This window comes from Meles meles, chromosome 8 (genome assembly GCF_922984935.1).
Source record: "Meles meles chromosome 8, mMelMel3.1 paternal haplotype, whole genome shotgun sequence".
In the NCBI taxonomy this organism is placed as follows: Eukaryota; Metazoa; Chordata; class Mammalia; order Carnivora; family Mustelidae; genus Meles; species Meles meles.
In genome coordinates, this window is record NC_060073.1 from 21,412,161 (window position 1) to 21,554,773 (window position 142,613).

The 142,613-nt window shown below is 53.1% G+C and overlaps 1 protein-coding gene across 1 annotated transcript; it reads right to left on the reverse strand.

The window, feature by feature from the left end:
• Nucleotides 1-13,187: 13,187 nt before the first annotated feature.
• On the reverse strand, nt 13,188-62,975 carry CD82 (CD82 molecule). The gene is made up of 9 exons (XM_046016535.1): nt 62,843-62,975; nt 36,345-36,427; nt 31,908-31,980; nt 27,591-27,715; nt 27,376-27,450; nt 18,421-18,522; nt 15,126-15,332; nt 14,379-14,462; nt 13,188-14,134 (listed from the first exon to the last, which is right to left on the reverse strand). Exons 2-9 carry the CDS (start codon nt 36,405-36,407, stop codon nt 14,057-14,059), a joined length of 807 nt encoding a protein of 268 aa, XP_045872491.1. The 5' UTR covers nt 36,408-36,427; nt 62,843-62,975; the 3' UTR covers nt 13,188-14,056.
• Between the last annotated feature and the right edge of the window lie 79,638 nt (nt 62,976-142,613).

The following is a 142,613-nucleotide window of genomic DNA, read 5'->3' on the forward strand; positions in this document are numbered from 1 at the left end:
TGATGGAGCCGACTCAGATAAGCTCCAAGAGCTCCCATTCTAGAAGGGGAGAAAGTCATACCCATGATGACTGAAACCAGCGCTTGCCTCATCTGAACTTGTGGGCTGGAAGTAGATAGCAACAGTATTCTAGCCTCCTGGTGGCTCTTTAGGATTTGTTCTTGGGAATAAGTCCTTCCTCTGTTCCTGGAGGAAGTCTCAGGTAGTGCCACAAGCTTTCCGACCTCTGTAAGGTGACAAAATTCTTCAATCCCTTGAAGTTACCCACAGACTCAGGTGAACAATGAAAAGCATCTGGTCCATGGTAATAGTCACCTGGCCTTGAACTTAGTTTAAAGTTTGTAATTCTGCCCTTGCTGTCCTCCGCAGGCAGCGAGCCCTGAAAGGGCTTTGGCCCTCCTTCCCCCTGCATACATCCTTGCTCCTCTGCCCCCTTTCTTGTCCTGCCTGCTCTTGACCATCTCGGAGGTTGTCAGGCTGCTTAGAGAGGGAGAAGGAGAGGCGCCGGGAAGGAAAGGTTTACTTCCTGGCCGTGTTGTGAGCTGGTTCTGCTCACAGGGCCCTGCAGAGGGTAGGACTGTCTGGCCCCTCCCCCACCCCCCGTCCCCCGGAGAACATTCGCCTGCGCCTCCCACACATGGGCCATGGGCCTCCTGCACAGGCTGCCCCCCAAGTCTTCCCTGGCTTTCCAAGTCCACAGACTCTCTGCTCATTGTTCCCCAAATTTGCTAGACCACAGAACTCTCATGATGATGACGACAACGACGATGATGATGATGAGTTCTGTGTCTCTTGTGGACTGCTTTGGCAGACCAGGCCCATGTCTGGTCCACAGGAAACACATGGGTCCTATACTCTGACGAGCTCTGGGCATCCCGGCCCCCCCACCTCAGACTTGCTTCCTCCCGCTCATCTCATCCCTAGCACACAGCAGCCCCTTTCCAGTCCTTTTAGACCTTCCTCGTGGGAACTAGCTCTGTCCAGGCCACCCTGTGCCCCACCTGCTGGAAATAGGTGACCCAAGCGAGGTTTCTGACCAAGCCCAACCCCCTTCACAAGGGCAGAAATCCAAATGCCTTCACATCTCCCTCCAAAGAAATCCTTTTGATAAGCTCTTTCCTCCTCTCTAGCCCCCGACTCTCTCATTCCCTCAGCACAGGCATGTTGTGAACCCATTCTTGGCCCAACCGCCCACAGTGGCTCTCCTCCCGTCGTGACCCGCTGTCCACCCCCGGTCACACCCCACCTCTGGGCCCCGGGTCTCTAGGCCCAGGAAGTGGGTCTTTCCTCAACTGCCCACGCTGAACCTGCGAGCTTTCTCTAAGCCCTGCTGATCCCAGTCAGCCCCTTGCTCTGAGGATCCACCCACCCTCGGGGGAACCACCTCATGGGATTTGTCAGGGACTTTCCAGGTATCCGAGCTGACAGCGCCATGTCCCCAGGGAATCCCTCAGTCCCCAGCAGAGCAGCGGCCTGGTCACCCTCCTCATGTCCCCTGCAGCAACTGGTCCAGTTCGAGACACCCCTCGCTCCGACAGTGTTCTCTGTGCCCCAACTCAAGCCCCTCCGGCCCCTTCTCACAGCAACCGGTGTGACTTCTCAAAGAGAAGTCTCCACACCTGTGCCCTCTGGGCCCCGATTCCCAGAGGATGGTCTCACACCCCTAGACCTCAGCCTGCGCCCCCCGCCTTCTCTACCTCCCAGCCCCTGGCAGCTGCTGCTCATTCCCATGAAACCCTGGGCCTTCAAGGAGGGTCTCTGTCTCCTGCCCGTGTGTCCTTGCCTGTCTCTCCAAACAGCCAAACTCTAAAGATCCAAGCAGGTCCTGTCCTGCCTGGAGTGCTGAGAAGGCTTCAGTGAGTCCTACAGCCCGGACTTCCGTCTGACCCTGGACTGTGCTGATGACACGTCTGTGGAGACGATGGGTCATTCGTTCACCCAGCACGTGCAGCCAGTATGGTTGGCACTGGGGATACAGCAGTAAAGAATCTATGAGAGCCTTATACACGTTCAGGAGCCCTACAGTGCACCTGTGGAAACACACACACGTGCAAGCGCACACACACACATATGTGCACTCTTGGACACATGCGCGTGCAGACTCAGACCTGGCTAGAGACCTCAGTGTACAATGGCTTTCCGGGGGCTGGATTTCAGGAGGCTCAAGTTCGTGGCCAACATCCGACAATAAAATGCCCCTCCCATGGGGTGCGTGTGTGGCTCAGCCGGTTAAGTGTCTGCCTTCTGCTCAAGCCGTGATCCCAGGGTCCCAGGATCAAGCTCAGCCCCATGTCTGGTTCCCTGCTCAGTGGGGAGCCTGCTTCTCCCTCCACCTCTGTCCCTACCTCCCCCACCACCCCGCTTGTGCATGCTCTCTCTCTCTCTCTCTCTCTCTCTCTCTGTCAAATAAAATCTTTTTTTAAAATGCCCTTCCCACTGCCTTCCCAACGCAGGTGTTCTCTTCACCCTGCCTGTGTCCAGGACATAATCCCAGCTCCTTCACCAACTTCTGGTGTTAGTGCCTGCTATATAGCTCTAGATGGGCCATGATAGAAATGGGAACTATCAACCATGATCTATCGACCATGACCGACTCCTAGTCTTCCCCCCCCACCCTCCCCCCAAGTCCTTCCAGAGCCCGTGGAACCTCCTCTGGGCAAGGCCCATTGTCCTGAGGCTTTTTCCTGATTGAGCTTCCTTTAGAAACTGCTGCCCTGGGTGGCTCAGTGGGTTAAAGCCTCTGCCTTCAACTCCGGTCATGATCCCAGGTTCCTGGGATTGAGCCCTGCATCGGCTCAGGGAGCCTGCTTCCTGCCAAGCCTCCCCACCGCACCCCTGCCTGCCTCTCTGCCCACTTGTGATCTCTGTCTGGCAAAGAAATAAATAAAATCTTTTAAAAAGGAAAGAAAGAAAGAAAGTGTTGCCCCCTACCCCCTTCCCTCTCAAACAGGGCAGACAGGACATCACACTTGGAAACTCCCCTGGAGCATCCCAATTCATAGAACCCCAGACTTGGCCCACAGCGGGGCTACTGATACCTTCTTCTATCTTCTAGATGGGGTTATTGTCTAGATGGGGGAGAGGGAGCTGGACATCCCTGACCCTTTTATCTTCATTCCCAGGCCTCAACCTTGGCCCCAGTGCCACCTCCTTCAGGAAGCCCTCCATGCTCCTTTCCCTCACCCATCCTCTCAGACAGCAGGACAACCCTGGTCCCAACTCTGGGCCATGTTAACGGTGTATCTGCTCCCCTCTTCTGTGGATTTCCTCTCTGAGCTTCGTTCTAAGCCAACATTTCTCAAACTGCCTGTGTACATGAAGTCCAGGCTCCTGGAGCCCCTCATAGTCCAAGGATGGGACCTTAAATCCAGATCTCTAAATTGGTTCAAGTGGTGGTTAAATCAGACAACCATGGACCAGCCCTCTAAACACTATTGCCTGAGTTCTTTCTCCATTGCCTGATTTTATTCCGGCACTGAGAACAGGGTCCATTATATTCATCCATCCACCTAACCATTCATTCATTCATTCATTCATTCATTCAACAAATACATCTTAAGTGCCCTTTCTGGGCCAGGCATTGTGCTCTATCTGGGGGCAAGGTGAGGAACAAGTCAGAAGCTCTGTCTGCCCCGAGGAACTCAGAGTCTGGGGAGAAGACGGAAGCCCTAACAGCAGTCACAATTCATGGTCACCGAAGGTCACCCCAACAGGGAAAGGAAGCAAGGAGCCTGGCGCTGAGCTCGTTCCTCACCAGGCAGCTGGCTAAGCCTGCTCATGTGCTATCTTACTTGGCCTTTGCGGCAACAGCGAGGGTGAGACTATGACTGTGCCCGTTTCTGAGAGGAGGAACCGAAAACGACCCACTTGCTGAGGCTTGCACAGCTCGGGCGGGCAGAGTCTGGATTAGAACCTGTGGCCTCTGTGTGGGCAGCAAGACGGTATGCTTTCTTGCTGCTTCAGAAGAAGGCCACGGGAGGGCTCAGCGAAGCCACCATGTCATTATGGGATGTGACAGGCAAGCTCCCTGAAGGCTGATGGGAGGGAGAAGTGGGGTTAGCCAGGAGAACGGGGGGAGACTCATTTCCGAGCGGGACAGCACAGCAGACGAGTTCAGGGCCTGAAGGCAGCCTGGCACACAGGCTGGCAACTTGCTGTACGACATCAGGATCCACCGGCAGCTGGGGCACCGGGCAGGGCGTCCAGGCACCTGTCACCGTGAGCTCCCCAAGCAGGGAGGCCAGCAGCTGTGCATCTGAGCCCCTGGGCTGGGTTCAAACAGCCTGTGGCCACCTACTTACCAGCTGCGTGACCCTGGGGAGCTCCTTAACGGCTCAGAACCTCTTCAGAGATAAGATTCTCCCCCCATTACCTGGAAGACCCTTGGGCCTCCTATAGCCTATCACCTCTATAGCCCTCCCACACCCCCCCCACACACACCTGCTACAGCTCCCAGAACATAAGAAGGCTCCTTGCAGCTGGATTCTGATTGACCAGGACATCTGGGTGGGGCTGGCTGCCAGCCTGGAGGAGGCAGCCTCCACAGCGGCTGGGCTCTGAGATACTGGGGAGGCCTACAGCTAAGTCCCTACCCCAGGGATTGCCTGCCTTCCTTCCAGCTCAGACTGTGCCTGAACTCCCCATTTGTAAACAGGTCAGCCAGGAGGGGCAGGGCACCGTGCCCAGCGCCTGGTGCAGACAGATGGCCACGATCCAGCAGCAAAGCGGAGGGGTGGGCCGGCGGGCGGGGACCAAGGATGGCAGGGACCTGTCTGCTAGACACAGGGGAAGCAGGATGAAGCCTGTGGTTCTCCCTCCATTCCCAGCACACGTCCCCCTCTTCCCAGGCCTGCTGTGCCCACGGCGTTCCAAAGGCCAGCTCTCGGAGTCAGGGAATACTTGCTAACACCCCACTACCCTTTCTCCTCCGGGCCCTCCAGGCCCCTATCTGCCATACACAGATCCCAGTGGAAATTTCGAAATCCCTCTATAAAAAACCACAGCTGTGGTGACGGAGAAAGCAGAGAGCCTGCCGAAATCAGTCAAACCTGGAGTGGGATCCTGCCCTGGCCACATAGCGGTTAGGTGGCCTCAGCTGGCCACAGGGTGGGGAAGCTCAGCTTTTCCATCTGTGAAGTAGGTGGGGGGGTGGTGATCCCAAGGACTACAGAGTCGCCAGCAGGAGAACCTGTGCTGAGTGAGGGGCTGGCACATGACACAGGCCCAGGAAATGTCATGGGAGAAAGAACATTATGGAAAGGGACTCATGACAGGTGCTCAAGAAATATTTGCTGATTAAATAGGAGGTTGGATGAAAAAAGAGATAAATGATCCCCACATCTGTGCTTTTGTCTCTCTTTCTAAAAGCACAACTGGAATTAGAGCCACTGGCTGGGGGAGAGACAAGAGCAGGGCGGGATGCGGCATAACTCTTGGGGAACGGAAGGCTGAGAACATTCTCAGTGACGTCAGCCCCTGTGTGCAGAATACATTACACCCTCTCCTTGCTGCCGACTCGCGCTGACATTGAGGCTCGTCTGCGAAGGTGACTCAGGGCTGAGCTCCTGAAGACAGACTTGGGTTTCAATCTTGTCTCTGCCCCTGACTGCTCAGGTGGCCAGAGGTGAGGATGGTCTTCCCTGGCCCTCCATTTTCTCGCCTATAAAGTGAGGATCCAAGGACCAACTCTCAGAGCCACTGGGAGGATTAAGTGAGGTGATCTCTGCCGAGAGCTCAAAACTGGGCCTAGAAAAGATGGCTGTCATTTTCGCCATCATTCCCTAAGGCCGACACTGTATCAGCTAGCTACCGCTGTGTAACAACTAGTCCCAGATGTAGGGGCCCCAACCACCTTCTATTTAGCTCATGATTCTGTCAAAAATGTAGGTTGGGCTCAGCTAGGTGGTCCTTGGTCCTCTCTCGCATTTGCAGCTGGCCGTGGGTGAGCTGGGTGGCTCTGTGTCCAAGGGCGGGCTGGCTGCCAGCTGGGGTCATGTGGTGATGGGGGCCACTTGCCTCTCATCCTCCAGCAGACTCACCTGGGCTTCCTCACGGGCAGTGGCAGAATTATGAGACAGAGAGAGTGGAAACTTATGAAACCTCTTGAGGCTTGATCTCAAGATTGGCCCACTCTCCCCTTCCCACATCCTATTGGCCATGGCATGCCACAAGGCCAGCCACGATTCAGGGAAGAGCTGACTACACAGTCACATTGCCGAGGGCATCAACACGAGGAGGGGAAGAGAACAACCATTTCTGCCAACGACCAACCAAGCGACCACAGGGGACAGCTGGGACAGGAACCAGGTCTACGGATGTCCAGGGCAGTGATCCCACCTCAGTAGCCCTCTCTGTCCTGTGACACCAGCAGCAAAGACTGTCACTCTCCCGATGGCTTTGCTGCTCCATTTTCCACCCTCAGTCAGAGGTAGGTTGGCACCTGTGAGCTTTCTGAGCCTCAGGAGATGGAGACCAGAGTCCAATCACAGCCGGCCACATGCACGCCACATGGGGAGTCATGGGGACCTCATGATCGTGTCCCCTCGGTCCTCAGAGGAAGGACACACACATGACACACCCAGACACCACACCCTCCCCCCCAACAGGGCTGCCCCAGCCGTCCTCTAAGTCAGTCATTAAACTATCCCGACGAGGTAGTCTTTATACCATCACAAGCTCCAGACAGTGTCCCTCGGCCACCTGGGAAAAGGTTTTCTGTCCACATGGAATCCACGAGAGGCCGTGACATTCACATCCATGGTTTGATTGTTCCTGTGCCTCCTCTTGAACCGTGGGCTGGCCAGCCTCCTGGTGGAGTGACAGCCCTCAGGGTACCCCTGGCAATGAGGACAGCAGGTGACAACGGCCAGACTGGGGACAGGCTTCTTCCATTATCTCCTGTGCTTTAGCTGGTGGGTAGGGACAGACTTGAGCGTCTGTCTCTGACACAGGGTACTTCTTCCATTTAAGTTTGTGGGTCTTGCCTATGTTCCCCCTCTAGCTTGCCGGCTCCGTGACACCAGGGACTTCACTCACCTGGCTGAGCCCGGATTCCCTCCACAGAGCCTGGCATTCAATGGGCGCCCAATAGTTACTGTGCAGATCGATGGATGAAATGTCAGATGTCATTGAGTCGAGCCTCTTCAAAAAGGGCCACCTCCTCGAGGGCTCCCTTTAGAACCAGCTGTCTTTATTCCCATTGGCCTCCCTGGTGGAGGAGGAACAGGATGCAGAGCCATGGGCTCCAGCAGCCAATCCCAGTGTCTCCCCTGGGTGGTCGTCAAGTACAGTCGTTCTGGTTGTTCACTGACAACTCCAGGGTTGCTGCTTCGGCACAGCGTGAACCACTCCTCCTCCTCTGCTGGGGCAGAGGGGCAGCCTGCGGCACACCATGTAGCTTTTCAAAGCCTTGGTTTCCACACCTGATGGGGGTCTGGGGGTAGCATTTGTGTCTCCTCTGCTGGGTGGAGGGGGGGAAGGTTAAAAGTTAGCACTATGTATATGATGGCTGCTGAGAGGACAATGATGTTGCTGACAGGGAAGGGGACAGGGTCCAGAGAGAGGCACCAGCCTGTGCCTGCTGGTTTCCCACCTTCTCTCCTCCACTGCCCTCCCCCCGCCCCTGTCTGCTCCCCAAGGCACGCCTCACCCTGCAGAGCTGGCCTGTCTCCTGCTCCCAGCCCCTCCTCTGGCTGGGGTCCTGTTCGCAGCATCCATCTCACCCGGGCACCCCCTCCCTCCTCCTTGTGGGCTCCCTCAGGCTTGGAGCCAGGCCCCTCTGGGGAAGGGGCTCTCTCCTCCCATCCCAGCAGACACAGGAGGCTTCCTGGCCCCAAGACCCAGAGTCCTCTGTAAACCAGCACCTAGAGGACTGACTCGTGGAAACAGAGGGTCGTTGTCACCCTGGAAACCCCAAGCTGGGCTCACCCAGATGTGTGACACAAGGGCAAAGGCTAAGCCTCTTCACTCCCATCAGCTGCCACTAGCACCCTCCAACCCCGACCCTCCTCCAAGAGGCTGCTGGGGGCCTCTCTCAACCCCACCTTCCATCCTTCCCTCCCCTGCAGCCTCTCTGCCTTTTCCGCTGTTTCTGTCGAGCTCCACACCCCCAGCATCCTGCAGGAAGCCCGCTCCTGTTCCCAGAGGACCTGCATGAGGCATCTGAGGTGACCCTGGAGGGGGGAGGGAGGAATTTGCTTCTGGGACTGACATCGCCCCAGCCCTGAAGGCAGGTGTGTGGGGGGGGGGGGAGGTGGGAAATGACTTCAGAAGGGGCAGCTGGGAGTGGGGGTGGGTATTCCCAGCTCAGATGGCCTCGAACGGCCCCTCCCACCTCCCACCTGCTGCATCTTCTCCAGAAGCAAGGAGGTCCCCCCCACCTCCCCTCCCTGCCAAGGTGCTCCGGCTGGCCGGTCTGCAGATTGCTTCCTGCCCCAGTCCCAGCCTCTTGGACCGATTCGCAGTTCCTGCCTTGGCAGCACCGATGTTCTCCACTAGCCTGTTCCTGTCCAGGGACGGCCAGTGCCGAGGGATGTGGGGTTCCGCTGAAGCTCCGAGCTTCAGTCATGGGAAGAGGCTGCCCGGGGAAGCAGATCACTGTGTCTGTTAACCTCATGTGACAATCACAGTAACACCGGGAGTTTGGCATGACAGCCTCTGTGTCACGGATGAGTCTGAGAGGTTGTTTGCCCAGGAGCAGGAGCTGCCCAATTCATCTCCGTGGGGAAGGGGCTGCCTGGGGGTGGTGGGGGGCGAGGGTGTGATTCCTGCCGGAGTGCGGGCCGCCGGGCTGGAAGGGAAGGGGGCTGAATGTGAGAGCTTCCGCACCCTTTCCTGTTTGTCCACTCGCTGTTCATTATGCTACTTCCTTCCACAGGACGACAGAGGCTCTGGATGGGCCCCAGGGGGTCCCTCAGCAGCAGCAGTCAGCACGGACCAAGCTGGGGGCAGCGATGGTGGCTCCGTGTGTGGGCGGCATGTGGGCACAGGTCTAGGGGTGTAGGTGTACGAGATCCCTTATATTCCCCAGAACACAGGTGCCATACAGCCCAGGATCTGCTTTTCTTCACTGCTGTGTTCTTGGAAGACTAGAACAGTACCTGTCACAGATGAGGTGCCCATTTAAGTATTCATGGAATGAATGAATGAATGAATAAGCAAATGAATGAATGAACAAATGAATGAACGAACAAATGACTGAATAAATGAACGAACAGATGGTGAGCAAATGAAGCTTAGCCCACAGATTCCAGAAACTCTGGAGAGCAGACAGATACCTGCCCAGAGGCAGTGTGGCAAGTTGGGGAGGAAGTGACAGCAGTCCTGGCCTGGGAGAGGCCCTGGGGGCTATTTTGTCACTAGGGACACTAGCCACCCTCAGCACCTGGCTCCTCGGCCTGGGAAACCCGCTCACTTGGAAGACCCCAGGGACGGGGCTGGAGGAATTTCTACCAGGAAATAGGCAGGATGGGGGTCTGCCAGGGCAGGTCTGGAACATTCCAGGCTGGCAGACATTTGACCTTTCCTGCCTGCCCAATGCTGGCCACAGCTTAGCCGGAGGAGATGATCTGGGTTCCCTCACAGCTAGGATTGGACTGAGTGCTCAGGGGTGGCAGGGCCTGCGTGCGTGTGTGTGTGTGTGCGCGCACACACACACTGCGCTGACATCTGGCAGTACTTGCCCATACAGCCATAAGTTACAAAAATACTGGAGTATTTCTGTCCTCCCCAGACCACCCTCTAGTCTCCCCCACACCTCCTGCCTATCCACAGAGAAGGAACTTACTCCGGTTCCAGTCTGGCTCCCATGCCCATAGTCTATGCCCGTGCCAGACCGAGCCCCTTCCTGGACACTGCCATCGACTCCCCAAAGGACTCAGAGAGCAAGCAGTACCTGCCCCCATGCTTCCTGCCTGGTCCCAGGGAGCCATGGGTGGGCTCTCTACGCAGGGGCACCCTTGCACCTTCCCACCCTCTGTCCCAACAACCAGGCCACCATGGGGCCCCTGTGACCATCATCTGAGCCCCATCTCTTGGCTAGGACATTCAGGCAGAGATGACAGCCTGAGGGTACCCCCCACCCCCACAGAAGGCCTCACAGCCCCTCAGCTGGTCCAGCAGCCCATGGAGGGAGGCAAGAAGGATGGAAGCCCCGGGGGGGTCGGGATGGAGGAGCCAACTTGGGAACTAGAGAAGCCAGACTCTGCTCCCTCCCTACGGAATCTCACAGGCCTGGGGGCAGTGGGGGGTGGGAAGGAAGGCAGTGGAAATTGCCACCCGCCCCCCCCCCCCCCACCGGGAGGTAGGAGTGAGGGGCCCTGCAGACTCAGTGCTCGCAATGACCAGATGTCACCAAAGTCATGCTGCCGTCTGGGTCTGACAACACAGCCCAGCCTGGGGGTGGTCCCAGGAAGCCTGGGAGGCGGTGGAGGCAGGAGGAAGTCTGGAGTCAGATCCATGGAGTCCCAGGGGCGGCTCTGGTACTTTCCAGCTGCAAGGCACAGGGGACAAGCCTCAGGAGGAAGCTGGCCGGGGGTTCAGCCCATCTTCTTAATAACTTCTGACATTTTCTCAGCCTTCTTTAAAGTAGTTTGCAAACACAGATTTGAGCTCCCCCCTGCTCTCTGTGGCCCAGGGTCACACGGGAAGACTGAGGAACAGCTAGATCCAACCCAGGTCCCCGGACTCCCCGCTCTTCTGAAGAGCCAACCTGAGAAGCAACGTGGACTCTCCCCAAGGGTGGAGATGTGAGGCCCCCACTAAGATGGCAGGACCCTCGACAACAGGCCGGGTAGAACCTTCTACCTTCTCTCCCATCTGCCCACCCAGAGGGAGGCAACCCAAGGTCACAGAGGGGATCTGCCGCTGACACCCACAGCTGGTCCCATTTCATTTGAGGTCCAGCAGGTGGCCTGGGACCATGGCCCCCCTTGCCTGCCTGCCACCCCACCCCCCATCCCCATCCTTGAGACTCCCAGCCTCAGCCCCAAACCCCTGGGCATCTTGGCCAGCCAACACCCGCCCCTGCTCTTTGGGTGGAGCTCTCAGTTTTCTGGGCCATCCCAGCTTCCCCTTCTTTCCCCCACTCCAGCCTAGAGGGAGTAAGGAGGGGAGACACACATGGGGGAAGGGTCCCCCAGTTTCTCTGCGTTCATGATTGCTAGCCCCACCCTGGGTACTGTCCCCAACACTGGGGGCCTGCTGGAAACCTAAGAGACCACGTGGGCAGAGACCACAGTTTGGAACACACAAGCCCCCTGGTGTCTGCTTCTCCCCAGGTCTCATGCCTGGAGCTCCCCACAGCAGGCATTATGGAGGGGCAGTAAAACCTCACCATCTGGTAGCCCACACTCTCCTGCCCCAACACGGCCAAAGCCCTTCTCAGGAAAGCCCTCCCCGAGACCTGCTAATGGGGAATGGTCATGTGGGCACCAAAGAACCTCCAACTGAACTGGACTGTGTTGTGTCCCCACCCAACACAGCTCCTCATCTAGCTGAAGCCCCGGAGTCTCCTTATCTGACTGGGGAGCATGACCTACAGCCAGGGACCAAGGCTTGTCTCTTAATTCAACCTTTCTCCCTCTGGAAGGCCATCACTGGTGCAAGGGTGGCACGTGGGTCCCTTCCCTGGGCAAAAGGAGGCAGACAGTAAATGTGGGACGGCTCCCAACTCCCCAGGCAGCAGCAGAATGTGGAGGAAATTACTTAACCATGTGTTCTTCATTGTCCTCATCTGTAAGTTGGGGATGATGAACATGGGCCTCCCAGGATTATCGGGAGTCAGTCAGTTGACAGGGGCACTAGAACCGAGCAAATGCTCTTCAGGCCCCAATTACTATGTACAATTGTCATCCAATCACTTTGCAGACATTCGCTGGGTCTTCCTGGTTCCTCATTGGCAGATGCACAGCTTCTGTCCTCGCTGCCCTTAACCAGCACAAGGTCAGGCACAGGCGGCTTCTTTATGCTTTCTGCTCCAGTCATGAAGGGATATCAAAGTTTGTGCGTTTGAGGGTGGGCTTGAATTCTAGATTCCAGCCAGCTACATTCTTCCTAGTAGCTAAGCTATGGAAGCGCTGGGAAATGAGAGCTACAGAACTGACAAAGTTTCCCTTTTTGCTTTGGCCGCCAGGAAGCTCAGAGAGAAAATTACTTCAATTCAACTGAGCAACTAGAGCTCAAAGATGGCAACTGCTTTCACGTCCCAGGCCAGCTGGATTGATGGACAGTACTGAACTGGTAAGGATCCCGAGGCTGCAATGAATAACATCAGTTTGAAGCATGGCCAGGGTGCCTCTGGGCTAGGTAAATGAGAACGGTGATCAACTAGTGATGTCTGCTGCAAGTACAGCAGTGAAGAACACAGGATGTGCACCGTGTGGATTCGCCATCACCAGGTTGGCCAAGTCAGCTGGCCTCATTTCACCCACGTCTGCACTTCCTCGTAAGCTCCTATTTTCCCTGTTACGGTTCATGTTTTATTACATGTACTTGCCTACAGAATGAGGCAGGTTATAAAGGAAATAAGCTGGGATGGCTTCCCTCCAGGCCCTCAGCCCTCTGTGCAGGCTGACAGCCCCGGGGAGAGCCTCTGATTGCAGCAGAGACCAGGCTCCATAGAGCTTAAGTGTTCTTCAGCCCCCGGGGATGACCCCGTGTCCTCTACAGGCCAGAGTGTCAGCCACAGAAAGTCTCTTGCAAGAAATTAATTAGGTTCAGATCAACAGTTGCACTGTCCCTAAGATGTGCCCTCCCCCACCTCCTCAGTGAAGACAATACTGTCTGGCTTGTGTGCCCCCCCTCTGCACTGCCCATCTCTCTTGGGGAAGCCTCTGTAGCTACAACTTATTGAGACCAGAGAATCTAAAAGCAACATGATTCAGGAGTCACTTGGGAAAGCTGCTGAAAATGTAGATTCTTTGTCCCCGGCCCAGATCTGCTGTATCAGAATCCCCCGGGCCTGGAATCTGCATTTTCACCAGCGCTCCCACGGGTGTGAGAGACCCACAGGGCTGGGGCTGGTGAGGAGCCTGGAGAAGCCAGACTGACTTTGGGCCCCGCCAGGCTCTAAGGCTGGGCAGCAGCGCCACCTGGTGGGCCCTGCGGAAACACCTCCCAACTAGTGGCCCTTCCAGCCCTACTTCAGGGTAGACCGCTCCTTTCCAGTTTGTCCTTCGGACTCCAAAAGCAGCATCTCCAGGCGGCAAGCTGGATCGTTACAAATCCTCTTTAATGTTACTTGTCAAATCTTGGACGTGTTTTATAGAACTGTTCACAGAGCCCCTTCCCACTCCCTTACAAGGCACAGTCTCACCCACCCATTCCCTCAGGGGCAAAGGACAGGCCGGCCTGGCTTCTCCAGGGAAAGTGTCCTCCCTCCCTCCCCTTCCCTGGACAGCTCGGGATCCTGGCAAATGCAGGACCAGCTCTGTGTCAGGCCCCTGGGGTTCATCACCCCGATTCCTTAAGCAGTCCAGAGCCAGTCCAGATTCCCCGGCCCAGGGGGCCCCTTCTTCGGCCCAGCTCAGAGCCTCATCCTCGGTTGATCTGAGCTGGCCTGGGGACGGGCTACTGCTCCTAAGAATGTGAGGTAAAGCCCACCCTCTCCCACTACCTTCAATGAAAACGTGAAAACCAAAGATAGAAGCATTATAGTGGAAAAAAAGTTTACCCACGCAGTGGGCAGCCCCGGTGCCTTCTCCAAATCCCACCCCCCATCCCCAATGTTGAATACACCTTTCCCCACCCCATGGACACAGCTCCCAAGGTGGGCAGAGACCCTGTGCACCTGTGCAGGGACGCCGTGGGAGCGTTCTCTCCAGGAGCCTACGCGGATCCCGGCAGGCAAGAAGCAAAGCAGCCACGGAGCCGCTGGGGCTCAAGTCTGGAGGCAGAAAGGTAGGGAGATGGGTCCAGTCCCCAGAAAGCCTCCCCTCTCCAGCCAGCACAGGACAGGCATGGGGGAGTGAGGTGGGCGGTGAGCCTAGAGCAGAGCCTGGAGACCCTGAGGAGCCTGGAGGCTGGGGGACTGGCAGGGAGGAGGGGGACAGCAGCCGCCTCAGTACTTGGGGACCTTGCTGTAGTCTTCAGAGTGGACGTGCCGGCACAAGCAGATGGACAGGAGCATCCCCAGGAGCTGTCGGGGCAGAGGACAGGAGTCAGAGGGAGGACCCAGGGCAGCATCTGACTGTGCAGGTCGGCGAGGGTCCCGGGGCTTGAGCGGGATGAGTGGACCCACAACTAAAGCCTCAGGACCAGCCTGTGGCTCCAGCGGCAGAGGCACCCAGGGAGCGGACAGTGGCCTGGCCTACCTGAGGCCATCAGCAGGGATGGTAGGGCTGGGGGTGGGGCAGGGGTGCTGGAGGGGAAGGGATTCAGACCTCGATGACAGCGACGCCCACACAGATGCCTAGGATGATGCCCACATTCTCCTGCAGCCAGGCCTGCACCTTCTTCATGCAGCCCTACGAGGGAAAAGCACGACCACATCACCCCACCACGCAGCCTCACCCCACTGTGCACAACGGCCGGGAGGCGCCCCCCCACCCGACCTGGCCCAGAGGGCCGGCAGAGCGGGGTCTGTGTGTTCCCTGACTGTGTAAATCAACAAATATGTTGACGCAGGTACAAATGACAAGCAAACAGGTGAATCAAAGGCAGGAGCAGCTAAGTGAAGGGAGGGGAGAGGGAAGGAGGGAGGGAGGAGGGAGGAGGGAAGGAGGAGGGAGGGAAAGAAAGATGGATGGATGGATGGATGGATGGAAGGGAGGGGGGAGGGAGGGAGGGTGAAGGAAGGAGAAAGGAGGAACGAAGGAAGGAAGGAAAGAAAGGAAGAGGAAGGGAAGGAGGAAGTTAGAAAAGGAGGGAGGGAGGAAAGGAAGGAAGGAAGGAAAGAGGGATGGATGGATGGATGGAAGGAAGGGAGGGAGGGAGGGAGGGAGGAGGAGGGAGAAAGGAGGAGGGAAGGAAGGAAGGAAGGAAAGAAGGAAAGAGGGAAGGGAGGGAGGGAGGGAGGGGGCTGGAAAGAAATGGGAGTTAAGAAGCAGCTCAGGCAAGTCTGAGCGGCCTGAGAACCCAGACCCCAGGGTGCCCCAAGTCCCTCCCGGGCCCCACAGCCATCCACACACCTCATGGTACACAGGCCAGTAATCGGGGTTGTTCCCACTCTCAGTCCTGTTGCTGTCGAAAGCCTCACAGAAGCCCTTCCTCACCACGAAGCTGTCCTCCTCCTCCCTCCTGGCCTCGCAGGAACAGGGGTAGGTGACGTTGGTGCGGTTCATGAGCTCCGCGTTTTCCGTCCAGTTGTAGAAGCTCACCCAGCCGCAGCACTTCACCTGCCGGGAGACCAGCTGCTCACGCCCACAGCTCTCAGGCAGGCAGCCCTCCGGGGGAGGCGGCATCTCCCAGGACGGAGGCCCAGATCGACCACTTTTCAGGACCCCTCCTGGGCCCAGCAAACCACCAGGATCAGAGTTTAGGTTTTGCTCTGGCTTCTGGGAGCCGCAGGGAATTTAAAGGGGCTTTCAGGAAACGTATACCACAAACATTCAAACAGCAAGAGACAACAAGTCAGGGGCAGTAAAAATGCAAAGCAGCACAGGAGGGACGTTCAAGTTGAAAGACAGCACACAGATAAGTGGGACAGAGCAGGGCAAACAACACAGTTAAGAGTGTGGGGTCTCGGGGAGCTTGGCAGGCTCAGTCCATAGAGCACGCAACTCTTGATCTCTGGGTCATGAGTTCAAGCCCCACATTGGGTATGGAGCCTACCTGAAATAAATATTTTTTTTTAAAAAGAGCGTGGGGTCTAGAGTCCAGCTACTGGGTTCAAATCCCAGCTTTGCCACCTACCAGAAGCTTAACTTTGGTTAAAGTGCTTTCCTTAGTCTCCTCATCTGCGAAATGGGGTAACAAAGGTTCCTAACTCAAAGGGCTGTTCGGAGGACTCCCCGGGACGAGGCAGGCCAAGCGTCCGGCTCTGATATGGACGGCTAGGGAAAGGCCAACTCTACTTTTAGGTGCCGTGTACATGTTAGAATTGAGATCTGGCTCTGAGCTTCCTGGTTACCAAGGTGAAAAAAGGAGATATGGCCAATTCTGCCTTTTGGAAGAGAAAAGGTTCTAGCTCCAGAGGAGAAGAAGTCCTTTCGAGGCTCCTTGGGCCAGAAGGGGCCTCCGTGGGGCTCGCAAGGGGACCCTGAGGGCTGTGGATCACATCTGGGCTTGAATTCCTGACAGGGCTGGGATGTGAGGAACTAGGCCTGTGCTGGAAAGGCCCATGGGAAAGTGGAACCGAGTCGGGGAGGGCCTGTGCCCCGGGCCTGTGCTAGCCGCCAGCCCTGGCTTCCTCGTGGAAAAGGGGATAGCGAGAGCTACTCTGCCAAGGTCCCTGGGAGGATTAAGTGGACTCTCAGGGTAAGTTTCATGTCCCCAGGCTGGGTGCATGGGTGGTTCCCCCTGCTTCCCTTCAGCTCAGGGGGGTGGGTCCCTGACCAGCAGCCCGGTGACCAGCAGGGGGCGAGCCAAGCTCAGGCAGCGGCTGGGACAGATTCCTTCCTTCTGTCCTCCTCTCATAGGGATGCTTAGCAGCTTCCAGCCTGGGCCAGAGGCCAGCACCACTGAGGGGCGCACCCAGGCCCTCATACCCTCATCAGAAGGTGACAGTGCTCCTTGGCCACCACGCCAGGCAGAGTCCCCAACCCCGCCTCTTGCCAAGATCTGTCCCCGGCCACCACGTGCCCTGTGTCTCAGGGGTTGCGCGGGACCAATAAACCCTCATCACCAACAGGCCACCAAAACGCTGTGTAAGCGCCACAGGCTTGACACACTCTCTCACACGAGCACGGGTCCAAGGCCCTGTTTGCCAGACGGGGACCCAGGCTCTGCACGCAGCAGAACTGGTAGTCCCAGCCTCAGGGGCCTGACTCAGTCAGCTTTCCTAACCACCATGCCAAGCGGCATCTGACAGACATCAGAATGATCTAGAGGCCTCAACGGCTGCAGAAATCCCCAACCAGTCAAGTGCTTCCCACGGCAGGGTGCACACCATCTCTCAAGGGACCCGCCTCTCCTCTAGACGCCTCGAAGGAGGGACGTGTTCATCCTGGGACATGAGGGTCCCCCCCAACCTCAACAACTGTGGGTCAAACTGAACGTGTGAGGAAAACATCTTCCCACAGGCACTGAGCCACCCAGTGGACACAGGCCCCCCGACCCAGCTCCACCTGGTCCTCCTCACCAAACACCGTGAGGCAGGAAACACTACCCTCCCCTCTTCGTGGCCCAGAAAAGGGATGCACCCGTGTGGTCTGGACAGAGTCCCGTCTCCAGACACCCTGCTCTCCTGGTGTTGTGGAATCGGGCCTACTCCCGCTGGCCCCACCCCTGCCCCTCACACCCACAGCCCCCTGTCAGGCAGCAGTCAGTCAGAGCTGCAGGCAGGCCCTGAGTGACCGCTGTGGCCAGTGCCCCCTCGGGAGACAGGAGGCCGCTGCTACAGCCCAGAGATGCTGGGTCCCCACCGAGGGCATACAGCCTCTGGACTTCTGATCCCCGAGGTCCGTTTGCATGTGTGGTAACTGGCTCGCCATCAGGGCATGCTGGGAACCCAGTGGGCCAGTCAGTTATTCTGTCTGTCAGTCAGTCAGCCGGCCATTCATTCATTCATACAGTCAGTCATTCTGTCTGCCGGTCAGTCCATCATTCATGCATGCATTCATTCATTCAGTCATTCTGTCATTCATTCATTCAGTCAGTCAGTCAGTCTGTCTGGCAGTCAGTCCATCATTCGTTCAGTCAGCCAGCCAGTCATTTTGTCGCCAGTCCCTCATTCATTCAGCCTGTCAGTCACGGAATCAGTCAGTCATTCTCTCATTCCTTCATTCAGTCAGTCTGCCTCTCTCACTTACCTGAGGTGGAATACACACACACACACACGCACAGCTTGATGAAGTTTTACACATAGACTGACATGACTGCCAGTTGGATCAGGATTTGGACAGAACATTCCTTTCACCCCAGAAGGTTCCCATGGGCACGTCCCATGCCAATACCCTCCCAGAGGTACTCTCCACTCAGACTCATGTCAGCACATCAGCCTTGGCACCCAGTTCCTTAACCCCCCGGAGGGACTCCTGACACTCCCCAGCCTGGCTTGAGAGGAGGGCCCTCCCGCTCTGGCCGTAGACTGGGGGCACCGGGAGCCCCGGGCAGCCTCCAAGACCCTGGGCCCCCTGAGTGAGAGACTGTGGTGGTAGCTGGGGTGCCAGACAGGGGGACGACTCAGAGGCCCCTTGCCCCCAACAGATACACACTCATATACAAACTCGCTGGAATATTCAGTCAGGCAGACGACACCCAGACTCAGGCGCACACTGGGCCAGGACCCTCACGCCACCCCCGTTCCTGCCACCGTTGCCTTACCTGGGCCTGCACATAGTCCCAGGCCTCCTGCAGTCTGTCCTCGTGACTGTCCTTGTAGTTCTGAATGAGGTTGGTCACGATGTTGCCCATCTCCTGCTTTAGCTGCAGACAGAGGGGAGAATAAGGGTCAAGGTCGGATTTCCTGAAACCCATTCCCCACCTTTGGTCACATCTACTTAAACGGCCTCTCTCCTCACCCACCCCAGCCCTGGGGACATGCTCACACTCAAAAGCATCCTACTGTTCATGCCAGCTGCTTTTCTAGTGCTTCTAGGGTGCCAGGCCCCTGCTGGCCACCACAGGAAGCCCGGGGTAGTCGGGGCCTACCACTGCTGTACTGTAGTCTGTTCGGCACTCAGCGCCCTCCGGTGGCCTGTCATCCCTCTCAGGAAGAACGCCACCATCCTGTCAGTGGCCCACAAGGCCCAGCCTTGTTTGGCCCCTGCTCTTCCCAAACCTCTTTTTCTGTTTTTTACCTTCTTCTGCTTCAATTACCCAGATCTCCTTTGCTGTCTTTCTGCTAGGCATGCTCGTGCCTCAGGACCTTTGCACTTCCTCTTCCACCTGTCATCCTCTTCCCCCACATATTAACATGGCTCACTGGTCCACTTCCTCCAGGGCTCTGTTTAAAGGTCACCTCCTCAGAAAGGCCCTCCTGGACCATCCTACAGAATACATCCCTTCCCTGTCCCCTCCAGCACCCTCTCCCAGGCCCTCCTCAACCTGCAAGGGTGGGCATGCTGTTTCATAGCATTCTCATTGCGAGCTTGTTCGTTTTTAGGATGTACAGTCTCTCCTCTCTAGAATGTCAGAGTCATGGGAGCAAGGACCATACCTGGTGAAGCCTGGCCAGGTCAGACGTGAGCCATACTTAAATAATGGATGGCTGTATGTTCACCGCCTAATGCCCCACCCCGGGGCAGTACTCACATACTCTCCCCATTAGTCCTCATGCCTGCCCTGCGGCCCCGAGAACTACAAATCCTGACTGTGTGGGGGAATTCAGGGTCCCTTGGTGAGGGAGAAAAGCACCCACTTTTCTCAACGCCACCAAGGAAACAATGATTTACAAAGAAGGCAGATGAGGGGCACAAGGAACAAAAGGACTCAGCGCCAAAGGGCCCCCAGGGGCGGCTCTCAACAGAGGATTGTACCTAGGCAGCTTTTCAGGAACAAGTCAGCCGTGCAAAGGGAGGCAAACCCGAAACCAGCCTTGAGAACTGAGAACAGGGCCCCGCGCCCCAAGTAGGAACAAGGGCCCCCCCCGTTCCCCTCCACCCCGAGAGCCAGACCAAGCCTGGCCCCACCTGGCCTCTCCCGTGGACCTTGTCCAGGGGCCTCTCTGGCACGCCAGCACAAATAAGCGAGTCACAGCCACCTGCTGTCACCACAGAAGCCCAGGGTGAAAGGCCAGGGTACGGAGGGGACGGCCACAAACCTGTCCCTTGGTTCCGGAGAAAGGGGAATTAGGATATGGGACAGACACTTCCTGGCAGGGGTTTTCAAAGCCCAGCCACAACATGGTGAGTGGGCTGCCTCAGCTCTCCGCAGGCAGCTCAGAAAACCTACATCCTCTGGAGGGACCCACAGCCCTGGCTCCTTGCCCCTCCCTTCGTGGCCCTGGGAAACCAGTGCCGCTCCCCAGGCCTGCTCTCTGCCCCTCTCCCTCTTGACAGGACCCCCAGCATGGTACTCTTTGTTTCACTCACACTGAGCTTTCCTACCAGCAACGAATCACAGCAGCTAAGTTTTATCAAACACTTGTCAGGAACCAGCCATGCTACATACTTTTTGTGCATTAATTCATTTTTATCCTCAGAGTGGACCTAGGGATTTACTTCATTCCCTTATTTTAGAGATTCAGGAAATCAGGCTCAGAGAGAGTGATTGCACAGCAACATGGGTCACACGGCCAACATGGGAAGAGCTGGGATTTGGACCTGGAACCCGAGTTTTCACCCATGAAGCTCTACCAGCACTGAAACCACTTGGCCACAGCTTGAAGGAGGTCAGAGCGTGTGAAGGAGCGGCCTGGAGAAGCTAAGCGGCTAGCTCCCGTCCTATTGCTGGGGCTGGCTCGTGCAGGCTTGCGTCTTCCTGCCCTGACCCTCTCTGCTCCGCCTCTTCTCCCCGGGGGGTGGAGGATCCGGAAAGAAGGGGACTGTCCCCAGGGGCATTTGCATGGACAGCTGCCCTACCTGCTCTCCCCGCGGCCCCACCACCGACCTTGTCTTTATTTATACCCCAGCCCATACTTCCCTATTTCGGGTCCCCTGATATGAGAAAAGTGATGGAAGTCCAGTGGTTTCCACTGAGGCTGGGTGGTTTCCATGGAAACACCACCTCATCCGGCAGCCCAGAAGGGAGCTGAGAGACCCAGCAAGGCCACAGGGACAACAGCGGTTCAGCTCTCAGCACATGCCTTGGGAGCCCCATTGCCCGGGAGGCCAAGTCGGGAGCTCAGGGGCGGTCACCCTGGCAACCAGGTCTTGCCCGAGACAAGAGTGGGGAGGGGAAGGGGTAAGATGCCCACTCTCTCCCTTCGTCCCTGTAGGGCCCACCTCTGGGGTTTCTCCCTGCGCTGCACCCGATTCTCCCTTCTAGAAACAGCACTTCCTTTCCTTAGGGGTAACCCCTCCAATCCCTTCATGAGCCCGGAAGCCCTGACCCCCTCTCGTTGCCATGGGCAAGTCCCAGGCTGCCACTGGCCACCTCTCCCACCCTGGGCACAGGGAGTGCTTCAAGGATGGGCATGTCACCCAAGGTGACCTTCTCTTTCTGCTCATCAGGCAACACAAGGGCCTACGGGGACTGCCTGCCTGAGAAGGGAGCTGATAGAGAAGAGCCAGAGCCAGATCAAGGGACGGAGAGGGACAGAGTCCCAGGGGCAGCCTTCAGAAATCTGGATCACGCAGAGCCTCCAGCCAGCTCTGGCCCACACATTACTATCTAGGCAATGAAGGGTTGTGCCCAGGATTTAAAAAAAACAAAAACAAAAACCAGTTCTTCCCAGGACCAGCAGCATTAATTACAGCCCGGAGCAAAATGAAAATGCAGGGTCCCTTGCTTAAAAAGGATTACGAATTTCAACACAGCAGCATCAGAGTGTAAACCAAGCATGGACCCTTTGAAGCGGAGGGCCCTGTGTAACCACTCAGGTCACACGCCTAGGAGGCCAGTCCTGGAAAGCTGCCCAGTCCCTCCTCCCCATTTCCCAGAACAGAGAACAGATCCAGAGGCACGACTTGCCAAGATCACACAGCTAGCAAGCAGCAGAGAGGGGACTGTAACCCTGATCGGGAGGCCCCAGAAGCCTGCGATCTTAATCGTGGCCGACCCCCACTGTTTCCACACCCCCCTCCGCCCCCCCATCCCACTGTCCCCTCTGGGGGAGGCTCCCCACTACCACAGGGCTGTGCTTGCACTCCACCTTGAAGCCTGCTGTTTCACACAGAGGCAGGATTAGAAGAGACCTCTGTAAGAGCCCTTCCCATACCTTCCTGGGCTCTGCTTAAATTCTCCCCGTACGGGAAACTCAGGACCCCATAGAATGGCACATTGCAGGGGTGGGGAGGCTCTTGATACAAGCTATTCATTTTAGTTCCAGAGGGGACCAGTTGAAACAAATCGGATCACTATCTCCCAGGAGAAACCATTCGGATATTCAAGACCAGACTGCGTCTCCCTCCATCCCCTCTCCTCTCCGGCTCCTCCAACCACTCCTTGGGATGGTATCCCGACCTCTCTCCATGCCCTTTATTCCAGGCATCAAATTGCCCTCGAGAACAAGGTGCCCTCCCCAAGCAATGAAATGGACCCACATCCTCCTGTCCTCTCCTGGGGATCCCACAGGACATGTTGCCAGGTGCTTTGCCGGAATGCAGACACAGTGGGTCTGAGGCTTCAGCCTGGGATCCCAGTAAGAAATGAGGGCCCTTGTTGGTAGTGGTGGATGCGGGGGGGTGGGGTGGTGTTTACTCCTAGTCACCGCACCTGAGTCTTTCCTGAAAGCAGGCAGCAAAGTACATAACTAGCAACCCAGAACTCCCCAGGCTCCAGTAAGCTCCTTGAGGGCGGGGTCTGAGTCAGGCTCCACCTTCCACTGCCAGAGAGCCAAGGAGCCACACAGGCAACCAGCACCCAGCGCCTTAAGAATCTTCATCCCAGGGCGCCTGGGTGGCTCAGTCGGTTAAGCATCTGCCTTCGGCTCAGGTCATGATCTGGGGGTCCTGGGATGGAGTCCCACATCAGGCTCCCTGCTTAGCCAGAAGCCTGCTTCCTCCTCACCCTCTGCCACTCCCCCTGCTTATCCTCTCTCACTCTGTCAAATAAATAAAATAAAATAAAAAAGAATCTCCATCCCGCTGCTCTCCATGATCCCCTTCCAGAAGGAATGCTTGGAGACCTTCTTCCCCTTCCCCAAAGGGAAGACAAAGGTCACCTCTCTCTGTCCTAGCTCCAGCTGTCCACCCCCAAGGCTGGTAGCAACCCGGGCCAGGGGATCAGGAAGTTTCCATCACAGGGAGCAGGCGTCTCACAGAACGGCATTGTCCTCGGGGAACCCGTCTTACCACCTATAGGTTAGGGCGCTGGGACGCGTGCACACTGGCTCCTCTGAGCTTCTCCGGTAGGAAAGGGAAAGAGGGGGGAGGGAATCACCGTGCTCCTGACCAGCCTCCCCCAGGGTGAGGAAGGGCACAGCAGTGTGCCTGGGCCACTGTCCCCAACCCCAACCCCCAGCACCCACCCAGCCCCACTTGAGCTCCTTCCCCTCCAAGCGCTCAGCCCCCCGCTGTTCTGCTCAGCCCCCTGACATAATCCACTGAAGCCTCAGCAGCCTCACCCCTGTGGGCCACTGGGCAGGGGGGCAGCAGGGCCTGCGTGAGTACGCCAAGGCCAGTGCCTGGCATGTCCCAGCAGAGTGCTCCCTTTCTTCCTCGTGACCCTCTCCCACTCTCCCCTACCTGGAGAGGACAAGTCAGAATCCCAGAGCGTCAAAGCTGGGAAAGGCCCCCGAGATGTCAGCTGGCACTCCGAGAGGCTGGGCAAGTTGTCCAAGCCCCTGGGGCAGCCAGAGGCAGACCCCAGCTGAGAACACAGGGCCCTGGAAGCCCAGACTTGGGCTGGGCCCACCGAACAGGGGCTGGATACACATGGTGAGATGAGGAAAGAGCTAGAGGAATCCTCACTCCCAAATCCTGGCCCCCATGGCTCTACTAAGACTAACACCAAAGACAACAGGAACAGCTGCTGTTTACTGAGCCCTTACTAAGCGTTAATGAAGTTAATGGTGGTGACCACCAGTGAGTCCTCCCAAGGAGTCCAGGAGGTGTCTGCTCAGGGCCAGGCGCTACTCAGGCCCTTCCCTTCGGCGGGGCTCTCAAATCCGCAGCAAAGAGCTAGGAGATGGCCTTGGGGAGGTGGGCCTTGGGGCCCGGGTGCTTTGGCACTGAGCAGTGTTCCAATTTTAGAAAAGGATTGGGGTCTGAGTCATACCCCGCACTCTTTCCCATTCATAATTCCCGAGGGCCCCCTGAATGGGGTACACAGAGGCCACGAATAGCCTGGCTTCTCTTCGGGTTTGATTCTGCCACCGAATGAGCTGCAAAGGGCATTTTTGCTTTTCAGAGTGGTTCTCGGATTTCAGAACTGCGGCTAAGGGGAGAGGACCTGTACTGTTACTGCTGTCTGACCAGTGACATGAGTGGAACACGGAGAGGCTGAGTAACTTGCTGAGGGCTTTAGAGCAGCGATTCCAACAGGGGTGGTTAAGTTCCAGAGTTGAGGCCTTGGCCCCTTCGCTATCTTATAAAAGTGTTGTAGTTTGCGCTCCCTTCAACCCTGGGGGAGTGGGAGTGCGGGCCCAGCCGCTTTTCCCTTCAATTTAGAGACACAGAAGCCCAGGCTCGAGAGGCCATGTGCCTTGCCCCAGGCCCCCAGCCTCCCCTGTTGCTGCCCCGGGAACCGTGGCTGCTGGGAAATCAGGGCAGGAGGGATGAGTCTCCCTGGAGACCACTTCGGGCAGGGGCGGCAGGGGGGAATCCCAGTAGTTTGGTCCCTTCCACCTGCCCAGGAGGCCTGGAGAGTGAGAGGAAGGACAGCCCATTGCCTCTAGAAGTTCTCTTCCTCTAGGCTCAACAAGGCCCACCTCCCCAGCTGGACCTCATCGGCAGGAATAAACATCATCAAGGACATGTTTAGTCTTCCACCGGGATTTACAATGTGCTGGGAAAGAAAAAATAAATCATTCATTCTAACTTGAGTGAGAGAGCACTGCCAGAACGTCCCCCAGCAGAGCCAGGAAATGTCCCTCTGCCTTGCAGGAGAGGTGGGCCAAGGTGAGGTGGACTGGGACCAGGGGGCAGGGGTATGGAGCCTGGTAGGGAGGAGGAGCAGGAGGCAGGGGAGGGAATCATGGGGTAGGACGGACAGTTTGGACTGGAGTCAGGAGTCCTGATTCTCCAAACAAGCCTTGCTCTGGGGCCGTGGGATGCCACTGAGGCGTAGATGCTGGCTGTCAGCCAAGCGGAGATCATACCAGCCCACAGGGAGGCAGGGTGCTGGAAAGGGAGGCATGAGACTTGGGTCAGAGGGATGGGGACAGAATTCTCCACTCTGAAGCATGTGAGCTATGCATGGCTGTGGCCAAGTCATTTTGCTGCTCTCTGCCTCAGTTTCTTAAAACTGGAAAATGTTTGTAAAGCTGAAGTGTGTATCAAGTTACTAGCTCAGCTCCTGGCATGTGGTTGGCATTCAACAGGGGCCAGAGATGGGGGCCATCTTTATTACTATGAGATGGGGAAACTCGGATGGTGAGAAGGCAGACTGCCCGAGACCCCTACAGAGCTGACCGCCTTCTGAGTCATGGAACCCAGCTCACCAGGGCCCAGTTCTTATCCACCCTGATTATAATGTACCACCAATTGGGTCCCAGAGAAGCCCTAGGTGCCACAGGGCAGAAATAAAGACCAGATCTTACAATCCTCACTGAGAAAAGAGCTGCCCTCCTTTAAATGCTGCCTTCCCATCTGGTACCCAAGCGAGCTTCCTTTCATCTGCTGAAACCACTATTTCCCCTTTTGCCTTGGCTGCTGGGAAGCTCAATATTCAAGTTAGCCCTCAACTACTGTGTCTGGTGCCCTGGTGTCAGGGCCACTGCTTTTCCTCTTCCAATGTGCATTCCAGTCCCTCTCATTTTGACTTTAGTTACCTGGTGCCTGTGTTGGAACTCGACTCTACTTCTGGGAAAGAGGCTAGGAGTGGATTATAAAGAAGTAAAACAGACTCAGGTAGGAGACACTGCAATGAAAATCACACCAGTATGAACCAGGAGCCGCCTGGGTTCAAAGCCTGGCCCTGCTGCTTACTCGCCGTGTGACCTTTGATCAAGGGGCCTCATTTCTACGTTCTGGCTTCCACATCTGAAAATGAGGGTATCATGCCCATGACCGCACAGGACCCCAGGGAGGAAAAACTCAGTGAGCATAGTCTGCCCACCACAGGGGGTGGCAGCCTTGTTCTAGGCTTCACAAAGTGTCAGTTGTTGATGTTGGTGCAATGTTTTCTTGCCTTCCTTCTAAGAGTGATCTGAAGCAACCGGACCTTCGAGTGGTAAAATTGGGAGCCCACGAGCCACCAGCTCCACCTCCCAAATCGCTGGGTAAGAACTGTAGCACTGGAGGAAAGCGGTGGCCCCCAGGGGCATCCGGGGCACGGGCCACGTGCAGTGGGTCTGGGGTGAGCTCTGGGCCCTTGCGTGGCCCAGCCACTGGCCGACTGGCCCCTCAGTCGGATGGGGATTCTCATGCTACCATGAGAGGGAAGGCATGGGGAGCATGTGAAAGAATGAAAGCAAAGTGGCCAGCATCATACGGTAGTACATGGTGTGCACTGAACCAACCGCAGGGATGCCGGGAGTTCTAGTCCCTATATTACTGACAGTATTGTTTGACACCTCTCTGAACACCTGTCTCCCCTGTCTGTCAATGAAACACAGGCCCAGCTGCCAGAACGACGAGACAACGTGTGTAAAGTTTCTAGAAGATACTGTGTGCACACAGTAGGTGCTCCATAAGTGCTAACTTTGATAGTCACAATCAACTGGCTCACCCAACAGCTATTCCTGGCTTCCCTTCTCCCTTGTGCCTGTGTCTCTAGAGCTCCCTTGAAGCCAGGGTGCCTTTGTGACCCAATCTGGAGAAGACTGTTGGAGGACTTGCTTTTCTGATCAAAGGGATGGCCCGGGGCTGGCATTGTCCATTTCCCTCTGTTCTGGCTACAGCAGCACAGATGGTGCTCTGGCAGCCATCTTGCAACCATGAGGTGGGTGGAGTGATCTAGTGAGTGGCATGGTGAGGATGCTGAACAGACAGCCAGAAGCATTGTCTCTGATTCCAGTCTGACTTCTGATTAAGTCAATAGTGAATGTCAGCCTGATCTTCTATTCCTTAAAGCTGAGTGCCTTCCCTGTGACACAAACTTATTTTTTTTATTGACAGTCTCCTCCCTGGGCCCCATCTATGGATGAGTGGCATGGATTTAGTACTTTCTGAGGTGCTTGAATAAAAACAAGAAGAGCAACATCTATTGGGCGTTGACCATGCCAAGCACTGTGCTATGTTTTTACTAAGATAATCCCCCTGAATCCTCACCAGAACCAGAAGCTAAATTTATTATTGCCCTCCATTTGCAGAAGGGGAGACAGGCCCCAAGAGGCAAGAGGCTTGCCCACCGTGCCCCAGCTACAAGGTGCTGGGTTAGAGCTGCGTTCAGGCCCACGGCAACCCTGCCCAAAATGCTGCCCTCTCGCATCTCCCTAGGAGATCACAGGGACCGGACCTTCTGGGTTTGTCTGAGACAGCTGAGAGGCCCCTGATGTCTCCCCTACACCCTGGGACCAATCCCCCTGCAGGCCCAGCCCAGCCCAACCCAGCCGGGGGCCAGGAGAGTGCTTACCTTGCCCATGTTGAAATAGAAGACGGCTCCTGCGGCCACCTGGACGATAAGGATCAGGAGAAGGAAGGCAAAGTACTGGGGACACAGAGGAGCAAGGAGTCAGTCACATGTCCTGCCCCCCCCGGGGTGCACCTGCCCTGCTCACCCCTGCAGGCGCTCCCGCAGTTGGGACCAGGGCACACGCAGGTGCCCCTCAGTTGGCCGGCGGCACTCACCAGCCCCAGCAGGCAGCGGACCTCCTTGATGGCACCGATGCAGCCCAGGAAGCCCATGAACATGGTGACGGCCCCCACGCCGACGAAGACGCAGGCCCCCACCTTGAGCGAGCTGGAGGAGGTCTCTGGGGATGGAGAGAAGGACGTTCAGTTGGGCCCCGCTGTCTCACCCTCGTTAAGCACACCATCGGGGGGAAGGCCGAAGGTCAAACCCTGCTCCCCTCGGGCTCAGCCCCCACCAGACGCTGTGCTGGCTGCTGGGGAGACAGGAGTCAGAATATTGAGGTCCCCATGGCCAGGAACTGCCACTCAGTGGGGCAGGGAGCAGGGACAGTGCACAGCACAGATCCCCCAGTTGTGGAGAGAGCCACAGGGACACGGAGACAGCCATGGGGTGGGGAGGGGGCTGGGTGGTTGGGAAAGGCTGGTCTGAGCAGAGAAGAACCTAGAAGCAGCCTAGTGAAGCTCTGAGAGGGGAAGGCATTGCAGGCAGGGGGAGGGAGCAGCAAGGAGGAAGGAGCTGGGATGTACTTAAAGAAAGCGAGGCAGAGTGGGCCCGTGTGACTCTGACCTGTGATATGCCTGAGACATAGAGAGGTGCCTGATGACAAGAGACCCTCTCTGGGGCCGCCCCGTGGGCGAAGGTCGGGGTTCCGTCAGAGCGCTAGACCAGCAGTTCCCAAGAAGCCCAGCACATCCCTGCCAGAACAGGGCGCAGCCCACGTCCACCTCCAGAGGCCCTGACTCAGAGGCTGTCAGACGCCAGAAGAGCCAGGGCAGATGGGCCTCCCCCTGGCAGGGGGTAGCAGACTCCCCCCACAAAAGCCCCTGCACTCTCCGGGAGGCAGCGGGCGCAGGATGTTTCCAGAAAGCTGGCGAGCAGCCTGGAGTGCATTACTGGATCAGGGGAACCTGTTAGGGAAGTAGATTCCTGGGTCCGTCACAACTGGACAGACGTTCCTGGGAGGCCACCCGGAACCTGCAATTTTAATGTGCCAGGCAAGGCATGGCCAGAGCTGACACAAGTGGCTGTCAGCAGGGAGGATACCGGCCAGCTTCCTGGGGGGCCTGAGAGAAGCCGAGATCCCCATCCCAGCCACCGAGGGCCCCTGAGCGCCCTTAAGCAATCGTTACAAAGCTGAAGTGTGGGTGGACAGGAGGGCCGGATTCAGCCCCACTTCCCGGTCACAGACAGAAATGTTCTGGAGCTCGGGAGGAGCCCTGGCCAGCCCACCCCGCTCTAGGGCTGCCTACCCCCCAGCTCCACACAGGAGTCCCCAGGCAGGTGGGGTGGGGAGGGGAGTGGGGAAGCAGTGCCCCTGCTGGGGTGAGCGTGGGGGGCTCCTGGCACTGAGCTCCCATTTTCATTCTAGGTCCTCGGCGCCCTGCTCTCAGCAATCAGCATAGTCAGGAGGAGGCCATCCAATGCCACTTTTTCTAAGCTTCCTGGGTTTGGGTTCCTCCCAGGGATGACTCCCAGAGAAAAGAAATTTGGCAGAGTCTGGAATCCACTGCGTGCCTGCCAGAACAAGGCTCTTTATCTGGATCATCCCTGCATTTCCACATCACTTCATGTCCACGCCAGGCCCATGAGGGTAGATTTACATTCTGATTTGTCCCTAAGGGCCCTGATGCCCAGCCAGGCTAAGAGGCCATTCAGATGCCCAGCACGCAAGACCCAGGGCTGAGACCTCCCAACTCAGCTTCTCCCCCAGGAGGCCAGCCCAGCCGCAGGGTCTCAGCTTCTCAGAACATCCAGCGGACACCAGTCCCTGACCGCACCCAGGATCTCAGGCTGGCCCCGATCTGAGCACCCTGACTTAGGAAGGGGCCAAGTGGACATTCTGGGGAGGCCCTCCACTGTGCATGGCAGAAACGTCTGGGTCTTGCCGGGCCTGGCAGGTATCAGAGAGGCAGAAGTGGCCCCAAATGAAAGGGACCGGAAGCGACAAGAAAAGGGTTCCCATCCCAGCTCTGCTGCGAGCAGGGTCTGAGCCTGGGCAGGCCATCCTTTGGCGTCTGTTTCTTTCTCTGTGAAATGGAACTAAATCCTACTTCTTCAAGATGTTCTTACCAACTCCATCACTTCTGTAGGGTTGACTGGTCACTAGGAGCTGTTCTAAACACTTTTCATTTCTCACAACCACCTATGACAGAGATTTGATGATTATCCCCATTTTCCAGATAAAGAGGCCCAGAGAGGTGAAGTAACTTGCCCACGATCACTCAGCTAGGAGGTAGCAGAGCCAGGATTCGAACCGTGGCAGCCTGGCTCCAGAGTCTGTGCTCCTGACCACAGAGCAAGGTGGGATTAAGGCAGGACTGCGTAGCGAGTGTGAAAACCCTGCAGTATATTGGGGTTCGGGGTATGGGGGCTTAGGATCCATGCCCCTATTCACATCCCAGCTCCCACTCCTGGTTGAGTGTTTTGGGACAAGTCAACTTCCCTTCCTGTGCTTTCGTTTCCTCCAGTGTGAAATGGGGACAGACACACCTCCCCCCGTGGACTCCCAGGTAGGGAGTCCTCACCAATTAGGTTGAGGGGAGAGCTGTGTCACATGGGCCTGGAACGTCCATAGTAGGTCAGAGCCCTGGGTCCCAGCCCTGTGTGACTCTTAGCAAGTCTTCTCTCTCTGCTGGATCAGTGCTTCAGAACCCCGGCTGCCTGGGGAATCACCCGGGGAGCTTTTTAAAAACCACAGTGCTCCAGGCCCCCGCCCGCACACCAATAGAGTCTGATCCCCTGGGGTGGGCCCAGGACTCTTGTATTTGTGAAAACATTCTGGGTGCATCTACCAGTGTATCTGGGGGACCTCCGCCTTCTGGCAGCTGGACAGTCTTCCAGCTGAACAGGGAGGAGGCAGGAGGAGCAGTTAGAGGTTCCTGGAGCCTGGGGCAAGGTGCACGGGACAGATATGCGGAGGGTGAGCTGGGCCTCGACTTTGCCCCCTGGTGCAGTGCCTGCTGGGTGTGGCCCAGGACAGGAAGTGGGGAGCCGGGGCCTAATCAGGGCAGCGGAGGGTGCATCCCAGGCTGGGAAGGCGTGGGGAGCATGGGCAGCCCACTGGGGTGGGAAATGCAGAGCCTCACCCCAGAATAGGGGAACGGTCTGCAGCCCCCCAACCCCCAGCAGGAGGCAGGGCCAAGAGCCCCAGGCTGCATCGGATGTGGCTGGAGGGTGGCTCATCCTTGCTTCCTTTCAGGTCCGAGGGGAGGCCTAGCCCCCTGGGGCCACAGTGACAGGTGTGGCCTCTCCATCACCCGTCCCAGCCTGGTTCCGCTTTATTCAAATCAAGCAGCTGTCATGGGCCTGAGTCCAAAGCTGCTGCCTCAGCGGCAGCTGGGAGGGAACTGAGCCAAGGATGCACTCACTGAGGGCAGTGGCATCACTGTGCTACTTGGGGCCCTCAGCTGTGCCTCCTGTCCACACCTCAGGGCATCCATGAGGTCAGTGCAGCAAGCCTGGCAGGCTTCCTGGAGGAGGCTGGGGGTAGCTCGGGAAGGGCTCTTACCATCTGTGCAGGAGTGCCCTGGGCTTCTTTCCTCCTTTCAAGAGTGAGAGAAGGGGCTTCCATGCTGTGGTTCCCCTTACCACGGGCAGCATTTAAGACCAAAGCTCTGGAGTTTTAAGTCTCAAACCTACCACTGGAAGCTCTGGGAACGTGAGCCAGGGACATCATTTCTCTGAGACCCGTCTCTTCATTTGTCAGGCGGGACAGGAACAGTTCCTACCTCCCACGGCGGTCGAGGGATCAAGGCAATTTTCATGGGCAAAATGCTTGGCCCCTTGCCAGCCCCATAATGAGCCCAGACCGTGGGTGCTATGCCCGGCGTCTTCTTCCTCAGTCCAGAGGCCCAAAGAACCTAGCTGGTGCCAGGCACAGAGCAGACACATCTTGGACTCCTGACAATCTGTCTTTCCCGGCCTTTCCTTTATTTCTCTGAACTGACCGGGGATGGAGTGTGGCCCACATCTCGCTGAGCTGGCAAATGGAGGGACAGAGACTGTAAGAGGCTTTCTCAAGGTCAGGGCTGAGGGAAGGGGTCCGGGCTGGGACAGCAAGACTCCCTCAACCTCCAGTGTTCTCCGGACAACAACAGCTTTGTGTGGAGAGGGAGAGAAAATTCCTCCCAAAAACCCCTGCAGAGGGGGGGCCCCGGGGCAGAGTGTCAGCACAGGACCTGGGCAAGGCCCCAAGGATGGCTAGAAAAGCGACCTGCTTTCAGGTTCAAGTTCTTGTGAGCAGCCCTGAGGGCTGCCCTGGCCCACTGCTCCAGGGCCAGCCAGGCAGGGGGATCAGGGGAAGGGACCCTTACGTAGCACAGAGATGAAACTGCTCTTGTCGGCCAGGATCCACACCCCGAAACCCAGGATCACCGCGCCCAGGATCTGGAAAGAGAAGGTGCAGTCAGTGGGGGCCTGTAGGGGGCCCCTGCCCAGCTGCCCCTGCACCAGGTCAGGAGGACCCCGGGGGTGCGGGGTGCACCACCTCCATCCTCAGGCTCCATACCCCAAGTCCCAGGCATTCAGACAGCAAGGCCATGTGTGGGGAGTCCCTCGTGCCTCCCATCTCCCCTACCCCACCCCCATACATGGTCAGACCAAACTTATTAGCTTTCAGGGGTGCAGCCTCCTCCCAGGGGTACCCCACATCTTTACCTCCCGGCCCTCTCCTGTGCTCACCCACTCCACTCCAGGAGCCAAGCCCTGATAGGCACTTTGCAATGCTGTTCCTCATCCCCAAGCGAGAACCTCACTCACCCTACCCTACCCTAGTCAGGCCCCCTTAAAGAGAACAGCAGCTGCTGATAACCCTACATTCTTCCCCAGTGTCTCCTAGCAGCCACCCTGTCTCCTCCTCCCTCCTTCCCAGGTGGGTCCTGTTATTGTCGTCACATTACAGATGGGGACACAGAGGCCCCGACCTTGCCAAGGGTCACCCATTCCATCCTTCTGGGGCTCACAGCCAGGTCTGACTATGACCCCAGGCCAGACAGTGTCTCACACTAGCTGCAGGATACTTGGACCCATCCTGGGACGTCCTGGGACGTCACCTGGAAAGCCAGTCTCTGGGGACAGGGAGGCTACCGAGGAACCATTGAGGGGAAGGGTCTGCCCTTGGGTGGGCGTGTCTCAGATAACGTTGCTTGCTGGAATGAAGGGGGGACTTCAGAGAACAGGGGAGTTTGGTTCCTAGAGATTCCTGAGGCCCTGCCCACCCCGAGCCCACACGTCATGGCACAGCTGGCCAGTGGCCAGGCGTTAGGCCCACGGTCTGCTCCTGTGCCCCCCCAGCCCTGCAGCAGAGCGCCTGACCTGCTCACCTCCTGCGAGGGCGGGACAGAAAATTCCCTCTGGGCAAGCACAACCCCAAGGAGATCGAAATCCGGGACTGCCCAGCTAACCTCCTCAGCTTGTCTCCAAGCACCCATGAAGGAAGTCCCCAGCAAGAACCCAGGGGGGCCTCTGCAGGTTTCCCAACCAGAGACTGCCATCTGGAGCGGCTGAACCAGCCCGGAGGCTGTGGGCCAGCCAGGAAGAGGCCCAGTCAGGCGGCCAGCCAGAACTGGGGAGGCACATGGCCCCCTCTTTCTCTGTGAACCCAGACTGGAACTATGGGGCACCCCCCCCCCCCCCACTGCCCACAAACCGCCCCTCAGCTCCACCAGAATCTCCGGACAGGGCTCTGCCAGGAGCCGGGACCCTCACACCGGCGTCCCTCCCCCGGAACAGCAGAGCCTCAGCAGCTCCTGGATTTCTGTGAACCTCAGAAAAGCTGACGAGGTAATCTTCTGGGGCGTCTGGGGCCAGGAGTTTGCAGGCAAGGATGTACACATGTACATGTGAGCATACGTGAGCAAACACGGCCGCCAGAGCAAACTTTCCAAACCACAAGTCTGATCACGTAACCACTTCCCGATGTGCGTAGAACAGAGAGCAGGATCCTCCCCGGAAGGCCGGCGCGGCAGGCACCCCGGAGCCCCACACTCCGCCCCACTCCCCCACACTGGACGTCGATGCTTCTGCTGGAACTCCCCCCACCGCCATTGCCTCTAACCCCAGGGAGCTTCTGCGGACCACCCCGACAAGGTCAGCTGCCTTGTAACCTGCTCTCCTGGGGGCCGTAACCTTCATGCCCAGCATGCTGCACAGCTGCTGCTGGAACCCATCCCCTGCCCCGAACAGAGCCCCCAGAGCAGAAAGCACAACTCCCCTGTTGGTGAGTATCCGCCTGGCACCCGCAACCGGGGTCTGCACGCACAGAGGGGTCAAATACCCACTTGGTAAATGAGTGGTGAGTGAACAAGGAGACGAACCAACCAAGGTACACTGTCCCTCCTCCCCTCTCCCTGCACCCTCCTGTGATTAGAGCTCCCCCTCACCCTGCCCACCCCTCCCCATATTCTGGTGGGCCATCTCAGGCCCCTGCACACAGGGGGTTAACACCGGACTTCAGCCAGCCCCCAAAGCTCTGGCCAGGGACCAGCTTTTCCAGTCTCTGGCTCCATGGAGGAGAAGGGACCCCCTTGGCCAAAACCATCAGCCCTGTTTCCTTTCTCCACGAAGTCTCCACCCTTCCCTCCCGCTGCATGCGGTGAGCTGGCTGTCTGGGCCCCTGGACTGCAAAGCTGCCTCTCTCCAATCCTAGGGTCCCTGGGAACAGAAGCACGGCACTGCGACCCTCCTGTTCCCCAGTCCCAGCCAGCTGGCCCTGGAAGCCGGGCGGAGGCCCAGGAGCCAAGCACTTGCCAAGAAAGGCCTGGCTCTGGCTGCATGGCCGCTGTTTTCTAGAGCCGGGGTCCAGCCAGGAGGGACCTGACTATCTGGCTGGGGAAGCCCAGGTGCCCTGCCCCCAGCAGAGCTTCCAGACCCGGCTGCGGTCCACAGGGGATGAGAGCCGCAGCAAGGCCTTGGCATGGTCCTCAAGGAGGGTACCAGGGCTAGAGCCAGGGTTGGACAGCGGCAGGGCAGGGGCACCTCAGCGGTCCGTAGGAGTGCCGGGAACACGTTCATGTCTGTGTGTTGGGGCACAGTTAGGAGGGGGAGTTGAGAATGATTATTTCCCAAACTGTCTACGACCCTATGTAACTTGCAATGTAGAACAACTTTTCCCCAGGAATCCGTGTCTGCTGTAGAAAATTTGGAAAAGGGGCAGGAAAGCATAAGAATAAAATCCAAATTCTCAGGAATCCCAAAATGAACATTGAAAGGCACTTTCTTCTCTCAAAAATATCCATGGATGTGTGCACTTTTTAAGAGTTAATCTGAATCATAATAAACATCCTATTTTTCAGCCTGATTTTCTAACAGTAGGGGATAAACCAGCAACCCAGAGGAGACAGCCCCCAGCAGCACCCTGCACCCAGGAAGGCCTCTCAGGACTCTCCCCCCCACCCCGTCTCTCTCACACATACACACACACACTCATGCACACACACATTCACGCATGTGCAGACTCACACATGTATCACACGCTCTCCAGCCCCATCATGCACACATTCATGCACATACATTCACACATGTGCACACACACCCTGCCCCATCACACACTTGCACACATACATTCACGCACATGCACACTCATACATGCATCACACGCTCCCCTGCCATCACATACGCTCATGAACACTCACATGCACACACGTGCACTCACATGCATCACACGCTCCCCCTGACCCATCACACATACGTTTACACACGGACATACTCACACATGCACACACACCCTGCCCCATCACATACAGATTCATGCACACTCACATACACACACGTGCACTTACACCTGCAGCACACACTCCCCCTGCCCCATCGCACACACACGCCCTCACACACTTCACACATGCATCACACACTCCCCCTGCCCCATCACACACACACTCCTGCACACATATTCACACATGTGCACACTCACACATGCACCACTCTCCCCTTGCCCCATCACATGCGCTCACACATGCATTCACACACGTGCACACTTGCACACACATCACACTCCCCCTCCCCCAACACGCACACGCTCATGCACACGCATCACACCCTCCCCCTGCCCCATCACGCACACACTCATACACACACAATCACTCACATACACAACCACACACACACACACACACACAAAACTCCAAGCAAGACGAGTCAGTGTCAGGCCTGAGAGGAAAACTGAGGTCCCAGGAAAACCAGTTTCAGATGTTCACCAGCCTTACACATCTGGGCAGCCCTATGCTCAGGGACCTAAGGAGGGGCCTGCCAGGGTGGGTCTGGGGGAGGGGTGTGTGTCCCCACTCTGGCCCCAAGCCTGTGGGTCTCTTGCACACCCTCTGGGGGGTGTGGGTACATCCCCCACAGTGGGCGTGAGGGTGGGGGAGGGGTGGCAGCTGTAACAGCAAGATCTTCAGAGGGGGTGCAGGCGGGTCGGGGGCCGGCACAGAGAAGTCTCTGCTGATGAGTTAGGGGACACCCGGGGTGCTCTTCCCCACCCAAGCCCACCTCCAACCCGGACCAGCCCAGCCCTCAGTGCCCCAGGAGAGGGGACAGCGGGGATGGGCATCCAGCATTCTGCCACAGAACCAGCTGGAATGCAGGCCATCTCCTGGCTGGCCCCACCGGTTCCATTCACCGTGGTCTATCCTCAGCCCCCACCCGCTGCCCCTGACCACCACCCTGTGGCCTGGAGTCTCTGGAGGGTCTGAGCCTGGGCAGCCCCAGAGGAGAGTCTCTGTGGGAGGCGGTGGGCTAGTGCAGGTCATACTTACGAAAAAGAGCAAGTTGAAGAGGAAGAGAAAGTACTTGGTGACTTTGATACAGGCTGACCCCATCCTGATGGTCCTGATGCTCCCTGGCAGGAAGAAGAGAAGGCAGGTAGGTCAAGGCCAGGAGGGAAGGGGAACAAAGTTGACAGGCACTCGGGACCCGCCAGCCCCAGATCATCCCAGAGGGAGGGACTAACATGAGATCCCATTTTACGGCACGCTGAGTCCCAGAGAGGTTAGATGACTGGCCCAAAGTCACACAGCTAGGCAGTGTAGGCCTACAAGCCATCTCGTCTGCTTGATGTTTGACAGCTGGGAGTCTGGATAGACCCCTTGACTGGGCAGGGCCTGGAGGGAAATGACATAAGACCTTCTCAGGCTTTGGAAATACCCAGATGGATGCTGGTCAAAGCCAGGAGGCCAGGAAGTTAGCGGGTGACTGCTGGAGACCCAGAGGGGAGACAGTGGCTTGTGGCACAGATTCGTAGCCCTCTCTGGGGCCAGGGGCCTGCTGGAGGAGGAGGAGAGTTCCAGCCTTTCAGAAAAGGGACCGAGAGCTCCCACCACTATCTCTTCACAAAGGGCACAAGTGTGCATTGTCGAACATCCAACGAACAGAACATTCAACAGAGTTAATGAACACAAATTAAAAAAATTTTTTTCTCTCACCCCAGAGATAAAAACTGTCCTCATTTTAGTAGCTCAACTTGCAGCATGTGTGTTTCACAGATGGTTTTAAACAAAACTGGGCTCTTAGCATATAGAAGGATCCATAACCTGCTTTTTTCATTCGACAATACACTCTGCGTGTGCTGGTAAAATGTCCCACAATGTAACTTCACCTGCTGCGTAGGATTCCATCCTGTTGATCGTTTCACATTTTGGAGGGTCAGCTTCCTCCAGAAAATTCAGGTATGGGCAGCATTTTACATATAATGTCTGGGGGTTCAGAGGCCCCATTAAGTCCATTCAGGAGCCCCCAAGGATCCTAGGGTTAGAGTCCCAGACACAGATTTGTCCCAAAGCATGTAGTCAGTACTCTACGATTAGACACATGGCTGTTGCCCGTTTTTCACTGTCAGCCTGGGTGACACACTCGTGCTTTTGAAACGGCGCAGACCATGCTGGAGCGCGCTGGTGTGTCTCTCCACACTGACGGACCCCAGGCCAGGGCAGGACTCAGGGAGGAAGAGGGAAGCTGGCTGCCCTCATCCCTTCCCCGAAGCCACACAATCCTGGAATGACAGTGGCCAGCTCTCGGGCCCTGTGGGGTGACAGGAGCCAGTGTGGGGCAGCTGGGGATGGGACAGCTGCATGGGACAGCTGCTCAGGCAGAGCGGGGCTTGGGGGCAGGGAAGCAGGCATCGGGCCCAGTCCTGTTCCCACAGGACCTATGTCGGGGGGAGGGGGAGAGCAGGGCACAAAGCAGAGGGAAGGAGAGCTAATGGCTCGGCTTCACCCCTTCTTCCTCCCGCAAGGGTAAAAGGCAGCCCTAAGCCTTGTGATTCTCCCCTATCCATGTAAGTCGCCTCTGCCTTTTTCTGAAAGTAACCACCTTCTATCATCCTTGCCAGGAGGAGCTCAGCTTTGACTCTCTATACCTCCAGGGAGAGGGGAGAGGGCTGAAAGTGGGAGGGCTCACTACCTCCCAGGCGGTCCATTTCGGGATTCTGACATCTCAATTCGGGAGAATTTTCTCTAGCTGCCTTGCTGGGGGTCATATTGGGGCACAACATGAAGCAAAGCTGTCCAAAGAAGGAAAAGGCTGTCTGGGATGGTAGTGAGCACCCTGTCACAAGCGGCATGGAAGCAAAGTGTGAGTTAATACTTTCGGGGATTCAAGTGCTACCTGGGGACATTAGACTGAATGGCTCTTCCAGTCTACCAGGGTCCAAGGCTTGGGTCCAAGAAACGCAAGGACACCAGGGACTCCCGGAGTCAGGGAAGTCTGCCCTCGGTAAGTCCACCTGGGGCTGACCCCAGACCCAGGGCGGGGCAAACAAGGGCAACGCTGTGTCAGGAGATCCCGAACCCAGGCTGGCCTGAAGGAGCCCTGCAGTGAATGGTCCGCATAAAAAGGAGCGTTTCTGGTCTCCCCCAACACAGCTCTGGACGGACCACAGGCTCTGCGTACACTTGCACAGAACAGAACAGCAGCAGAGGAGAGATCCTCTCACGGAGGGGGCACGTTTCTCATTCCTACCTGGACCTGCTTTCCCCGCCGGGTCTCCTCCCAAAAAGTGATACAGGAAGCCCCAAGGGGGTGACTCAGGCTGCACCCGAGTCTACACAAAGGTCACCCCTTTACTGGGAAGAACTCACTGACAACGCTCTAGGGGCAGCCAAGGCCCTGACAGCGTGAGCTGGGTTCTTGTGCAACTGGAAAAGTACGCAAGCGGTCTTTGGCAACCATTGCCTGCTTCTAGAAAGTACGGGAAGGGAGTTTCTACAGGTTCCGCTCCCACATCCTCTGCTCAGTCTGGCCAGCCAGGGCAGCCTCGCAGGGTTGGGGGTGCTCAGAAACGGGCAGTTTGTGGACAAAAGTAGATTCAGTTGGGGCCCCTGAGGGAGGAGTAGCTGCTGGTGAAAGGGAGGGACTCCAGACGGCCACCAAAATCTGTCTGTCATCCCCTTCAATCCCCCCGGGCCCAGGAGGTGAGGGAGGTAATCCTATTGCTCGGGAGCCAGAGGCTTAGAGAGGTGAAATAACTCATCCAAGCCACACAGCTCACAAGCAGGGGTGGGCTCCAGAGCCCAAGGTCTGTCCATCGGGAGGTGCCTCCTTCCAGAGAGTGATCTTGACCGTATAAAGGGATCTGCGGGGATGGCTGGGATTCCCTAGTGGGAAAGGAGGCAGAGGCTGTCAAGCGGTTATTCCTTGATTCTCCAAGACTCTGAGCAACCTCTCTGGTCTCAGGCACTCACACAAATTGTCCTAGGCGTCAGGCAAAGCCCTTCAGTGTCCTATGAGCAAACTGAGGCACTGAGGGCTGAAGGAACTCGCCCCAGATCACCAGTACGTGGACCAGCGAGGACAGAACCCAGGCTGCCTAGCCCCTCGGGCTCCTTGATCCTCTCCAGGACGCATCTGGGTAAGCTCCGATGCCAGAATGGGAGTCGAGGCAGCCCCATGCCTGGCAGACAGTCCAGCCAATCTGGGAAGGCCCAGAGGCCACCTGGGAACCACCTGGACAGGAGAAGGTGCTGAGAATCAGAGCCTGGGGTGGCAGCCCCGGGCATGCTGGCCAACATCCAAGGATTTACAGTCTCTCTTCCTTCCAAGTACAGATGTTTCCCCCTCAAAGCAACACAGAGAGGACGATGGGCAGTTCCAAGAAGGCTGGGGGGTCAGCTCAGGCTGAGAACATGCCCAGGTGGCACCACGATGGGGCGTGGTGTCAACTTCAGGGACCCCGCACCCCGCCCGAAGTTGGATTCAGATGGCCTGGAAGATCTGAGCCTCAGTTTTCTCATCCATGAGGTGGCAACAAGGGCTGGTGTAGGGCAGGGGTTGGCCAATGGGGTCTTTAAATCAATTCCAACCTGCCACCTATTTTTGTACAACTTGTGAGCTAAGAACAGATTTTACATTTTTAAACAGTCAGAAAAAAAATACTAGTTAGCACAAGAAATTCACATTTTAATGGCCCTAACCGAAGTTGCACAGCCATGCCCCCCCGGCTTAGGTCTTGTCCCCGGCTGCTCTGGCATTGAGGTGGCAGAGTGGACATCACCATAGAGGCCACTGGACCCACAAAGCCTGGAACATTTACTCCCTGGCCCGTTCTGGAACAAGTCTGTCAGCCCGCAGTGCAGGGGATCCAATGACGTACACCCGCACGTCTGTAAGAGACAGCAAGGGTCAGGACCGCCCTTAGCTTGAGATCTTGGGGGGTGAGCGATCTGGTGGCAAGAAGTGAATGTAAGGAGTTGTGGTCGGGAGAGGGAAGACAAAGGACCCCCGGATAAGGGTCCAAACGCTGGCTCTGCAGCACATGACAGGGAAGGGCCTTGAAGGTCCTCGATCCCCTCACCTGTAGAGTGACGGTCCTAACTGAACCCGCCGCTATGAACAGTGAGGTCAGTAGCTGGTACTGGTGCAGTGGGCAGGGGGTGGGGCAGACCCTTCTCAGCACTTGTGGAACAAGTAAGGCCTGAGGGTTTCATCCGCAGACAAAATTAAACAAAAGGAATGTCTCCCAATGTTATGCTTCCGGGTATACACTTTCTGTAAACACTGGAGGGTCAGCCCGTACTTTCCTGCGAGCTATATAGACCGCCAACAACACAAGGGAATAACACGCATGCATATCTGAGTGGAAAATTCCAGAGCAGCTCCTGGAAGCCGTCTGAGCAGTAGAAAGAGGGTCCTGATTTTATGTTATACTTTACAGTAGGTAAATTGACCACTTCTAAGCAGCTACAATTTAAATTGACCAAATATATAATTTAACGCCAAATCAATTTGTACAATGAAATTACTGCGCTGGTATTTTACTAACTCCTACTCAACCCTCGGGACTGACTTCAGAGATCACCTCCAGGAAGCCCCCTATTCCAGCCAGCCTCGTCCCCATGACCCTGGCCCTGCCGACAGGCATGCTGGTTAGCCACACTCCCTCTCCGCCTCCTTCCAGTAGCTTTGGATACCGGATCAGTTCCCAGAACAGGCTAGGGCATTGGGCTGTCTGGGTATGAATGTAATTCTCTCACCTCCTAGCTGTGTGATCTCCGACAAACGACTTACCCTCTCTGAGCTTCACCTCACTCATTTGTGAAAGGAGGAAAAGAAAACCTATTTGGAAGATCTGTCCGGAGATTAAATTAGATAATGTGGATAAAATGCCTAGCATGCGGTAGGCTTTCAATAAATGGAGGTTACTATCTTCGTCCCTGATGCTGTACAGTAATTCTCTACTTAAATTGTCCCATCTTCCCCGCAAACCATACTTCGAGAGGAAAGACCATGTATTATTTATGAGAACAAAGAAGGCTCCCAGCAATGTCGCCTAGTGAAAGATGGGATGGGTGGCGGGATGAAGAAATGGGTGGGGGGAGGGGGGATGGAGGGATAACTGGATGGATGGAAGGAAGGAGGGAGGGATGATGGACAGATAGATGGACGAATGGAGGAATGAGCGGAGGAATGAAGAGACAGAGGGATGGAGGGGTGGAGGGAAGCTGGAAGGAGGGATGAATGGACAGGAGAATGGAGAGATGGAGGGATGAAGGGAGGAGAAACTTCCACATAAAATACCAGGACTGTCATAAGCTCAAGCCACCGACGGGTCTGATACTCACAACTGAGACTCCCCTTTCAGGCCTCTTTTGTCCTCATCCAAGGGGTGGGGACAAGGGGCATTCTGGGGGATGAGGACCCCGAGTCAGCTCTGAGTGCCCGGACCCGCTGCCAAGGCTCCTTCACCTTCCCCAAAGCCCGAGTACAGGACGTGGGTCTGCGGAAGAGCTGGGACAAGAGACAAGAGAACCCCTTGTCTGCAGCAGGCACCTGTGAATTCACACCTGCGGGGTGGGAGGCTTGGTCTGTCCCTCCCCTGAGAATAGGGTAGGAGCCCTCCAGCCTGATCCTAGAACCCACACGTGGATTAACCCGTGAGCCTGGGGGAAGGGAGCTACGTGAAGGCCTGGGACATGCGGGCCCAGAGTAGGGAGATGCAGGCTCAGTCCCCTGCTCTGGAGGATGAGACGAGGGATGAGACCCAGCCCGGTGACTGCCCTCCCCGGGCCAAGGACGGGCTGGGGCCAGAGCAGTGTTTTCAGGAGCGGCTCCTCAGAACAGGAGTCCTAGAAGACGCACTGTCGAGGACAGGAGGGTTTGCGGTCACCTGCCCTGTGGAGGGCCACTTCTCCCCAAGAGCCACCTGCAGGTCAGGCCGATCACCTCTCCAAGGCACCTGGCAGCAAGCATGGCCGAGCTGAAACCATTGTTCCCTTAACAGCCCTCAACACCGCATGGAGCACCTCTTAGGAAAAGCCCGACCAGAGGCTCTCGAGGGTATCTGGGGGCCGGTGCTAAAGAGTCTCAGTGCCGCAGGGTTTCCAGCGTGGGACAGGGACAGGTGGGGATGGCCTTTCCCCTCCCCCTCCTGCCCCCGGAGCTGGCCCAGACCAGACACCTAGGAGCCCTGCTCACCCACACCCCTCTCCTTCCTCCTTCTCATCCCACAACCTAGAAGTGTCTCCTCCAGTCTGGCACCTCACCCGGCCCAAATCTCCCTTCCCCCCTGGCCCAGTACAGCTCCCTGCTGGCCACTGGTTCCCCTTCCATCCTCCCCAAGCCCTTATCCACACCGCAGGAAGAGGTTTGAAAGCTGTAAGCCTGACCTTGTCACTCCCTTACATATAATTCTATAACCAAGATATGGCTACACAAGTCCCTACAAAATCCAGGCTCTTTTGGAGCCAATGCAGCCCTGCCTGCGTTGCCCTGCCCCTCCTCTGTCCCTGGAACACCCCCTGCTTCCCGTAGGCACATTCATTCCCAAGGCCATACTTCTGTGCCATGCCAGTACCCCAGGCCCTTGACCGGCTCAGTGCCTCTGCCCTGGCGGTCTCCTCAGACCCATCCACTGGCTCGGTCCCTTCCCATAGGCCAAGTTCTCTCCTCCCAGGGACCTTCTCTGAACACCAGATCTACACAGGAGGCCCAGCCTCCAGCTGCACAGTAGAATCAAAGCCTGCCAACACACAGCTCCCGTCCCTGCCCCGGCCAAGTCATCCATCAGAATCTCGGGGGTAGGGGGGAGGCTCCCCTGTTGACTGTCAGAACAGCACCCTTGATGCCCTTGATGGGGGGAGGTGGGGGTCAGGGGGGCACACCTGCCACATGGTCCACTCACTGAAGTTAGCTCACTGGTTCACGAGTGCCTCTAGAGCCTGGTTTGAACTTGACTCCTTCGGGCAAGGGCTGTGTCTGTCCCATTCACCCTAGATCCCGGAGCCTAGAGCAGTGTCGAGCACATGCTCAGCACATGGTGTGTATTTGCAGAAAGAAGGACTGGGAAGGAGGTGTCTGGGGAGATCAGGAAGGAATTCTTAGAGGAGATGGACAAACCAACTTTGATCCTGCAACTGGGGGTTTCTGGTCCTTAAAATGACATTGCTGGTTTACAGGAAGGGGTGGTTGCTTACTCCCCAAGAATGGATTTTGTTCTCCTCTGGGTCAGAAAAGCTGGTGGGAGCTGTGGGCCCTCTCCCTAGATGCAGGCGGGCAGGCACATGCCTCCATTGGGTTTCAGGGGAATCACTAACTCTACAATGCCAAGAGGTTCCTACTTCTCCCATCCCAACTGCCTTCAAGTAGTGGTCCCCAATCTCAGCGATGTCAGAATTATCCTGGGAGTTATAAAACTGCTCATGCCCAGGTCCCCCTCCCAGAGATCCTGAGTAAGTTGGTCGGGGGCACAGTCTAGGCATTGGGATCTTTTTTAAGTTTTCCAGAGTATTCTAATGTGTTGAGACCCACTGCCTTAGGCCTGGTCATCAGCACGGCCTGGCCCCTCTGTTCCGAGGGGGAGGCAGGCAGGTCTGGGGTCCCCAGGGCAGCAGGGCCCGGCTGGAGAGAACCTCACACGAAGCTCCCAGCACCTCTGCTCCAACCTCAGCTTCCCGGAGGCTCACGCCCGCCAGGGTTCTTTACTCCAGCAGCAGTATCTACTCTGAAGACCTTTGAGATCACTGCATTTCTCAGAGGGGGTGGCGAGAACAAGAGTCTGCAAGTCACACAGCAAGATCAGGGCCGAACACACAGCTTAAGGCTTGGCCATCCCCGGTGCACCTGCTGCCCTGCCCTGGTTCCCCGGGGCCTTTCTTCTGCACAGAGAGGTACAGAAGAATCACAGAGCAACCTTTCCTTCCCACTCCCAGAGCAGCCCCAGAGCAGCCCCATAACCTGGGAGACACTGTGGAGCTGCCTTTCTCAGCCGATAAGGGAGGGCACTAACCACCCCCTTCCCCCAACCAGCCCACACAGGTATGAAGAGGAACCACGATCAGGCTAGTGTAGAGTAGGGCTCAGTCCACGCTGGGCCCCTTGGCCACTCCTCCCACTCTCCCTGCCCGAAAATGCCAAATCCGCCCCATCTTTGCCAGCTGTGTGGCCTTGAGCAATCACTTCCTTACGGTGCCTCAGCTTCCCCACCTGTAAAATGGACTTACTAATGGACTGCGGCAGGACGCACATGAGTTTGTCTCTGCAAAGTGCTTGGCACCCAGGAGGTGTCAAATATATGCTACTAATCATAAGAACAACTATCCAGAAGTTGTTAACTGCCTGACCAACAGTCCAAAGCCCTCAGGGACAAGGGGTGTTAATTTAGTCTCCTAATGAATGCCAGGCCTGGAGGCCTCCATGCCAGACAGTGAGGAATGCCACTCCCTGGCAAGAGGGTGGGGGTTAAGCAGGGCAGGGACGGGCCAGAGAGTAGGGATTAAGCAGGGCGAGGCCTGGGCGGCCTAAGGAACAGGGCCTCTGCCCTGCACATGGGCAGAGCCTCTGTCTCTGGGCCTTTGGCTGTGCCCCAGGGGCCTGCCTGAGGCCTGGAGATCAAGCCGGTTTGGTGAGTTGACAACCGATCTCACCACGTGGGCTCAGTCGGCCTGCTCGGGCAGAAAGTGGAATGAGAAAGTCTGGCCCGAATGATCTGCTCTGGAAGCCAGCCTATCCAGGGGGCTCTGCATGGGCAAGCTGGTTCTTAGCCGCTCAGCTCTCCAGTTCTCTGGACTTTGTCCTGGTCATCCATAAAAAGAGGCTGGTCACAGGTGGCTGTGTTTGTTTTCACGTGTAACAGGTGATATGTTTCCTGAACCCTCAGCTAGCTCTGGGGGCTGGCTTTTTGACCTCATCACAATCTTATTCTCCATTCTCGGCTCTTACCTTTTGCTGCTGTTTAAAACAGAAAAGAAAAGAAAAAGTAAAAAGCAGTTTCTCTGGGCGATGGGAAGATCACGAGGCCATAGAACGGGATTAGGCTCAAGTTTCCTTCAAGACATAGGTTTGAATCCCAGTTGTGTGAACAAGGGAGGTACTGAACCTCTCTGAGCCCCCAGATCTCATCTCTTACACCACCTCTGCCAGCCTGGGTTGGTAGACATTCACCCAGACCAGACTCTCCCAGGAATCACAGGATTTTGAAGCCCCAAGTCCTGCTGTTTGTCTTACAAATGCAGAACCCAAGGCCCAGTGAGAAACACTCTTGCCACATGATCCCACGAGTCGGGGTGAGAGGCTCTGGTTTTCCTGCAGGCCTTACTTACTACCTGAAGCTGGGACTGACATCTGGCATTTGAGGGAAGATGGCCAGGGGTACCCAGGAACATAGGCGGCAGCTGACCCCCTCCTGGCCCCACTGTGGCAGAGGAATAACAGGACCTTAGAGTTTGGAGCACACCATTTCCACTGCCTCTTATCTAATCTCTCTAACAACCCCCCAAGATACCGTTATCCCTATTTAACAGATAAAGAAACTGAGACTCAGAGGTTCAGTGACTTGCCTAAGGCCACACAAGTAAGTGGCTAAGCCCTGATTAAAATTCAGCTGGGACCTGAGACCAGAGCTCCCCCACCCTCACCTACCATCTATGTGAAGGAGGGAGACGGCAGAGCCAGCTCAGCCCACCCTTCTGCACTTTTGCCTGCCTGCCTGCCCCTCATCCTGCCCTAGCTCTGAGGCTGACTCTTGGCTTCCCGTCAGGAAAGAAAAGATGAACTCCACCAATCCGGGCCAGTATGTTCTTCCATAGCGCCCTTCCTAGGAGGCTCTGCTCCAAAACCAAGCAACGAGCCTGGGAGGCCATCAGCATGAAGAAGGGGCCACTCCTACAGAGGGTGCAGTGTCGGGAAGAGCCAATACCTTGAACTTTCCAGCCTCTCTACTGGCACCATGCAGACAAAGACCCAAACTGAGGCTGAGCCATAGCCTCAAACATTTCCCTCTCCATGGCCCTTTGCAGACCCTGCCCCCTCCCAACGCTGGTTCTAGGGCTTACAAACTCCACAGCACCAAAAGGATGCTTCTGACATCACTGACTTCATCCCCATTTCTCCTTTGAAGAGACTGAGGCTCCACCCTTTGGGGGAAGGTATGTGCTAAGTATGTATGGTGGGGGCAAGTAGGGCACTGGTTACCATCACCTGTGTTTCACATCTAGATACATGTAGAGAAGCATATCTGTTTGTTTGGTACTGAGGTGGACAGACAGAAAAACACCTGGTCTATAGTGAGCTGCCCAGGGCTCTCTCTGTCCCCAGGGGCTGAGAAGATAACCAACCATCCTAACGTGTTGGGCACATTCAGCATCTCAGTTGGGAAGCCCTAAGTTAGAGGAATATTTAGAACAGGCTAAGAGGCTGTCCAGGAGCCCCAGATTCCAGCAGGAATACCCTGAATCCCAGGTGGGCCCTCAGAATTTAGCTCCCTTCCCTAGACCCCTCCCCAGGCCCACAGCAGGGGAAACAATGATGAACTGGGTCATTGTACAGTCTTTGGATTGAGAGAGACCTAAATGCCAATCCCATTTCACAGAGCTATGTGACTTTTGTCAGGTTGCCTACCCACTTTGAGCCTCAGCATCAAATGGGGATATGGAGGCTTGGCCAGGAAGAAGGTGGAATCAGCTTGCCATGCCTTTGGGGGCAGGCATACAAAGACACAAGACTGTGAGGGGAGGAGTCAGGCAAAATGATGACCCCACTCACAGGACAGGAGGTTCCTTAAGATGCAGGACACACACAGGTTCCTACAAACTGTCCCTGGAAGATTGCTGTCCCCAAGAACTTGAAACTGACGTTGGGCAGAGGGAGGACTGATGAATGAGAGCATTCACGGAAGTTCATGTAAATTAATAGAAGCATCCCCATACTAGCACGGCTTCACAAATCTGGCCTCATAGAACCCCACACCATTCTATGAGGTAGAGAGCGGGGCTTCAACATCCCTGTTTTATAAGCAGGATCTCCGGGGCTCAGGAACGGGGCAGCACTTGCCCTTGTCGCATGGCAGATGGGGACCCAACTTGTGTCCCCCAAGACCCTCTGACTCTGGAGTCCAGTGTCCCACCTACTTTGTGACCCTGCTCCCCATTGCCAAGCCTCCTCACATGGGGTCACTGAAGCCTGGCATGAGGGCGGCAGTTCCTGGCTCCTGAACTCATGGAATCAGAGTCACCAGGATGGTGCCAGGCACCTGCAGGCTTCACGCACAAGCGTTTCAGAACCCAGACCCCACACTAGCCTGCAGGGCCGGGCTGAAACACCAGGACACGAACCCGGGTCTGATCAGCACAGGTGACCTCAGAAAGCCTGAGGGGCTGCCTCCCGGGGCTCCCAAGTGGTCACTTCTATTCAGAGATTCCACCCCAAGCCAAGCCCACTGCAGTGCGTGGAATCCCCACTCTAGGCAGGCCCTGAGCTGGACATGGGAACAGATGAACGAGCCCTGTCCCTGCCCTCAGGGGTGCCCCGTCTGGAGGGACAGAGCCCTGCAAGGGAGCAATTACACACCAACATCATGTTCAAGTAGCACCCAGCCTCCCGCTCTCCCTCCGGGAAGAGACAGGCGCTTGAGAACACAGTCCCTGGTACTGGCCAATAACAATAGCCAGCCCTTAGTCCATGACTACTGGCCAGATCGTGTAAGTGCTTCACGTGGCTCGGTTCATCCTTGCAATGAGCCGATGAGGGGACAACTGCTTTGATCTCCAGTTTATGGGTGAAGAAAGTGAGGCTCAGGGTGGGAAAGGGACTTGCGAAGGTCACACAGACCATAAAGCTAGGAGTTGAACCCCACAGTCCGACCCTCTGCTGTCACGCGACGTGGCCCACAGAAACCAGTTTACAAATGGTCAGGTACTAAAATAGCTTCACCAAGGCCCAGCCTGCGTTCATTGGGTTCTATAGCCCAGTCTCTAAGCCCAGCCCAGTGAAGACCTCTGGAACCACATGGGGCACCAGGGGCCAGCCTGCACACCCATCGTAGAGCCTGGCAGTGGGTGGTTAATAAAGGGTTAATGTCTGGGCCAGGGCTGGGGTTCCCAAGACTAAGAGTGGGTACTAACTGTGGGCCCCGGGGAGGCAACTGGGGACAAAGAAGGGGGCTCTAATCAAGGACCCCACATGGCATCAGGCAGGTCCTTCAGTCAAGGCATCCTCTTCTGAGGCACTGGGTTCAAGAAGAAAGAGAACGAGCAGCTGAGAGGCCGCCTCCTCCAAGCAGCCTTCCCAGAAGACTCTTCTGCACAGACTCTCTCAGAGCACTGTCTGGTGACTCAGCATGGGTAGTTAGGGTGGGCATCAGACAGGGTGGACATCAGACACGTGGGGTCAAACCCTGGCTCTGTCTGCCCCTGTTACTTGACTTTTCTGAGTCAGGGCTCTCTAGGGTCTCATACTTTCCTCCGGTCCTTCCCCCCACCTGCTTCTTCCCTTCTGTATACATCCCTGTCTCTGCAGTGGCTTCCTCCCTGTGTCCAAGACCAGCTCTCAAGTCTCCTCCTCTTGCATCCTGAGAGCTTCTGACATCCGGGATGTCCCACGGCAACTGGCCAGCACACAGGCCCCCGGCTCCAGCCTAGCCAGCCTTCTCCAGGGCAGGCACCCAGCTCCAGGGAGGAGTGGCCTGGAGAAATCCATTTCCACAGCTGGCTGTGGGCATCCAAGGTCTAGATTCCCAGGCAGGGTAGGAGACACTGAAGCAACCCAGACACCTAACAGCTGGGGCACAGCCTGATAGGTTTCCATCTCCAGGGAGAAAGGGCTCCAGGCCTGTCGAGTCCTCTGGGATTGCCCAGGAGCAGGGACTGGGCAGCCTCAGCCAGGGTGCCCTTGGGTCTCGGCACTTCTGGAGACATTCTGACTCCAGAGGTACTTGGAGGGCAGGCAGAGGTTGGCTGGTGGGAGGCTGTTGTTGGGCGGGGAGTAAAAAGAGTGGTAGGAAAGGTCAGTGACCCAGACATAAGGAAAGAGAGACAGAATGACAGGGGTGGGCAACACAGAGAGAGATCCCAGTGAAGGGAGCCTCCTGGACATCCCCAACTCCAACCCACGGGCCTCCGGCCCTCTCAGGTCTGCACAGGAAGCTCCCAGGGGAGCCTAAGGCAAAAGCCACCCAGGAATGCAGGCCCTGCTCACCCAAGCAGGATCTGGCCCTGGGAGCCAGCCCAGCTCCGCCTCCCCCTTGCTCACCCCTTGCCTTCTTCTGTAGCCAGGAGAACCTGCCTTCCCTGTGGCCTCCCCAAGAGACTGGCACCCTCCCATTCTTACCCACACTGTCCTCCCCCCACCAGTCATCAACAATGGCCCATCCTCTCCCCAGCACATTCTCCACAGCCTTGGCCTCCCCCAGATTCTGGGAGCACCAGGCAGAGCCCTGGGTGGAAACTGCCCCCTCTGATAACCCCTTCTGAGCAGGCTGGGTCTGAAACACCCAAAGGAGCACTGGAGCCACTCACGGACCCTTCAGATTGCAGACGGAGGCAGAAGACTTGACCTCAGCCAGCAGCGGCTCAGCCCAAATGAGCACCCAGGTCCCAAACAGCCCCATGGGGTCCCCTAACTTGAGTCCCCAGGGCCCTTGGGAAGCAGAAGAAGAGAGCAACAGAGCCCAGCTTGCTCTACTCCGTAATCACTGCCCTTTCCTAAACCTTAGTTTCCCTATCTATGCAACAGGGCAGGCCCTAAGCCAGCTCCCAGAGCTCCTGGGGCCGGAATCTAGGACCGTTCACCCTGGAGACCTAGGGCTCTGCCATTTCCACCTCCTCTCAACCTGCTTCCCACTCCCATGCTGAGACATGCCTCTGCATGACAAAATTTAGCCAAGAATGTGAGCACGGCCGAGAGGTGGGGAATGGGCGTGGGTGGAAAGGTCTCGAGTCCCAGCTGTGGACCTTGGCAAGCCCCCTTCCCTCTTTGGGCTAACAACAGTTTGTTCCTACCTTACAGGGAGGTAGGAGATTTGAGGAATCAAAATGCTCTAGCGCAATAACGGGAAGCATGTAGTTATTATCAGCGTGAGAAGGTTCCAGGCCACAGGGAACTGGGAGGAGGGGTATACAGACAGATAGACAGACATGGAAAGGAAAGGTGCTTGGCAATACAGGAAAGGGTCTGTGTCCCCAGTGGGCCCTAGGGGCCCCTGGCATTCCAAGAGTTCTCAGCATAAGGACCTGCAGTGACACCACCTTGATCTCAGGCAGTCAGACAGGGCCTCAGGCCTGGCCCTCCCAGGCGACCGAGCACACCAGCACCAGAGCCAAGGGCTTAATGGCCTGGTGAGCCTCCAGGTGGCCAGAGAGAAGGGACTGTTTGTGATGCAGTAGGAAAGCAGACATATAAATCAGCCATGACAGGCTGGACTCAAGGCTCCTGGGAGGCAGCCCTTGGGGCTTCGGGCCACTGGGATTCCCACACCTACCCCTTCTCTACTGGGATCCCAAGAACAGAGAAGGTAGGAGTATTCCCCTTCTACAGATAGGGAAACTGAGGCTCAGGGAGGTACTGTGCCTGGGGGTCACAACTTGGAACCAGCAGAGCCTGTTTAAACACATTTGTTTGCAGTTGATTCTGTCCTTCTGCCCAATCTGTCCCCTTTTATCAGCCTAGAATACCACCCAGGCTAGAGCAGATATAACGCAAGCCTTAGACCAAAGCCCAGCCAGACATCTGCTCTAGGTTGTCAGGTGGGTGGAGGCAGAAGGAAGCCTGAGCTGACTGCAGGGGAGGGAGGAACAGGCATTTCCTGAGTGCCTCGAACCCACCAGACGTCAGGGGTTGGTGTTTTGCACAAGGCTCGCAAGTGGTCAGTGAGAAGAGTTGCGTTCTTATTTTTAGGAGATGGAAGCTGGAGGACAGAGAAGAGAGGGACTTGCTCGAGGTCACAAAGTGTGAAAGCCACAGGTCTGACACCCCCAGTCCACAAAGACCCAGCACCCTGAGCCCTGCCACCCTGGCAGACCCTTGGGGGGCTCAGACCCACAGCAGCCACAGCCTCTGCTCTGGGGGCTGGTTAACTAGCTCACCCAACAGACAGACCCCGAGACAGCTGAGTCGGCTTGGCCAATGCACCACGGCTGGCCCCAGGGAAGACGGTAGCCAGAGGCAGGCCTCAGAGAATGAGGAGGACTCAGGTCAGGGGACAGGGGAGGAGGTGAGGGCATTCAGACGGAGCTGCGGCGCCCAGGCACCTAGGTCTGGGAGTCTGGAAAATTCTCTACTGTTCAGGAGTACAGGAGGGCAGACACAATCCAGAGGGGAAGACAGGGGCTGAGGTAGGAGGCATAGCCGGGCCTGACCCCCGCCCTCCCTGGGCATTTGGGGCCCATCACCACCAGGGGCCCCAAATGCCCAGGCAGGAGCCCGTAACAGGGATGGCCCGAACCACCCTATCTTCCCTCCACAGGTTCCTGGCCCAGAGCGAGGATCCCAGTGCAGTCCTTTTCTGGAGTCCCTTGCACCCAAAATCCACCAGGCCCTGGGACCTCCAAAGTGGAGGCTGAGAATAGAGAGGAGGCTAGAGGTCCCCTTCCTCTCTAAGGAGGCAGCTTGGGGGCGATGGGCCAGGCTCAGGATGGGGAGAAAAGGTAAGAGGGGCTCCAGTCCTGGCTCCAGCACCTCCTTAGTTGTCGGATCCCAGGCATGTCACCCACAGCCTGTCATTATCTGTAAAATGGGCTCAGAAATAACACCCTTGCTGCCTACTTCACAAGGTGTGGGGAGGCCTGTGGGGAAAAAGTACGTGAGAAAATGTCCACGGCTAAAAGCTATAAAGCGTGTAAGGTATCATTAGCAGAAATGAGAACTCCAACACCCCGAGGAGGGGAGTGACTTCCCCAAGGTCACACAGCTAGGTGGCAGCACGACACTGGGTGACCTGGGTCTCCAGAAGGGTAGGCCAGGACCCTCCCCCAGCCAGACTGCGAGTCCTAGGGCAGCCGTACCCCTCTGGTGGACCCTCTTTGATGGGTGCAGCCCACCCCCACCAACCCCAGCCCCTTCGGTCCAGGACCTGCTGCCACTCTAGACCAGGGAATCTGGGAACAGAAGCCCGGCTCTGAGCCCTGCAGCTGCGGGTTTGGGCACATTGCTACAGCCCTGGGACCCTCCACATCCTCATCTGTATAATGGGGGCCACTCGGTCACTGACACCATGGCTGCAAAGTGCCCAGGGTGGGGCCTGGCATCTTAGCTGCCCGACAGAGGAGGGCTCTCTCCTCTTCCTCTGCGGTGCCTGCCTGACCTTCCCCAAGCCAGGCTTAGGCACATGTTTCCACGGCTTCCCAGAAAAATGCCCCGAACAATAACTGGGAATATAAATGGGCTGGAAACATTAGATCTTAGAAGAAGGGCACATTACTGAATGGCTAGTAGGCGGGGGCGGGGGGAGAATAAAAAGCAGAGCAAGACCCTGGTTCAGAGACAGTGTGGAGGACCCTGCCTCCCCAGCCCCCTCACTTGGGGTCCTCTGGGTCCCCCTCAGTGTTCACGGAATGCACCTCTGCCCCAGCACCGGACCCACATGACGGAAGCCCAGAGTATGTGATATAGTTCGGGGTCGGGGTGTTGTTGAGGGGGAACACGGAGAGGTGACAAGGCCGGGGTTTCTGTAGTGCTCCTGATGGCTTTCAGGGTTAACTTGGACATATTAGGTTCCCTGTCAGAGCCTCAGTGCTCCCTCCTACAAAATGAGGATGGTGATAAGCATCTTATCCTCTTGCACATAAATATATAATTGCACATCCTGGAAAAGCTGACGAGGTGGAGGCAGGAGGAAGGTGAGGTTAGGCCTCATGCAAGCCTTTACCAGATGGAACCAAAGGGTTCCTACTGGGAGCTAAGATTCACCACACAGCCTCCAGTGGCCCATTCTACGCCTCCATTGGTTCTCCAATTGTAGTTCCCAGACCAGCAGTAACAGCATCTCCTAGAAACCTATTAGCCGTCCACTTTCCTGGGCTGCCCCCTAGACCAATGGAATCAGAAGTCTTAGGGGTATGATCTGTGCGTTAACAAACCCTCCAGGAGACTCTGCCATATGTCAGAGTTTGGGAACCACCGCCCCCCTCCATGACCCACCTCCTACTCCAGACAAACTTCCTCCCACGGACTCATCTTCTCATTCCCTGGCTCCCAGAAGGCTGCTGAGAAGGAAGGAGTCACCATGGAGAAAGGTCATTAAATACTAAAGAGATCTCATAATTAGTTAATGACACCACAGGCTCTTGGAAGGGAGACAGGAGGGTCAAAAGTCAGATTCACACTCTAGTTGAAGAGGAACAGCTCCCCATATCTGTCTTTTTCCTTCTGTCTCTTACCACCCCCCCAACACAGATCCCAAGCACTAGCCCCTTTCCTTCTATGTGCTTGCTACCTAGCTCCTAGGGACACAGTGCCCTCTCTCCCTAGTGGGGCTAGAGCTAAGTTTGGGGATACATTCTGGTGGGTATGGGGGAAAGGATTTTTCCCTGAGAACCAGTTCCTCAGACCATGAGTTTAAAAACCAGCTGACTAGAAAGCCACTTCTAGGAATCTACTCCGTGGAGAGTGTTAGATGTGGGCACAAGATCTATGTATGGACAAGGCAGTCACTCTAACGACACTGGAGCTAATGAAAAATTCAAAATGGCTGAAATGTGCAACAGTAGGAGAATGCGAAACTGGGTCATGGTGGATCCACAGAGTGTGATACTACAGGGCTGGGAAACGTGCTGAGGAATATTGAATAACATGGAACAATCCTCCCTTTACAATGTTAACCCACTGTGGCGGCACAGGAAGTGGTCCGTGTGGTATAATCCCAACTGTGCGCATGTGTGTGTGCGTGTGTGTCTGTGTGTACACCACACTGTTCACAGTACTTATTTCTGAGTGGTTCTTGCCTCCTTTACATCTATCCCTTAGCCTCTAAGGTTTTCCACAAAAAAATATTTCGTCAGTAATTACAAAGTTTGTGTGTGTGTGTGTGTGTGTGTGTGTGTGTGTGTGTGTGTCTGCCCATTTGGTTCGAATGGAGAAGACGTTTCTCAACAGCTTCTAAACAGTTGAGAGAGATAGCCTTCCTACCTCAGAACCCCCCGTCTGGGCGGCCTCTGCTATAAGGGGGACATGGCTTCTCCCAGGGAATGTCCACATTCCATGTGGACGCCATCCCAGTGCACATGATCAGGACCATAAGTGGAAGCTAAGGGAGGATAGGTTTGTTCAAATTCTATAGCATATATATATATATATATATATTTGGGGTTTTTTTGTTTTTTTGTGTTTTTTTTTTAAGAGCCAGATCTGGGGCAGCTGGGTGGCTCAGTTGGTTGAGTGACTGCGTTCAGCTCACGTCATGATCCTGGAGTCCTCGGATCAAGTCCCACATCAGGCTCCCAGCTCAGCAGGGAGTCTGCTTCTCCCTCTGACTCTCACCCTTCTCATGCTTTCTGTGTCAAATAAATAGGTAAAATCTTTAAAAAAAAAAAAAAAAGTCAGATCTGTGCAGGGGAGAAGGACTCTTTATTTCTCCATGGGAGTGGCAGGCACAGCCTTCATTTACCATTCTCTGGCTTTTACTGGGGGGGCTGTGTGTGCTGGGCCCGCTGCTAAGCGTTTCACCCATACCCATACCCATTACCTCGTGTAACCCTCCCACCGGCGGGCGGTTGAGAAACTTGCCCAAAAGTGAGCAGATGCTGGGAGGAAGAGCTGGCCCACACCTAGGTCCCTACGTGCAGCTTGCCTCCAGGGGACTTCTGACACGCAGGGTTTGAAAAGCAAGCTCTACAGTGTGGTGGCAAAAGAGGAGGCTGCTGCTCACCCCGCCAGGAGAGGGCGTGGGCAGAGAGGAAGGGGATCAGGGGGCCTTGCCGAGAGCCTCTAAATGTTCAGTGCAAGTAGACCCACACATCCTGCCGGCCTCCGTTACTCCCCCGTTGTGTGGTCAGGAAAGGTCGGGGAGGTGAGCTGTCGACATGACCCACAAGGACCCAAGGACTAGCCACCCACTCACTCACACAGGACCTCAGACAAACCAATCCTCCCGCAGCCCCACTGACGTTTTATTTCCTCTACACACCACAGCATCTCACCGGGTCCCACGGCAGCAACATTGCAATAAACCATCTCCTAAACCAGTGACTGTGAAAGTGATTTTCCAACTGTAGTAGAATTATTCATTGTTACCATTATTATTAGCAATGACAAATTAACATTTATTGAGTGCTTACTGCTTACCTGACATCATTCAAAGTGCCTTCTACTTATCAGTGGAACGCATATTGCCCTCTCCACTTGTTTCCCTAAGGAGGGACCTCTACCAGGAGAACACCTCTAGTCTCGCTCCGCCTCCTCCCTTACTTCCTGGACCCCAACAGAGGCTTCTGTGATTGGCTCGTCTCGAATACGCACTGGGCATGCTCCGTGGGGCATGCAGCCTTCTATCCCGGCTGCCCTCTGCTCCTACCACCTGTTCCTACAGGGAGGCTGGCCCCTGTCCAGCGCTGCTTGTGACCGGACAGGTAACTCTGCCAGTTCGACGGCAGACGGTTGGAGAGCCCTCTGGGCCCCGGATCTAAAGCTGTGTTCTCCGGTCAGCTTTCTCAGTGTTGATGCTTCCTGTCCGAGCCCCATCTCTGTCATCTGTTTCCATTTGGTTCCAAATACAGAAGAAGGGGTCTCTCTAAAACCTAAACATATGTTAAGATCCTTTAACCCTTATAGCGAGGCCCCGATTTAGAGATTATTATCATCTCTAGTCTATACAAGAGGAAATTAAGCCCTCTGGTGTCAAGGACTGTTGAAAAGCTTTCTAGGCAGGCAGCGCTCAGGGTGTATGCCCCCGGGATGGAAGTTGGGATGACACTCCCAACCATATCGGACTCTTGTCTCCCAGGCTCTGAGGCCAGTGGACATAGCCACTGCTTCCGCGGACATTACCTCCGTCTTTTTTTTTTTTTTTTTTTTAATTTATTTGGCAGACAGAGATCACAAGTAGGCAGAGAGACAGGCAGAGAGAGAGAGGAAGCAGGCTCCCCACCGAGCAGAGAGCCCGATGCGGGGCTCAATCCCAGGACCCTGGGGATCATAACCTGAGCTGAAGGCAGAGGCTTAACCCACTGAGCCACTCAGGTGCCCCATTACCTCCGTCTTTTGATAAAAGGCTTGGCAACTGATACATCAAACCAACACCCAACCCCTTTGGGAACAAATATGATTGATCAACAACAAAAACCAGACTGTGATCCCAAGTTCAAATAATATCTTTCTGTTTAAATATATATAGTAAGTTTCTCCATAGCTTTACCGAGTAAGTCCATTCTTTCGTGAGCATTAAGACTATGGAATCATTGCAGGAGATTCAGAAAATTGAGGAAGGAGGAAAAAATAAAGGTCTGTAATCTGATCTGTATAATCCCAATATTGTGTATTTAAATGTACTTATTCATCTACTTTTCGGCCTGGAGTACAGTTGTGGGGTAGGGGAAACTCGGCTATTGTGTCTACAGAGCCCCCATGAGGGAACCAGGATCTGCCCACCTACAGTGGCTGTCTGTCTCGGTGCAGGAGAATGGACTGGGCACCCAGAGTCCTCTTTCTGAATAAATCCCTGAGACAGCAGGCTGTGACGTCACGTGTGCCTCATTTACAAGTCAATTGCAGCAAATGCAAGATGACAGTTTCTAGTTCTGTGGCCCAAGAAAGGCTGTGACTTGTCCAAGGTCACAAGGCAAGTAAAGGACAGGCTAGGGTCTCCTGATCCCCACACTCAGGCTATTCACCAAGCTTTCCTGCTCACCCCCCAAAGACTGAAATCCTGCTTCCTCTTAATAATAGCAGCACTACCAAAACCAGCTGAAATATGTATGTCACCATGTGCCAAGCACATGTCATAAATGCTTCATATATATTAATTCGCATCATTCTTGGGGCACCTGGGTGACTCAGTCGTTAAGTGTCTGGCTTCAGCTCTGGTCATGATCCCAGGGTCCTGGCATTAAGCCCCGCATCAGGCTCCCTGTCCCTTTCCCACTCCCCCTACTTGTGTTCCCTCGCTCACTGTGTCTCTCTCTGTCAAATAAATAAATAAAATCTTAAAAAAAAATCACATCGTTCTCAACAGCCCTATGAGGTAAATACTATTATGATCCCCATTGTAGATGCCAAACGGATGCACAGAGGGGCTAAGACACTTGCCCAAGGGCTCACCCAGCAGGCAAGTAGCAGAGGCAAGAATCACCTTTAGGCAGTTAGGTTTGGGACATCACTCGAGGTTCCTTCCCAAATTGGGCCAACCCAGCTGGTCCCCAGGCAGGCTTCTGGAGCACTGACTGCCTGAAGAAGAAAACCAACCTAGAGGCTCACCTCCCTAGACAAAGTCATCCTGCAACTTCACATCAGATCCAGGATCTGAACCCAGACTTCCAAACAGACTCCAGCACTTCGTCCACTTTCCTACATTGGTTCTAGAAGGCTAGGTTCAGAAACAACCACTTCTTTCCCAGATCCTCCCTCAGCACAACAAAGAAAGTCAGGCACAGGGCCTGAAGAAGAGTCAGAAGCCCCCACTATGGGGAAAGAAGCCAGAGGGGACAGTGAGGGGCCTCCCAGAGTGTCACATCCAGTGGCGTGCAAAGAGACTGTCAGGTATGGGCCTCCCAGAGGGCACCGTCCCATTTCCCCAGCCTGAGCCTGTGCCCTCACAGGACAGTAGCACCTTCCACAAGTAACGCAGCCAAGCCAGGGTTCACTAAGGGCCAAAGTGGACCCTTCACCAGGCTGGAGCTAGAGGAAGTCGAGCTGTTCCCCTCTCAGGAGGGGAAAGGCCAGGCCTCACAAGGGAAGCTGAAGCCCTGACCGAAGCAGTCCCGAGGCCAGCCAAACCATTCTTGCCTCCCTGGTCCCAGGTTCCAGGAGCAGGATGGGCAGGCCTGAAGGGTAAGGCATGGGCATCCAGACCCGGCTTCCCAGCTCCACCTTTGCTAAGGAGTCGCCAAGGATCTGGCACCGAGCTGGGTCCTGCTGGGCCACCCCGAGGAGCATCACTTACTTATTCATTTGACCATCATTTCCTGAGAGCCTGCTGTGTACCAGGTCTTGTGCCAGGAATCAAGGACACAGAGATGGACAGGGCAATCCCTGCCTGCGAGGGTTCATGGAGTCACTCCATATGCCACCAAAGAGCAGCGGGAGAGTAAAGCACTCAGTGCAGACAAGCACAAGGGGGAGGGAAAGGAAGGGTTTAAAGAAAAGCTGCCATCCACGTTGAGACCTCCTTGCCCTCAGAAAGCCTGGGGTCGCACTGGGGAGGCACATGCCCCGGGGAATGCACTTTTTGTTCTATGCTCATGTCATCCTGTGAGGCTGTTTCCGTTACCCAATTTACAGATTCAGAAACTGAGACTTAGAGAGGGTCACAAAGCTGGGAAGGGCAGAGCCAAGATCCTAGCTCCAGAGTCTGGCTGTGGCCATGCTCTACCACCTCCCTGATCCGGCAGACAGGCAGGAGGCCGGTAAGGCGGTTTCAGGTGGGGTAGGCAAGGGAAGGAGGTGGTCTCAATTCTTGCCTGTGTGAGAGGAATCACCCAGTTCACCTGATATGTGTGTGTGTGTGTGTGTGTGTGTGTGTGTGTGTGTGTACGCATGTGCTCACATGGGCTCTACTTTACAAACAACAGATTCCAGGCCACAGAACTTCCTAAAAGCCAAGGAAAGGAACGAAGCACCACAGAGAAGGGAAGCCCAGAGAGGAGAAGGAACTTACCCGGGGTCACACAGCCTATAAACAAAGGAGCCGGAACTAATTCCAAGAACCAGAACCCAAGGCCTCTTCTCTCCCGCTCAGCTGCTTTCTCTGTGTCAGCACAGAGTGAATCAGCTGCTGACAGGAAAACCAACGTGTAGGGGGAACCCCAGGGGTGAGTCAGGAACCAGCCAGCCCCCAGACACCAACTGGGCCTGTGACAGAGGCCCCGAGCCTGTGGTTGGCCTCCTCACAGGCAGCATCGGGATGGGGTGAGGGGAGGAGGGAAGCAACACATACCACAGCACTCGTTGTGTTTACCTCTGGGCTTCCCTCCTGGCTCCTTGGATCCAGGCTTAGAGGAGGGGAAGCCGGTGGGCAGGGCAGCTCCTGCTGAGATGAAACAGGCCCCCCAGGCCTGGCCCCATCCTGTCCCACAAAGGGGCCCAGGCTCTTGCCTCCCTCCCACCTCTCACTGAGCCAACTCCTGACTGTTTGATGCTCTTGATTAAACCCTAACCGCCTCCTCTCAGCTTCCCCTGGGGTGGAAGAAGTGGTTATAACGGTCTGGAGTAAAGGGTCAGGGCCAAAACCAGGGGTGCCAGCTGGCCCCAGATGCTCCAAATCCACAGGAATGTTCGAGGCTTGGGTCTGCTCAGCCTCGGGCCAGGAGGGGACTGTCTGGTCTTCAGGTGGAACAGGGTTGGGTCCTCAGACTGGGAGGGTATGAGGGGGAGGGAGAGCTTCTAGGCAGTGGTTCAAAAGTCTGAAGCTGAGAGAGACAGAGAGAGAGAGAGGAGAGAAGGGAAGAGAGAGAGACAGGACTGTCCCACATTGCAGAAACTTGAGAAGAGCCAACCAAAATCCACACCCCCACACGTGGGAAATTTGTGTCCCTACCACCTAACCTTTCACCCCAGCCCTCCCTGGGCTGTAGCCAGGAGAGGGAGAGCCCCAGGCACTTCTCCCCATCCACCCTGCTCTCAAACCCACCGCTGACTGGTGCAAGCTCCCACCACTTGCCCAGATGCCCCCCCCCCAAGCCCCCGCCCCGTAGGCAAGCACAGGGCCTACTGGGCAGCTTCCTCCCTATCACTCCATAGCACACCTCACCCTCCCCAGCACCTCTGAGCCCCTGCTAGGCACCAGGGTCGAGGCTGGGTGGGGGACTACAAAGAAAAACAGGGCACATGTGGGGATCCTTCCTCTTCTCCCCGAGTCACCCTGGCTCCCCTCCCACCCCTCTGATGGCACCTCTTCCTTCACTCTCAGCAGCAGACACCCCAAAGGCCCGCAGTTCCCTCCTTCCCCATCACCACAGCCCTGGGATCCTTCTCCCTTGACCACTGAGTCCCTCACCCCAGCACATCTGGCAAACTGGTTTCCTAAAGTGCCCCTCTGCATACATCACTCCCCGGCTCAACAACCTTCAGTGGCTCTCACTTTCTGCAAATCAGATCCAAACACCTCACCTTGGCATTGAAGGCCCTCCATGAGTTGATCCAACCTACCATTCCCCTCCTTCATAACCCTGCTGAGTCCCAGTTCTTTGGCCAGACTGATCAAACTAGCAGTTTCTTAAAAAGTCCCTGAACACGGTGACCTCCTGCTTCTGCCTAGGTATTTTCCTCTGCCCAAAACTGTCACTGCAGCAGGGGAAACCTTCCCAATTCTTACAACCCATCCCAAATTCCACCTCTTCCATGAAAGTTCCCTGTAATACTTTTTTCATTGATCTCCTGTCAGGGTCACTGGTATCCCTTCCCAGAGAGTAAGCAACTGACGATGGGGGCAGTGTGTCATCCTTTATCATGCGTCATGTGGGCTGGAGGGGTGGTGGCAAGACTTCCAGTATTTGCTTCCTAAGTACTCTTTGAAATGAACATCTTCTCCTTCACAACGCCCCCACCCCAGCTACAGGCCCCACCTGGTGACCCTCTTCCTCCTCCACAACACCACACTCTAATCTTGGGCTGTTCACATGCTTGGACAGGGGAGACTGAGGCCCCAAGCTGATCCAAGCCCAATCGTGACTGGCTCCTGGGAGCCCAGGAGCCGCTTACCCTCTGCCCTGGTTTCTCTAGGATCTCACTGCTTCTAAGCACCCTCCCCTCCCAAAGGCACACACACTGTCTCCTCCCTAGAGAGCAGGCTTCAGTCACACTCTGTCCCATACTACTTTCTAGCGGGTTCCAGAGTTCATCTCCCCAGGACATTCAGGGAACCGACATGCAGCACCCCCAGTCTCCTTCGGTGCCCAGCCTTGGCTGAACAGGTTAACAAGTGCCCACATTGACCGTCACCTTCATCCCAAGCCAAGTGTTCAGTGGAATAGCTGGGCTCCAGACACCAGAACAGTGCAGACCCATGAAATCTCATCTGGCTCCAGGCCCTGGGCGTGTGTTATCTTCCCCAGCAGGGGCATGGTGAGGGTGGGGGAGCCTTACTGTCAGCAGCCCCAAAGGAGGGCAGAGCCCAGGTCTGTCTAGGTTGTCTCTGTATCCCCTAGCTCCATTTCATATATAGTAGGTGCTCAGTAAACATAACTGGACAACCACCAGCCCCAAGCGCGATGACAGAAAACTCAGCCACTCTTTGGTCCAGATGACACACTCCCCAAACGTGAAATGGACAAAGTGATGCAGGTGGAAGGTGGCAATTTCTGGCACTCACAGGGTCAAGAATGGCTGCAGCCTGCTCTCCAAAAACAGGCTTATTCCCAGGCAGGAAGCCAGTCCATCACCTGCCCGCCTGCCTCAGAGCAGCTGTCATATAGCGAGGGCTCACTGGGTGCCTGATGCCTTGCTAAACACAGTATATGAATTACTCTGTTTAGTCCTCGCCACTGCCCTTGGGTTCTGCCAGGACTCCCATTTTACAGATGCGGAAACTAAAGCTTGGAGGGAAGTGCAATCCTAATCAGTTTGGTCCCAGAGCTTCAGATTGTGCCCACTGAATGAGGTCGCCCAGCTGCTATGGCCCTGGCACAGAGCACCGACTAGCACCAGGAACAGAAACCTCTAGGCCAATGAACTAACCCTGAGCATGCAGCAGGAGCCGGGGCCCTCGGCTTGACTCTGGACCCAAAGTTTGTCGGGGTTTTCCCCTTCTCTCCCCGCCCCACCAAGAACTTGTCCCCTGGTTTCCAACCACGGCCTCCCAGGCCAAGTCACCTGGAAATGCCCCAGGAAGGGGACAAAAACCCCTGCTGAGGATGTGGTCTGAAGTATTACTGGGATCTCAGTGTTGGGGGGAAGGGGAGACTGACGTTTCCTTGCTTTACGCTGCTTCCCCGGGGCTTGTGGGTTCAAGCCCCCATCGGAGAAACTAGTGTAAACTTTAAAGTACTTCGCTTAACTCTAGGGGAGCGTTCCCTTGGCCCAGAGCCACCGGGCAGGGAGAGCCAGCCAGCGCTCTGTGCACACCAGTGGCTTAACTGCAGTCCGCTCTCACCTGCCCGCCCTCGCCTTCCAGGGCTTTTGTGAGAAAGGGCAACCGGAGCACGGAGTTCACCTGGTTCAACCTACTCCGTTTACGGAACCCAAGAAGCCCAGAGCAGGGTGGGGGAGTCGGGCCCGGGGCCACACAGCTGGTAGACGACACAGCCGGAGAACTGGGGGTCAGGACTCAGGGGCTTAGGTTCCTTTTCACCCACCAGCTGCTGCTGTCACTTGCTCCGAGAACGCTGCCCAGGCGGGCTCTGGAAGTGGAGATGAAAACTAACTTTGCTACTGTTGGTCCGGCCGGCCTCCCCCCTGCCCCTCTCACCTTCTGGCTTTGCTTTCTGTTAGGCGCTGCAAGCCCGGTGTCGCCCGCTCGCGCCCGCCTGCGTCCGACTGCGCAGCTCCTGGCTCAGTCACTCTGCAGTTCTCCCGGCGACCGTCGGGGAACTCTGGGGCTGGAGTAGGCCCCGCCCCCGGAGGACACGCCCTGGACACGCCCCCTGCCCTGCGGGAATGTTGCGGCCTCCAAGCCAGACCCGGCTCCGCCCACCAGACCTTCCATGGAGATACCAGTCAGCCCCGCCCCCGGCCCGGGGGTGGGAGGGGCTTCTCTTGCCCCGCCCCGCCCGTTGTGGCCTCCCTAATTCCCCCACCAGCCCCGCCCCCGCGCCCGCCTCCTCGCCACGCCTCCTCAGATGTGTGCACCGCGCCGCTCCTGCCACCGGCCCCTCAAGGCTGGATCCTGGCTCTTAGCCCTACCCGGGTCGCGCTCGAGCCCTGCTGGTGGCGGGGGGAGCCCTACTCACTGCTCTGCCGAACGGCCCCGCCCCTTCTGGGCCCTCTTAGTCCGTCCCAGACTCCCCCCAGGCCCTCCCGCCATCCCTCCCGGGTCACGTTCTCCTCCCCCTGACCCAGCCGCCTCGGGCGAACCCCCGCTCCAGGCTCGCCCTTCCCTGCCTCAGTGCCTCCCTAATCCTGTTTTGCCCTGCCAGTCCCAACGCGGGGCGGGCCGGTCTCGGCCCCCAAGCTGGCATTCCAGGGCGGGTGTATCCGGGTGCGGCCGGGGACTGCGTGGGAGCGGTTTGCGTTCCAAGTTGGAGCCCTTATCAGCAGGCGCCCTGGGCCCAGGCGCTTTTTGAAAATACTAACAACCAGTGATTGGACCCTTGCCAGGGGCCGAGCTCAACGCCAAGCCATGTTAAAAGGACTGGCCCTTAAATTCACACAACTCTATGCGATGATACTCTTGTTGCGCCCATTTCACGGGTGAACGGCCTGAGTCTGGGAGAAGGGTAGTCGCGGCCTCTGAGTCTCACGCTGGAGGGGAGCCGGATCCGGTCCCAAGCCCTGAATCACAAGCTCAACGCTACCCCGGCTTGCCTGGACTGGCTCCTGAAAAGTGGCCCAGGCCAGCCAATTGTTGGGGCTGTGCTCAGCAGGCTGCCAGGGGTGAGGGAGGAGGCGTGGGCGGAGGAGGCAGGTAGCAGGAGCGGCTGCTGGTTAGGGTTAGGCGGAGGAGGCAGGTAGCAGGAGCGGCTGCTGGTCTGAGCCCCAGAAGCTGGTTTTCTCCCTAAAGAAGTGACTCAGAATTAAGATGGACTGCAAAGATCTTCAGACAGCTGTGGTGCCCGGACCTGTGTCCCACCCTACCCGCTCCCAGACCCAGGGATCAGCCTCAGGCAGGTTTCCTCGCTATGACCAGGACCATTCACCTTGCAGCTGACAAAGCTCTCTAACTTCCATTATCTCATTGGCATCTCACAAGGACGCCATTGTGGGGAGGGTATGATTATGCCCATTGTGCCTGGGTGGAGTAGGGCGGGGAGCTGGATCCCAGCCCAGCACCGTGGTTCCCAAAGCATGGTGCCTTGGAACAGCAGCCGCCTCAGCAGCATCTGGGAACGTGTTAGGCATGTGTGTCTTAGAGCCCCATCCCCGACCGACTAAATGAGAAACTCTGGGGTAGAAGCCTAGCGATTGGTTTTAACAAGGTCTCTAGGTGATTCTGAATCAAAGCAAATTTGAGAACCACCGTCAGGCATAATGGTGAAGAAGGTAGGGTGGTCTGAGAATCAGGAAGACTGGGAGCATCCCGGGAGCCTTGTGACCCAAGGCAAGGCAAGGCAAGGTACTGACTTCCCTGGGAGAAACCCATACAAGGGGAATAATAATGCTGCCAATCTCGAGGGTGGATGTTGAGAATTAAGTGCGATAATGTTCATGAAATGTTCACCCGCTCTTGCACACTGTGCATGTTCAGTAAATGTTCTCCTTCCAGTAAAAAGTCTCCTTTATAGAATCTCCACACCAAGTCAGGAGAGTGGGGCTGGGGTCGGGGGAGTGGGGCTGGGGGATCTTTAAGCCCAGCAGGGTCCACTCTGTTGTCCTTCCCACAGAAGGATGCCATCTTTCCTGCAAGCAGCCAGCAGCATAAGCTCTCAGATGATGTTGATGCCGGCGGTCCAAGGCCACTTTCAGAACCATGGTGCTATTCCATCTTGGACTGACTTCCAAGCCAACCCATGCAAAACGGGCATAAAAATACCCTCCTCTTCTACCCTGTTCCGTGACCCTCCCTTCAGGCTGTGATGGCGATTGGCAGTTAGCAAAACAGCTGGATCCCATCAGTCCCTCCTTCCCCACCAGGCAGACTTTCGGTCACATGAGTCCCATCTGCTACCCCTTCTGGTCTGTCACTCCAGATTAGAGATAGTGGCAGCTATGGCAACACCGAGGGGCCATCCACAGGCAGATTCTAGAATCTCTGCTGTACTCCCCTACCAGCCTCTAGAGCCCCCTAGAAAAGAGTCCTTCTGGAGGAGCTCAGAGTCTATCGGTTCTATGCCACAGAACTCCCCTAACATGCCGATATGAAAATTGAGGCCCATACAAATAAAATGTTTAAGAAATATTCTTTATCATGACCAAGAGGGTCATGTTTGAATTTAGAATTCTTGGACTCTTTAGAATTCTCTGTAGGGACATCACAGTGTGGAGTGGGTTAGCCCTGACCCCTCAAACCTCAGCTCATCTGCTCAGATTCTCTTCTCAGCCCCCTGTCTGTCCTGTGCACACAAGTGGCCTAGGACTTGGGCACACACACACCCTTGCCCATGTGCCCAAACTCTGTCCACACTTCTTATCTACAGCTGTCCTCACTCACCCCTCTAAGAGTGCCCCTGTACCCTCGGAAGGATGCGCCTGGGGAATTTGCTTATGTGGACCATTTAGGTAGAGGTTTCTAGGGTTTTGGCTATCTGAAGCATGACTGTGGAAGGCAGTGAGGTGTAGGTTCTGAGTGGACACAGGTGGCCCTCTTGCCTGGGTCTGTGAGTGGCCCCGATATTTGTCCCTGTCTCCCCAGCACCTAGCACACTGCCTGCTACATATTGGAAGCTTAAGTCATTGAGGAGATGTGTGTCTGAAGTATTACTAAAATATCAGATTGGCTTGGCTCTGCCCAGTGTTTCCTCTCTTCCAGCCAGAGTCAGGTTTTGTCATGATTTACCCTGGCATTTTGCCGGGCAACCTCTAGTGAGAGAGATGACTTCCTTCTTTCAGGAAATTCTTCAGGCCATTCCAGAAGTGAAGCCCGGATTTTGGGAGCTGGGAAGAGGAACAGGAAGAACTACTCTAGAAAGACTTGAGAGGGGTGCCTGGGTGGCTCAATTAGGTTTAAGCCTCTGCCTTCGGCTCAGGTCATGATCCCACGGTCCTGGGATCGAGCCCCGCATCGAGCTCTCCACTCAGCGGGGAGCCTACTTCCTCCTCTCTCTCTGCCTGCCTCTCTGCCTACTTGAGATCTCTGTCTGTCAAATAAATAAGTAAAATCTTTAGAAAGACTTGAGAGAAGATATCAGATGGACAGCTTGGAAGTAGGGGAGATGGCAGTGTGGCAAGACTCTAGAAGGCTAAGGGCGCCTGCGTGGCTCAGTCAGTCAAGTGTCCAACTTTTAATTTTAGCCCAGGTCATGGTCTCTGTGATCATGACATCGAGCTCCACATCAGGCTCCATGCTGAGCATGGAACCTGTTTGAGATTCTCTCTCTCCCTCTCCTCCCGCCCTCTGTCTCTCCCCCTCTTGTGCTCTCTCTCTTAAAAAGGGGGCAGTTATGGTATGGCTATGAGGTTCCCAGTCTCTGATGAATCCCCCACCTCAAAGGGGCATAGGAACTGCAGAGCAGGAGACCTGAAGGTCCTTATGGTCAAGAACATAGGTGTCAGAGTCTTGTTGGTACCGAGGTACCTAGGCCTAGGTACCAAGGACTTTGACACAACTCTGGGAGGAGGGAGGGAGGGAGAGTGGTGTATCTGTTTCCTATTGCTATGTAGCAAACCACCCAATCATTTATGTAGCTCATAAATCTGCAATTTGGGGTGGGTTCATCGGGGAAGACTTATCTCTGTTCTATGCAACATCTGCTGGTTCCGTTGGAAGTCCAGGATCCTTCACAAGATGGTTTACTCACATGGTTAGCCAGTTGGTGCTAGATGCTAGGTGCTAGATGGTAGCTGGGAACTCAGCAAGAGCTGCGGACCAAGATTTCACTTCCTCTCCACGAAGCCTCTCTGCAGGCTGCTGGGGCTTTCTCACTGCCAGACAGCTGAGTTTTAAGAGCAACCAGAGAACAAGGTAGAAGCACATGGTATCTTGGGACCTCAGTCCGAAGCCATGTGGCATCACTTCCTTTGTATTCTATTCATGCTGGCAACCGCAAAGGCCCCCCGGGGTTCAAGGCGAGGAGCCATAGTCTCCCTCTCTGGAGGACGGGATGGCAAAGTTCTAGAAGAGATTGCAGAAGAGAAGAGGCTGTCACAGCCATCTTTGGAAAACACAGTCTGCACCGAGTGGGTCCTCAGAATAAGTGGAGAAGTTCCTCCAGTGGGAACTGAGTGTCTGAATTAAGCCGATTTAAAGAGAAAGGTATACGAGGTCTCTTGCACAAACGCTCGTGCACAGGTGGATAAGAAGGCTGGTGGACGACAAGTCTGGTGCACTTGGGTAACTTAGGATCTTCCTTCTTCCCAGAGTCCTCAGAAGAGAGGTAAGACTCCTCACCATCTACACTGTCTCTTTAAAGCCGTACATGTAAGCATCATTCATCTGAGCCTCTTAACAATGGCTTCCACGATCTTTTCAGAGATCGGGTGCCCATTTCCAAGACGTGGAAATAGAGGCGCTCAGAAGGTAAGTAACTTGCCCAAGGCCATACAGCTAGTCAGTGACGGAGGAAAGAGAAATGACGGTTTGTCACCAATCCAGTTTGCTGTTGCAGACACTGAGCCCCGGGGAGAAGCCCAAGCTGGGTAGAACCCAGATACCCAGATTCTGAGCCATCCCTAAAGGTTCACAGTGAGTTAAAAACAACAACAACAATTCCCTCTAGGGCCTTGAAGGGACCCCGCTTCCTGCCCAAGAAGCAGAAAGGATGCCAGTCCCCGCTCCCTGGAACACTGGGCTGTAGCCCTCGCTTGACACAAGCCTTGCTCCAATATCCGTGCTCACAAGTAGTCAACAGCAGTTTCTGAAACCTGAGCGCATTTGAATGCATTCAGCAGGGCCAAGGACCTTTACTAGCTTCTCCAAAGGACTCCGCGAGGATCTGAACTCAAAGCTATTTATAGCTGGGGAGGGTCCATCTTCCCACCAGAGACACTGACCCACGGATTCCTTCCCAGCTCAGCCATTTCACAAAAAGCATTTAGACCCCTGCTCTGATCCCCACCTCCAGCCCCCTGCTACCGGGTCTGAAGGTTAATGCCACTCAGCCTTGGTCTCAGGGCTTTTTGGCACAGTGGGGAAGCTGAGGCATAAACAGGGGTGCACGGTAGGCTTACAATGTAAACTGCAAGGGGAATCCAGTAAGAACAACCTTCATGGGTGCCTGAGTGGCTCAGTGGGTTGAGCCTCTGCTTTCGGCTCGGATCATGATCTTGGGGTCCTGGGATCAAGTCCTGCGTCGAGTTCTCTACTCAGCGGGGAGCCTGCCTCCCTCTCTCTCTCTCTGCCTGCCTCTCTGTCTACTTGTGATCTCTCTCTGCCAAATAAATAAATAAAATCTTAAAAAAAAAAAAAAGAACAACCTTCATTTTTCAGGTAAGCTGTCGCATTGCACCAGACATTTAAAAAATGACTTCGAATATATTTAACTAATCTGATGGCTAGCATTTGCAAAGCACTTCACATATTATAAAGCTTTTTTTTTTAACTGTTGGAAATGATTCAGTGATGTCTCCCCATCCACAATTCCCTGGATACCTGTTTTTCCTCCCTTTCAGGCTTCGACTCAACCCTGTGGCAAGAGCTAGGGCATCCCAAACAGTCCTGAGCCCACGCCCCAACATATGTTAGCTTATGTTAGCTTATGGATTCATTATTGAGACATATTGCGATTTCACTAGCCATTTTGGATATTTTGAACCATACACAGAAACAAAATTTAAACATATGAGACAAAAAATATTTAAAATATCAAATATGTACAAAAATAAAAATAAAGAATGATAAGCCTCTCTCAATTATATTTCCCTTGCCAGCCAGTAGCTCACACTGGAGTCCAGCTATCACGGCCTCCTTACCCACTCATGCCCAGGTAAGAGTTGCTGGAGCAGAAAACAGAGAATGTTCCTTGGGGCAGCCCTTAACTTCGGTATCTCTAGATATTTACGAGTCCCTCAGGTGGGTGGGGAGATGCTTTAGGAAGGGGAACTGCCATTTTACACCTACCACGGGGTAGAGCTGCACCAAACCAGTGTGAGATCCCTCTCCGAGTCAGGCTGAGGTCAAAGAGAACACTCCTGGGCCCACGAAGCCAGTGGGGTAGACACACTGCCCCTGGTACGGTTGAGAATACCAAGGCTCAGAGTGGTGAGTTGAAAAAGCTTTGAATTTGTCACCAGCATTTCAAAATTGGGAAATTTCACATAACGTGTAGATTGACAGTTTCTGTTGAAAAATAAGAAAATCCAAACACCCTGATATACCTTCTGACAGGGGGACAACTGGCTGGGCCTGAGTGTGGCCGCCCCCTTCACTTATAATCTACAACCCTGGAGCTGACCGCAGTCCCCACCACTCCCTGTTGCCCACCCAACCCGCTTCTCCTGTTTCTGTGAGCTCGCTGGTTGAACTGGTGTTCACACTGAGAGCTTCCTGAGTGGGGGCAGCACAGAGACCTTTGAGGAAGACCAGGGCACCCTGTTCTGTTTTCCCCTCCTCTCCACCATCCTCCAGAGGACAGCTGCAGGATTCGCACAGGCCCCCCTGGGAGAGATGGCACAGGCTCCTGTGCCCCTCTCTGCTAACTTCCTAGCCCTGAGACCTGAGGCACACTCCCCCCCTCCACCTCTCCCAGTCTGTTTCCCGCCCTGTAAGGTGCACACACAGCGTTTAGCTACCTTAGCGCTGTAACATGGACTTGCTAGTTATCTCCAAGTCATTGCCGTTGCCCACAGAAGTGAAGAGAGAAAATACAAACAAAACGTCGCCACACCCTTCCCTCCAAAATGAGCATGCATTGCCCCCTGGTGTCCACACTGCTTAGTACAGCCAGTAGGGAGAGGCAGGAGAGAGACCTGGAGAGGGAAGGGGTGGGGGAGCAGAGGATATGTCCCCCCAACCTGCTCCCCACCTGCTCCTGGCTTCCGTTCAGCCAGGCCCCCAAGAGCAGAGTGGGGCCCTGGCATGAGGGCCAGGCTAGGGGAGACATGAAATTAGGTCTCCTCAGCAGACCCCAGCTACTGACTCCCCACCCAGCCCACCAAAGGACATGGGGTGTGGGATTCAGGAGGGGGTTCTTGGGGGCTTACAGTCCTCCTGGTGTCTGGAGGCCTCGAGGACCTGACGACTCCGGTTTAACAATGGTGACAAAATAATATTAACCACAGTAGGCACTGTAAGCACAGGAAGTGAGATCTAGTTGTTGATATAGAAAACGTCACTCAAAGGCACTCGCCGAGCCCCCTAATTGTTGTAGGGAGGGGTGGGGCTGCCTGGAGAGTCAGGCTCAAACCCCACTGCAGAACCGGCCTAATAGGACAACTGTCACTGTCACCACGGTCTATCCGATGCACCCCAGGCTTTAAGAAGTCAACTTCTTGGCCCTTGGGAGGACCGCACCCCACCCCCCCCACCACAGGAGTTTACCCTAGTCAGTCCAGTGAAACACTCGAGCCCCTGGCAGAGCCTGGAGTTCTGATGCCCACTTTGGGAGGTAGAACTTGTCCAGTGGGAATTTCCTTAAATATAGAAAAACACTACTCAAAAGACACAGGGCAGCCCTGAGAGTAACAGACTGCTCTGCCCAGCGGAAGGTCTGGGCGTGGTCCCGGCCCTGGAGCTAGCCTCTTCTCATCTATACTCCGTCCCCCTGAGGTGAGAACATTCACCCTTTCATGGAGAAGAAAGCTAAGGCTCAGTGAGTTTAAATTCATTCAAATAAGATCCCACAGCTGGTAAGCAGCAAAGCTGGTGGCAAGCCAGGGACTGCCTGATTCCAAAACTTAAAAAATATGCTATATCGCCCCCTTTCAGTGCCTTCTTTTTCAGGACCCACGTCCATTGACTGAGAATGAACCCCGGAGTCTAGAATGAGGGCCTAGAAGGGACTTCATCCTAAATATTTCCCTAACATCCCCCCACCCCTGTATTAGTCAGCTTTTCTGAGGTTATGCTCTAGGAACAAAGAACCCCAAACATCTCATTGACTTACAATAGCAAAAATCTATGTCTGCTGTATGCGAATGACTGCTGAAGGTTTCTGTGGGTCAGGTGGCCCCTGCTGCCTGTGTCTTTGTCATTCCTAGGTTCAAGAAGAAAAATCGGCCCTTATTTGGGGCAGGCTCTCCTCATGGCCAAGCCCCAGGATGGATCCCATAACTTGTGCTCAGATGTCGCCTGTGTCCCTTCTGCCCACATCCCACTGGTTAAAGTAAGTCACACAGCAGAACTCTTCGTTGGCTCCGGCAGGGGAGCCCCAGACTGACCACACATTAGCCCCTGCAATGCTGGAATAAAGAACTGGGGTCAGTGCTTTCCAGAGCGAGCTTTATGGTGATGATCAGCTTTATGTCTTTGACGATGTACCTGGAGTCCACTATGGTGGTTCAGTGGAGAGCGGCTTCCGGCCCACTGCCCTCTTCCTCCGGCCCTGCTCTCCACTCTTGTAGATACCAGAATAAGATTTCTTCTGAAGACAGGGCGGCGCACGCGCACATGTGTGCGCATGCGCACACACAGACTTGAAAAAAATGTTTACCCCAAATTTATTCTCTGCCCAATGAGCAAACAGCCTGCTCTAAAGAGTCCGCAGGATGGTGGCATCAGGATGTGTATGACGTGTGGATCGGTGAGAAGACTCACGTGAGTCCCCACGGCGTCTCCGCAGTTCTTCCCAGAAATCCATAGCCAGTGTCTACACCGTCCAAGAAGTCATGAGCCACCAGGATCCTCCACCCTGCATTATTAAGTGTAAATGTCTTCCCTGGGCGAGGAAAAGCCTGTGAAGAGAGGAGGTGAGCCAAGGGACCTAGAAAACCTAATCGACTAATAGAAAAGTCTGGTAGTGAAGGAAACAAGAGGCGGAAACCATTCCTTTGGCCACACATCTGCCTCCATGTACTGCATCTACATTTTTTCATATATAAGAAAGGAAAAGACAATTACAAAAGTGTAGTTGGTTCTGAAATGCATTATCACATTTCCTGAGTATGACATGGTGTTTCTGAAAAACCTTGAGTGATAGACCCACAACCTCCACCCACCGAGGAGCCCCTGGGCACCAGGTGGGCATCGAGCCTGCCGTGTGGACCAACAGACCGACTAATGGACCCACTGGAGGTTGAACAATTAGGCATTAGGTGTTTTAGCTGCTTTATGTTGTACATATTATTATGTATCTTCCCATCACTTTTGGTGAGCTGGTTAGGAATTTTGGATGGGTAAGGAATGCATTCTTTTCCCACTTAAAAAGAGTGTAGTGCCTCACTCTGCAAAATTTACTATCTAACACTTCAGGGTTGGATCAGATTTTTACACTGAGGCATACCTCTGTATGCCTGGTTGTAGTGATAATGAGTATTATGAGTACTTCCCTTGTCCGGGGCACTGTGCCAAGCTTTTATCGTGTAATTTACTTCATGTTTGAAACAGGCATGTAGGTGAGATTTTTTTCTTTACCCTGATTGATGGTAGGTGACACAGGAGGAAAGTGAAGGGAGAGGTCGAGTCATTATCCCAAGGTCACAAGTCCTGGCTTGGGTAGACAGACACTTGTTTTTAACATTGTCCTTATAATGAACATACACAGTTTTATATTCATTGGTGTGTGCTCTAAATTTAGCCATGAATAAAAAGTAAAAGAAAATAGAAACAGAGGGAATACATCCTAACTCGTGCTCTGAGGCCAGCATAAACCTAATACCAAAACCAGACAAAGACATTACAGGAAAGGAAAGCTGCGGATTACATAGATCGATGGAAGAGAATAGAGAGCCCAGGATTAAACCCATGTGTGTATGGTCAATGAATCTATAACAAAGGATCAAGAATATGCAGTGGGGGAGGGATGGTCTCTTCAGTCGGTGGTGCCTGGAAAATTGGACAGCCACAGGCAAAAGAAAGAATCTGTCTTATGCCATACACAAAAATTAACTCAAAATAGATTAAAGACTTGAATGTAAGACCTGAAACCATAAAACTCTTACACGAAAGTGTAGGTAGTACACTCCTTGACATTGGCCTTAGCAATGATTTTTTTAATCTGACACCAAAAGCAAAAGCAACAAAAGCAAAAATAAATGAGCCCACGTCAAACTAATAAAAACTTCTGCACAGCAAAGGAAACCAGGCAACAAAATGAGAAGGCAACCTGCTGAATGAGAGAAAATAATTTCAAATCACATATCTGATAAGGGACTAATACCCAAAATAAATAAAGAATTCAGACAACTCAATAGCATATATATATTTATTTTATTTTTTGCTGTTTTTTAATTTAAATCAAATTAATTAACTTATAATTGAGTATTAGTTTCAGAGGTAGAGTTCAGTGTTCATCGGTCTTATATAACACCCAGTTTTCATTATATCATGTGCCCTCCTTTATGTCTATCACTCAGTTACCCCACCCCCACACCATTCCCTCCAGCAACCCTGAGTTTGCTTCCTATGATTTAGAGGCTTTTATGGTTTGTCTCCCTCTCTGATTTCCTCTCGAGTCTATTTTTGTGGGTGGTGTAAGAAATGGTCCAGTTGCACTCTTCTGCATGTGGCTGTCCAATTTTCCCAATGCCATTTGTTGAAGAGACTCTTTTTTCCATTGGACATTCTTTCCTGCTTTGTCGAAGATTAGTTGACCATAGAGTTGAGGGTCCTTTTCTGAATTCTCTATTCTGTTCCATTGATCTATGTGTCTGTTTTTTGTGCCAGTACCATACTATCTTGATGATAATTGACGTATGGAATTGTGATGTCACCAGCTTTGGTTTTCTTTTTCAATATTCCTTTAGCTATTCAGGGTCTTTTCTGGTTCCATACAATTTTAGGGTTATTTGTTCCACCTCCATGAAAAAAGTGAAAAAAAGTTAATGGTATTTTGATAGAGATTGCATTGAATGTGTAGATTGTTCTGGGTAGCATAGGCATTTTAACATTATTTGTTCTTTCGATCCATGAGCATGGAATGTTTTTCCATCTCTTTGTGTCTTCCTCCATTTCTTTCAGGAATGTTCTATAGTTTTCACAATACAGATCCTTTGCCTCTTTGGTTAGGTTTATTCCTAGATATCTTATGGTTTTTGGTGCAGTTGTAAATGGGATCAACTCCTTAATTTCTCTTTCTTCTGTCTCAATTTTAGTGTATAGAAATGCAACTGATTTATGTGCATTGATTTTATATCCTGCCACTTCGATGAACTCCTGTATGAATTCCAGCAGTTTTGGGGTGGTCTTTTGGCTTTTCCATAGAGGGTATCATGTCATCTGTGAAGAGTGATTTTGACATCCTGATTCAGATGCCTTTTATTTCTTTTTGTTGTCTGATTGCTGAGCCTAGGACTTCTAGTACTACATTGAGCAACAGTGATGAGAGTGGACAGCCCTGCTGTGTTCCTGACCTTAGGGGAAAAGCTCTCAGTTTTCCCCCATTGTGGATGATATTCACTGTGGGCTTTTCGTATATGGGTTTTATGACATTGAGGTATGTTCCCTCTATCTCTATACTGTGAAGAGTTTTAATCAAGAAAGGATGCTGTACTTTGTTAAATGCTTTTTCTGTATCTATTGAGAGTATCATATGGTTCTTGTCCTTTCTTTTATTAATATAGTGTATCACATTGCTTGATTTGTGGATGTTGAACCACTCTTACATCCCAGGAATAAATCCCATTCTGTCATGATGAATAATCCTTTTAATGTACTGTTGGACCCTACTGGCTAGTGTCTTGGTGAGAATTTTTGCATTCATGTTCATCAGGGATATTGATCTGTAATTCTCCTTTTTGGTGGGGTCTTTGTCTGGTTTTGGGATCAAGGTAAAGCTGGCCTCATTAAGGAAAGAGTTTGGAAGTTTTCCTTCTGTTTCTATTCTTTGAAACAGCTTCAGAAGAATAGGTATTAATTCTTCTTTTAATGTTTGATAGAATTCCCCTGGGAAGCCATCTGGCCCTGGACTCTAGTTTGTTGGGAGATTTTTTTTTTTTTTTTTTGATTACTGCTTTCATTTCCTTGCGGGTTATGGGTCTGTTCAGGTTTTCTATTTCTTCCCATTTCAGTTTTGGTAGTTTATACTTTCTAGGAATACATCCATTTCTTCCACCTTACCCAATTCATTGGCATAATATGTTCTTATATGCCATAATATGTTATTATAATTTAACAATCTGATTTTAAAATGAGCATATCTGAATAGACATTTTTCCAAAGAAAACATACAGATGGCCAACAGGTACATGAAAAGATGCTCAATATCACTCATCACTAGAGAAATGCAAAACAAGCCACAATGAAATAGCATTTCACACCTGTCAGAATGGCTATCATCAAAAAGACAAGAGTTAACAGGGTGCTGGCAAGGATGTGGAGAAAAGGGAGCCCTCTTGCATTGTTGGGGGGAATGCAAACTGGTGTAGCCACTGTGGAAAACAGTGTGCAAAGTCTTCAAAAATTAAAAACAGAACCACCATATGATCTAGAAATTCCACTTCTGGACATTTATCAGAAGAAAATGAAAACACTGACTCCAAAAGATATATGCATCCCTATGTTAATCATGGCATTATTTACAATGGCCATGATATGGAAACAACCTAAGTGTCCATTGAAGGATGAATGGATAAAGAAGATGTGGTATAATTACACGACGGTATAGTATTCAGCCATGAAAACGAATTAATATTTGCCATTTCAGTAGTAACAACATAGATGGACCTTGAGGGCATTATGCTAAATAAAATAAATCAGATAGAGAAAGACATATATTGTGTGATCTCTCTTATATGTTGGGATCTAAAAACAAGCAAAGCAAAACAAAACAAGCTTTAAATACTTTTTTTCTGGATCGGAGAGGAATTCGTTTGCAGGTCTTTATGCATAGGGAGATAGCCATTTATAAACTTTATCCATAATTGCTATATTTAAAAGAATGTTGTCTGAGTTCTATTTCAAAAATTTCCAAGTTGTGCCCTTAAAAGTCCAGAAGACCAGCTTTTCCTCCTCCCCCATCTCTGCTCCTTGCATTCCCACTGGCTGGAATACAGATGTGATGGCTGGAGAGGCAGCAGCCATCTTAGACCTCAAGATAACAGTTGAATGTTGAGGGCGCTGAATAATAAGACAGAAGGCACCAGGGTTTCAACTGTGTACTCAGCCGGGCCCACCTACCTGAACATTCACACAAAAGAGAAATCCGTTTTAGCAGCAGCATCACTAGGACCACCACCACCACTATCACTACCTCCAGCATCACCGCTAATGTCATCAATGTCATTACCAACACCATCACCTCTCGCCCAAAGGACGACAGTCCAGTACCACAACCTCCCAGCCACCACTACCCTCCCACCACCTTTATCATCTTCACTACTGTCATCAAATTAGCATTTGAATCCAGGCTTTCTGACCTCTGTTTGATGGATGACTGAGTAGAGAAGGTTGCTGATGTCTTACTGTCAGCCTGCTCCCTGATCCAGAGAAAAGCCTTGAGGGGGGTGGGGCACCTGGGTGGCTCAGTGGGTTAAAGCCTCTGCCTTCAGCTCGGGTCATGATCCCAGGGTCCTGGGATTGAGCCCCGCATCAGGCTCTCTGCTCGGCAGGAAGCCTGCTTCCTCCTCTCTCTCTCTGCCTGCCTCTTTGCCTACTTGTGATCTGTCTGTCAAATAAATAAATTTTTAAAAAGAAAGAAAGAAAAGAAAAGCCTTGAAGGTATATCAGAGACAATGGGCCTAAGCTTTCTGAACAAGATTTTTCTCACACATAAAAAACAGTAGGATCTAGTGCATGAGATTAGAAAGGGTGTGTGTGACATTCTTGGCAATAACTTTAACATTTTTTTAAAGATTTTATTTATTTATTTGACAGGCAGAGATCACAAGTAGGCAGAGAGGCAGGCAGAGAGAGAGAGGAGGAAGCAGGCTCCCTGCTGAGCAGAGAGCCCGATGCGGGGCTCGATCGCAGGACCCCGAGCTCATGACCTGAGCTGAAGGCAGAGGCTTTAACCCACTGAGCCACCCAGGCACCCAATAACTTTAACATTTAGTAGTTACCAGATAAGCAACAGATTTTATTAATGTGATAACTAGTATTAGTAGAATCCAAATTATGTTCTGGGTAGACAGAGACCCCTCTCTCTGTCTCTCTGGCCAGTGGGTGTGCAGAGAAGTGATGTATGTGACTTCTGCATCATGTCTCCACAAGAGATGGGAATGCCCTTCTCGTCCCCTACTTCCACTGCCTGGAATGTGGGCATAGCAGTGAGAACTGGGGAAGCTTTCTTGGGCTGTAAATGGAAGCTGCAGGTTGAGGATGATGAGAAATGTGACAGGAAGTCTGGGTCCCCCTCAACCTGGAGCAGCATGCCAGCCTGGCCCAAAACAGAGATAAATTTCCATCTTGCTGATGCCACTGGATTTTGGAGTCCTGCTAGCAGCAGATTCTCTGTATCTTTGAAGTTTGTCTTCGAAAAAATTGTTCAGTGTCTATGGATTCTGAGGATAACCTTTTCCCCAAACTCATCTTCAAATTCTAGGACCCCTGACTCAAATCCACATTGCCAGAAGCAAAACCTGTCTCTTATTCCACAGCTGGTCCTCAACAAGATCGCTCCCCTGCTTGAGTCTCCCTTCACCCCCATCTGCCAAGTAGGAAGTGTGAGCTCGACATCACGGAGGATAGGGCAGAGGAGTGAGATCACGCATGAAGGGCTTTTGGCTTAAATGGAAGAGTGAAATTCAAGAGCTAATAAGGATGAGGATGACAGTGATGGTCATGCAGGGGATAATGGTGGTGGTGGAGGGGGTGATGGGGGGATGGCGCTGATGGTGGGGTTGGAAGGGATAGAGAGGATGGTGGGGATGGAGGGGATGGAGGGGATGGTGGGGATGGAGGGGATGGTGGGGATGGTGGGGATGGAGGGGTTGGAGGGGATGGTGTGGATGGTGCGGATGGTGGGGTTGGAAAGGACAGAGAGGATGGTGGGGATGGAGGGGATGGTGGGGATGGAGGGGATGGAGGGGATGGTTGGGATGGTTGGGATGGTGGGGATGGAGGGGATGGTGTGGATGGTGGGGATGGTGCGGATGGTGGGGTTGGAAGGGACAGAGAGGATGGTGGGGATGGAGGGGATGGAGTGGGTGGTGGGGATGGAGGGGATGGAGGTGACAACTGTAGGGCTATGATAGGGAGGACAATGGTATTGGTTGTGTTCATGGTGACACTGGTGGCAATGGAGGGGGCGATGGGGGTGGCAGTAATGATGGTGTGATGGCACAGGCTATAGTGATGAGGAGGAAGATGGTGGTGGTATGGTGTGGGGGAATGGGGATCACGACAGTGATGCTGGTGTTGATGGCAAGGGCGGTGGGGTGATATGCTGCTGCTCCTGCCGGCTAAGGTCATGTGATGGAGCGCTGGTGATAGCGGTAGTGGTACAGATGGGCGTGCTGGAGACAGAGCTGATGATAGTCATAGTTGCAGTAACGCTGATGGCGTGGTTAGGACGGTTGTGTTGCTGGCGGCGTCAGCCGTGAAACTGAGAGCGGTGGTGGTGATGGTGGTGACGTTGATGGTTATGATGCGGCTGATGGTGGTGATGGTTTTTGTAATTGCTGATGACACGGATAACTGTAAGGTGCTAACATTTCCATTGATCCTGGTCTAGTATTGACATTGGTGATGTTAACAGTGATATTGATAAATGTATTATGTGCCCAGACAGAATTGTGAGGATCTTCTCCCAGTCCGTGGATTGCCTTTTCTTAATGACACCCCAATATATAATTCCAGATCTGATCTGTTCAGTCGTTTCCAGATTCCTGCATCTGTATGTTTATGCCTCATCTTTTTTTCTTCTTCTTCTTTTTTTTAAAGATTTTATTTCTTTGACAGACTGAGATCACAAGTAGGCAGAGAGGCAGGCAGGGGCAGGGGGGAAGCAGGGTCCCTGCTGAGCAGAGAGCTAGATGCGGGGATTGATCCCAGGACCCTAAGATCATGACCTGAGCCGAAGGCAGAGGCTTAACCCCCTGAGCCACCCAGGCGCCCCTGCGTCATCTCTTCTTGCGGGACCACACGTATGCATGTTTCCCTCAGTCTCTTGCAGCACACCTGTTCTTCTGATTTCTTGTCTCAGCAAATCATGGCACCAATCATCCATAGTCCAACCTCTGGAATACACCTATGATTCCTCCCTTCCCTGTGTACTTCTCATTTATAACCAATCAGTAAGCTCAGCCAGATCTACTCCAAATATGTCTTAATCCCTCCATTTCTCTTGATCTCTGCCATGTCCACTCTACTCCAAGTCACTATACATCTCCCTCCTGGATGAAAACAGTTGCCTCTTAACTGGACTCGCTGTTTCCACTCCTACTACCCTGTAATGTTATTCTGTTCAGCAGTCAGAGTGGTTCTTTAAAAACACAAATCAGAGCCTGTCTTGTTACTGCCCAAACTTTCCTATGGTATGCTGTCGCCTTGGACAAACTCCAAGCTTATTACCGTGTGTGGGATCTGACCCTGACCTACCTCTCTGACCTCCTCCCCTCCCATGCTTCAGTCATACTTTTGTTTCTCTAGTATCCTAAACACCGTCCCACCTAGGGCCTTTGCATTTGCTGCTCCTTCTGCTAGAAACTTTCTGTCTCCAGATCTGCAGAGTCAAGTGTCAATGTGAGAATTCAGCAGGTCTGGCTCCAACGTCTCTACTTTGAATTGCTACAAATATTGTCTTTCTGAACACACTGTCCTGCTTTATATGACCCATCTGCATTTATCTTATTTACTTTTTAGATTATTGCTTTCTTCCCCAACTATAGTCTCAGCTCTAGTAGAGAAGACCTTGCATCCTTGTTTCCCAGTCTATTCGCAGCATCTAGAACAGTGACTGACACATAGCAGGTGTTCTATGCATAGTTGTGAATGAATGAATTGGTTCATGAAGTAAACTAGAAACATTCTCCCTCCTTCTAAGTAAAGGAAGAGCTAAACTAGTGTCCACATGATTCTGTGACGAAGACAGATCACTTTCCCACCTCTGCCCTCCTGCCCCCTCAGCCTGTGGCTACTGCCCCAATTCAGCCCAATAACTGCGATCACAGCTTTCAGTCCTGAGCCCCTTGCTCCACTCTGGAGGAAGACCCAAATTACAATATAAAAATCTAATTGTTCCTCCTCTTCACTTAAAACCTGTCCATGTCTCCACATCAGGTATGCACTGATTTCCACACCCAGCTGTTGATGGCTACTTGGGCATCCAGAGGAGGTAGAGGACGGGATGAACAAGCATGACTCCTAAATCATCCCCTCCCTTTCATCCAGAGAAGCCTCATTTCTATCAGCTCTACACTCTAGAGCCTGAGTTCAAATCCTGACGCTGCATCTCTTGAACTGTGTGACCCTGGGCAGGTTACTCACCTTCTCTGATCACCAGTTTGCAAATAGAGCTAATGATATTATTAACATGTACATGATGTGGTGTATAGTTGGTAAAAATGGAGATAATAATCGTGCCTACCTCCTAAGGGTCATCAGGAAAATTAAAATGAGTTTGTTCACACAAAGCACTGAGGACAGTGCCCCGCGCTTAGTAAATGTTCACTGAGTGGTGGCTATTAAAATGTTGGCTAGTAAATACACTCCCATGTAGGATTTCATTTGCTCTGATTAAAAAGGAAAGAAAAATGTGAAACTTGGTTTTCATACTTTGTGATTATTGGTATACAACAATATTACATGCTGGAAGTTTCTTGAAGGAATCTTCTCCTATGTTGGAGTTTTTTTGAGATTAAAGATCCCACTTTGACACTTAGTTCTACGCTCCCGACACCGTACACTGCCTGGCGCAGAGTAGGGCTTCAACAAATCGGCACTGGGGGCGGAAGTGTGGGAGTGAGCATGCGCAGGCCCCTTGGTGGGGGGGGGGGTTACTCCGCTAACTTGAAGCAATGTGTCATGCTCACATGTGCCCACCAGGTGTCGCCCGTGTCTCTGAAATGGGGCAGTTCTGGTCCCTGAGCACTGAGGTCCAGTCTCACCGAGGGGCGGGTGACACCTGAGGATGCCGCTGGCCCAGCAGATGGGGCGCCGGGGAGAAGTCGTTCTGAAGCCTGAAAGGCATGCGCTGTAGAGTCTCAAGGCCGCGGGTTCTGGTGCTGGCGGGGGAGCACCAGGTGTTTATTTACCTCTCTGAGCCCAGTTTCCTCAACTGCCAGGTGGGAGCCATAATGCTATGACCCGACGCAGGTAGGTTACCCGGCCACCCCTGATAGTCGGTGAGGGTTTGGTCTGCCTTCTTGTTGCTTGTCTTTAAGCTGACCTTTTCCCTGCATTTGCTGGCGAAGGCTGTGGCCACGTGAAGGCTGTGGCCAGGTGCAGACCTCCCTACTTCACCAATTCTGGCTCTCTGCAAGGAAGTGAAACGAAAAATTCACCAGCCCCGATTTCTGAGGAAGAAAAGACAAACAATGAGCAATCAATGAGATGGTCTGGGTTGCCCAAAGGTGTCAGGAGAGCCAGTGGCTCAGGTGGGCCCTACCTCTGGGTGACTTCTGTGCCTGCATGAGCCCACCCGGATAGACTAAGGGATTTTCTCGAGGGGCAACCATGCTAGAATTAAACGGGACAAGGGAGGTGGGGTTGGCGCTCCTCTCTCACCTCTGTCCCCTCCTCGGCTGTGTGACTCCAGCAAGTCCCTCCCCCTCTGCACTGTTCTCTCTGCGAGATGGGAGGGGCTGCGTCCGGAATTCTCAGGCTGACTTTAGCTGGAGAAGCCTGCTTCACGCCACTTCTCCTGTGGGAGTCAGGCGTGGAAACAGATAAAGCAAGGCCACCAGGGGTCTGGAAGAGCAGGGCCAGGAGCTCTGCCCCTCCACCACTGGCCCTGAGCACCTCAAAGGGCTCAAAGCACAAGCCATTTCCTCAAAGTCCCCTCCCAGTGCAAGTCTGATGACTCTGCAGGTCCTCCCACAGCCCGGACAGCCCCAGCCTCAAGGGACTTCCCATCTCCCTGGCCTCTCCCCACACTCACAGGCTCGGGAGGAGGCCCCCAGAAGGGAGTCCATGGCGCATCCGTCATCTTTCATAGGTAGGTGGCAAACTGGCCAAGAGATGAGCTGGGAGTAGTCCAAGGTCCCCGGAGCCTGGGGCAGAGCCAGGGCTGGAAGCCAGGTCCCCTGACTCCCAAGCTCGAGCTAGGCCCTTTCCACCAGTCCGAAACCCACCCCTGTCCCTCACGTGGAGCCTCTCTCGGGCCCGCTTAAGAATGGGCCGGATAGCGTGGGTGCTGGCCTGGTGTCGCGCCAGCAGGAGGCCAGCGCCTCTGAAGGTCACCGCCTGCACACTCCCCTTCCAGGGGCTAATTAACTCCAGGCCAGGCCCGCCACAGCTCCCAGGACGATCCTGAGCTGGGACCTCGCCCCAGCCAGACCAGACCATCGCTCTCCAAAGCAAGGGTGAACCCAGCCTCTGGCGCCTGCCTAGGTCACGGCCCAGCTCCACCAGCCCCTGCTTCTCCTCCAGGCCCATCTCTCAACGCTCCCTGCTGCCTCTCCTTCAGCTTCCCTTTGTTTCCCACAGAAGGAGCAGGATCCTCTAAGTCAAGGTCACATAGCAAGGCCAAGGCCACAGTAGACCTGCCCCCAGTTCTCAGCCCAGCACACCACCTTTCTCACCTTTGGAAGGGTACCCCAGAGGGGGAGCCAGGGCTTCCTCCTACTTCGATCACTTCCCAGCTGTGTGACCTTGAGTAAATCACTACCCGTCTTTGGTCCTCAGGGTCTTCATCCCTAATAGATAATACTAGCTGTTGATAACAAGAGGATCATTCAGAATATGACATAGGGGGTGTGTAAACACCGGACACATTATATGTCATCAGCAGATCATTTTATTATTTTTTTTCCAGGAACTCCCAGTGAGAAAAACTGAAATTTCACTTCTCGGCATTCTAAGCTCTTCACTATGTCCCCAGGCCCTCTGTCTGAACTTCTCCCCTTCCTCCCCAACCTTCCCAACCACCCCTCCTCAGGTACCGGCCCCTTTGCTCTTTTCAGCAAATACCCACTACAAATACCTTCTGGGCTAGAACATTCTGGCTGAGTTCCCCATGCCCGTTCTGCCCTGAAGCTTTTCAAGCAGGTCTTGTCTGCACCCTCCGTGTCCAGCTCAGCCAGGGCCCGGCCAGCAGGTGGTGTCCGTCTCCCACCTGCCTTCCCTGAGAGCGCTCACACCCTCCCTCCTCACTCCTTGTCCTGCCTGAGCCAAACTCCCTCCTGATCAATTCCCAAATGAAGGAATAGTAACGGCCATGGCGTTTATCACAGATGCTCACGTGTCTCAAGGACCCACAGGAGCTGGGCCCTCTCCCAAGTTCTTTTTATGTATCAGTTCATTCAATCTGCCCAGCAACCCCGATGAGATGGGGGTTGTCATCTTCCCCATTGTGCAGATGAGGAAACTGAGGCACGGTAGAGGAAGCAGCTCCTCCAGGGTCCCGTCTGGTACCCAGCAGAGCCAGGCCCCAGCCCCAGCCAGGACAGCTCAAGCCTGGGCTTTGAGGAGGTGCTGGTCGCTCTGGGCGGGGAGCCAGGTGAGGTACCGGGTGAACCAGAACTCGGACTCCAGGATGGGCTGCTCATTGTGCCACCCCAGGTGGCACCATTCACATGGAATGCAGTGTGAGGGGTGCCGCCTGGAGTTGGACCACCCGTTGGTCCAGCCTCCGAGTCCCCCCTGCCCTGAAGAGGTGGCTGTCAGCTTCTCCTGAATTTGCTGGAATTCTGCCATCTGGCGGGCACATTGGGGATTACCTGGGCTCGGCCTGGGCTTGTATCTATTTTGTTACTTTCTTACACATCCAACAGGCCTGGCCTCTGGAGGGGCCAACCAGGAAGACCCATCCTGCCCTTGAGTCGCTCAGACCCCCCCCACCCAGGACATCCATCCACAGGTAGGTCCTACCCCTCCCTCCAAAAGGGTGCCTGATCAGACCTCCCTCCCGTGCATCCCACCTCCACCCCAGCCACCGGACCTTCTTACCTGGACAACCAAGGTCGCCTCCCTGCTTCTTCTGACATCCCTTCCAGTCCATTCTCGGCCAGGACCCAGAGCCATCTGTTGAAGAAGATCCCATCCTATTATAATTGGCCAAATGCCTCACCCAGGCTCACCTTCCCCTCCCTGCCCTGGGGCCCTGCTCTCCTCACCCCTTTGCCACCCACTCCCCGCCTCCCCTTACCACTGTCCAGCTGTACTGGCCACCCTCTGTCTCCCACGCACAAGATTTGTACCTGCCCCAAGACCCTTGCACCAATTTTTCTCCTGGCCTGGAGCACCCCTTCTCCAGAGTGTCACAGCGTCCAGGTGTCAGCTCAACTGTCTCTTCTCAAAGAGGCATCTCGAAAGATGCTAATGGGGCCCTGCCCCTCCCCCGTCCCACCACAGTGTCTCTTCCTCGGGATCTTATCCTCTAAAACCATCTCGCCCTATTTCTTGTCTCTCACCTCATCATCTGATGTGTGCCCCGTGAGGGCAGCACTGCGGCCGCCGCCTCCTGCTCGCCGTGAACCTAGGACAGCTCTAGCCACTCAGGAAATCCGTGCTGCTTTATCGGATGAGCGCCTGCCTGCATGCACGGCTGCCATTTTTCTCTAGAGCTGGAAAGGTCTGAGTAGCTCAGAGACTGGGTGCTTCATCAGACTTAAAATAGGAATTTCTGAGCCCCTCTACCCTGAGAATCTGGTTTAGTACATTACAAGCGGGGCCCTGAAATCTGCGGGGGCTCCCCCACCCCATCCCTGCATGCGCTGCAAGTAGTCCTGATGCTCTGATGGTATTGTTCAACTTTCCATTCTTCCTGATGGGGAAACTGAGGCTCGGGGTGGGAGGGGGACTGGCCTCAGATCCTACAGAGTAGGAGTCAGAACCTGATTCATGAGCAGCGTCAACTCCCTAAGCCTGCAACTCTTAAGCACTGGGCTGTTGGAAAGGGTGGGGGGCGGGGGCACTTCCTTCTGCCCTGGGTGAAGCTGGGGGACAGGGCACCAGTTCAAGGGCAGGCCTGGGCTGAAGCAAGGTAGACACCAAGGAGCGAAGTGTAAGGAGACACCTGTCTCCGTGTGTGTGGGTACCCACTCTCCAGAGAGTGCTTCTTCCACTCTGTGACCTGATTGCTGTCTTGCCTCACCCCCTTCCAGCCCTTGACCCCCTGCCTCCCCTCCCCCAGTATGGATCCTTCTGGAAAGAGGGCTTTGGGTGCTGTCTCCTTATGCTGATGGCTGCCCGAGAGGGGAGCTCCAGACTTTGATTTCTCTGACTTCTCCAGCTGAGCATGGGTCTGGTGCCCTCTTGGCCCCAGAAACCCCCACCCCACAACCTCGAGCTTCTCTTCTCAACCAGGAGCCTCTGTGGTTCGCTACCAGTGTTGTTTTCAGGGCGAGACGTGCAGGACGGAGGAAAAGGACAAGCTTTAGGGGTCCCACCGGTCCAGCCTGGGTGGTCAAATGTCTCATGACTTCCTAGCAGGAGATCCTGTCTTGACTCCTTATGCCTCAGTTTCCTCCTCCATAAAATGGGGGAGTAACAGTCGGCCCATCTGGGGTTGCTGTAAGGATTAATTGAAGAAGAACATGGATGGATCTCCCTGATCAGGGACATCCCCCTTTCCTGTGCTCATGGGGTCTCTGGCACAGAGGGTTTCCAGGTACTCTGCTTGGAATTAGGCAGTCTGGAAGCAGGCTGTCCAGGAAGGTCGGAGTTACAAAGGGCAGACGTACAAATATGAGATGGAAGTGAGGCTCCTGGGGGTCCTTAGACCTCAACTCACTCCCTGAGCAGCTTTGTGCCCAGCCTAGAAGCATGAGGAATCATGAACCTCCAGAGGATGAAAGAATTCCAATTGCCCCAAAGTGAGCTTGCTGGTAAGTGGGGACGCGTGCGATGGGTGGGTTGCCCCAGCAGTTCCCAGCATTGAGTCACGGGCCCAGAGAGTTGTTCCTTCTCTCCTTCCTCTCCTTCTCATCAAGCCAGGGAGACGGTCTCTGTGTGTTGCGTCCCCCCGCCTTAGCCCTTCTTGGATCCTCCTACCTTTCCTTGCTACCTACCTCCCTCTTAGCTCTCTGAGCTCAGCTCTGACTGTTCCCCTCCAACTCACTCCACACTGGGGTCCTTGTGATTCCCCAGACACACCAGCACCTTCCTGCCTCAGGACCTTGGCACTTGCTGTTTTCTCTCACCCGAATGGTCTTTTCTTAGATACCCTCATGGCTTGAGCTCTTGCTTCCTTCTGAGCACTACTCAAATTCACACGAGGACCTTCTCTGCCCCTCCTGGGTAAGAAGCCACCCCTCTTCTCTTTGCTTTCTTCCACAGCATGTGTTTGACCATCGCCCAGCCCCTAGGCTCCAGGCAAGCAGGGACTTGGTCTATTTCTTTTAAGTGTTTTATCTCTGGCATCAGAACAGTGCCTGGCACAGGGAAGGGACTCAAGGAACATTTGTCTAATGAATGAATAAAGCAGAGAACAGAGTGCTGGGATTGCAGCTTTTGACAGGGAATAATTTCCAATGACGCTAATAACATTATTTTGTCTTCATTGTATTTATTTTTCTGGGTACCTTTTATTTCTCATGGCAAATGTTACTGAGCTTTTTCATGTGTGGAACTGATTTAAAATTTCCTTTTAAAATAAATTCATCTAATTGGGAAAAGTACCTTTATTTAAAGCATAATATTTAGTTAATAGAGTTATAAATGGTAGGTGGGCATGGCAAAAGTTGAGACGGTGGAACCCAGAACAACTCAGTCAAGGGGCTGCTAGAGTTCCCATCTCCCACTTGACAGATGGGGAAGCTGAGGCCCAGAAGCCAAGAGACTTGTTCAAGGTCACCCAGCAAGTTAAGGGCAAAGTGAATGCTTCCACCCTGATCTTCGAATTCCAGGCATGGCTTTTCTCTTATAAATTTCTCTTGTAAATTCTCTTATAAATTGCCGGTTCCATCCCTCAGTGGACACTTAAGGGAGGCCCCGGAGCAGCCTGTGACAAAGGTGGTGAGACAGAGGACATTGTTTTTCAAAGGTTTTATTTCCATCAGCAGAACGGCGCAGGGCATGAGGCAGGAGCTCGACAAACCCTTGTTAGAGGCATGAATGGAACAGAGAACAGAAGTCCTGGAACCCCCAGTCCTGCTCTGAGAAGCACCCAGAGCTGCTGAGGGGAGAGACCAAGTCTCCAGCAGCAGGTCAGATGGTGGAGATCACTTCTTGGTATAAATCTCTGCGAGTAGCTGCCCCAGGAACAGTGGAAGTGGAAGGTGGGTGCAGATGGTAGGACTGAGAATAGGAGGGTCGGCCTGCCCTTTGGGATGGAGGGAGGTTGGGCCCCTTGAGGTTGATGGGGTGGAGGGGAACAGCAAAGAGCAGGAAGTGGAGGTTCATGCTAGCCAAGGTCATGCACGGCCGCGGATGTGCAGGGAGGGAGTGGAGGTTCCGACTCCTTAACGGACAGCTCTGCTTGCAGTCCCGTCTCTGCAACACCGTCTTCTTCATCATCTTCATCATCTTCCTGCCTGTCCAAGGGGCTGATGTCAGGACTAAGTGAGAAAGTCCCCAGAGACTGCATACTGTACCATCGGGACCCCAGACAGAGCTCAGAAATTGCTCATAGCTACAATTTTAGGGCAGGGCTCAGGTTCAAGGATGGATTAGGGACACCGAGATGTCTGCTATGAACATTTCTTGGTAACAAGTTTCTGAGACGGTTGTTTCCTTTTTTTTTTTTTTTTTTTTCTTTTTGAGGAGAATCGGTGACACTCAAAGTCTTATCTCTTTGGGTTTGGGACTAGGGAGGAGGGAGGCTGAGAGGCTCACTCAGGTGGCTAGAGAGAGCCCAGAAGTAAAAGAGTGGCAGAAACAGTCTCAGAGGGGTCAAACCCACTGCCATGACCACATGATTGGTTGGGGGCAGAGCTGGAAATAGACCAGGTGTTGGGGGAGGGGGCTCCTGCTCCGTGTTCTGTCCATAGTTCTAGCTGCTTCCAGACTCAAGAATTAGAAACACACTTGCATTGGCATGCAAAGTCATTGAGACATGCCAGGTCATCCTGACATGGTTGCTGAGTTGGCCCTGAATGACTCAAGGCTGAACCCCGGCCTCAGTTTACGTCTCTGCGGAAGGACAGAAAGGTACGGCCCAGTCTGTCTCACTCAGTGCCTGAGAGTGGAATGTTTCCCTTTCAGTCCTTCTCCCACTGTTTGGATTTTCCTAGTTCCTCAGCCGCCTGGTTCAGCCTCTGGAGACAATGGGACACCTGAGGACACAGCTGACCCCCCCCCCCCCACCGCCCACCCGCCTGGAGACCCAGGGTCTCAGAAGCAGGGCCTTAGGGCTCTGTGGAAGCTCGGGGCGCTCTTTCCCAGGGCCCCGCCTGAGAAGGATTTATGGTTTGGCCTCCAATGTGGTGATCTGCTAAAAATGCAGATTATGGGTACAAATCCGGGGGTGGCGGGAAAGGCAGCCAGGCGGCGGGGTCGGGGGCGTGCTGGAGGTCTGGCCGCTGGACCGTGTGTGCGGGTGGGGCCCGGCGGCTCCAGATGGGCCTGCAGATGTTGGGGGGGGGCAGCGCTTGGGAGGGGCGGCCCCCCTTCCCACCTCTGCAGCCTCCTCTGGGCCCCCAGGCCCAGCCCGGAGCTCCTCCCCAGGCGGCAGCCCCAGAAACCCTCCACGCTGGCATCTCAGGGTGTCTGGGACGACAGGAGAGCTGGGCGGAGGGGAGGAGGAATGCACTCACTGCTCAGATGGGGACATCAAAGCACAAAGACATGGAGTTGCCTACCCCGTGTCACGGCAACTCAGTGACCAGCTGAAACCTAAAGGCTGGTCGCTTGACTCTTGGCCAGGTGGGTGAGATGGTGACACGGACCATGGAAGCTCGGGTCATACAGCGACAGCCCGGTGAGCCAGCGGCGGCCATCACTGCCACACACGCACAGGGAGCATGAGACACCCCGCCCAGGGCGCCAGCTTGGGGGCCGTAGAGTCGGGGTGCGACCCCAGCGCTGGCATCGCCGTGAGACTGGTGTGACTTTCTCGGGAGCACTGGGGAGGGAGGCCTCAGGGAGGACGGGTGAGCCCAGGAACACAGGATGCCTTCTTAGATTAGCTGGAGATGTCATGGAACACAGAGCTGGCTTGCCAGAGGGAAGAGGAAGCAGGATGTCATCTTATTTTAGGGGAAGATAAGAACACTGAAGGTAGAGAAGGTCTTACCGTCCCAAAGTGGGGACTGTATGAAGAAGGGTGTCCTCCCTTCTGTTTTTTTCGCTTGGGGGAAACAAGGTACAGAGTGAGGCTCTCATTCACTCAAGGAATACAGCAGTTGGGGAGACTTCTAGCAAAGGGACTGGTATCTTTGTTCCTTCCCAGAGGGGCTGGAGGGAATGAGAATGGGGTAGACTCCTGGGACCGAAAGCCCCTCTTGTCCTTGGCTAAGGTGCAGCTATGGCCAAGGTGTGCCCTCCTCAGCCCAACCCTGTGACTCCCTGAGGATTGTGCAGACCAGGGGTGACTGGGACTCTCTCCCCCCCTGCTAACATGCCTCCTTCCTGCAGGAGTTCCAAACCATGGGAGCCCTCACCCTGTGCAGAGAAGATTGGCCAATGAATGTGGTTCTCCCCCGCTCCCTATTTCTGGTTCCTGGACCCCCATGAGCTTGCCCTAACCGGGACCAAGATGGTGACTGGGAAGGCAGACTGTAGAGACCCAGAGTGACTGGGGTCAGGTTGAACAGGCAAATCCATCACCAAGACACGAGAATCAGAATTGGAGACACTGGGACCCTGGGAAACAGACCCCACTCAGGTGTCTGAGTGAACAAGCTGTTCCCAGGACGCTGGGGGTTTCCCTCAGGGAAAAATGGCACCACTCAGACCTGCCTGGTACAGTGTGGGAGCAGAATCCCTCATCCCAGGCAGAGGGCTGCCAGAGGAGGGGTGACTGCTGGGGCCTCTGCCCTGACCCTGCTCTCCCTCCGCACCCTCCCTTACAGCAGGATTCCGTCCCGAGAGACTTCCTCTGCTGCCCAGTCCTGGATCCATGGATTGCCACAGTCTGCCTTTCAAGACTCCTTCCCATGCGGGGCTCCTGGGGAGACATTCTTAAGAGTGGAATACACTAACCATGACCTGGGATCCTGACAGACCGGCTCTGAATCTCAGCATCTTGTTAGCTGTGTGACCTTGGGCAAATAACTTAACCTCTCTGATTCTATAGGGTAAGGTTGCTATATGCCTGATGCATAGCAGGTGTGCATTAAAATGGCCCTCCCCTCCTTTGTTTCTCCTTGGAGGAAACCTCTGCTAGCCGGCTCTTGGCATTGCCAATATCCCGTAGACTCCTTCTCCTCCAACTTGCTTCTTCCCTAGTGATATCAAGACCTTCAGGAATGCCTGAGTAGCAGCAGTCCCCATAGGCCCCGGGCTGGCTGCTCACATCACTTGCAAAAACAGAAACAGAGAGGGGAAGATACTTACTCGAGTCCAGATCTGTGTGAGCCCCTGAGGCCTTGTCTTTCCAGACCATGTTGCTGTCTACCTCTTCTAAGGAATCCTAGACAGACCCCAGACTCAAAAGATCAATCAGGTGGGGGTAGGATGGGCCTTGGGGCTACAGAGATGAGGGCGCAGTCTGGTGGGGCCTGGGGAAGGGAAGGGGTTCTCTTCAGGCTTCGTCAGCTCCCAGTTTTGCAGATGGAAGGGTCTGCCCCATGCTCCCGGGTAGGTCCTAGGCTGGGGGTGTCTCAGGGAGGGGGGGCCCCGCCATGGCCAGGAAAGGGCCAGAAGGGAGCCCACCTCTTGGGCATCCACAGGCCCCTCTCTTTGCTCGCGGGAGAGCAGGGATTTCTGCCTTGCCTTTGGGGGAAGCTGAGCAGCTGATGCCCAGCCTGTTTCTGAGTTATCAGAGGGATCTCCAGGCAAAGCCCCGAACTTCAGAAGGTTACCCCCCAACCCCCACCTCCAGCCCCTCAAGCTAGCCACAAAAAGAGGGCTTTGATTCGGGGGTGGGGGGGACCATTTCCCTCCATGTCATTTTACTGTATTCAGCAGAGTCTTTTATGTCTCATTCAGGAAGTGTCCTGACAATAAAGACATCATCAATATATTAACTCACTTCTTTAAAATTTCCAAGCCCATTCTGGAGAGAGGCTTTGCAAATGGAAAACAACAGGGCAGTAAAGAAAAGCTGTCCCTGCTTTCCTGTCTGGGCTTTGAGCAGGGAGGGCGGGCTGGGGGCAAAAAGACAAGCGAGAGCCTGACCCACCAGCCGGGCAGGGCAGACCCCCGCCGTGGGGCGCTCATTCTAGAGCAGGCCTCCGTGACTGGGCACTGGTTCATTTTCATCGGCTTTTGCCAAGAAATTACAAGAAGCAATGGCTATTTGCTAGAGCCCTTGGCCATGCTTTTAACTCTATTTACAACCCCACAGGAGGACATTCTGGCTCATTCTGTGACGTCCAAAGGTCATTGATATCCGTGAAGCCTTTAACTGCACCCCCGGGGCTGTGTTAGAATTTATTTGCAGGACTTCATTCAGTTGGGGCCTCCCAGCGTGCTCTGGAGGAGGGAGGTCTCTCTCCATTTCATAGGTGGGGAAAGCTGAGGCATGTCCAACATCATACAGCAAGAAGGTCGCAGAGTCAAGATGGCGTCCCAAACGCTCTGACCCAACACTCCCTGCTGAGACAAAGGTTCTGGTTCTTGGTGGACAGTTGGGAGGCCCCTCTAGCCCGACACCCCCCTTTTACCTTCAGTGTCAATGTGGGGCCAACTTCTTAGTTGGAAGAAGTAAACTCTTTAGGGGATATATTCATTCATTCGTTTATTCAACAGAAAAGTATGCAGAATCTTCTAGAAGCCAAGGCTTGCCCTGGTACAGGGATAGAGCAATATAAACAATAAGGCCCTTGGCCTCGTTGGTGTTCAGGGGTCAGGCCCCTCTCCTCTGCCATCCCCATGGTCCCTCCTCACTAAAGAAGGGGCAGCAGATCTGTCTGTTTTCTGACCCACCCCTGGAAACAGCCCACAGCCAGGGGTGGGGCCCAAGCCTGTCCCCCCTCCCTCCTTGCCCCTAGCCCGCCCTGGGCCTCTGCCCCAGATCCGTATGGTTTGGGCTCTGCCTGGGACAGGCCGGGGGCAAGGGAGCCCCCCGGGGAGCCCAGATCAGCAGCCATGAGGGGCGGGGGAAGGAGAGGGGGGCAAGCAGAGGTGTGTTTTGAAATCTGCTTCCTTTTGGCCACGCTTGAACTTCCAAGAGGCTGGGTTTGACTGACAGGCGCAGAAAGGGAGCGCTGACTCCCTGTGGAGCCCAGGGCGGAGATGGAGGGGCTCCATGCTCTGCCCTTCCTCCTCTGCTCTCAGCGGGGGGGAGGCTGGGGTCTGGGTGCCGGCTTGCTGGGCCCAAGAAGGCCAGGGCAGAGGTGGAGGTCTTGGAGTCAGGAAAATCCCAGAATCACAGCAGGACTGAGCCCTTCAGGGCCCGATGGACAGCAGCAGCACTACCAACAAGCACCATCCACACTTATTGTGTGTCTCCCGCTCCTTCTTTACACAAATGCTCGTGAAATGAGCTCATCTCTGCAGAAAGCAAGGGCCCAGTGCCTTGTAAATACTACAAAAGCATTTGTGAGCGGATAAAGGAGTTGGGGCATGGGCCTGCCATTTGTCTGTTCATTCTCAGATCTGGCCCCTGCTCTCCGTCCTACTCTGTATCTCAGGACTGAGCTGCCAAACTACATCTCCCAGTCTCCCTTGCCATTGGCTTCCTGTTAGCCAGGTACAATGGGAAGAAGAGGTTGGGAATCAGAGGGCAGGAGCCAGGGTACTTCTATCCCCAACCTCTGCTTTCATGGCATCTTGGGCAGTGGCTTTAAGAACTCGCTTCCGTGGTTCCAGATCCCTGGGACAGGCCCTCTCTCCAAGTCCCAGCTCTTCTGGGCAACCCCTGCACAGCTGTGTTCCCAGTGTCCACCCCCCACCCCAGGCTCTGCTGTCACCACTTCTTCCCTGGTCCCCTGGGTCGCAGGACGTCGCGGTCTCCTGCTGCTGCTGCTTGTCTCTGGATGCCTCACCATCCTGCTCAGGCCTTACAGCTTTTCCAGCATCTTCAGAACGAGAGCCTTGTGTTAAATTCCCTCCGTTGAAATACCTGTTCTGGCTTCCTGACCTCCTACGGTGGGCCACGCTCAGGTCCCTGCCTTCAAGAAGCTTATAATCCAGTGGAGAAGAAGGGCATTCATCCAATCATCCCGTAAGTACATACAGAATTACAGACAGCAGTCACTGCTGCAAAGGGCAGAGTGTGTGAACAAAGCCCCATAGTAGTTCTTGTCCTCATGGCAGTTCTAAGGTAAGGTACAGCTTTCTACTGGAGCCACATGGTCCTCAGGGGCCTGGGCTGGGACTGTGACCTGAGTCTGCTTATTCTTTGCATGGCCACATGTTGCCTAAGTTCTGCAACTGACATTCTGCAGAGGTGAGAAGACGCCTAGAGAAGGACAGTGACTTCCCTGGGGTCGCCAAACTAGGAGAAGCGGGGTCATCTGGCCCCAGTGTCTGCCCTGTGAGATGTTCCACATCACGGCTCAAATGCACACTCAGCGCTTTCTCTCCATCCCTCCTCTCCCTTCCCCAGCTCCCCTCCAACCCCCAGGCAGCCACAGCATCAGAAACCAGAGTTCTGGGCCTGCAGCCAGAGCCTGCCCCTTGGCCACCCCTTCCCACTGTCCTGAGTTTCTGGAACAAGCCCTCTGTCTCAGGGGAAAGCTTTTGCAGCCCTCCTGAGGCTGTGTGTGTGTGTGTGTGTGTGTACCTTCCTGGGGCATGTCTCCCCAAGATAGGAGGTACAGGGTAAATAAGGCCCTTTAGACTAAGGAACCCCCAACCCACACTGTGAGTCAACCCCCTAAAATTAATTACCACAAGGATGGGCATGACCTCCTCTGTAGAAGGTGGATGGGAGTTAAGGAATGTGGAGTCCGGGGAGCCCTGGGGGGCTTTGCAAGGCAAAGCAGCCCCCCGGCAGGCATTAGGGGCATGGGGAGCAGCCAATGACTTTCTGGATAAGAGCCAGCAGGGACAGAGAGCAGGCCCAGAACAGGCCCAGAGAGAGCCAAAGAGGCAAGACTCCAGGACATCTGGGCTGGGGGAAGGTGCAAAATATTCGCGCAGGAGGTGAAGGCCTGGCTGTGCATGGCCTTGAGGTCTCTGACGGGAAGTTGAAGCCTCGGGGAACAGGGAACTTGGCTGGAAATGGGCTGGGGGAGGAGCCTCAGCCTTGGAGAGAAGCTGGCTGACGCCTCCTCAAGCAGATGGGGACACTGAGGCTGAGGGACAGCTGATGTGTTCCAGGGAGAGACTGGGAAAGGACTAACACTCAGTGCTTTCGACTCCCCCCGCATCATTCCTAAACTGAAGCCAACCAGGACCCACTTCTTTAAAATCCTCAATGCCATGGCCCAGTTTTACATGGGACCAGAGAGGCAGCACTGGGTGACAACAGCCGGGATTTACAGCCCTTACATCACAGAGCAGCTCTTGTCTGCAAAAACCCGCAGATGCCGTTCCATGTGACCTCACCATTGCCCCACAAGGTAACTGCTCTATTCATCCCCATTTTGCAGATGAAGAAACCGAGACTTAGAGAGGTTAAATACTTCCCCAAGATGGCTCACAGAGCAGGTGGCAGGTCTAGGATTTAATCCTAAGATCTAAAGCCCCTTGTGGTATCAAGGCTTGCGGAGGGAAAACGCCACCCCACCCCGTCCCTCCACCCAAGGACACTTCGGACAGCCTCCGGGGACTATGAGAACACCAAAAGGGACCTTATCAGTGCCCCTGGGCATCCTGGGCTCTGCATGAGCTGCTCGAGCTGCCATTCCTCTGCCTCCGCTCATTCATCCACTCATCGCTCATTCAAAGGGTATTTATTGAGCATTTACTATCTGCCAGGTGGTGAAGACAGAGCATGGGAAAGATAGCATATGCAGAAATACAGAGCACCAAAAACACATGCTGCTATTGAGTAATCAAGAAATGGGATGGTGATTGACAGGGTGGGATTTTAGACATGGGGGTCAGGGAAAGTCTCTCTGAGGAGGTGACATTTGAGCAGAGCTGTGAGGGGAAGTGATTTATCACAGCTGGAGTTGATTATTCTCTCATGTCCTGCCAGACTGCTGCTCTGTGAGTGCTGTCTTGTGCATGATGGCATCTCGATGCTCAGAACAGGGCCTCACACAGTAAGTCCCCCACCAAAAGTACCATGCACACAGTGGGTGGACAGGCAGGTGATTAAACGGATAATGGAGGCAGACCCAACTTCTGGCCACGCGCCCATCCCGAAGAGGTTGCAGGTTGTCAATTTCCTCCTTGGAGCCTCCCTTCCCTCCTAAGTAGCTGAGTAAACGGGATCTTGTCTAATCCTTTGGGACAGGTGCTGAGAGTCCCAACTTGTTAAACATGGGAGCCAGCGAGCGGCAAGGCCGTGGGGGTGTGGAGAGCGAAGGAGGAAGACTAGAGACAGAACCAGCCTGCCTGGCTTCACTTGTCCCCGACAGCCTGGATGGACCATCACCCACACCCCTGCTTGAAGCAGAACCCCCCACCTGGGAGGACGAGGTGGTGGGAGAAGGCTGCTTCCTACCAGCTGTGCTCACTCTGGAGCGGCAGGCCTGGACAGGAAGGGGAATATTGGCAGTGCCACCCCCCCCAACCCCCACCGCCCAGCACAGAGGGCTGAAGGTGAGCAGGAAGTAAGGGCCACTTGGGGGAGTGTCCTGGACTCAGGAGAGAACAGGCTGGCTGCTGGCCAGACATTTTATTCCACCGAAGGGAATCGTCCCTCCCAGACAGGGGAGGTGTTAGTGAGGGTCTGCACTTTGGAAGGTTCTTCTGTTCCCCTGGTGGAAAGGCTGAGAGTCCACCTGCGGAGTCCCTGCATGCCCCCCAGGTTGGCCCTCCTGAGTGTGGGGCAGGAGAGAAAGGTCCAGTAGCCCTGGCTCAGCCAGCGGCTGGCCGGGCCGTGACCCTGGCAGGACGCGTCCCTTCTCTGCATCTCAGTTTTTTCAGTCTGTAATATGGGTGAACATCGTAGGCTGACCTCAGAGGACTGCTCTAAGGATCAGTGGGAGAGGGTATGCCAAGTCGGACTGTCATGCAGACGCAACAGTGGCCATTGGGTGGCGCACTCAGAGGCAAAGAGAAAACCTCCTTCCCCGCTGGCCCATTACCACCGCAGGCTGGTGCTTAGCTGAGTAGTCAGCGCCGGTGTTTAGGACTGCGCAGCCTCCGTTTGAATCGTGGCAAACGACGCTCTGAGCCTCAGTCTCCGTGCCTGTCCAGCACTGGGCACAGCCGAGGGCGCCCAGGAAGAGCTCCAGAAATGGTAGTTTGGTTAATGTCACTGAGCACATTCTGGAGGTGTCAAGGGGAAGAAACATGGGTTCTCAGCCCTCAACCTCATGGTCATTTAGGACAAAGACCCAGTGATTGTGGAAGGGGTTGGTGGGGACTGGGAGGGGGCAGAGCCCTGAGAAGGAAGCCCCCCAAGTCTTCCTGGCTGGAGCCGGGGTGTCCAAAGAGGCCTTCCAAGAGCAGGTGGCACAGAGGCCAAGGCTGCGAGGCCGGATGGGACTCCCAACCGAGCAGTCCGCGCTCGCACTCAGGGCAGAGGCGCCTGCCCGGGTCGAGGCAAGGAGCCCAGGGGTGTCACCTGGAGGCCCCCACACCTCTCCACCCTGACGCCCTCTGGGACAGCCGACATAAGGAAGGCGGCCAGACCTCGCCCTCTCCGTCCGTGACCCGAGTCACTGCAGCCCCGCGGGGGCCAGCCCCGTTTCCCCTCCACCGCACTGGGCGGAAATCCAGCAGGGGCAGCCGGGCTGACATCAAACCCTCCCACCGCAGGCCTGGCCGCAGCCCCTCACTGGGCCCTAACGAAGCCATAAATCCCCACTAGCGGTGGGAGGGGCGGGCCCCCGCACATGTCCCAGCGGCCGGACAGAGGCCGGCATCTCGGGCTGGCGGGGAATGAGCGCCCCGACACCCCATCACTCATCCCCCACGCCGGCCGCCCCCGCCTCGGCAGCAGCCCATCCATCTCCCCCAGAGGCTTTCAAGTCCAGCCTCGGGCCCTCTGCTTAGTGTTAAGATGAGCCCTGGGCTCACGCGGACTGTTCTTATTTATCTTCAGGTCTGTCCCCTTGTGGCCATCACTCTGCAGGACGGCGGGGTTCTCAGGACAGGCCCCCAGAATGCGCTCCTCCCCCGGCTTCCTTTCCCGCCCCCACGTGGCAAGGCTCAGAGAAGGCCTGTAGCCCAGGGCCCTTCTTGTTAGCCACAGGCCCCACTGGCTGGTCATTCTGGCCTCTAGCTCTTGGCAGCTTTGCAAGAGCCTTTTGAAGCATTAGCATCTATGCCGTATACCGGGGAAAACAGGCACAGAGAAGGAAGCTATTCGGTTCAGGGCTCTTCTGGCCGCCTGGCTTTGCTACAGGTACCAACAGCCAGCGTTTGGCCAAATCAGGCAAGGCCTCGTGGGGCCTGTGCTTTGCTGCCCTGCAGGCTGGGGCAAATCAGTTCATGTCTGGTGACCTTTGCTGGGCTGGGAGGTCCTCCAGGCAAGACTCAGGGTGCCTCCCCGCCCCCACCCCCATCACAGGATCCCAGACTCAGGCATGGGAAGGGGTTCAGAGAGTTCGTTCTGGAATCAGACAGGGCTTGAGCCCTGCCTCTCCCCATCCCAACTCATGACCTTGGGAGCTACTGACGTCTCTGAGTTTGGGTTCCTCCCGCGTAGAATGAGGACATGTAATGGAACCCATGGGGTGACTTCCTGGAACCACGTGTCGCACAGAAGGTGAGCTCCACGGTGGCCTGTGACTGCGTTTGTCATCATCATCACTTCTCAGGGGCTTTTAGCCGGGGGTCCTCAGAAGGGTGCTAACAGTGGGGCCCCACAGATCCGAGGCCCTTACAACCCCCCCTCTTGGGGACTCCTGGCTGGACAGAGAGCATCCTGTCTTGGAGGTGCCTGGAATTCTGACAGCCCAGTATGGACTTGGCGGTCATCTCAGAGGATGACCACAGGCATGTTGGAGGGATAAGTAGAGGGAAATAAATTAATTATTGCTTTAAAACAAAGTTTGTTCAAGAGATAAGATCTTTCAAAACACAGGATAGTAAAAGCAGCCTTCCTTGGGGAAAAGGCCGGGAAACTCTAATTTGGTCCAGCCCCAAGCCCCACACTGCCGCCCCAGTTCTGTGCCTGATGTCGCTGGGATTACCCCTCCAGCCATCCTATGAGGGTGGTCCCCTTCTGCAGGTGAGGATGCCGAGTGTTATGGAAGTAGCCTGAGTTGCCCACGGTCCACTGGCCGAGGAGAAGCCAGTCTATCCTCCAAAGAGGTAGAGGTCTTGGGGAGGAGGGCGCTTGTACAGGCTTTGGAGTCAGGTGGGCCTGGGTCCCAGCCTGGTTTTGCCTCCTACTGCTGTGACAACAGCCCCTCCCCGTCTGGCAAGAGGATATGAAACCATTTGAGTGAGTCTGGGAGTAGTTCTGAAGGGGAGAGCTGGCTCGTGGGCACGTTTTCAGAGATGGGGCTTGGCACTTCTTGACAGCCCAGGTTTGGGGTGATCAAGGTCCCCAGTCCCATACCCTCCATCAATAGCCACCGGTGTCTGAGGTGGAGCTTTCCAGAACAGGAGCCTTTGTCCTTTGTGCTGCCCAGATGTGGAATTCTCCTCTGTCTCAGAAGATGGGCTTAAAGATGCTTGGGTCCGTGATTCTCTGGTTATAATCCCCTTTGACCTTGGGGCAAGGGGAAGGTAGGAAAGAGAGGCGGAAGAAAATTCATAAGTTCATTGTCAAGCAGCACAGACACCCAGGCCATTGTTCCTGAAAAATGGTTGAGAAAGAAGGCGAGTAGGTGACTTTTAGGACCTGCCCAGTTAAGGACTGGCTGTGCCGCTTCTGAAAGCTGAGACAGGAGGCAGGCGACTTTGGAGACAGGAGGAGGGCGACTTTCCTCCATCCACCCAGGGGTCTGCAGCCCTCACAAGGTCAGAGCCAGGAGAGACTTGAGTGACCACCTCCTTAGACCTGTGAGATGAAGAGAAGGAAAGGGACTTTCCCATGGCCACACAGATGTGTCTGGTGAACCCCAGGGAGGACCCTGGCCCCGGGCTCCCCAGCTACCCCACGCCACGTATAGCATGGAGCTTTGTTGCTGAAGGAACATTCAAAAGCTGAGAAACTCCATTCTCCTCCATCCCCTCCCTCTTTCCTTCCTTCCTTTCCTCCTTCTTCCTCTTCTTTGTCCATCCTCCCTCTCTCCCGCCACACACACCCACACCAAATGTGACTCTGGGTCAGGCCTCGCCCCAGATCCTGGGGCCACCCCCCTGAGCTGACCACATCCCCGTCCTCTGGGGGCTCTCAGTCAAGTGGGCGAGATCCCCTTTGGGTGCCCTCAACCCTCACTGGTCCCCAGGAGTCCCTCTTTCCCTGCGCACCACGCCCAGGATGTGAAGGGGTTAAAACCCAGGGCGGAGCAGGCCCCCTCCCGGCCATTCCCCTGCCCAGCCGGCCAGGCAGCTTCTGGGGCTTCCCGTGTTTCTTTCTCTCTTCCTCCTCGCTCCTTTTTTTTTTTTTTTCCTTTTTAAGAAACATATGTCACTTGCCATAACTCATGTGCTTATTATAATCATGACCATATGCCTAATGGGATGTAATAGAACCATTGCTAACCTGGCCTCCCGCTCGAAGATCTCTCTCCTCCCTGCTCCCACCCCGCTGGCTGGCCCCCCTGCCCCAGAGCTACTCCACCATGTTTTCAGGGCAGGACCTACTGGAGGAAAGGGAGCAAAAAGGGAGAGTGAACTCCGTCATTCACTTTTCCTCCCGTGGTTCATTCATGGTTCATCCATCCGCTGTTTACTGGAGGCTCACTCTGTGTCAAGCCCCGAAGAGAGGCCACAGTGAGGGAGGACAGTCACAGCCTCTGTCCTCTGCTAGGGGAGGTGGATGTCTTGTCTTGTAAACAGGGAATTAAACAATTACAGTCCATTACAGAAGGGAGGCTTACCAGGAGCAGAACCCTGTTTGATGTGCCCGTGTGTTGACTCTGTTCCTAGTAGGTCCTGGATGAGTATTTGCTCAGTGAGTGGATGGATGGATGGATGGATGGATGAGTTGTAGGTCAGAAAAGACTTTCCTGAAGAACAGGAGTTGAGTTCTAAAATAATCTCTCCAAAGTGAGGTCAAGAAGATCCAATGGGGTCCGTGAGGAGATGAGCAAAACTTCGATTTATTTTTGTTTCTCCATCTTAAAATTGAGAAACTGACATTTTCTGTGTATTTAATATACAGACTGATGGTGGGGTATGGGGCGCATGTATGACATTTCTAAGTAGCTATACATCACGGGGGCAAGAGGTAATGCCCAGCGTTTTTACTGCTGGGGAGAGGTACGTGATCAAGAGTTAAGAGACCCCTTGTTCCAGCCTTCTCGGGCCACCCTAACAAAACCTCATAGACAGGGAGCTTAAACAGCGGACGTCTATTTCTCATGGTCCTGGAGGCTGAGGGGTCCAAGGTCAAGGTGCTGGCAATATAGTTCCTGGTGAGAGCTCTCTTCCTGGCTTGCAGACACTTGCCTTCTCCTTGAGTCTTCACATGACCTTGTGTGCCTGTGGTGGGGGTGGGGCAGGGAGAAGAGAGCTAGCTTAGTCTCATCCCCTCTTATAAGGCCACCCACCTTATTGAATTGGAACCTCATCCTCCTGACCTCATTTAACCTTAATTACCTACTAAAAGCCCTGACTCTGAATACAGCCACACTAGGGGGTTAGAGCTTCAATGTACGAATCTGGGAAGGATGGGATGGTGAAGTTCTGGGTGAAGGTGCTGGAGGTGAGGGGGGCCCGCCTTCTCCATTCTTCTGATGCCAAGAATCCCCCATCCACTCCTCCCTCCCCAGTCTCCCTTCCCTAGCACAGGTCCTGCCCAGATTACTCCCTCAGGCCTCCCATGGTTTGTCCCATCAGAAGCTAACACATGGAGTAACCCTCTTAAAATGTAAAGATGAATGTGTCACTCCCCAGCTGAAACCCCCAGAGCTCCCATCACACTCAGAATATGCCCAGAGTCCCTACCATGGCCAACAGCCCCTGCAGGAGCTTCTGGCCACCTCTTCCAACTTCACTCTTGCCCCACGGGCCTTCTTGTACTTATTTGAACAACTTGCATGGTCCTACCACAGGGCCTTTGCACTTGCTGTCTTGCTTCTGTCTTGCTGGCTCATGTCCTCATTTTACTCCTGTATCTACCCAAATGGCACTGCTTCCTTGGGTCTCCTTAGGTCATCCCCTCTGAAATAGTCTCCTCTTTCATGCTCTATCCTTTATTTCATTTTCTTTTTATAACACTTACCACAGACTGACATATTATATGTGATTGTTTATTTGTAGTATCACCTCTTTCCCACTAAAAATGTAAGCTCTGTAAGGGCAGGAGTTTTTGTCTGTTTGTTCCCTCCTTTAATCCAAGAGCTTATAAAATTGTCTGACACCTGGGGGACCTGAGTGGCTCAGTTGCTTGAGTGGCTGCCTTCAGCTTAGGTCATGATCCCAGGCTCCTGGGATTGAGCCCCGTGTGGGGCTCCTTACTCAGTGGGGAGCCTGCTTCTCCCTCTCCCTCTGTCCCCCGGCTCATGCTCTCACTCTCTATTCCAAATAAATAATAAAATCTAAAAAGAAAAAAAAAGCATCTGACACCTAGCAGGTACACATTAAACATTCATTGAATGAAAGTGTTTTTGCAGCTTAGGAAGCAAAGGCGGCAGGTGTGTACGTGATGAGATGGAGAGAGGGAGAGGCTCAGACTACTGAGGTCCTGCTTGACTTGGGTACGGGGTTTGGATTTTGTACTAATTGCAGTGAGGAACACTCAAGACTTGAATATGATTTTGGCGTTTGTTTATTTGTTTGTTTGTGTTTTGACGACCACTTCCCTTAGGGGCACTTGAGCAGAATAAAAAGGGAGATTTTTTGACTACGGAATTGGAATAAATTAGGGACAATCTAGTGGAATTATGAAAAAGGAACAATTCCAATCTCAGTCTCCTCATCCATCCTCCCCATCTTTGTCTCCCCAAAGGATCTCTTTAAGATCTCTTTCCGGTTAAAAAGAATGAAAGAAAAAACCGAGGGGATGAATAGAAAGGTTGTAAAATCACCATCTGCCACGTCCAGCCCTCTGGGCGTTTCGTATCTGTTCCCTGCGTGTCTTCCCCATTCCCGAGTGTGTGAGAAGAGGGTCCAGCCCTGATTTATGCTGCTGACAGAAAACCTAATGGATTGAAGACATAAAAGCATCCGGGGCTCCCCCCGGGATAAATCCATTCTAGATTCAGGCCTTTGAGTGGGGCACGTGTCCATGCTGACAGCCCAGTGTCCGTGATGGATGCGGCTCTGGACGCCCAGCTCAGGGGCACGGAGCATCTCATTGGGGGTGGTAATGGGAGGGGCCGAGGTAGACTTAGGAGGGCTCTGAAACATCCCAACCTTGTAGCAAAAGGAGCTTAAGGCAAATCCAGAAACGGAGACTCTAAGCACGTGGGGGGTGCATGCTGCGCCGGGAGCGGTGCCCAGAGAAGGTGAGGTGAGGGGTTGCGACCTAGCCCCCCCTGCCTCTAGATGCCACTGGGCATCACCCCCAGCAGGCACCTGTGTCTCTTTGTAAAAGAGGATAGAATGGGTTGTAAACCCATTGTAAAATGGGTCAGGGACTGAAGACATCAGGGCCCACGGAAGCTCAGGACACATTTTGCCTAAACGACAGAAGTAAGCGGGATAGGAGCTGCAGAAAAACAGAGAGCGTTCGCCTCGTGTGTAAGAAGCAGCCCCCACCCAGCTCCAACCACTGGTCATTTTCAGAGTTGGTCCTGGGAAGGGGGTGGGGGTCAGCTTGTCTGCTTATTGAAGAGAAGTCAGAAAATGGGGTTCAATCCCGAGAGCGATCTCCTGCTTTAAAAATGCAGACAGCTGCTTCAAATTGAATTTCAAATGATGCTGCCTGAACCCAGCCTGTGGACCACCCGCTTGGAACCTCTCAATGAGATGATCATTCAGGATCCCATCCCATTTTAATTCAGTTAACTCAACGACCATTTCCCGGGGACTCAGTACCTGCCGGGTACTGGATAGACCCTGGAGATGCAGACAAGACTGCCATGGGCTCCATATTCAACTATCTCCTGGGTAGGGCAAGGGGAAGAAGGTCTCAGAGTTCTGAGGGTCAGCGGCACATTTGGAAAACAGTCCGGAGATGTCGGGAGAAGGCAGGGCTGGAGCCGGGGCCCCAGGCAGGCCATGGCGGATCCGAAGGGCCCTGAAAGCTGGTGGTGGAGAGAGCCTTGGTCCTACAGGTTACCACACAAGGAAGCTGGGGTGGGAGGGTCATCCACGTGGGAAAGCGCCCCCTGCCGGCCATGCGAATGATGGCTAGAGGAGCCCCCCAGGAGACCATGGAGGGGACCATTTCAATAACCCAGGGAGAGTTGATGTGGCCTTGGATTCAGGCAGAGGCAGAGGGGAAGGAAAAGTTGGCACCATGGGAGGACTGGTGGGTTACCCCCTATATTCGCTGGCCCATTTACCTACAGGCTGATGCCAACTACACAGAGCTCCTGGTGGCAAGCAACAAAAACCAAACGGAGCTACTCGAAACAGACAAGGGCTGGAGAGCTGGGCTCAGAGCCCATGCCATGAGGACCCACGCTCTCAATCACGCTGTATTACGGGTCCATGGAGACACCACCGCGTTTCCTGCACAGCAAAACCACAACTGCCTTTGGACCACCTTTGAGAAAGGGGGGGATAATAGTTCTCGTTCCCCTGGGATCGTTTTGAGGCCCAAAGGCAATCCTATCAGTCAGGCACTCAGCACGGTGCCCAAGTGCCTGACACACAACCGCTTAGGAAATGGCAGCTGTCACCGTGGTCTTCAGCACTCTTGTCATTGTCATGGTTACTTCCCGACTCTTCATCTCACCAAGCCCGTTAGACTTGCTCCTGAGGGCGGGTCCCTTATACTGTGCTCTCGTGGGTCCTCAGCCCTCCTCTGCGCATGTTAGGGGCTCTGCACTCCAAAGTGTCAGCCAGGATCTGGTATGAACAACTGAATGGATGAGGGTGTGAGCTCTGTGGCAGGAGAATGAGTGGCAGACAGAGCAAGTTAGCTATGTCAAGTGTGTTCTTGTCGGTGTAATGACCACTCTCCATTTTCACTCACGTTGACCATACAAGGGGAGACAAAGGGAGAACAGATGTCCCCTTAGTCATACCAAGGATGCCCCAGAATTGGCGAGACACCATCTGTGGTCAGCTCCGGGTCTCCCACTGGGAAAGAGGAATTCCAGATGTTTCTGGAAGAGGAGCTGGATGTTCGGCGGAGGGGTGAGGGGTATAGAGGAGAGGCGGGGTCTCTGCATGTCAGCTGAAATGTGGACGTGAGCCAAAGAGAGGGGGTTTGGGGGCCTGCTTGGGGGCCTGCGCTGGGAGGGTGACACAAAGTCATCCATCACATCATGTGACACCATCACATCATGGAGTGTGTCAGAGACAGTTGGAACCCACTGAATAGTTCAAGGGCTCCTCCCATCTCCCAGACTCCCTTGCATCTGGGATGGGGCCACAGGACTCTTTGGGCCAGTGGACTCTGAATGGAAACTGTGCTGTCCCTTCTAGGCACAGGCAGTTAGAGCTGTTGTGCCTTCCCTCATCTTTCTCTTCCCTGCTCCGGACCTCGGTGGCCACATGTTCCAGATGACACAGCTAACACACAGCAGGCACTATGAGAGCGAGAAATACACTGTTAATGCGCTACACCACCAAGATGTCAGGCTTTATCAGTGCCCAGTATAGCCGAGCCTCTCCTAATCGATTCACATTTCAATAAATCTCCTACATTTTTCAGAGCTACTCAAGGACTCCTCTTTTTATTAACATGAGAAGCAATAGCAAGGACTCTCAGGACCTTCTGGGTAGTTCAGCCATCCCCTTTTTGTGGATGGAGAAACTGAGGTAGGCCCAGAGTAGAAACAACATGCTCATTACTATTACATACCATTCCTCCACGCCGGGATGTTGGGGATCCCTCTTTAACTGAGAGGCCTCAGCTGGCCCAAGACGGAGTGCAGAGTTTGATGGAGAGTTTCAGTGTATTTGTTGAACCAATGTTTAATGTGCCCCCTCTTAGTGAACATAAAACATTCCCTGCCCCTGGAAGTGGATGTTCTGGCCAGAGAGCCACCTTGAAACAATGGGTCGTCTGCAATTGGGATGAATGTTATTTGTGAGATACGCAGGGCAGTGTGGGAGCAAATGACCTCTTCTAGGGTAGGGTGGTGGTAAGAAGGCCCTCTTACATAGGATTTAATCAGATAAAAATGGAGGCAAGAGAGGTACTCTCAGCAGAGGCAACTGTATGTGCAAAGGCCCTGTGACAGAAAGGAGCTTGGGGTCTTTGATGAACTGAAAGAAGGCCACTGTACAGGAGGGGAGAGGAAAAGTGTGGGGGAGAGAAAGATGAGATAAGATAAGAGCCTGGTCATCACAGGGTCATGTCATGGATTTGGGACTTCATTATTTTTATCCTGAAAGCCACTGAAGGACTTGGGACATAGCCAGTGACTTTTTAGATTGATGTCTATGTCTGCTCTGTGGATAAATGATAGTGGCAAAGCAGGAAGACCTTTGGAGGACACTACAGTGGGCAAGGGAAGAGATGAGACTTTGATTAAGATGGCGAAAAGGGGCTGGAAAGAAGAGGATGGATTCAGGATCTATTCCGAGGTGTGAATGGGCAGAACTTGGTGACACATTGGATGTGGGTCTCTATGAGGGGTGGGGAAACAGTTGTCAAATTTCTGTCTTGGGCAACAGATGGATGGTACCAATTTCTAAGTTGGGGAAAACTAGGTTGATGGGGTAAGTGATTAGTTTATTATTGGATGTGGGCTGGAGAGGTAGAAGCAGCAGGGGTGGGGGGCTCTGGATGAGAACTCTCTATCTTGTAGGCAGGTGGTTGAGTGGTTTGTTGTCTAAGCCAATACCTAGTCTCCTCTTCCTCCATTGATTCCTAGTTGGCACATAACCACCTAGAATAAAGAGTATATTTCCCAGCATTCCTGCTAATAAGTCATAAGCGGAAAGGTCATGTTAACTACTGCACAGTGCACTAAAAAGAAGAAAGGCTGCCTTCTTTTGTTTTTAATTCCTCCTTCTGGATAACTGGGAAGTGTCCTGGATGTCTGGAGCTGCAGCAGCCATCTTGGATCATGAGAAGTGAGTCATGTGCTGAGAATGTGGAGTAACAACAGGGAAGGAGCTGAGGACATATACTGTGTAGTGTCATACCAGCTCCAAACTATGTACCTCTAGACTTTGCCATGTACCCGACCTCATCTTTATTAAGACTAGAGACTCTGACCCCTGACTATCCATTTGTCCTCACTTCCTATCCCTCTCCCTCTCCCTCTCCCTCACTCCATGCCAGCTTTAGTGGCTTTCCAGCTCCTCTGATGCTTCAAACTTGTCGCCACTTGGAGACTTTGCACTTGCTGTTCCTTGAGCCTGGAATGCTGTTCCTCTGCGTTGTCTCATTGGCTCCACTCAAACATCCCCTCTTCAGAGAGAGTGGCCCTGATCACCTTCCTCATGAAGGTCCTTCCCCTAAAGCTTCCTGTCACACCGTCCCGTTTCCTTTCTTCACTGCATTTCTCATGGTCTGAGTATTTGGCTTCTTTGTGTATTTATTTGGGATTCCTGCTTTTTCCCACTAGAATAGGTAATGTGTACGAGCAGAGAGACCTGCCCTTTGTCCTGCATCTCCCAAGACTAAACAGAAAGCAGCCCGCACTACAGGCTTCGTGTATAATCATTGACTAATACAAGGAGCTAGAGCTAGTTCCTCATTTTACCAAGACCGTTGAGGCCAGAAAAGGAAATTGACTTGCCCAAGGTCACCATTCAGGAGAAGGACCTGAACCTCCAAAGTCCAGGCCTTCAAGCTCCCAGTAGAGAGTGTGCCCTCCCCCCACATCTCAGCCCGGACAGACACACTCTTGGGGGAGGCACCACCAGCTTGCTCATGGCCTCATCGCTGCCTCCACGTCCATAATGTTGCATCAGCCTGGCCGGGCTGGCCTGGCTCTTGGAAACCCAGAACACAGTCCCGAAAGGCCTTCGTCCCTCTCCAGCCAGCCCAGTATTGCCCTGCTGGGCCTCGGTGGGAAGAGGGCTGTGGAAAAGGAACCCTTGCTGCAGATGGGCCTTGGGCCACATCTGGAATTAAGAGCCGAAAACCCGGCTCAGTCCGGATCAGGCTTTACTGACAGGAGATGAAAGTCCTGAGGCCAGTCCCTCTCCACGCTCCGGTTTGCACTATTTTACGAGGTGTGATACACTCTGGTACCTTTACGAGGCCTCCCCCCACCTCCCGCCCACCCCCTCCACTCACCTCCAGCGGCCCCTCCAACCCCTTTCCTGCTCCCGGCCCACACTGAGCCCTTCGTTCCAGCAGGAGCCCCGGTCTGCTCTCTCACCCTTGGCCGGGGTGGGAGCCGTTGGCCCTGACTCAAAAAAGACTAGAGAGGCCCAGGAAGGTCTAGGCCTCCACCCAAGATGTCTCACTCCCACCTCGCCCCATGGGAACGAGAACTGCCGAGCTGCCCAGTGCCAGGAGCGGGCCCTGCTCTAGGCTGGGTTAGAGGTCCAGGAACGGAGAACAACTGTTTTGGCACCCAGGAAAATAAGGGAACTGTGGTCAGATGGGATGAGGGGAACAGCAGCAGGGAGGAAGGAAGCAGAGGGAAAGGGATGCCCCAAGGAAGCGGGTTTATGAGTTGCCTATCTCTGCTGTTACAAAGTTGGCTGCTAGAGCAGCACAGATTTATTATTTTATGGTTCTGGAAGTCAGAAGTCCAAAATGGGTTTGACTGGGCTAAAATCAAGGGCTGGCAGGGCTGGATTTCCTTGCCCTCTCTAGCGCCTAGGGGTCCCACAGTCCTTGGCCCAGGGCCCTCCTCCCTCTTCAAAGGCAGCCGTCCAAGCCTGCTCGCAGACCTCTCCGGGAGTCTGATGCTAACTCTCCCAGCTCCCTCTTTCACTGACAAGGCCCCCTGACATTTCTGTGAGTCCACGTGGATAATTCGGCCCAATCTCCCCCTCTAAATTCAGCAGATTCATAACTCCTTTAATTGCTTCTGCAACCCTGTTAGGGCGGAATGTCTTATCCCCCAGAACGTGATGGCATTCAGAGTGGGGTCTTTGGGACACAACTAGGTCCTGCGGATGGAGCCCCCGATGGGACCGTGTTCCTAGAAGAAGGGAAAGGGAAAGAGAGGTAGCCCTGTCCCTTGCCTCTGGGTGAGATACAGCAGAAGGTGACTGCCTCCAAGTCGGGAAGCCGGGAGCTCTCCCCACAGCACCGGTATATCCTGGGTTTGTGGTTTTGGTTTTTGTCTTTGTTTTTGTTTTCCATCACTATTTTGATTTGGGAGTCATCTTTTTATGTTCAAGTTTTATTTTCAGATATTCACACTCACAGTGCCACCAAGGCCGAGCCTTCTCTCCTGGACCCGCAGGATCTTTGAACTTGGACTTCCCAGCCACCAGAACCATGAGAAACAAGTTCATGTTGTGTAAGCCCCCCAGCCCAGGGCAATTCTGTGACAACCTGAACTAGGACAACACTTACTCTCCCCGTCACGGAACATAACACAGCACGGGTTCTGGGAATTAGGACGCAAACCCATGTGGGGAGGGAGGCATTTTCTGCCCATCACACAGGGTCAGGGAGAGACCCTCCTGAGTGTGTGTGTGTGTGTGTGTGTGTGTGTGTGTGTGTGTGTTGGGTGGGTGTGCAGAGAGCTGGACATTCTAGCAGGAACCAACTCATAGCATGAGATGGACCAATCCGGCAGGTCTAAATTTTACAGGCTATGAACCCCACGTGCTAATACAGGAAAATTTATTCTTCCGGGACAAACTTTCATTTACCAGAAGCCCTCATTCTGCGGATGCAATAAAACCTCGTCACCCCCATGCTTCGAAAGCAATGAGCTTCTGGGGCCCTTACTGGGCTGAAGCGGGCAGCAGGGATTCCTCAGCTCTGGCCACTGGCCCCCAGCTTTCCATCCTTCTGATGCAACTCTCAGCAGTCAACCCCTCCCGCTGGTGTGGGCAGCTCAGCCTCCTTCCAGCCTCTCTTCATCAGGCCCTCCTAGCTTGGGGCTCTCCCAACCTCCCCACCTTTCTGTCATTTTACCCACTTGAGCCCCATGGAGGCAGGGGGAGGTGTCTCCAGACCCTCACCAGGAAGCTCTGCCACCACACTCTGGGTGAAGCGAGACATCCCCCCCCCACCACCACCCGCCCCGCCGCATACACCTAGCTCTGTGCCCTGGCTCCAAACTTTGCTTGCGGGGGCAGGGCGGGGGGTGTGGTGTAGACACAGCCCCCTCCCCCCGGGCCACTGTCACACATAGAAAAATATGTATTTTTTTTGTCTACGGCCATACCACCCTGAACGCGCCCGATCTCGTCTGATCTCGGAAGCTAAGCAGGGTCGGGCCTGGTTAGTACTTGGATGGGAAAAATATGTATTTTTTCTTTCATTCATTTATTTTTTTAATTTAAATTCAATTAATTAACATAGAGTGTATTATTAGTTTCAGAGGCAGAAGTCAGCGATTCATCAGCTGCATTTAACACCCAGTGGTCATGACAACACATGCCCTCCCCAGTGTCCATCCCCCAGCCACCCCATCCCCCCATCCCCCCATCCCCTCCCCTCCGGCAGCCCTCAGTTTGTTTCCTATGATTAAGAGTGTCTTATGGTTTGTCTCCCTCTCTGGTTTCATCTTGTTTCATTTTTTTCCTCTCTTCCCCTATGATCCTCTGCCTTGTTTCTTAAATTCCACATATTAGTGAGATCATATGATAATTGCCTTTCTCTGATTGACTTATTTCACTTAGCATAATACCCTCTAGTTCCATCCACGTCGTTGCAAATGGCAAGATCTCATTCTTTTTGATGGCTGAGCGATATTCCAACATATATATACCAAATGTTCTTTATCTATTCATCTGTCGATAGACATCCCGACTCTTTCCATAGTTTGGCCATTGTGGACATTGCTACTATAAACATTTGGGTGCACGTGCCCCTTGGGATCACTATGTTACTACATAATTAAGGAAAAAGTCAAGTTAAAGAAAAATCCATTACTTAAGACATCACTTCTCAGCCTGCCACAGTCCCAGTGTGATGATAGCATGGGCTCCTCTGTCCACCATCACTGAAGCTCAGTCTCCTTTTCTGTAGAATGGGTACAGCAACATTGCCATCTACCTCTGACGGTTGTGCGGGGACAACAGGGGAGCCCGTGTGTAAAGTTCCTAGCCCCCAACTCAGCCCTCCACACAGGCTGGGCGCTGGCCAGTAACTGCTACTCACATGACAGGTAAGCTGCATATGGAGAGGACTTCTCACTAATAACGTGCAATCTGCATTAGGAATGTTTAAGAACTGCTTGTTTGCATAGATTAAAATTTTGCTACAGCCATATCGATTTTTTGTGATATTGGTTATGCCTTTTTTTTTTTAAGCTCAGACCTGGTGTAAGGTTGCAAACATGGAACCAGTGTGCCAGTGGCAACATCCCCAGCTTACTGAACATCTCAGAGGATTACTCCAGCCGCTTCTCCCTCCCTAAGAGCAGTGACTGTTGCCTTTGGGGGGCAGCCCACAGCGTGTGACTTGTTCCCTTGGGATTCTCTCCTATTTCTATCTCCTATCCAGCCCCAGAACAGATAGCACAGTGTGCCCCATGTGTACGTCATCTATCGTGGGTGTCCTTGTGGGGCGATTTTTCATTTCACGTTATACCCGCAGGGACTTGACCTTTTAGATAGGCTCCATGGAATCACACAAGGACAGATGTCCCCAGCGCCTCATAACCCCACCTCCGGGGATACTGGCCCATTTCACAGATGCAGACAGCCAGAGCTCCAGCTTCTTGGAGGCCCTGAAGCAACGTGACCAATGGTCTGAACTCTGGAGCCAGAGACAGTCAGATTTAAATCCCAGCTCTGACTTTCTTCGTGCTGGGCAAGTTCCGTTGTCACTCTCAGCCTATTTTCCCCTCTTCCTCCAAATGAATATATAAGAGCTTTGATTGTTGAGGGAGAGACCACCTGCCGAACACTGGGAGAGCATTAGATGAGGTCATATGCGATACATTTTACAGGTGGGTAAATTGAGGCCACACCACTCCACCAGAGACTCGCTATACCAGGTTACACAAGTGCCTAGAGAAGAATGGAGGTAAGAGTCTGGGTCTTTCTATCAAAAGGTGAAAATCCTTGGCAAATGAAACTCTCTTCTCAGAGCTATAAGCTGGACAGCTTTCCATCAGGAACCTTCCCTGCCCCTTCCCCTTCTCTATCGGCATCCTCCTCTCCCCTCATGATGATAGCATGTCCCCCGGGGCTCTTCAGCCAAGGTGACCTCCCAAAGACTCCGAATGGGGGTGAAGATGCAGTATGTGCAAAGGCCCTTACTTGGAGGGACTCAGTGCGCTCAAAACTGATGGTGGAGCCCGGCGGGTGTTGGGCTGGGGAGGAGGAAGAGAGGAAGTCGCCGAGCCTGGAAGTCCATATCCTCCAGGGCCTCGCAGGCCACGGGAGGTTGTTGCAGAATGCCAAGCAGGAGCATGACAGGGCCCAAACTGGAATTCTAAAATATCCACCTTCTCTGGAGTGTGAGGCACCTGTGGGGCAGGGGAGAGGAGCAAGAGAGAAAGTGGAGAATGCAATTCGGGATGGTTTGTTAGTGGTGGCAAAGGAGCACCGGCCGGCGGCTCAGACAACAGAAATTGACTGTCTCGCCATCCCGGAGGCTGGAAGGCCGAGATCAAGGTGTCACAGGGCTGGTTCCTTCTGAGGCTGGGAGGGAGCACGTGTTCCAGTCCTCTCCCCTAACTTCCTGTGGTTTGCCCGTGCAACCTTGGGCATTCTGTGGCTTACAGAGGACCGCCCTGATGTCTGCCTCCTCTTTCCCCGGTGCTCTCCCTGTGTGCCTGTCCGTGTCCAAATTTCCCTTTTTTATAAGGACACCAGTCATATTGGATTCGGGGCCCCTCCTACTCCAGAGTGACCTCATCATGACTAATGACATCTGCAATGAACCTATTCCCAAATAAGGGTTACATTCCGAGGTCTGGCGGGGGGGGGGGGGGGCAGGGCTTCAACATAGGAATTTAAAATTATTGACTTTTTCAACCCATCACAGGAGGCTACTGCAATATTCGGGAGAGATCACATGTGGCCTGGCTCAGGCGATGTCAGTGGAGGTGGAGAGAATGTTTCAACAGGGACATATTTTGAAAGTGGAGCTGGCGCGGGGTTGGACGAGTGGGAGAAAGTGGGGGTCGCGGGGAGGGAGGGGCCAGGCAGACTTCAGAACCCGGCTGGAAGAATTGGGGGTCCACTGGGTGAGGGGCGGGGGGCGAGAAGTCAAGAGCAAGGTTTTGCAGCCAGCGGACACATCTGGTGTTTGCCCCGGCTTACCGCGCGGGTCCACCTTGTCCTGGGCCGCAGGAAGCGGGCCCTAATGAGAGGCAGCTGCGGCCGGGCGGCCGGCTCCCATTTGTTCTGCTTTCGGCATCAAAGGCCTGAGAAGAGGGTGTCCAGCCCTGAAGGCCAAGGCCATCCATCTTGGAGGCTATACTGCCAAGAAGCCAGGTCCTGGTGGCCAGTGCCTGCTTGCTGGGTGCAGAGGCCCTCACTCCTCCCACCCCCACATGATTTCCTGGCCACAGCTTTGGAAACTTCCCCTCCACCCACCCCGATCCCCACCCCGGGTTTGGCTCATCCCTGCCTGAGAAGATCAATCACCTGAGATAAAGAGGGGCACCGCGAAGGCAGAGTGGCTTGTGCGGCCATGGCTGACTGTCCCCAAAGCGGCCCCAAACACATTGCTTTCTACCTAACAGAGGAAGGAAGCCATTTAGCGTGACGGTTGGAAGCAGCCATCCTACCTGTGTTATAGCCAGGACCTCCCTCTTACCGGCGTCTGTGAAGCGAGGGAGAACCGATAGCATGTTATAAGGTAATTATGAGGCCTGAATGAAGTGTAATGTATGGACAGTTCTTAGGGCTTGTCACACGGGAAGTTCTCGTTAGGTTTTTGTTACAACCACTGTTATTCCTGATTTGGGAGAAATCATTTTATAGTAAAATTTTATATTCACAGGGTTCACACGAACAAACCAGCAAAGGCACAAACCCTCTACATTGATCTGCTTCAGTTAGAAATCTGGACAGTTAGGGTGTGAGACATCCTCAAAATCAGTAATAAAAAGGCTTCTACCCAAGCCATGGGCTTCCCTGGAAAGATCACCTTCTGCAGGTCAGCAGACCTGGAATCCCAGGCTCAGCCCTGCTCTTCACCAGCTGTGTGACCCTGGGCAAGTCATTCCACCTCTCTGAGGCTGTAAGAGACAGAATATGCCTGAATATTGGAGGTCATATGTATAAAGGACCTGACTCGGGACCTGGCTCAGAGTAAATACACAATAATGGTCAGATGTGCAGTAGATCTCCTCCCCTCGATCTACTGCCAAATTCTTTACCCCCCCCCCTCATATCCTGTTATACACATTTTTAGTGTCCTTCTTCTCTGCCGGTGGCTTGGACATAGGACTCTCTTTGACCAATGGGATGTTATCAGACGTGACACAGATGCACACTTAGAAAAGCATCTACATATTTCTACTTCCTCCTCTGCACCTGCCATGAGGATAGGTCTGGAATATTCTGCTGGAGCATGTGCTTTGTGGAGCAGAGCTGAGTTGGTTCACCATCAGGGAAAGACCATCCCAGATCAGCTGAGAGCCCGCCAAGTGCAGATAGGTGGGCAAACCCGGCCAAGATCAGCAGAGCCGCCGAGACAACCCACACCTGGCCACAGAGGCATGGGTGAATGCAGCCAAGGTCAGCCAAGCCCAGCCAAGCCCCGGATCAGCAGAACCCTACAGACACTTGAGCAAAATACACGCTTATTGGTGTGTACCTCTGGGCCTTTGTGGCCATAATTCAGCATTATTGTGGCAACAGATAATGAACATAGATATTAATATGCCATATTCCTATATGCTTGCTTATGAAATGCAGACTCTTTCAGATGGTTCTTCAGGGATTTGGGACCCAAAGATATTGACATTTGTAATGAGAGTTCACCCTTGTCCTAATCCCCATAAGATTATTTAACTGTGAACCCATAAATCTCAAAATCTAAAATATAATAAATAAGCTTCATTGTTTTGCTTTGTTTTGTTTGAGGTAAAGAGCCAAGAATAAAAATGCCAGAAACATTAATGATGTTGGCCAGACAGAGGAAGTGAGAGGGGGGAAAACAGACCAGGTCATTCTCTCTTTCTAGATCTTCTAACCCAAATCTTGTAGACTTCTTGGCCCCAGAATCATAAACTAAAGCCCTCCCCTGAGGACTTTTCTGTTGATTATAAGGATATGATTCTAAGCATCTTAATGTGATGGCTTTAGCTATGTCTTGGACATGATTGAAACTAAAAGTCTCCTTATGAGTCTAGCAACTCGCTCCCACCAGCTCAACATGGAGGGTGTCTGGGCATAGGGAGGGTGCCCGGGACTTGAATCCCAGCTCCCCTGCTCTCCAGTGGTGCAAACTTAAGAAAATCACAGAGTGGGGCACCTGGGTGGATCAGTGGGTTAAAGCCTCTGCCTTCGGCTCAGGTCATGATCCCAGGGTCCTGGGATCGAGCCCCACTTCGGGCACTCTGCTCAGCGGGGAGCCTGCTTCCCTTCCTCTCTCTGCCTGCCTCTCTGTCTACTTGTCATCTCTGTTAAATAAATAAATAAAATCTTTAAAAAAAAATCACAGAGCATCTGAGAAGCAGCACATAGGAAGTGCTTAATGGCTTGGATCTTTCATGAGGACTAGGTCCATCTACCCCAGGCACGGCAGGTAGCCTGTGTGCCCCAAACTGCCCAGAAGGGTCAGTCCTGGCGTCTGAAGGTTGTAATCGATGCACTGTCCCCTCCTTCGTTTTCAGATCTGATGAGGCTTCTCTCTGAGCCTCATGCCAAGTTTATATCTTGAGTCAGATCTTCAGGATGACCAGATGGCCAAACAAACACTATCAACAATATCAGTTAAGGTACAAAATGAGTGCTCCCCAAGATCTTAGTGGTTTAACAATAGAAATATGGCAGTGAGATACCAAGAAGATGCTAACCTTCTGTGCTCAGGGACTCAGGTGGATGAAGGTCCTGCCATCTTCACCCCTTAGGTCCAAAGGTCATGCTGGGCCTCAACATTCAGCCACCAGATCCCTGAGAAACAGTACAGAAGAGGGGTTGTATGAGCTGAGTCTGGAAGAAACTCATCCCTTCTCCCCAGATTCCATTGGCCAGAACAAGGGCATGACCGCACACAGATGCAAGGGAGCTGGGAGATGTGGCTGGGCTGCTGTTTGCCCACCATGACTCTGTACTCCAGGAGGACAGGATGAATCTTGGTGGACAGATGGCTGCCCCCATCTCAGTGGCTGGTGCTCCCTGAGCACAGCTGCATGCCTGGCACCACCAGATGCCCTTTATACCTATCCTTCATGGATGTGCATCACCCCATCTTCCTTCCAGCTAAGGAGGCCCTGCTGCACCTCTGGGTCTCAGAAGCAACAGTTTTTCCATGCTCTAACTGTGATAGCAAGGCACCCAGTGTCTATTTGTGGACTCTGGCTTGACGCCTGTCTTACCAACACAACAGCTCCATCCTGTCAGGTTCTGTGTCTCACTGTCTCCATCGCCACCCTGTGCAGAGACCCTGGGCTAATCTTCCTGCCCAGCATCACTGCCGCCACTGCCCCTCAGCTCTCATCAAACCATCAGCCTTTCGATGGCTCAAAGTTCAACATGGCCTTGCTCTGTCCTCTTTCTTGGCCAAGATCAGGTAGACCAGTTCACTAGATTTCAAACCACAGTGTGTAAAAGAACTATAGGCAAGGTTTCATGCCTGGCTGTCATGAATATGTTGACATACGTAGCAAAGAGGAATTTGAAGATGTGGTTCACTTAAGGATTTGGAAATGGAGGGAGAATCCTGGATTATCAAGGTGGGCTCAAGGTGATCCCAAGAGTCCTCACAAGAGGAAGGCGGGATGGTCAGATCTGGAGAAATGTGAAGATGCAAACAAAGACAGGACAGATGTACTCTCAGGTGGAGGAAGGAGGGTGTACCTCCTTTGCTGTAAAGTGGGTTGCTTGGTCCCATGCAGCAGTATGCTGGGTCCTGTGGGGTGTACACAAACACACAGCTAGAATCTGCAGACTCGTAGGTATTGGCCAAAGCCCTGTGGCAGAATAGACAGACTAATTTTAGTGACGACAGATCTGCTCATTCCCGGGTAGAGGGATTCAACGAAGTCACTTCCACTGAGTGGCTGTCTGGTCACCTTGAGGGACAGTGCCTCATCTGGGACTCAATGCTGGCCCCATCGCTGGCAGGTTGGCTGTTCGGCAGAGGCAATAGCTAGGTTCAGGCTTGAGAAGTGGGTCCCTCCCACGCACACCCTCCAGCCCTGCCACCATGACTACTCTGGTCAGGTGCTGTGGGAGCTGATACCATGTTGGCTGATATCATCTGGCTGAGTCATTCTGTCTGCTTGTTTGTTTAGTGCTCCATCTGAAATGGATGCTCTCTGGTGGGCAGTAACACGGTATGGAAAGGTCTTCACCATTTATGCCCTCAAATCCGTCCCTGTATCTCTTCCCTATACTTCCTTGTTCCCACTCTTCCAAGTTTTCTCCTTCCAGGCTCCTGGACAGCCAGTTAAGTCATTCACCACTGCCTGTGAGTTCATGTATATTCTCACCATGAGCCATTGCTATTCCTGCACAGAGGGGATCCCCAAAACTGCCCAAAACTGCACGGGGAGAATATCCCTCAGCACTGTTTTTCAGCACTAACTCTGAGTGAGGCCACATGGAGTTGGGATCTATCTACGGCTTGCGCCCATGCGTCCAACTACCCCAGCTATGAATATTTTCCCTCCTCTGTCAGTTGTGTATAAGGGATCCCACATATAGACATAGGGTGAGAGCTGAGAGTCAGTGGGACAGTGGCAGTTGATGTGGGGATCTGATTTATCAGCTCGGTCAGCTTATTTGGACCCTCTGGCCCTGTTAGTTCTACCCAAGCTCACGGCTTTGCAACAGTGTGTGAACTCAGCTGATGAAGGCCAGCTCTGGCTGCACAGAGACCTGATGGTCCACGGTCAGGGGATCTAACCCTATTAGCACCCAGGATCCTTTCAGGCACTGTTTTTGAAAAGTGTATCGTTTTCCACTGCAGATAGCACAACCTCACTCCAGAACTTCAAAGTGGTCTACATGGAGAGTCTCCACTGGACCTTGCTCTAAAATCTACATAGCATTTTTTTTCCCACCATGGAGAGCTCCAGTAATACTACGAGTCTGTCGGTTGCATGGCCCAAGCAGCTGGGCTTCTTGCACTAATGTCTGGATCTGTTGCAGACACATCTCTGCTCTAGGCTGGCTGCTTTTCCTATCATCAGAACATATGGGCTAGGACACCTGTGAAATATGCTGTCTCTAGAACCTGAAGAGGCCCACTGGACCCTGTACTTCTGTTTCAGTGGTGACAGGTGTAAGACGCAATACTGTGACCTCTACTTTAGAAGAAATGTCCTGGGATGCTGTAGATCAGGACCAGACTGCCTCCCCCAAACTTCACTAGTGTGGCTCCTGAATTTTCTCAAACTGCCTCCCGCTCCCCAGAGTGCCTGTGGTACCAAGGCTTCCAGGATATTTGCTACTTAGTGTACCTCTAGTGTGATGAACACCAAGCCATCAGCATGGAGGATGCATGCAGGGCTCTGCAGGAGGCCCCGTGTCTCCGGATTCTACTACGGCAGCGTTCACATAGCCCAGAGGGCAAGGCAATACCTGTAGACTGTGGCTTCTTCTGAGTGAAAGCAAACTGCTCCTGACCTTCTTATTTCATCGATGGAAAATAACACATTCACCGGGTCCACGGTCATATATTGTTTCCTGGAGCCCACTCCGATCTGCTCTAACCAAGAAACCACATCTGACACCACAGCACTGGGAGCGGCACCTGTCACCCTTCAGGATCTCCCTGGCTTTCATGTGGGGGCAGAACTTTTAGAGTGGATTTGATTGCAGCTAGCTCTCACCCCCATTTCCCAACACTGAGATACTATATATACATATACATACGTATATATATATATATAATTTATTATTATTATTACTACTACTATTTACTGTCTTGGTCAGGGTGAGGGGGGTCCGTTTCAGATGTGTACACTTCGATCTGACTCAATAGGCCAAGGAACCAAAGTGTTCTGCCCACTTCCAAGCATAGATATTCTTTGTCTCTAGGAATGCATCCATTTCTTCCAGATTGTCAAATTTGTTGGCGTAGAGTTGCTCATAGTATGTTCTTATAATTGTCTGTATTTCTCCAAGCATAGATATTCTAATGATAAATGTGGGGGCCAGGCAAATGATCTGAGTAAGGCGATAGACCTATGCAGGCTGGACCTGGCTCCCACATGTCCCCACCCTAATGGAAAGCCCGTGATGATGCTCTGAGTCCCTGAGTATTAATGTCAGTGTCACACCCTGGGCACCATAGTCCTCAAAATGTTTAGTCTCTAGACCTTTCCTCTGGTGTCCAGTTACCTCAGTGCATGGCTATAGGTCCCTCTGGTGCAAGGGCTGGGGGAATCCCTATTACATCCGCCTGCACTGGTAATAAAGGATTCTTCCCCCTGGACACCCAGGCTCTTCTTCAGCTTGGGTTCTAGATCTGGAAACTGGCTCAGGATCAGAAACTGCTCAAGGGATCGTGCCTTTTTGTTTAGGTGGTTTTTCTTCAACTCCTGATTATTCATTCCTTAATTTAATGGTGTAGATTAAGATATACCCTTGGGGTGGCCCACCCAACCCCAGGGATGCCGTTTCCTCTTAGCCAACTCTGGCCGGTTCTCCTCCCTCAAAGTTCAGTCCCTGCCCTCCTTCGGCAGGACCGGCACCCCTCCCCCACCTGCCTGAGTTATGTTGTGAATCAGTCCTAGTTATCGGTCTGATGGTCAGGAGGCGAGATAGAGGCACATTCTAAGGAAGGTATATATTGTCTTGTAAGTCAGAGGTCTCTGTGTTGTCTATAAGCAATGACCAGAAGATCAAGGTCATCTGGAGACAGATTTTCAAGTGTATAGGAATAGGACCTTCTTAAAGCTCTGACTTTCTGTAGTTATTCCTTCCCTGGAGCTCTTCTACTCTTAAGCATAGAAGTTCTGGACAAGATGCTCAGCTTTTCTTACTTCCAGCCTTCAAGCTGCCAAAGAGGCCCTCTGGCTCTTCACACTATCAAAGTATCTCTTCATTGCTGGTTCAACACCCTTGGCCCACCCTTGTCTATCTCCAGCCCATCCATTGCCCCTAGCAACAGTTATTGAATTCCATCTTCCTTAGAATTACGGCTTTCCCCATACTTGTCCCCATTACATGGTCCAGTCATCATTTCCTTCCACTCACGAGTCATCCCATTTCAACACTAGCCAAAGACTGGTGATGTCATTGCTACCATGGTCACGTGATGGTCAGCACTGCACAAACCAACAGTGATGGTGCCCCCACTGCCATTTAGGCAGTGAAGATTTCAACTCCAAACCCCACTTGAAAGTCTGCCTTCTTGGGTCACTCATGGCGCCCCATATCACGAGTCAGGTGCCCTGGGAATCAGACTCCGAGACTGGGATTTGCTTGCGGCAGGTTTCTTGGGGTATATTCTCAACATCAAGGTCTGAGAGGGTGTGTAGGAAGCATGTGTGGGCATAGGGAGAGGGTGGGCTGCAATGCAGACACACCAGGTGCTTCAGCCCACCCCGCAAGGCATTCTGGAGCTAGAACGTCCCTGCAGAGTCGCCCCAGATTGGGGTGAGAAGGTTGGGTCTTCTTGTACCTCTGTTAACCAGTCATTGGCTATAGGCTGCCCCAGGAGGCAGGCATGACCTCAGGCAAGATGTTCTTTCCAGCCAAGAGCAATCCCTGGGTGGTTGGGTGGGGCACGAGGCAGCCATGAGCCCCCAGGTGTCAATCCTCTCAGTAGCGGAAGGAGCCCTGTTCAGTTCACCGCAGCGCGCACCATGCCACAGCTGTTCTCACATGAAAAGATCAGTATTAAGAGCCTAAAAGAGAACAGCAATGTATTCTACACATTTTGCACATTTAAAATGTTTGTTGATATTGCCAAATTCCTCTCCAAAAAGCTTGAACCAATTTATACTTCTACCAGCAATGTATGAAAATGCCGATTTCCCAACCTCTTAGCCAACTCTGAGTATTTGATGTTTGCAAACTGTCAATATGATGTGGGGAGAATACATTTCATTGTTCCAATTTTCATTTCCTTTATTATTAGAGAGATTGGTCATCTTTTTGAATGCTGTTCAGGCTCCTTACTTTTTTTTTCTCATCGATTTGTAGCAGTTCTTTCTATCTCGTGGAGAGTAAACCTACCTCTGTTGCATTTTTTCCTAAGGGAAGCTTGTCTTTCAACTTCATTGGCAACGTATTTTACTATAAAGTCTGTAAAACCTCAAACTGCCTATCTTTTCCATTATGGCTTCTGGGTCTCATTTGCCACTTATAAAGTCTTTATCCTCATAAAATATTCTTCCATAGTTTTTTTTCTAATATTTTTATGGTTTGGGTTGTTACATTTAAATTTTATTACATCTGGAATTGATTCTGGTGAGAGAAGTAGGAATCCATCTTTTTTGTCCCCCAACTGGCTAGCTAGTTGCCCACATCATCTATTAAATAATATGCCTCTTGCCTCTGATTTGAAGTCTCTTCCAGTGTCCCGAGCTCCCAAACAAAGCCGCACTTTCTGCTTTATTCTACTGACCTGCCTGTTTTCCAACCTGTACGCAAGCATCTGTTTTATTCCATCTCTGTAATGTGTTTCAATATCTGCTAGTGTAACTTCTCCCTCTCACCTCATTTTGCCCCAGATATTTATTCTCTCCTATTTATTCTTCCGGATGAAATTCAGGACCATTCTGTCAAGTTCCAGAAATAAACCACCATGAGTTTTGGTTGGGATTGGGTTGAACTGTTCAACACATTTTAGGAAAATTGGCATTTATACAATTTTGTGTCCTTCTGGTTAAGAACAAGATACTGTATGTGTCTATTTATTCAAGTCCTCATTTCTATACTTTTGGGGATTTTATATATATAATGTATATATATTATAAATATATATAATTTTATATGTATATTTACATATTTTATATGTGTAACATATATGTACATTTTATAATTACATGTATAGATTTATACATATATACACATGGATGTATATATGATATATATTATACATATGTGTGTATATATATTATAAATATATAAATACATATTTCATACAAACCTGCAAGTTTTTAATGGAATTTATTCCCAGCATTTCATTTATTATTATTGTTAGTCTTACCTTTGTGAATGGATTTTTAATTTCCATTACACTGGTTATTGTTGCTATCTAAGAAAGCTATGGATTTTTATACATTTAGTTTGTAACTACACATTGTACCAAGTTGTTCCATTGTTTATAATGGTTTTTCCATTAATTATCTTGCTATTTATAGGTAGATGAAAATTATCTTCTTGCCTCTCAGATCTATGCTTCGGAAAGATCGTGCTTTAGGAAAAATTGGATTGGGAGAGGTGGGAGACAGAGGGCGGGGCCTTAGCCCTAAGTGGGCTAGTATATCAAGTATGTCTTCTTTCTTATAATCTGTTAGGACTGAAAACTTTCAGATGGGCTGACAAGAACCCGGAAGTATGGCCTGCCTGCTGCAATGACAACGTGGTGAATGAATGGGCAATTCCTTGAGATCAAATTTTGTCATGATTTGCTTTAGGATCGTATTGTGGGAAATCCATCCATGTGGATAAAGGACAATATTAAGAGCAGGCACGGAAACTGTGGCTAGATCCTGTCCTACGTGTTTTATATACATTGTCTCATTGAATTTTCCAGCAGCTCTGTGAAGTGGGTGCCATTCTAGCCCCATTTCACAGGTGAAGAAACTGAGACACAGAAAGCCTGAGCAACTGACCCACAGTCATACAGCTATTGTGGGGAGAACCATGATTTGAATCCAGTGACTCCATACTCCATTGCCCATGGCCACCATAGCAATGGGGGTAAACCCAGTAGAAATCCGTTCCTTCTTCCAAACCCCATGCAATAACCTCCAAATCCCAAGTCCAGATTCACCCGAATTTGCCTTCTTTTTTTTGCATCTCCTTTGACTCATCCAGCCCAAGAAGTCAGGGGCTCCCAGCTTTCCAGGCAGCCCCCAGGATATCAGACCGGGAAGGCAGAGCCATCTGGGCAGGCTCCAAGTATGGGGTGAGGAGTTGAGTTATGGGTCGGAAGCCGGACACTGAGTTGGTAAGACCAAACCCTAGAAGGTCACAAGTTTTTAAAATGCAAATTTTCTCTGGGTGGCTCTCTCATTTCATCACACTGTGGTTGGTGGTTGGAGTTTTCTCCCTCTTTTGAAAAATGTTGCTAGTTTTTGGCCCTGGCCTCTTGTTGCCTGGTCCATCAGCTGCAAAGTGGGGATGGAGGCTCCTTGCTTGTGTCGGCCTGTTGCTGGGTGGGATTTCCAGGTCCCTAAGGCAAAAGGGCTCAGCTCCTCTCTCAGAGAAACCCTGTAGCTCCTACCAGCTGCTCTGGACCTTGCTTAAACCCAGTTCAACCACAGGGCTGCTAGCTGGGAGGCACAAGCACAAAATGTTCTGGGAAATCAGGGATGGCTTTAGAGAGGAGGTGACATCTGAGGCATTTCCAAATTAATTCCATATGACCAGTATTGACACCAATCCCTTCGTTTAAGAAATACTTACCATGCCCTTTTCCTGTACTGGGGATGGTGGTAAGCCAGAGGGGTCCTTGCCCTCAAGGAGTTTACATTCTAGGCAATAGCAAATAAACAAATAAATAATAAGATCATTTCAAATAGTCAGAAGTGCTATAGAAAAGATAAAGAGATAGAAAGTGAGGCATAGGAAGGGTGACTTAAGACAGGTGGTTAGGAGAGGCTTACCTGAGGAGCTGAAATTTAAGGTATGCTCAATTGTTAAGAAGGAGCCAGAGCTGAGAAGTTATGGGGACTCACTGTGGCCACGCTATGGAGAGGGGAATGTAGGGGACAGGGGCAAGCTGGAGACCTCTTAGGAAGCATGCAGTAAGCTGAGGGGGTGATGATGGAGAATTGGAAGGAGAGGAAGGAGGGGAGGAAAGCCGACATGGCCAACATGGCGGGCCAACATGGCGGCAGATTTAAGAAGTGGTGCCATTTGTACATGGGCCAGCCCGGAGGGTAAAGAAGTGAGCTATCAAAAAAAGGGGGGGTGGGGGGACCCTCACTGGTGACTCCTGGATTTTTGGCTTGAACAATATGAGTTAAGTGGTGAGGTTATTTTTCCACATGAGAAATAACAGAAGCTGGGACATGTTTTTGGTGTGGGGGAAATGAAGTTCATGAATGACAACAATGACAGCCGTAACTACAGTTAATTGAACACAATGTACTTGTATTTACTTACATTCATTCCATTAATTTATCAATAATCCTGTGAAATAGAACTTTCCCATTTCCTGGTGAGAACAGAATTTGGGAAAGGGGAAGTGGACACTCTGCTTACCAAGGACAGACCTGGGATTCAAACCCAAGTTTGCCAGCTCTGAGCTCTTAGACTCAATAGTGGTTTCATAATTAAACTTTTCTCAGCAATAGGCTTTTAAGAAATCGTTGTGTTTTAAAACATTTTTCTATTTTTCAACAACTTTCACCACTTGGCTGAATTATTTAACATCTCCTTAGAATACTGAAAGAATGGCCAAAATAAAATTAAGTAGCTAATGTATCTATGTGGATGTCAAAATGAGGAATGGACATTAGACACACTGGGCATTAGGCGAGTTGCCCAATAGGCACAGGGACCCAAGGTAAAGAGCTTGGGAGCCCTGCCGTGGTTGGGACCCAGATCTTTAACACATCTTTCAAAGCCTGCTCTGCCTCTCCCATCCCTCCTCCATGGTTTTCTAGCCCATCCTCCCTGATTCTCTCCTCTCATCATCTAGAACTTCACTCACTTCCTCCAAATCACCCTGCCCATCCAAACCTGGGATTCTCACTCTTGGTTAACTCCTACTCATATGACAGAACACAGGCTAGACACATCACCTCCTCCAGGGAGTCTCCCGAGACTCCCATCTGGTTCTTCATTTCAAGCATCATAGAATCAAACTCCTCTTCTCCTAAGTACTTCTCTTGGTTTTAATTCCCACCCATCAGTGTGATTTCTCGCCACCTCTTAGCTCTGAGCAGGCCCTGAATAGGAGCTCAATAATTGGCTATGAATGTCTCTTGGCAGCTTTGAACTGCTCTGCCTCCTACCTGTGCGTCTTCAAGGGAGACTCCTGGCTGAGACACAGCAGGTGTTCCCCTCCGGAAGAACTATCCTGGTCACCATGAGGCTGACCCTTACTCCCAGGTCACCTGCTCTCCAAGCCTCAGGGCTCCAGGGAGGGCCAAAATGGCTGCTGGAACCAGGAGGGCAGGAGGGAGAACAGGGAGGGAGTTACTGGAAAAGGGAGTCGAAGGCCTTTTGTTGAGGTGCCACGGGGAGAGGTCCGGGGTCTGAATGTGAGCATACCCCCACCAGCGCAGCCCTGCTATCTGGAAATTACACCCCACCCTCTTTGGAGCTCCAGACCACCAGCAGTCCTGCTTAGCTGGGGAGCTGGGGAGCACAGTTACCATTGGGGAAAATGATGATTTCAGTGGAGAGCTCCCCTTTCCCCATCTGTAGGGTCCCAGGTCCCTTTCAGGAAGGTTTCCTTTTGAGGCCCAAGCTGAAGCTGAGAGGGGATAGAAGCTCCACGGTCCAAATATTTGTAAACGGAGCTGTTTTCCCAAGCAAAGCAGAAGCAGATGCCACAGCCAGTGGCAGAGGCCAGGCCTTGGCACAGGGCGGCAAGCTTGAGGCTGGGAAGCTGCAACCGGGAGGCTGGCCAGGGATTGCATCGTGGGGTCCTGGCAAGCTGCTTGCTTGTTAGATAAGATATTTGTGCGCTGCCGGGCCAGACTGCGAGTGGAGGAGAGTGGGGCCCGCATCTCACTCCCATCTGGGCTCCCAGCGCACACTGAGACCAGGTACACAGTAGGAGCTCAGCTCATGTCTCCAAAATGTCCATCTGGCAAGCTCCAGGACTGGCTTCCACTGTTGAATCAGGCAGACCTGCGCTGGGCCACACTCGGGGCTGGAGGCTGCATGGCCTTGGCCATGCCCCTGATGGCTCTGTGCCTCGGTTGCCTCATCTGTGTAATGGGGATGCTGAAGCACCTGCCTCACAGGGTTGCTAGAGGGGTTGAGGAGCCCAGGCTTAGCCCGGTGTTGGCTCTTGGGAAATGCTCCCGCTTAGGGACTCCCCTCAACCCCAGCAATCTCAGGTAGCTGGCAAGCAAGTGGGGGAAATCCACAAGTCAGGAGACACCATGCCACGGAGGTGGCAGCACATTGACTCCACGGATATGAGGAAACTGGCTGGTGACAGGGTCATGGGATCGAGCCCTGCATCACTCAACAGGGCCTCTGCTTGAGATTTTTTCCCCCTCCCTCCCTTCCCCTTGTTTCTCCCCCCGCCTCTCCTCACTCACAGTCCCTCTCTCAAATAAATAAACAAGTGAAATCTTTAAAATTAATTAATTAAAAATGTGTGTGGGATGGCGAGGATGGGGGACACTGGAGAAAAGCCGTCTAGCACAGTGGCCCAGCTATGGGCTCTGTCGTGGGTCAGGTTTCCTGTCACCTCTCCAACCGTGCTCTATCCTTCCCATCTGTTACATGGGCTCTTAGAGGTACCGGCGTCGTAGGGATGTCACGGGTTGGTGGCTATCGCTGCCCAGAACAGTGCCACGCTGTGTTGTAGACGTTTCCGTGTTTGCTTGAAGAGACAGCACGGCGTAATGGGTTTGGGTTCCAGGTCTGAGTTCAAGGCTAACTTTCTCTCCTTCCAGCAACGGAAGGAAGAGTCACAGCATCACTGTGAACATCGGGCACACTCTCAGTCGAGGAGGAATAATAATGGTGGCAACGGTAACACGGTGATGCCGATGGGAGGAGTACATGGAAGCGCTCAGCAGGTGGCCGCTCCTTCCAGTCTGTTCCCTGTGGCTGTGATTACCCTGGGCCGAGACTGTCCTGGAATATGAGGTCTTAGGTGTCAAGAGAAACGGATCTAAAGGCTGGGCTTTCAAGGACCCTGTGATGGTCAGTTGCATGTGTCCAACTCACTGGGCCATGGTGCCCAGACATTTGGCCAAACATTATTCCGGATGTTTCTGTAAGGGTGTTTTTGGATGAAATCAAGATTTGGTGGAGTTTGACTAAAGCAGATGGCCCTCTATAAGGTGGGTGGGCCTCATCCAATTAGTTGAAGGCCTGAATACAACAAAAGACGGCTCTTCCCCAAGCAAGAGGAAATCCTGCCACAAGACAGCCTTTGCACTTGAACTGCAAGAATGGCTATTCCCTGGGCTTCTATCCTGCTGAACAATGTTGCAAATTTTGGACTTGTTGGCCTCCATAATTACATGAACCAATTCCTTAAAATAAATCTGTCTGTCATTTATATAGAACATATACACACACATCCTGTTGGTTCTCTTTCTCCAGAGAACCCTTATACAGATCCTGTGTTTATTGATAAAGAAACGTATGCCCAGCGCCAGCCACCTCAAGAGACAAAAAATGAGAAAGAAGCTGTCCTCAGCAAGGTTCTTTCAAATAGAACTGGAAGGGCATCCAGTAGACTCTTGGGGCCCCAGACCCTGGGGAGGCCTGGAGTGTTAGGGGGCAGGGGGCAGGGGCAGAGCTGGGTCTGGCTACTTTGTGAAACCACAGCAGATCGAGCAGAAGGCAAGAAAGCTCCTTCTTGGGGAAAACATCAAAGTAATGAGTTTGGTGAGATGTCTGAAAGGAACCTAGACCTTTTTCTACACACAAGTACTTGTGGAGAAACACTGTGGATGGAAAGAAGCCTGGGGTCCTCGGTTCAGTTGGCACCTATGTCCCTAGTCTCAGTCTCCTCATATATAAAGCATAATGAGGGCTAGGGCTCTAACATTTCCAAAGCGCCCCCCAGGGGGATGCCGCAGGGGGTGCTGGGCAGGACAGTGAGCCAGGCAGAGGGGCAGAGGGGACTGGGTAGGAGCACAAGAAGCTCCAGGGATGTAACCCAAGAATCAGGCTGGGGAAAAGTCCCTTGGTGAACATATTTTTAATGGGGGTGGGGAGAGGCTGGTAGCTTCTGGAGAAAAGCTACTTTAAGTCCTGCTGGGTGGATCACTGAGAGATGGGAAGATCCCTCAGGGTTCAGAGATTCCAGAAAAACAAAGCTTTTTTTTCTGGGCTATCAAATGTTTCTATAAAATTTGTCTCCAAAAACATTTGAAAATTATTCAGGTGCCCCCCACTCTAACCATCTAATTTCATGTTTTGTATGTTGTCATTAAAAAATAACTTTGGTGTTTACTTCTGCTTCTTATGAAAAGAATAAGTATTCATTATAGAATGTTAAGAAAATTCGCACAAAGGGGATAAAAGAAGATTGCCCATGCGTTAATGAGGGTAGGCCTCCTGCTGTTAATAAACCTCCAAATTTCAGCAGCTTACCATAATAGATTATTTTTCCTCATGCAAAAGTCCATCGACAGCGTTTGGTACATGACCTTTCTCTTGATGATTCAGGACCCAGGATCTTCATATGTGTGCTTCCATCATCCTCTAAGGTCCCACGTGCTTTGTCTCTAGCCAGTGGGTGTGGAAACAAGAGTAAAGATTGTGCAGCGTGTTTTATGGGTTAGGCTTGGAAATGGCAAGCGGGATTTCTGCTCACATTTCATTGGCCAGAATTTGGTCACATGGCCACATCTCCATCGCAAGGGAGGATGGGAAATGTAGTCTAACTATGTATTAGGAAGAAGACATGGGTCCTGGTGAGCCCATAGCAGTGTCTGCTGCATCCTGAATTTGGGTGCTCTGAGAACAACCATTCATGTTTTGAGGAACCCCCTTCCATGCGTTTTTCTATGCCATGTACATTTTGTGTCATAGACCATTCAGCTAGCCTTTGTCTCTAATTCCTGGGAGGCAAACTCTATGCACTTGGAATTTCCTGAGTAATAGGAGTGACTTTGCTATTCTTGGGGTGTCCCTCCGACCACCCCTGATAGTTTATGCTAACAGGATGACTCAGGATGGGGGCTGGCCACCCCTGAAAGACCAACCCTGGGATTAGAGGGTTAGGGCTTTGAGCCACATGATATCTGCCCAACTTCTGGGGTGGGGAGGGGGTTCGACACTGAGTTGAGTCCATCATGGAAACTAAGTGAAGTCTCATGAAAAACTCTGGATGCTGAAGCCCCGGCGAGTTTTCTGGTTGGCAGTACTCTGTCACATCCCGATGCCAGGAGGGTACCGTGGTCCTAAGCACGACGGAAATGCTGGGTTTGGGACCCTTCCAGACTGAGCCCCATGCATCTCTTCTAACTTGTATCCTTCTGCAGCAATAAAATGGTAATTGCAATGACAGTGCTTTTCTGGAAACTTTCCAGAGAATTATTGAACTTGAGGGAGTTCAAGGGGAGCTCCAGGTTTGTAGCCCACTGGTCTGAAGTGAAGGTGGCCTTGGGGACCACCAGAGTCTGGTGTCTGAAGGGAGGGCAGTCCTGTGGCGGACTGTGCCTTCTAGCTGTGAGGCTTGGCTCCACTCCAGGTCTGTATGGATAGAGATACGGAATTACACACGTAAACACGCATTGAAAGGCATGCGTTTACAAAGATGGGATTGCTCTATAAATCTTATTTTATAAGATGCTTTCCCCCACTCCTCCTTGAATGTTGTTGCTGATGTCTTTCCAAGGACTTGACCTGAATCCCAGGTTACTCCTGTAACCCAGCCAGAGTTCTTGGTCTTTACTGGTTTTCCCAAGTTTGAGACAGATAGAAATGGCCCAGCCTCGCCTTTTACTCTTGTCTGGCCCATACCTGGTCCTTGACAGCAGGAGAAGCATCTCTGAAGGAGGACTGGGTTAGCTTAGCACAGCTATGCCTGGGCAGGGAGACCTGGGCCCCTCGCAAGCCCTCCAGAGCCTGGGAGGTCGGGTGCCCTGGCTGGAGCTGTGGCACAGGGAGGTGTGTCTGAAACAGACCAGGACAGTGTGGGCTGAAGCTGTGGCCCCGCCCAGGCTCCAGGCCTCATAGACTTCAGGACTTGGGGATGGGGCCAGCCAGTCGGGAGCAAAGATCCAGCCTGGAGGCCCCAGGGCAGCCCTCCAACTCCACCCAGGCTCCGGCCCTTCACCCGCTGCCATCCTGCTGCAGCGGCTGGGATGGTCCTAGCTCCCTGCAAGCAGAATCTTCCACTGTTGCCTGTCCTCAGCCCAGGAAACTAGGTTGGGGCTGGGGTGGAGAGGCAGGAAGAGAAACATAACGCTTGCCACCTTATGGTCACGGGTCATGCGCAGAGCCTGAAACTTGACCTCAGATGTCCTGTAGGTCAATGATTACCAAACTCCTCTGCTGTTATAATCACCGGAGGAATCTATTTAAAAGGTAGATTCCCAGGCATCACTGCCCAGGCAGACTCATCCATGAGGGCTGGGGCGGGATATAAGAACCTGCAATTATCACACTTACAGGGGATTCTGATATAGGTGGGCCCTAAATCACTTTCTGGTACACACTCCTCGATTTCCTGAGGCTCAGAGAGGGTAGGTAACTTTCTAATGTCACACAGCTAAGGCGGTTCAGAACTTGGGTGAGGATCTAGGTCTTCTGATCCAGCTCAAGACAGGTCAGTGGGAACAGAGCTAGATATATGGAGGGCAGAGGACAATTTGAAAAGTCCCAGGGAGGATCCCATGATCAAAGACCTGCCACTATGTCTAAAATTCCACCATTAGACATTTATTCCTTCGGGTCTTAAAGATTTTAGATTTCCCAGAGTCCACCACTAAAAATGCTAATCTTTGGGGCGCCTGGGTGGCTCAGTGGTTAAGCCGCTGCCTTCCGCTCGGGTCATGATCTTAGGGTCCTGGGATCGAGCCCCGCATCGGGCTCTCTGCTCAGCAGGGAGCCTGCTTCCTTCCCCTCTCTCTGCCTGCCTCTCTGCCTACTTGTGATCTCTCTCTGTCAAATAAATAAAAAATCTTTTAAAAAAATGCGAATCTTTCTGGGGTGGAAGCTTTCTAAATTGTTGCAGTGAACACACTAACAGCTAGCTTCTGGGCACCTTCCCCCAGGGATGAAGGCCAGGGAGAAGCAGAGACTGTATGCCAGGAGTTCAGGGCCCTGGACGGAGCAAGGGTGTCTGGGAAGGGGTGTGGGCGCAAACCAGAATCAGACTTCACGTGCTTTATTATCTTCGGAGACAGAGCATCCTGGCAGGGACAGCATGACATCTCAGAGTCAGCCTGGCCTGGGTCTGAGCCAGGCTCTGTCACTTCCCAGCTCTGCAGCTACATCCCTCTGAGCCTCAGTTTCCACATTTGTAAAACTAGGCTAACACTAACTCTTGTCCCATTGAGTTAGTACAAAACTGCAGAACGGTCTGAATACTTCTCTGGCTGGCGGCCTCGGGAAGGCACAGAGAAAAGGAGAGTCACCCAACGTCACCTGCCTTCTTTCTGGGGGCCAGAACGAGCAGTGGTTCTGGGTGGCCAGCTTTGCTCGCTGAGGTGCCCTGGCTCCCGGCATCCCTAGGACCTGGGTACCACAGAAGAAGAGGCTTTGTGATCCCAGCAGGGCTTTCCATTCTTCCCCACTTGGGGATGTGGAAACTCATCGCTGCCTTTTCTTCTCTTTAGGAAACAACAACAACAAAGCTGGACTCCTGTCCTGGGGGACAGTGCTGCCTCCGTCCCGCAGGAATGGTGGTGGGAAGAGCTTTTCCGCAGTCCCCCCTCCCCTGCTAACCACAACTGTACAGCCCCTGCCTTCCCTCCCTCCTTCTCCGGCTGGCGGCCGGCAGGGTGGAGGTCCCTGGGAAAATTCTCGGAGCTGAGGAGTCAGCAGACGGTGCCCGGGGCCTTGGCGGGCTCCTGGACTCAGGATGCCTCCTCCGCGGCTCAGCCTCCGGTCTGGATGCGCCGACGGGATGTCTGCTGGCCTGGCACGGAGCCGCGCCGAGCAGGTGACTCACGTGCTCCTTGGGGGTTCCAGAAAATTCAGTGACCAGGGATGGGGATGGAGTGGCAGAGACAGCGGGGATGGGGGCCAAGAAAACTGGAACATTTTGCCTCTGCCACTGTGACTGCAGGAAGCTTCGGACCCATGGTGTCTCCTACAAAGACAGCCACAAGTCTGGTCTGGGAACTGGAAGGCAAGCCCTGTGGCCCTCTGCTCCTGGCTTCTTCCCCTGGGGCAGAACAGCTTCTCTCTTATGACTCAAGCCATACATATGCATTATTGCAAAGCTAAAATACAGGGAAGAAAAAGAATTATTATCCCAACTCACTATTTAGAGAAAAATCAATTTTGACCCCAGGTTGCATTCCCTCCCAGACTTTTACATAAGACAGAAAACAGAGCAGTGCCACGGGGGATCTGCCAGCTGTTTCATGAAGTGCGAGAAACACGAGTGAGCACAGAGAAGCTTCTATTGTGATTTGACGTGGCCACCGCATTTGTATTTATTGTGTTTTCCAAAAGTATTGACTTGTTAACAGAATGGAAATGACAAGCACTCTTCCAAGCCTAGGTAGTTTGGGAGACACACATATAGGTATTATTTTAAGAAGCATCTTGTTTTGCAATCCAATCAAGAAATGGGCAGAAGACATGAACAGATATGTCTGCAAAGAAGACATCCAGATGGCCAACAGACATATGAAAAAGTGCTCCACATCACTCGGCATCAGGGAAATACAAATCAAAACCACAATGAGGTATCACCTCACACCAGTCAAAATGGCTAAAATTAACAAGTCAGGAAATGACAGATGCTGGCGAGGATGCGGAGAAAGGGGAACCCTCCTCCACTGTTGGTGGGAATGCAAGCTGGTGCAACCACTCTGGAAGACAGCATGGAGGTTCCTCAAAATGTTGAAAATAGAACTACCCTATGACCCAGCAATTGCACTACTGGGTATTTACCCTAAAGATACAAACGTAGTGATCCGAAGGGGCACGTGTACCCGAATGTTTATAGCAGCAATGTCTACAATAGCCAAACTATGGAAAGAACCTAGATGTCCATCAACAGATGAATGGATAAAGAAGAGGTGGTATATATACACAATGGAATACTATGCAGCCATCAAAAGAAATAAAATCTTGCCATTTGCGACGACGTGGATGGAACTAGAGGGTATCATGCTTAGTGAAATAAGTCAGCCGGAAAAAGACAACTATCATATGATCTCCCTGATATGAGGACATGGAGATGCAAATGGGGGGTTAGGGGGATAGGAGAAGAATAAATGAAACAAGATGGGATTGGGAGGGAGACAAACCATAAATGACTCTTAATCTCACAAAAGAAACTGGGAGTTGCTGGGGGCAGGTGGGGTTGGGAGAGGGGTAGGGGGTTATGGACATTGGGGAGAGTATGTGCTATCGTGAGTGCTGTGAAGTGTGTAAACCTGGCGATTCACAGACCTGTACCCCTGGGATAAAAATACATTATATGTTTATAAAAAAAAAATTGGAAGGGGAGGCAAACCATAAGAGACTATGGACTCTGAAAAACAACCTGAGGGTTTTGAAGGGGCAGGGGTGGGAGGCTGGGGGAACCAGGTGGTGGGTAATAGGGAGGGCACGTATTGCATGGAGCACTGGGTGTTGTGCAAAAACAATGAATACTGTTACGCTGAAAAAAATAAATAAATTTAAAAGCTCTAAAAAAAAAAAAAGAAGAAGAAGCATCTTCTTTTGTATCCCGCCCCCTGTCCCGTCTTCATACTGGGTCTCCCTTAACCATCTCACATTGTGCCTAGTGGTCGTCCTGCTTTCATGGCATCCGTGTTCCCCAGTGTTTGTTTGCCAGGTCTTAGTGCTGGACATTCCGATGATGTTCAAGGTCATCACCAATAGTTGATGAACATCCTCGTTCAGATTCCCTCTGCGCGTTTGTGCCATTACTTCCTGCAGATAAAGTTTCAGCAATGGAAGAGCTGGAAAGAAGGACGCCCATCTTTTTCAGATTTTAGGCACGTTGCTAAAAGGATCTGAAGAAAGCTGACCCAATTCATGAGCGAGTTAGGAGAGCTTGGATTTTCAAGGCAGGCATCGCTGGGTGGGGGAATGGAATTCATACAAAATAGTCGCCTCTTCCCATGACAGTGTTTCAGGGATTTGGAGACTGTGACCATGGATCCCCTTCTCCAGGCTCCTTGTCCTCAAGTCCTTCAGCCGCTCCTCATATGGAACCAAGAAGGGCAGGGCCAGAAGTGACCTTAGGGATCCCCAGCTCAGGAGTTCCCAATTTGGCTTCTGTGGTGCACTGGTACTACCAGCCAAATGAGGATTTCAAGCATCTTGAAAATGAGTGAATTAAGCAATCCAAGATATTCGCTGCAGGACTTTTCAGAGCATTTGATATATTAATGTGTTTTGTTTACTTGTTTGTTTTAATCTCCAAAAAGGGGCTATAGTTTCCCAGGCTCATTCCACCATGGAATGCTTCAGCGAAGGGCGGCTCAAAGAAACAACAGTTCATGGAAACTTCCCCTGCACCGTGGTTTTCAAACTTCCAAAAAGACACAGAAGGCTTTCTTCAAATTACTGTCTATAAGAAATCTAACAGATTTTATGCAGAGCCGAGAAAAACAGGAATGGAGCAACACAGAGGCCTGATGATTCGTTGTCCTTCTGAGGGCCTGGGAAGTGTCTCAGAACACCTGGGGACCCCGTAGTACTATTTGAAGAACACTGCCCCCTGGTCTGTGTCCCCTCCCCCACCCAGGACCATCTGAAAGGTCAGTGTGTGGGGAAGAGGGGGCCTCTGTGTGTAGCTAGTTGCATTTGTGGAGCACTTCTGGGTCAGACCCCAGGCCAAGTGCGGGACTCTAGAGAAAAACAAGACACATTCTGTTGTCCCCCAAGAGTCTCAATTCTGTGTGAGATGCACACAGACACATGCAAAGAGAATTACAAATAGAAAAAGTATGTAATAAGCATATTTGGTTTTTCATCTGCCACATAGAGCGTCTTTTGGGAAGCTGCTTCTTTCTCTCTTACTTTTATGGACAAGATACAAATCAAAATATTTCAGGTTTCTGGTCTACCAGGTGGTAATGTGACGCTTGCCTGGCCATCACTGGACCCTATTTTTCTGGTCTCAGTATCCAGTTTGGGTCCGCACATGATGCAAACCCGGCCAGTCAGAATCATTCCCTAGGGCCGTAGCCCGAGGCTCTTTCAGATGGGGCCACTACGTTGGGATGATGGGAACCTGCTGCTGAGAGTGAGTTCTTTTTCCACCCCCTCCCCCCACTGTATGGAGATATTCCACCTGTAACAGGAGAGAATAAGGGCACAGCCCCCACAAAGACAAGACTGTAGCGATGAAAGGCGAGGGAGTCCTAAAGTGTTCCTTTCCTCAGCTTGCACTTTGCAGACACCTGAGCCAATTAGCTCCCCACAGGGGCTTACACTAACATGAACTGCATTTCTGTTTTTCGTTATCAAAGGTGTCATTGACTGATGCAAGGAACAAAAGACGTCAAGGAGGGAGAGGTCTCTTCCAGCTGGAACAGCCAGAAGAGATAGCTCAGAGGATGTCAGCTTGAACTTGACTTGGAGGATGTAAATCCTATAGATAGGAGGGGGCAGAGCACTGTGGGTGGACGGGATGGTGTGAGCAGAAACTGAGGGTTGAAAAAGTATAATCATTGACTAGAAAACAGGGGAGTACTTGGAAAGACAGGTTTGGGCCATTTTGTGGGATGGCCTTGAAAATGAGGGTGTAAGTTTTAAATGTTATCTGGTTGGCATCGGGGAGCCACTGAGAGTGTTTGAACATAGGTAATGGGCATGGAGAAGGTATGATCTGATTGGTGTTTTAGGAAGACCCCTCTGACAGCAGAAGACAGCTGGGGCGTGAGGAAGAGGGATGGGGAGAACCACCACTGAATGAATGGGAGCACTGAGCTGCCACCAGTCGAACAGAGAAGTAAAGAGGAAGTCCTGACCTGGGGACAAGGGGACAGATTGGATCAAGCCACTATGGACTGAGCCGTGACCTCCCCACCCCCGCCCCAAATTCAAATGTTTTGAAGCCCTAACCCCAGTGTGGCTGTATTTGGAGTAAGGAAGTAATGAAGGTTCAAGGAGGTCTTAAGGGCAGAGCCCCGAACCTGTAGGATTAGTGTCCTTCCAGAAAGCACCCCCCACTCTCTCTCCCTTTGCCACATGAGAACGAGAAGGTCTGCAAGGCAGGGAGAGAGTTCTCATCAGGCATCCGATTGACCTGCACCTTGATACCTTGATCTTGAACTTACCAGACTCCAGAATTCTGAGAAATAACTCTTGTTTAAGCCAACGAGTCTATGGTATTCTGTTACGGCAACCAGAATGAAGATGAGACCACTTGGGACATCCCATGGAGGCATCTGGCAGACGGGTAGAGACAAAGAAGTGAATTCGGGTGAACCTCCCCATGGGGGCACTCTTCTTGGTGGTACAGATCTGACTGCACCCGGGGCCAGGTACCCAGACTGTCAGGTGCGACCATCACCACCATCTATAACAAACCTTTTTCATCATCCCAATGGGCCCAAAACTCCAGGCCCATTAAATAAAAATCCCCCCGTTCACTTTCTCTTAGCCTCTGCTAACATTGATTTCATTTTGTCTTTATGAATTTGCTTATTTTAGGTACCTTGTATTAATGGATTCACGCAATATTTGTCCTTCGGTGTCTGGTTTATTTCACTTAGGGTAACGTTTCCAAGGCCCACCCATTTTGTAGCCTTTATCAAAATTTTTTTTCTTTTTTTTTTTTTAAGATTTTATTTATTTATTTGACGCAGGTCAGAAGTAGGCAGAGAGGGGGAAGCAGGCTCCCTGCTGAGCAGAGAGCCTGATGCAGGGCTCCATCCCAGGACACTGAGATCATGACCTGAGCCGAAGGCAGAGGCTTAACCCACCGATCCACCCAGGCGCCCCCCAAATTTCTTTTCTTCTAGTGACTGAATCATATTCCATTGTACTTACATACCCCGTTCATCTGTGAATGGACTCATGGGCTGTTTCCTCCTTTTGGCCGCCGGGAATAAGACTGCTCTGAACACGGGTGTCAGCAACTGTAATCTTGACCACTAGGCTCAACCAGCACCTTTTTTTTTTTCCCTCCTGGATCACTGGAAATCATTTCTAGGTACAAAAAGCATAAAAGAGGAGTAGAAGAGGAATAGTGCTTGAATTGGGATTTGATTTCTCCCACGATCTCCCCACATCTTGTGGCAGCTCTATGAACCTGATACAGCTTCCTAGTGCTCTGTGAACACCTGAGTCTGGCCCTCAGGTCCAGCTTCTCCTTGAAGGTGGTGCTACCTTGACCTCCACCCCCAAGCAGCAAATGGACATCAGCATTCAGCCTGCTGCTCAAGCTCCAAATCTGAACCCTCTACTTATCCACCTTCTTACATCTATTCCACGGGCAGCTCAGCCTTCCAGAATAGAGCCTGATTCTGTGCAGTGCTCTGCCTCCCTAGTCCGTGCCATCATCCCCCTGGCTGGAACTGAAATGAACCCACAAAGTCTCCTGCTTCCTCCCACTGCCCCTCTACAACCCGCTTTCCTCCTGCTGCTGGTGGACTTCGGAAAACAAAAGCCGGATCACACCATGCCTCTCTTTATGGCTCTCTAGTAGCTTCCATTCCCTTTGGCCACCTCTGACTTATCTGTCTCCATGTCTACGCAGCCACTGCTACCCTGGCAACCACATCTGGTGCCCCTTTCCCCTGTTCACACCAGCCACTCTGCCCTTCCCTGCTTGCTCCTTCTTCGGGGACTTTGCAGTCTGATGGGTTCTCTGTTCAAAATACCCTTCCCTCTGACCTTTGCATGGTTGGCTGTTTCTCCTCTCCGAGAGATCCATTCTCATGTCACCTCCTCCAGGAAGCCTCCCTGACCACCTGATTGGAGCAACTGCTCCAGGCCTCTAGGCCCAGACAGTGTCATCCCATAACCACATTTCAGGTCTTTGCAGCTTCTGTTGCTATCTGGAAGTGTCTGCTATCTTTCTTTATGTCCTTACTCATTGTCTCTGGTCCTCTCTGTCCTGTATGCCATTCCACCCTGCCCCACCATCCTGCTCCCAGAACAGGGCCTGACCGGAAGGCACTCAAGTCTTATTTAACAAGCAAGCAATCAGTTGCACAAGGAAGTGTGACTAGGGCTATCTCTGGCATCTCCCCGTGTGTCTAGGGTTTGCCATAGGATCCAGGCTCTGCCAACACTTCCTTGTGGCCTGGCGTCTCCCAGGAACAACAGAAGCATCACCATCTTCCGATGGTGGCTGCTCGAGGGGCACTTCCCTGTCACCACCAGCAGCTGCAAGAGGAGGGTGTCTAAGAGAACGCGAGCAGGCACAGACATGGACCCCCTTCTGTGAGGCTCTGGGGCTCCACCAGGGAAACCGGTCTACCTGGGGTCCAGACTCTGCTCCAAGCAGTTCCAGGAAAACCTCGGGGTCTCCTAACATATGGTCTTTTCTGCTCCAGCGAGGAGGGCGATGCTGCAGAGACAGCCTCTCCCTGTCTTGTGGTCGGGCTATTCTTGGGCCCTGGAATGTGCTTCTGCTCGGTGCTGACAGCTGCCACCTCTCCCAGTGGTGCCAGACCTCGGGAACCCCGCTCACTGGGTGGCCAGGGCTTCCGCGGGCCCCACGCCCACCTGCGCGCTGGCAGGCGCGGTAGGAGGACCTCAGAACATGTGGTACTGGGGGCTCCTCTGCGCGCAGCCTGGCTCTTCCCCCTCCTGCCAAACAAAAGCTTCCTGCTCCGGCAGAGACAAGAGCCCGCTTCTAATTCTGGAACAAACAGGCCAAGTCCCTTCTAGCAGGAGGAGAAACAGGGCTACCCGGGGCCTCTGCCTGATTGGCTTGCTTTTTCGTAGGACTGGAGCAGGACAGGAGGCCATGGTGGAAGCATCCACCGTCACGAAGAGTCAGAAGAGTCCCTCTGGTCTAGGGGTGGGACTGCTTCCTCTGCCCCCCCACTCTCCCTCCCTCCACTGGCCACACTCCCTTGCACCAGAGCTGTCTCCCACTGTCTCCCACTGTCTCCCGCCTGGTGTCAGGACCGATGGTTCCTGACCTGTGGGCTGCCATTCGCTCTTCCCCCAACACCCAGCTGATCGTGTCCAGACTCTTGCAGAAACTGATAATAACCCCCTTTTCTTCCTGCATTGTTTGCTGAGTCACCAAGCTTTAAGTCACCGTCCCCATCATCACCACACTAGGCGTGCCATCACCATGGTTACCACTTACCGACATCGGCATCGGTGCCGTCGCTATGGGACCAGCACCACACCGAGCACTTGCTACGTCCCATTTACTCCTCATGAGAGTAGTGTTTATTCTCCTCTTCATTTCACAGAGGAGGGAACTGAACTCAGAGAGGTTGAGTCCTTTGTCCAGGATCACACAGCTAGCAGAGCTGGGATGCTCACAGGATGCCGACGGTCTGCTCCGCCCTCAAGCCCCAAGGCTTCCCGTGGTCCCAGGGGTTAGCACCTGATTCTGAAACCAGGTTGTCCGAGCTCTTCGAAGCCCAGTGCCAGCCCTGCCTCTTCCTCCCTTTGTGACTTGTGCCACTATTGACCCCCGTTTGCTCATCTATGACATGGGAGCAACAATAGCGCCTACCCCCAGGGTTGCCACGTGCATTCAAGGAGTTAATAGATGGAAAGCGCATAAGTCGTTTTCACCCAGTGACTGGGTATGACATCAATGTGCTGTGACAGGTACAGAAAGTGCAATAAAACGCAGCCTCTCCCCTTGTGAGCTCCCAGTCGAATGGGAAAGATTGTCACGTTGTCGGATGAATTGAGCCACAGAAGGGAAAAGAAAGGGGCACACAGGCGTACATGGCAGGGACACTTACCTGCCTCGGGACCGTCCACTCGTGGCAACGCCTGGGCCAACTTCATTGTGTTTTCCAGTACATTTTTGATTTTGGAATAATTTTAGGTGTATAATTTTAGGTGTAGAGAAAAGTTGCAAGGGTATTACGGAGAGTTCTCAAATGCTCTTACCCCAGCTTCCCCTGATATTAACCTCCTACGCAACCACGCTCCATTTGTCAAAACTAAGAAATTAACATTGGTACAACCCTATTAACTAAACCACAGTCTTTGTTCGGATTTCACCAGTTTTCCCAATCCAGCACTTAATCCTGGAGAACATGTCACATTTGGCCAACTTAGTTTTGAAGGATGAATAGAAGTTCATCGGGGCCTCGCTCTAGGCAGGGGAGATTCTGGGTCTCGTAGAACTAGATGGGCAGGCACCTGGACTTTTGAACACATACCTGAAGAATGTGTTATTTTCCCAGAAAGAAGACAAAGGAAAGGGACCACGGAAGATGTTCATCCTATTAGCTGTTCCCAGACACGCCGCCCCCAGCTCTGACCCCACGGAGAGGTTATAGGAAGAGGTGAAGATGGTGGAATGAGGCCAAGGCTACGTCCATGGGCCGGTTTCCTGCATGGAGGGCCTGAGGGAGGGATCTTACAAGCAAGCTCAAGAAGGAAAGAACACAGTTTTCCAAACTGGGATTGAGCCCTGCATCCTTGGAATGAGGAGGGCATGGTTTGGACAGCCCCAGGAAGGCTGCTGGGGTTGAGTTCCCAGCCTTGGGGTGCAGTTAGGTGTGTGCAGGAGGAAGTTGGGGGATCTGTGGAGGGCGGCGGCAAAGCAGGGTCTCCTAAGTTCAGGGAAGCCTCTTCTAAGAAAAAACTCCTGCTCTTCTCTTTGACTCACTTTTTCTATCTTGGTCTTTGCTCACCATGGGCGTGGTGAGCCACAGAGGATCCTGGGCTTGGGGGCAACAAGCAGCAGGGTAGCCTGCTCAGCTCTGCACCGAGGCCAGTCCCAACCTCCACTTACAGAACTTTATTGGGCTTCTGGGGACTTGTCCTTGGCCTTGGAGCCAAAGCCTTAGCTATCCTAGTGTATTACTGGTCTCATCTTCCCAGCTGGCAGACCAGGCCAGAGAATCAAGGAATCTGTGTTCATTTGTCCTTTTATGCAACGCGATATGTTGAACACCAGTCCTAATCTAGGCACTGTCCTGGGCAATGGAGGTGGCTTCCCGTGGAGTTCTGTTTTCCCAGTAGCCTACCTTTGACAAGAATTACAAAGGATATAAAACTTTTTGTAACCCCGTAGAGTTGCCTACCGCTACCATAACAAACTACCATGAATTTAGTGTCTTTTTATTTATTTAAATTCAATTAATTAACATACAGTGTATTATTAGTTTCAGAGGTAGAGGTCAGTGATTCATCACTTGTGTCTAACACCCAGTGCTCATGACATCACACGCCCTCCTTACTGCCCCTCACCCAGCGACTCCTTCCCCCTTCCAGCAACCCACAATTTGTTTCCTATGATTAAGAATCTCTTGTGGTTTGTCTCCCCCTCTGATTTCCTCTTGTTTTATTTTTCCCTCCATCCCCCTATGCTCCACTGTTTTGTTTCTCAAATTCCATATATGAGTGAAATCTTTTGATAATTGTCTTTCTCAGATTGGCTTATTTCACTTAGCGTAATACCCTCTAGTTCCATCCATGTCGTTGCAAATGGCAAGATTTCGTTTTCGATGGTTGCATAATATTCCAATATGTGCGTGCACGTGTGTGTACCACATCTTCTTTATCCATTCATCTGTTGATGGATGTCCGGGCTCTTTCCATAGTTAGGCTATTGTGGATGTGGCTGCTATAAACATTCAGGTGCATGTGCCCCTTTGGATCACTACACTTGTATCTTTGGGGTAAATACCCCGTAGTGTGATTGCTGGGTTGTAGGGTAGCTCTACTTTCAACTTTTTGAGGAACCTCCATTCTGTTTTCCAGAGTGGCTGCACCAGCTTGCATTCCCACCAACAGGGTAAGAGGGTTCCCCTTTCTCCGCATCCCTGCCAACATGTTGTTTCCTGGCTTGTTAATTTTAGCCATTCTGACCAGTGTGAGGTCACAAACACAGTGTCTTAAAACAACATAGATCTAGTATCATACAGATTTGGAGGTCTGAAATCCAAAATAAGTCTCCCTTAGCTCAAGTCAAGGGATTGGGAGGGCTTGTTTCTTCCAGAGGCTTCAGGGGACAAGCTGTTTCTGCATCTTTGTCAGTTTCCAGAGGTTCTGCCTGCATTCCTTAGCTCCTGGCCCCTTCCTCCATCTGCATAGCCAGCAATGTAGCTTCTTCCCTCCTCCCCAACCCATGCTCTGTCCTTACATCTTTCTCTGTTATAAGGATCCCTGCAATTACAGTCAGCCCACCTAAATCATCCAGGAGAATCTCCCCATCGCAAGATCCTTAATAATATCTGTGAATTCCCCTTTGCCTTGGAAAATGACATATTCCCAGGTTCTGGGGATTAGGACATGGCCATCTTTGGGGGACCATCTTTCTGGAAGCAGTGAAGGAGCGAGCCCAGGCTCTAACATCCACAGACCTGGGTTTCAATGCATGCCTTGTATTTCCTACTGTGTGCCCTTGACTTACTTAATCACTCTGTGCCTTCATTTCCTCCTCTGTAAAATGAAGCTAACAAGGGAAACTTAACTCAAGGGTTGCTGTAAGAAATATATAAACTAGACTACGAATTCTAGCCCTAGAACCTTAGCTAGAAACAACAGAAGTTGCCTTTCTGCTGCTTGAAGTCCAAAAGTAGCCACTCACAAAGCCAATCGGGAAAGCTGGAAATCTAGAGCCAGAAAATGTCAGGAGAAGGCAGAGTTGGCAGCCACAGTGCAAGCCACGCTCCCTGAACCCACCCAACGAGCGTTTCCTGATCCGTCCCCCAGGCCTGTGCACCCAGCGCCTGTCGCTGCCCACTGCCTCTTGGGTCCCTGCCACAGG

Bases quoted from the DNA above. Each gene is read 5' to 3' on its own strand.
- CD82 (XM_046016535.1), bottom strand. From the start codon at position 36,407: ATGGGGTCAGCCTGTATCAAAGTCACCAAGTACTTTCTCTTCCTCTTC. The intron at 31,981-36,344 runs GTAAGTATGACC...TTCTCTTTCCAG, and splicing joins TCTTCAACTTGCTCTTTTTC to ATCCTGGGCGCGGTGATCCT. The intron at 14,135-14,378 runs GTCTGAATCCCT...CTGCCCCGACAG, and splicing joins TGGGCGTCGCTGTCATCGAG to CTCCTGGGGATGCTCCTGTC.